The sequence below is a fragment of the Plecotus auritus genome (genome assembly GCF_963455305.1).
Source record: "Plecotus auritus genome assembly, chromosome: 13".
In the NCBI taxonomy this organism is placed as follows: Eukaryota; Metazoa; Chordata; class Mammalia; order Chiroptera; family Vespertilionidae; genus Plecotus; species Plecotus auritus.
This window is the reverse complement of record NC_137779.1, coordinates 24,208,633-24,349,636: the sequence shown is the minus strand read 5'-3', so window position 1 is coordinate 24,349,636 and position 141,004 is coordinate 24,208,633. Positions and strand designations below refer to the sequence as shown.

General features: G+C 51.2%; 4 protein-coding genes across 8 annotated transcripts in view; 2 read left to right on the top strand and 2 right to left on the bottom strand.

Moving 5' to 3' along the window:
- CMKLR1 (chemerin chemokine-like receptor 1) overlaps positions 1–26,864 on the bottom strand; it is a 28,895-nt gene extending 2,031 nt beyond the window's left edge. The window contains exons 1-2 of one of the 2 annotated variants that reach the window (XM_080650818.1): positions 26,696–26,864; positions 464–543 (exon numbers count right to left, since the gene is read on the bottom strand). The gene's annotated coding sequence lies outside the window, so the exon portion shown is untranslated. Of the gene's footprint in view, positions 1–463; positions 863–26,695 lie in introns of those variants that run through there. The other variant, XM_080650819.1, reaches the window with a different exon arrangement.
- Positions 26,865–82,297: 55,433 nt separating this feature from the next.
- Positions 82,298–105,692, top strand: FICD (FIC domain protein adenylyltransferase). Of its 3 annotated transcripts, XM_080650773.1 has the most exons (4): positions 82,298–82,469; positions 88,593–88,694; positions 99,371–99,727; positions 103,017–105,692. In XM_080650773.1, exons 3-4 carry the CDS (start codon positions 99,427–99,429, stop codon positions 104,090–104,092), a joined length of 1,377 nt encoding a protein of 458 aa, XP_080506899.1. In that variant the 5' UTR covers positions 82,298–82,469; positions 88,593–88,694; positions 99,371–99,426; the 3' UTR covers positions 104,093–105,692. The 3 variants fall into 3 exon arrangements, with proteins under 3 accessions (XP_080506899.1, XP_080506898.1, XP_080506897.1); XM_080650772.1 differs by lacking the exons at positions 82,298–82,469; positions 88,593–88,694 and adding an exon at positions 97,492–97,579; XM_080650771.1 differs by lacking the exons at positions 82,298–82,469; positions 88,593–88,694 and adding an exon at positions 97,523–97,571 and having other exon boundaries at positions 99,422–99,727.
- A 1,032-nt stretch (positions 105,693–106,724) lies between these two features.
- SART3 (spliceosome associated factor 3, U4/U6 recycling protein) lies at positions 106,725–134,168 on the bottom strand. Of its 2 annotated transcripts, XM_080650753.1 has the most exons (20): positions 134,056–134,168; positions 131,756–132,179; positions 127,650–127,776; positions 127,272–127,376; positions 123,967–124,151; positions 123,240–123,291; positions 121,706–121,830; positions 117,581–117,736; positions 116,766–116,904; positions 116,219–116,326; positions 115,478–115,555; positions 115,293–115,351; positions 113,965–114,074; positions 112,890–113,002; positions 112,016–112,092; positions 111,267–111,432; positions 109,184–109,641; positions 108,359–108,511; positions 107,434–107,624; positions 106,725–107,078 (listed from the first exon to the last, which is right to left on the bottom strand). In XM_080650753.1, exons 2-20 carry the CDS (start codon positions 132,071–132,073, stop codon positions 106,904–106,906), a joined length of 2,895 nt encoding a protein of 964 aa, XP_080506879.1. In that variant the 5' UTR covers positions 132,074–132,179; positions 134,056–134,168; the 3' UTR covers positions 106,725–106,903. The 2 variants fall into 2 exon arrangements, with proteins under 2 accessions (XP_080506879.1, XP_080506880.1); XM_080650754.1 differs by lacking the exons at positions 121,706–121,830; positions 123,240–123,291; positions 123,967–124,151; ... (2 more) ...; positions 131,756–132,179; positions 134,056–134,168 and adding an exon at positions 121,241–121,349.
- ISCU (iron-sulfur cluster assembly enzyme) lies at positions 133,392–140,475 on the top strand. Its single transcript, XM_080650790.1, has 5 exons — positions 133,392–133,607; positions 135,416–135,529; positions 136,601–136,711; positions 138,536–138,614; positions 139,968–140,475. The coding sequence occupies exons 1-5, from the start codon at positions 133,494–133,496 to the stop codon at positions 140,051–140,053; spliced, it is 504 nt and encodes a 167-aa protein (XP_080506916.1). The 5' UTR covers positions 133,392–133,493; the 3' UTR covers positions 140,054–140,475.
- Positions 140,476–141,004: the final 529 nt, after the last annotated feature.

The window sequence follows — 141,004 nt, the reverse complement described above, 5'->3', positions numbered from 1 at the left end:
ACCTCCTACCCACCAGGGACTATCCTGAAGCCTTGACATAAACAAACGCTCTTCGTCCTTGCAAAAGCTCAGCGAGGTAGATGGGTTATGAACACCATATTACAGAGGAGGCAATTGAGGCACCGAGAACGTCAGCGATTCGTCCGAGGTCATTCAGCTGAGAGTTAACCCAACTTCAGAACCTATCCTCTGGACAACCGTGTTTGGCTGCCTCTCTGGAACCCTCCCCTCTCCCTTACAGTCTAGTGGGGGAGACGAACATTCATCCGCAATCCCGTGATCATGGGAAAATTGTGAGTGACGGTGCTAAGTGCACTGAAGGAGAGAGGCACAGGGCCATGAACTCGGTCCCAACTGTGTTCCCAAGACCCAGGGGACAGCTCCGCGGTGCTCCCACCTTGTCAGTGGACCCCAATAGCACCACCCTTTGGAGATATGAGCTCAGACCCGGAACGTCCCTCACCGTTCACTGTTAAGGTGTCCAACGCTCTCCGGGGTGGGTCCTCGGCCAGTCAGTCAGTCTCTGTGCACAGCTGGAAGCACCTGCAGGGAGAACAGGAGGAAGCTGCTGGGTCCTGGTCTCGGAGCCACAGCGCCAGTGCGCTCCAAGAAAGGCCCTCTTGTCGTCACTCCCGATTCACGGAAAAGAATGGGGGACTTACAGAGGCGAAGCGCTGAGCCTGAGGTGACTCCACTGACGAGCAGCTGAGCTGGAATTTGAACCCAGGACCCTGGCGCCCCGGAATCCCTGCACTTCCCACCACCAACACTCCTCCCATCTGGACAAACGGGCTCCAAGCAGGTAGATGTCTGAGCCTGGCGAGACTGCCAATCGGCACTTCTTCGTTACCCATCACTCCAGCCTCCCTCCATCGAAATTCATCGCCGGTCCTTAATGGACTTGAGGTTATATTTTATTGCATCTGATTTTATTAAACAAAGAGCGACTTGTAAAATTCCACTGAGGACGCTGGGCTCCAGGGACTCTGAATTGGAGCTGGGGTGTTGACCCACTCCGCAGGCTGGGAGCAAATTCCAGAGGTGCCCGGTAACGGGTCCCCAGGCCTCCAGGCAGGAGGTGGCAGAGCCGGGATTGGAGCCCTGTCTGCAGAACCGGGGCTCTTCCCATTGCTCCATGCTGCCCCCAAATCATGATCTGATGACTGAGCACCCACATCCCCTGTGCCTGGCTGTGCAGGCCCCAGGGACAAAGAAATGGCTCTTCTGGCAGGAAGGCTGCCTGCGCTCCAGTCATCACCTCCACGGTCCAGGCAGGAAGCAGGGAAAGATGGAGGAGGGGCCTCCACGGAGCTCACAGTCGGTTGCAAGGCACCAGGCAGAGGAAATGCTCCCCGGCCGAGGAGGGGTGCTCCCTGGCCTGGGAGTCGGAGGCTTCCTCAGACCCCCAGGAGGCAAGTTTTAACCCATTAGCTGAGCTTTAAGGACGAGTCTAAGATGACAGAAGGAGCCCTAGCCGGTTTGGCTCAGTGGATAGAGTGTCGGCTTACAGAACTGAAGTGTCCCGGGTTTGATTCCGGTCCAGGGCACGTACCTCCCTTGCAGGCTCCATCCCCAGACGGGGATCCTGTGGGAGGCAGCCAATCGATGTGTCTCTCTCACATCGCTGTTTCTCTCTCTGTGTCTCTCCCCCTCTCTTCCACACTCTCTATGATCAATAGAAAAATATCCTCGGCTGAGGATTAACAACATCAACAAAAAAGATGATAGAAGGAAGGAGGAGGGTGGGCCCCACCTCCCAGCATGCCCCCCTGTTTGGCAGTCGGGCTGGGGGGGGGGGTATGAGTCCCTGGAAGAGGGTGGAAAGGAACGGGGACTCAGGACCAAGTACTTAGCACTGTGGCGTCTGCAGAGACGCTCTGGGGACACAGATGATGTCATGTCTGGCTCTCCGGCTGAGCTGGGAGTAGCTCAGGGTCAGGGGCCACCTCTTTCCATCTCTGAATGGGGGCCAGGCTGGGCCGGCACAGGGTGGCGCTGATATCTTCTGGGCATGTCTACCCGCTCACCCCTCACCCCTCCTCCTGAGAACTGAGTGAGTCAGTGTCCCCAGTTGGTATGTGGCCGCCCCCCGCCCCCACACCCTAGTCCCTCGGCTCTCCCTGGACAGGGACCCCAGTCACAAGCTTGCATTTGGCCTCTCCTCTGTCCCCACAGACATCCCTCCTGCCCTGAGCTTGTTTCTGCCCCCAGACGAGGTAGTACTGGGTTGAATGGTCAAGGACACCGATTCTGGGCTGCCACACATCCAAATCCTCAGTCTGTATGAACTTCCTGTGACCTTCTCTGCACCTCAGTTGTCTTATCTATAAAATGGGCATGATCACAATCATTTGGAATGGTGGAGAGGATTAAATGTCACATGCAAAGTACTTAGAATAGTATTGTTACTGGGTAACTCTGTTGTTATTGTTTTTATCACTGTTCTTTTTATTATTATTATTATTATCATGATGATTATTATTTCTTAGGCATCCACTCTTAACTCCCTAAAATGGCCTTAGCCTGGGAAGGTGAAAGGGGTCGGGAAGGCCAGAGGACCAATGCTTCCTGCCCACTAGTCTCCCAGCTCTGGGTTCAAGGACAGGTCAAGGGCAACACAGGCAAGGATTTCGCTTCTCTAAGCTCCAGTCTCCTCATCTCTCCAATGGGGGTAAGAACCCCCCTTCATGTTGTCAGGAGAGTCATGTGAAATGAGAATGAATCCTTTGCCAACTGTAAATTGTAAAGAGCTATAACATTCTAGTTATTCGTATTCCTTAAACCCTCACAACCAGGAAGGTCATGAAAAAAGTATCCTATCTAATAAAAGAGTAATATGCAAATTGACCATCACTCCAACACACAAGATGGCTGCCCCCATGTGGACACAAGATGGCCGTCACAAGATGGCCAGCAGGGGAGGGCAGTTGGGGGCAATCAAGCCTGCAGGGGAGGGCAGTTAGGGGTGACCAGGCTGGCAGAGGAGGGAAGTTGGGGGCAACCGGGCCTGCAGGGAAGGGCAGTTGTGGGGGGGGGGGATGGCCCAGGGTTGCAGGGGAGAGCAGTTGGGGGGGACCAGGCCTGCAGGGGAGGGCAGTTAGGGGTGACCAGTCCTGCAGGGAAGGGCAGCTAGCAAACAGGTTGGCAGGGGAGCAGTTAGGCATCCATCAGGCTGGCAGGCAGAAGCGGTTAGGGGCAATCAGGAAGGCAGGCAGGCGAGCAGTTGGGAGCCAGCAGTCCTGGGTTGTGAGAGGGGTCCCAGATTGGAGAGGGTGCAGGCTGGGCTGAGGGACACACACCCCCATCACGAATTTCGTGCACCGGGCCTCTAGTAAATATATATATATATATATTTAGTAGCCCTGTGCATGAATCCATGTGCCAGTAGCTCTCTGCCACCCTTCTGTAGCTCCCCCTGCCCCCTCCCTCATAGCTTGCTGCCCTGCCCCCTCATGTAGCTCTCCGCCGCCTGCTTATAGTTTGCTGCCCCACCCTCCTGATCCGTGATCCAGTCATTACACTGTCGGTCGTTACGCCTCACAGCTTAACGGATAATTAGCATATTCTTCTCTTATTCTATAGGATAACATACGTATACACATAGGTAACATTTATTTGAGTATTCACTATATGCCAAACACTGCAATGCAAGACTCCATGCAATGCTGCCACCCACCCTGCAAAGGTATTAGTTTGCAGGTAAGAAAACTGAGGTTCAGAGAGGTGAAGCAACTTGACCAAGGCCACACAGCTGGGAAATCTGAATCCAGAACCCGACTTCCAAGTCTCATGCTCCCTTTGTTTCCCTGATGGCTAGGGGGTCCTCAATCCCACCTCTCTGAGTCCTATAAGCCTCAGCCTGGAACTCTGAGAGCCCAGACCTTCCTCACATTCTTGATCCTCCATGGAGCTGCCTTCCCCGAGCCACCTCACCTTTCCTTAAAGGCTCCATGAAAATCACACCTGCAGGTGTACGTCCTGGTCAATGGCAATGCCCCCTGCTCTCTTGGGGTGCCCTTATGAAGCCCCCTTCCCAGTGAGAAGTGCCCTGGAGAATTCAGGGTAGGGAACACCATTGCTTCCCCTGCGGAACTGGGCTGCTTCCTCATTCTTGAAAATTCAGGTCCTACCACAGATCACATTTCCCTTTTTGACGTGGCCACAAGGAAGCTCTGAATCACATTTGCAGGTCAACAGCAGCAATTCCATTGACCCTGCTGGTCTGCAGGTTTTTGTATTGGTTTGGGGTGGTCTTTATGTCTATAGTTATTATACTTGATATTGGTTTTAGTTCCTTATAATAAACTAGAGGCCCGGGGTCACTCAGCCTGGCCTGCGGGATTGGGCTGAAACCGGCTCTCTGACATCCCCCAACGGGTCCCAGATTGTAAGAGGGCACAGGCCAGGCTGAGGGACCCCACCAGTGCACGATAGGGGCCGGGGAGGGACGCAGGAGGTTGGCCAGCCAGGGAGGGACCACGGGAGGGCTCCAGGGCATGTCTGGCCCATCTCACTCAGTCCCGATCAGCTGGACTCCAGCAGCAAGCTAACCTATCGGTCAGAGTGTCTGCCCCCTGGTGGTCAGTGCACGTCAAAGCAAGTGGTTGAGTGGCCTTAGCATATAATTAGCATATTACACTTTGATTGGTTGAATGGACACTTAGCATATTAGGTTTTTATTATATAGGATAATAAGTGATCAGTGCACACAATAGCCCAAACACTCCACCAAATGCTCTACTTGCATTAGCTCACACATCGCCAACTCCTCCCGGGACCAGAATTGTTATTGTTCCCAATGTAAAGGTGAGACGAATATCACACAATCAGCTAGCAGCCAGTGCTCGCCAAGATTGCTCTGACTCAGAGCGCTTAACTATCTTGCTTCACACCGTTCCTGGTGCCCCATCCTCCAGGGACACCTCCTCATTCAGATCTTTTCCCCAGCCCCTCAAGGAATCCACCTTCCCCAGTTTTCAAGACCGTCTGGCTGAGGTCTGGGGCACATGTGAGAATCACTTGCCGAAGGCAGCACCGTCCATTACAGCCCAGGTGGGCAGGTGAGCCTGTGATCAGCTTGTCCCCCTTTCTGCCCTCAGCTCCCCAGAGAGCCCAGGGAGCAGGTGAGGTGTCCGGGCTGGGCTCCCAGATTCTTCCTGTGACCCTGAACTCACACCCGATTTGGAACCTGGGGCCTAGAGCTGGTCTTCTCTGAGGCTCCTGGGACAGACCCCCCGGGCCAGCCATGCCTGTCCTTTCCTTGGACAGTTCCCATAGTTCCCTAGGAGAAGTTGCCAGGAAGAATTTGATACAAAAGGCAGGAGATCTGCTGTGACACCGGAGCAAGTCGCTTCCCCTCTCTGGGCCTCAGTGGTGCAATCTATAAAATGGGAATAATAGTATGTGCCCCACCTGCTTCTCAGGGCTGCTGGGAGGATGAGCTAACGTGAAAAAGATGAGCTTCTGGAATCAGGACTGGGAGGGAGACAATCTCTAGACTCCTCTCTTTTTGTGACTCTCTTTTTTATACCTTTACTTGGAAATAAGTACAGACTCGCAAGAAGTTGCATCCTGCATCCCTCCCCGGCCCCGATCGTGCACTGGTGGGGTCCCTCAGTACCCACCAGAGCGGTCCCCTGTACCCACCACCCGAATGCCCTCCGGGGCTGGAAGAGAGGGACGGGTGAATGCTGCGCAGCTGTTAGAAGCGACGGATTATCTAGGGCTCACACCACAAAGCGGGATGCAAGCATCCTGAAGCCGCCTGCCCGCCCAGCACTGAGTCCATTGGAAACATGCTTGCACAAGCAGCCGCACGCACAAAACAGCATGCACTGTTTGGGATTTTTTTTTTTTTTTTTGCAAGAACATGTTGGAATCACAAGGTACACGTTGAACAAATTAGGATACACATTGAACCAATTAGAATGGTTCTGTGGGAGCGGAAATGGGAGCCGGGGGGGAGCAGAAAGCAGGGCTAAAAGGAATTCGGAGCAGTGAAGAAAGAAAATAAGACCAGTGCGGGGCTCCCGGAGGCCAATGGCGATGCAGATGGAGATGGACAGAGGGGTGTCATTATATCGGCCCTCCCTCCCGTCCTGAGGTCCACAAAAACCCAAAGCAAACAAAGGGACACCCCAAACCCCTGCCTGGGGTTCTGTTTGGGCAGCGCCTGGGTCACTGAATCCCTGATGAAGCCACACTGGGCAGGCCCAGGGCCCCACCCTCACAACCTCCTCCCTCGTCAGGCGGGAGTGAACTTGGAGGAGCCAAGGAAGTCACCCATCCGCCCAGTTGGAGGCAGCCAGGCAGTGGCCAAGGCCCTGGCACCTCTTTGGCGAGCCTAGCCCCTGCCAGGGACCAGATGGTCACCAGGCAGAAGGTCTCGCTGCGGATGGCCCCGCCCTGCCCACACCCCCGCAGACCTTTGCTGGGGGAGGGGTGGACAGGGGCTCAAGGTCACATCTGGTCCTCCCACCACCGAGAGCAAAAACCCGAGACAGATGTTCTCGGCTTAGTTTTTGTTAAGCAGCCATGTCTGCGTGCCAGGCACAGTTCTAAGCACTATTCCAAAGCAGGAAACGGAAGCCCAGAGAGGGTCAGTAAGGTGCCCAAGGTCACACAGCGAGCTCACGTAAGCCAGGCAGATCATATTGGTCACTCTGAACAGAAGAGGAAGCTCAGAACCTGCTGAACTGCCAAACCCTCTCTCTGTCCTTGTCCGCTGCTTGACTCCTGGGAATGTTCTGGAATCCTCTGGTCTTTGCCCCGTGGAACCTCCCAGGAGCCTCCAGGAGATCCTTCTGGAAGGGTTCTGGGTGTGCCTTTGACGGACAGGGCAAGGCGAGGCTCCGAGTTCCCTGGGATTTTCCCTCAAGCCCCTCTGCGTCTAGTTCAGCCGTGGGCAAACTACGGCCCGCGGGCCGGATCCGGCTGTCCTATCCGGTTCTCTTGCTCTCCCCTCCGCTCCTTTACTTTGAATTTATATTAGTTCACACAAACACTCCATCCATGCTTTTGTTCCGGCCCTCCGGTCCAGTTTAAGAACCCATTGTGGCCCTCGAGTCAAAAAGTTTGCCCACCCCTGGTTAGTGGCCTGAATGGGAATGTGTCTCGATCCCAGAAGCTCCGGGGAGAGGGCTGCAGGAACAAAGCCCATTCACTCATCCATCCGCGGCAGACACACTTGTGGCCACCGGGGCCTCCCCCTACTCCTACAAGGCCGCTGGCATCAGTACCAATCTACCAAGGGGGCGGGGGTCACTCGCCCGAGGTCACTCACCTAGTTAGCGGGGACTTGAACCCAGGTCCTTATGACTCCAGGGCCCCACCTCCTCCAGCTGCTGCCTGCCTCAGGCTCCGGGGACGCAGGGCTGAGAAGCATCTGGGTGGCAGAGGCGTGCCTGTTCCTTCCTCTCTGGGTCACTGCCCAGGCCCTTTAGCCAAGTGGGCACCCTGAGTCTGTAAAGGACTCGCTCCCCCCTACCCCCCGACCATAGCTGTGTCCATGTCAGTCTGTCCCATGTCTCTCCCTCTGTCTCTTGTCTCTGCCTCTCTTTCCGATCTCCGTGCGTGCCTCTCTCTCCACATGTCTCGTCCTCTCTCTCTCTCTCTCTCCCTTCCTCCCTGTCTCTCTGTCTTCTCTCTCTGTCACCCTGTCCCTCCTTCTCTCCCCACCCTCCCCTCTGAGAGGCTCAGCAGCTCCTCACCTGCCCACATCACTCACCTGTGTGCCCAGCCGCCCAAGCTGCCCGCAGCCACTCACTGGCTCTCCCCACCTGCTGCTCTCTGGGCAGATGGCACTAACTTTCCCTGGTGGTGGCCCCGGGCCAGCAGGCACCTCATCAGCCAGCCCCGTGGGAGCCCACAGGCACCTCATCGGCCAGCCGCGGGGCATGGGAACCTTCGGGGAACCGGGAGGCCCTTCCCCAGTGTGTGGCCTGGCTCCGGTTCCCTTTTCCCCCCACCCCCAGCCCACCCTGACGGCACAGATGTCCCGCCTCTGTGTGTCTTGGCTTCTGAAAGGCTTTGTTTGAGGGGCTGAGGGGCCCCTCGGAGGGCATCCCATTTTGGGGCCGGGGAAACTGAGGTCACGAGAGAGCACGTGAACCTCCCTGAGCCACACGGAAGGGGACCCTGGGCTGTCTTGACTGTGGCGGGCGCGTCCCCAGAGCCTGGAACCCTCTGCCTGGCACCTGCCTCCCCGGAGGCCTCTGCACTGCGCCTCCTCCGCGCGCAGGTGGAGTGGGAGTTCGCTCAGAGAGGCGGGTGGCCAGCCAGGCTCACACAGCCTTCACGCATCCGCTCAGGATGTGAACCAGACTCCCTGACCCCTTTGCTATTCCTACTGGTCCAAGAGCACAGCCTCAGCCAGCGGCGGAGACATTCCAGGGCCTTCCAGACACCACTCTCCCGGTCCCAACTGTCCGTCTCTCCCCAGCAATGTCCCCGCATCCCCCAGGCCAGGGCGCTGACTGGGTCCGGATGCCTGGTCCATCCCCAATGTCTCACCCTTCAGGGCAGAGAAAAGGGGCCTCCCAGCACCCCCCACCCCCAGGTGGCTCCAGGAAACCCCTCAGGGCTCCAGTCCCCGGATCCCCAGCTCTGAGGCACCCTGAGACCCTGAAACCACACAGCGCCAGCTGCTGTTCCAGCGGTGCGCCTGGCCGCCAGCCCCGGACAGAATTAGCTGTGTTGGGAGCGTTTCCTCCCTGGTCCCACGCCCACACCGGGAGCTCACGCTGAGTCACCGCCGCGGGTGGAAGGCACTGGTGGCCTCACCGGCTGCCCACTTCCTTCTGGCTGAGATGGGGTGCACGCAGGGGTCGGCGAAGCCCAGAACTTATGCCTCTGGACCTGGACAGCCCACCTGCTTAGAGGCAGGGGCCCCAGAAACCTTCAGTACCTGGGGAGAGCCCAGAAGCGGGACACCCCAACATCTGTAATGCCTGGCATGCCCCCAGAGAAGGCCACTCCTTCCTCCCCTGTGTGCTGTCCCCCAACTCACTCCCTGCTGCTCTGGGCCCTGCCCGCTGACCCACAGGAGTGACACCACGGGGCTCCTTGCCCTCTGACCTCTAGGAGTGGAGGTTGTAGGGCAGTGGGACAGCGAACCCGGGCGTTCACTCTCCCAGCTCCCTCCCTGCAGGGTCTCCATCTGCGGACCACGGCTGTGCCCCCGGGGTGGCAGTGACCACTCTGTCCTCGGCCTAGGACAGGAGGGTCTCCGTGCACCTTAGACCTTGAATCGCTGCCCTGTCCCTCACACTGCCCACCCTTTCTACGCGCCCCCCCCTTTCCTCAGCTCTCGCCATTCACCCCATTTGAATGGGTAGCTTGTGTCCTGCTGAGACCCTGAGGGAGAGCCCAGGCTGCCCCTGCCTCCCCCTCCCACACCCCACATCTGTCAGATCCTACCCATTGTCCCCTAAACAGCTCACAAACCTTGTCACTTCTGCTCCCTGGATGACTACGACAGGCCCCTAGCCAGCCTCGCGCCACCACCGTGAGTTTATTTCCCCCCTCCCCCCTCCCCCCCCCGCCCCGCCCAGTAGCTGGCGAGGGCTTTTTAAAATGCACACCTCATCGCATGACTTCCTGCTTCTAAGTTCTCAGCTGCTCACCGGGCCGGTGTGGCTCAGTGGTTGAGCATCGACCTATGAACCAGGAAGTCACGGTCAGGGCATATGTCTGTGTGGTGGGCTCCATCTCCGGTGTGGGGTGTGTGGGAGGCAGCCGATCGGTGATTCTCACTCATCGTTGATGTTTCTATCTCTCTCTCCCTTCCTCTCTGAAATCAATAGGAATATATTTTTAAAAAGATAAAGTTCTCGCTGCTCCTCTTACCCTTAGAATAACACCAGCTCCTTACCCAAACCCCTAAGGCCCCGCAGTCTGGCCCCTGCCTGCCCTAGGACCAAGCTAAGGCCTGACCCCAGCTCCCTACCCCCCCCCCCAGCCCCCTGCCCAGGTGGAGTGCCCACGCCTCTTTGCAAACCCTATTTTATCGCAGACCCGGCCGCCATTCCCAGCCACAAAAGGCCCCAGCACGAATGTTTGGAGAGAGGTCTCTCCTCCCAGGCCAGAAAGCCCCTTGTCCCCCAACAGTGAGTCCAGCAAACAAACCCTCTCGGCCACTCAGCTTGTGTCCCGAGCCATGGGGCAGAGGGCCTGTGCCTCTCCCCATACACACGGCCCAGCCCCCGGAGGCAGCCTGGCAACAAATATTCTCTCTTTCTCAGATCCCACAGGACTGGGAGGCCTAGCACCCCCTTTGCGGAATCCCCCCGAGGCAGCCATGCGTCCACTCACGCAAAGAATCCCAAGCCGTGAGCACAGTGCGTCTGCGAGGCAGCGTGTGCTGGGGGAGTTCTCTGTGGTCAGTGACGGCTGCTCGTGGCGGTCACCGTCTCCCCAGGCCAGGCGCCAGCCCGTGGGATGGGTCCGGTGTCCTGCTCCCAGCGTGGGCCTGGAGCCTGCACTCTGAGGGTTTGTGGTGAGGCGGGATAGTAAGAAGCTAGGAAAATGCCTGGCAAGTGGTTTGCGGGCACTGAGATAGCTGAACCCACAGGCCGAGAAGTTTACAGCCAGTGCAGAAGGTCACTGCCCTTGACATAACGGCCTCCAGGCCTCCCTTCTAGTTCAGCCCCAGGCCCCGAAAAGCAGCTACGCCAGGAGGGTGAGGGACACTCGCACCAGCTGCCAATCAGCAGAGACCGTGCCCCTGGAAGAACACATCTGGGAAAGCTGACAAATATTCTGCCGAAACCCTCCCCTGCTATCTCCCCTAAGATTCCCGCCTGCACGAGAGAGATAAAGCCCTCAAGACAAATGACCCACATGCCTGTGCCTTCCCTTCCCCCACAGCGTGCACTTCCTAACCTCCGGGGGACCCCAGAGACTTCCAACCAGGGGAGCGACAGGCAGCGGCAGCTCGTCCCGGGCTAACCCCCTGACCCGTCCACAAGGCCCCCTTTGCCTGACCTCCCAGTGAGCCCCATTGAGGCTCTCCTGTCGCTTCTTCTACCCTAGGCCCTCCTTTGTCTCACTGCCCCCAGCTTTAGTAAATGCACCCCCAAAGTCACCTGGACTCGGGCTGTGAATGTGTCCCACACAAAGCCAAGGACCTACCCAGGACCAGCTGGCCTGAGGCAGACCCGCTCAGGGCCAGGTCCCCTGTTGGGTAACAACAGGTGCCCCCTGAGAAGTCATTGTCTCAAACCCTGCCCCCTCAATCCAGGCCAGCACAGCCCACCCTCTGCCCTGAGGGCCAGGCTGCATCAGATACTGCCCCAAAGCATGGCTTCTCCCCCTGGCACCTGGAGACACCTGGGAGGTGGCAGCCACAGCCACTGTCCCCATCAGCAGGCCCCCCACCTGCTGGGGGACAGGAAGGAGCAAGGAAGCTAAGAACAAGGCTTGTCTGCTTCTGGGGCGCTTCTGTTCCACCCCTAGGCCTTGCTCCCTGCCCTCTTCCTTCTCTCTTGCTGTCAGATGAATGAGAACCTCACCGGGCCCCTGAAACTCACACCAGGGCCCCGGTCGGTACAGGAGACCCAGCCAGGCATCCTGGCAAGGAGCTTTGAGTCCCAGCGTCAGGGTTAACTACTTTTAGTAACAACCACCAAAATAACAGCATTTTATTGAGCCCCTATTCTGTGTGCCAAGGCGCTGAGACGCACTTTCTGCACGTCACCCCACACAAACCCTGTGGGGTGGTGGTTAAGATCACCCCCATTTTAGAGTTGGGGAAGCTGAGGCTCAGCAAGGTCAAGAGTCTTATCCAAGGTCGTGTGGCTACCAAGAGGCAAAGGTGGGATCTGAATACAGATTAAGAATCGAGTGCTCTTTCTTTGATGCTTTGCAGGCTCTACTTGGCAAATGTTCTTAGGTAAATCCCTGGCTCTTTGGGGCCTCAGTTTCCCGCTCTGTAAAACAGGGAGGTTGGAGTTGATGGTCTCAAAGTCCCCCTTCCAGCTTTAAAAAAAAAAAAAAAAAGATGGTTGAATGGACCAACAAAAAGACATCATGGCTCAGTGCCATGCTGTGTGACCTTGGGCAAGTGACTTGACCTCTCTGAGCTGTAGTTACGCTGCCTATAAAAATGACAATAATAAAGCCTTCCTCTCAGTAAATCAAGAGGTCTGGATGGAAAGTTCTCTGGGGACCCCTTGCAGATCTAAGATCTCGGGGCTGGAGATACAAGGTGAACTTCAAAGTCTCTGCACCACAATGCCATGATGAGTAAGTCTGGGGTTCTTGTTGTGACAAGGTGGTTTCAGTCTTGTCCCCACTCCAAGCTACCTAGTGGCCAAAGGGGCCCACTCTTGGGAGTCCAAGTTCAAAGGCCCTTCCTAGTTCAGTGAACGTGGACCAATTACCTCTCTTCTCCAAGCCGCAGTGTGCCCGTCTGTAACATGGGGATGATACCATTTCTCCCTCCAAGCGTTAGTGTGAGCCTGTCGTGAAACAATGATATGGACACAGTACCCGGAGCCCACAGTAGGTGCCCAGCAGATGTCTGTATAGAAAAAATCAGACGGCGACAAACCTGTGAGCACAGGCAGTGTTCCTCTCCCACGGGGCGTTGGGGGTTGGGGGGGTGGAAACCAGGGTGAGTCCAGTTCGCAGGTTCTGAACCAAAGCAAAGATCTGTGTTCCTGGAAATCATCGGAGCTCAAAGATGAGTCTGGAGGGTGTCTGAATGCCAGAGAGGCTGGGGAGCCAGGCCGCAGCCTGTGGTCCCGCTCAGCCGCCTCCTCCCAGACCACACGCTGTCCTGGCCGGATGAGGAAGCCGTGGCTACGCTCCTCCACCTCAGCTCAACCTGTCTCCCTTCCCGGCACCCCCACATCCTTTGCAAGAGCCTCTGCAAAGCATGTTTCAACTTGGTTCAAGCCCCTCGGTGGAAATCAAGCCAGTGTCTCACGCTGTCGGCCCAGGGCAATGAAAGCATGAAAAGGAGCGGCCTTTCTGGGACTTAGCGATGGCCCCATACACCGTGAAGATGAAGGAAAGTGATAAAGGAAAGCCCGCCCCCTGGAGTGTCAGCGTCTCAAACAATGTCATGGCCCCCTTATTCCCATTTCACAGATGAGCAAACTGATTCAGACACCTTGGTGATCTCTCCCAAAGTGACCCAGCAAGTGAGTAGTGAGCAGGGTTGAAACAGGATAGTAAGAAGCTAGGAAAATTCCTTGGCATCTGGATTGAAGAAACAGAGACAGCAATTTACAGCCAGATACGGAAGGTCACCTCCCTAGAGAGAACATCCAGGCCTCAGCTGGATTTCAGCTCCAAGACCAGAAAATCAGCACAACAAGGTGGGAGACGCCAGGACCAGCTGCTTTTCCCTGCCCTGGGCTGACCCATCCGTGGAGACAATGGCCCTCAAGGACACACCTGGATAAGCCGATGAATATTCTATGAGGATCCCGCCCTCCCCGCTTCTTCCCTATCAGGCCCGCATCTCCTAAACTCAGAGGGTCCTCGTGAGACTTGCAACCAGGGGAGTAATGGGCAGCGGCGGCTCGTCCCAGGCTCATCCCCGAACCTGCCTGTGAGGCCCCCTTTGCTCTGACTTCCCAGTGAGCCAGAGCAGGCCGCCTAGGCCAGTGGTCGGCAAACTCATTCGTCAACAGAGACAAATATCGACAGTACAGCCACTGAAATTTCTTCTGAGAGCCGAAAACCGACTTCTGCGCGTGGGCCACGAAGTTTCAGTCGCACTGTACGTGCGCCCCCGCGCGTGGTATTTTGTGGAAGAGCCGCACTCAAGGGGCCAAAGAGCCGCCTGTGGCTCGCGAGCCGCAGTTTGCCGACCACTGGCCTAGGCTGTCCTGTTGTTCTTCCACCCTAGGCCCTCCCTTGTGTCACCCTCCCCAGCGTATTAAACTGTCCTCTCAAATCACCTGCACGCGTATTGTGAAAGCTTTACTGCGGGAAGTCAAGAACCCACCCACTGCGGGGCGGCCCGAGGCAGACCAGCTCTGGGCCAGGGGCCCTTTCCAGTCACAGAATCAGGAGCTCCAGTCTGGGCTTCTGCCTCCTCTCCTGATTGTCCCCGGAATCATGTTAGGTATCACTCAGAGCTAAGTTTTCAACCCAGCTCCAGCCCGTTCGGGCTGTGTGACCTCGCACAGGTTACTTCACCTCTCTGAGCCTTGTGAGGACTCGAGAAAACAAGGCTGGTGACATGTTTGGCCTGGTGCCTATCACAGCCTCGATTACTTATTACTGTCAGGAAAGGAGAAACTGGGGAATGTGTTCCCTCTGCTCCCTCGGTGCCGTCCACTACGTTAGGGTCCAAGGAGGACTCGGCAGGGCACCGGGCTCCCCCGGAACTGCTCAGAGCAGAGCCGGATGCCAGGGATGTTGGATGAACTGGAGACCCCTGGAGACTGCGGCCTCAGGACCCCTTCCCAGCCTTCTCCTGTCCCCTCTGCTCATGCCCCGAGCAGCACTGAGGCCTGAGCACATCTGGCCCAGGGCTGCCCCGCCCAGGCCCCTCACTGGCTGCCCAACAGCCCCGCTCACTCCAGGCCGTCTTGTTCTGGAAGCTTCCCGTCTCCAGCCCCGAACATTCCCCTCCGAGGCCCTGTCAGGGGAGGAAGTGTGCTCAGCAGGGGCCCAGGGTTCCAGGAGTGCGGTTTGGCACCTTTGCCTGGGAGAGGTCAGAAAACAGAGGCCCCATTGGAGGGCGAGAGAGAGGGGGCGAGGGAGGGACTGGGCCCCTCTCAGGCTGACTCAACCCCTCCGGGAAGCGGAGAAACTTCCAATAAGATGGCCTTGACATTCAGCAGCGGAAAGCTCGAAAGCCAAGGACGCTTCCCTGCAGTTCTCGGTTCCTCCTGTCTCCCTCTCTCCCTCCTTCTAAGAAATGTTTATTGAGCACCTATAATGCACCAAGCCCAGAGCTGGACCCTGGGGACACAGCAGGGAACAAAGGGACATGTCCCTTCCTGGAGGGGCTGGCCTTCTCGAGGTGGGGGGAAACAGGTAACAAACATAAACCATAGAAAAAGGCAAACACACCCGGACCCTGACCATCTGGATTGAATCCCTGCTCTGCCCCTCACCAGCTGTGTGACCTTAGGCAAGTCACCAGCCTCTCTGTGCCTCAGTTCCTTCCGCTGACAAATAGGGGTGATCCTCGCTCTTCCCTCACAGGGCTGTTGCGAGTATTAAACGAGTTTGCACTGGTAAAGTCTGAAGCATACCTGGGGCATCCAAGCACTGTGAATGCTGAAATATAAAATTAATCTAACGGCTGGGGGTGATAGGTGCTACAGATAAAATAGAAAGAGAAGCAGGGCATAGAGATGCCGGAGGGGGTGCTATTTGAGGTCAAGTGCTCAGAAAAGGCCTGAGGACTCCAGGTCGTGGGAACTGCACGTGCAAAGGCCCTGGGGCAGGAGCAGGTTTGGCAAGTTCAGGAAGCAGCATGGGTCGGTGCCTTCCAATATCCATTTAAAAGGCAGCTGGTGGGCACCTTCTAAGGGCCACACCTCTTTGCTAAATGCTGTGGGAGTGAGATGGCCCAGTCTCCACTCTCCCAGAGGGGCAAGGAGTCAGCTGCCAGCCACCATAATGGGAGAACATGTATTTCTTTGTGCGAGTGATTAATGTCCCTACTTTGGTCATTTTTGAGTCCTGCCTGGCCCTTTAAATGGCTGAGTTTGTGGCTCTGGCTCTATACAAAGCAAAGAAACAGTGACTGGGGAAATCAGGAGAGCTTCTTGGAGGAGGTGACATTTGAGCTGAGCCTTGGTGGGTGCGAAGCCTTTGCTAAATGGAGCTGAACATCAGCTCAGGAGCCAGGCTGCCTGGGTTTAAGGGACTGGGGAGTATCCTTTAGCCACCCCGTGCCTCAGTTTTCCCATCTGGAAAGGGGGGGAAATGGGAGTAGCTGTTACACAGAACGTGGTTCTGGGATTAAACAGCATGACATACAGAAAGTGCTTACACTCGACCCTTTGAACCCCCCAGTGCAGTCGCCACATACCAGGCTCCCCCTTGAGATAAGCTGCAGAGAGAGGAGGGGAGGGCCCCTGGGTGCGAACACTGGTCTCCTTTCCCCTGGGCCAGCTAGGGTGAGGTCAGTCATCTGGGGTTACTGCCCCGGGTCGGGGCTGCAGGACCCACAGGAAGCGCCCGCCGGGGGTCAAGGAGGGGTCGCGGAGGGGGACCTCGCAGCTCACGTCCTTCCAAACCGACCCACGCCCTTTGCTTCAGGAACCCAGCGGTCCAGGCCTGAGCCTTGGTTCTTGCTGGTCCCTCTGCTGGGATGTCCTTTTCTCGACTCCTCTGCTCGCCCGGCCTCGCTGCGCACTCAACACAAATCCAGGCAGAGCAGGCCGCACAGTGATACGGGCGAGAAGAGAGAACATGATCCTGCCGACAGGAGCCAGGCGTCTCGCCGGGAGCTTCCTTAGGTCCCTGCATCCACCCCACCCCCCACCCCCACCCCCATGCCAGGAGGACATGGCTCTTATCCCCACTTCCCAGCAGATAATGAGGTGCCGAAAGGAACCTAATCAGATCACCAGCACCAGGTGGAAGCAGGACTCGAACCCGGGTTTCAGGGAGTCCAGAGCCTGTGTTCTAATGGACCCAGCCGCTTAAATGGGCTGATGGCTGTGACAAGCGTTCAGGTAGCACCCCTACCTCTCCTGAGACTTCCCTACATCTCACCAGCAAGGCTTCCCTGCGGGGACTCAGAAGTCCTCAGCCATCCCGGGGTCCTGGGGTACAGCCCTGGGGTGAGAGGAACAGAAACTGAGAAGCTGGGGGTGACGGCACTGACCCCCACTCACAGGGCGCTGACAGGGTACCTGGCGCCTCTACTCAGAGCAAACCTTCAAGGTGGGTATTTTCATCCCCATTTCGCAGATGTGGAAACTGAGGCACCAAGAAGCAAAACCACTAGCCCGAGACCCCACGGCTAGGAAGGGGCAGAGGTGGCACTTGAACCGGGGCTATTCTGACACCAGGGCCCACGTCTTCCATCGCCATGACTGCCCTTGACTTTCTATGACTTGCCCGCGAGGGACCCCACTGGATGCAGAGCCCTACATTTTGCACCCCTGACCCCGCCTGTGCACCAGGCTGGCAGCGTTGCAGGCTGCACACATCCACCATCCCACCTCAGAGCCCTCAGACCCGACACACCCACCTCTGGACAGTGCCGCCGCCACACTCCAGGCTCTGGGGCAAATAGGGGGTTGCAGGGGCCTGTGCAGCCAGGTGGACCCCTGAGAGATCCTGGAGTCCCGAGCCGCCCCAGCTGCACCCTGCGCAGGAGGCAGCCCCGGGCACAGGCGGCCTGGGCATTCGCGAAGGTTCGGGCCCCTTGGAATGCCCTGGCTCCAGCCCAGGCAGTTGACGAAAAGGTTAGCGCTGCTGCCAGCAGCCAGGTCATTGGGAATGTGAGATCCCACCCAGTTCCCAGGCCCTGGGGGAGGAGGGACAGGCTCCCTCCCCTCCACCCCATCACTGTGCTGTCACCGTCCTCGAGGCAGAGCTCCAACTTTGACCCGGGAGAAGGTCTTGCTGAGAAAGTCGCCCCCGACCCTCCATAGAAAAAAACAGCTGGTTCCAGCCCAGAGGAAATGCCAGGATCCTAAACACTTGCCGGAGAGGCTGGAGGATCGGAAGCTCTGCCATCCTCGCGGGACAGATAAAGGCAGGTGGCCCGTGCGGCTGCAGCGAGGCCAGGTACCCACGCCGCCTGGCCCTGCGCCTGCCTTGCAGTCTCGGGGCACAGACTCACTCTCTCCACCTGCAACTCGGGTCGATGTGAGGATGACACGGGCTCGCATCCACAGGGTGCACCGCTTGGGGTGTCCTGAGATGCGCGACCTTCAACACGCAAACCAGAACGTTCTAGGCAAATCGGGGCAGGTGGGTCATGCTACCTGCACAGAGTCCAGCTCTAGCCAAAGCGCCTCTTGACCGTGATGTTCGAAGAGAACTCCTTCTGAAGTCAGACAACATCGCGTTTGAGTCCTAGCTCTCCGTCAGAAACTTTTTTTTTTTTTTCATTCCATTAATTTGACACATCTCCACGATGCTCACTAGGCACAGGAAGGCCACGTGAGCAAAGTGGGCAGAATCCTGTGCCTGGGGAATGGGGGGGAGGGGGGGGGCACCCCTCCATCTGGGACCTCCCCTCCCCGGTCCTCTGAGCCCTCGAGTCACAGCTGGGAAATAAAATAATCAGAAATAAACTCTTCCTGTGTTTGGTTATTTTCCAGAGCAGGTCACCCCTCTTCCTCCTCCCCCAGCCCTACCCCCACCAGCAGAACTTCTAGAAAAACCCATGCAGTCAATGAGACTTTTTTGGGTTTTTTTCTCTAAATTGAACTGGAGCAGCCCCTGCCCCATCACCCCCAGCCTGGGTCAGCTGCCAGGAGTCACACAGGATAAGCGGTCACCTCCTTCCCCAGGCAGCAGGGGTCACTTCCTCACGTCAACCTCAGCGGACACTTCCTCAGCATCCGTCTTAACCCCTTGCCTTCCAGCCCCTTCCCAGGTGGGGCCGTTCCCCCTGAGGCGGGGGGAGGGGGGCTGCCCAATGTCCTGGCTTGCAGGTCTGTCTGTCTGTCTATTGGCTTGGTCCAGAAGGGAGGGGGAATACATCCGCGCAGAGGCTGGTGGATCCAGGAGGACATAAATCAAGAGAGAAAGGAGGAAGGGAAACAAGGGCGGGGACAGAAAGCACCGCCAAGGCCGAGGAGAAAAAAATGCAGACGATAAGTAGCGTCCTGAGTACTTCCCTTGGGTGGGCCACGCCGTCCACTCCCAGCCTCCTCATTGGCAAGCAGCCCGCCCCGGGGAATGCCAGGCCTTCCCGGACCTTTCTGAGCCAGGAGCCGGGAGCCGGGAGCCGGGAGCTGGGACGTTCCTCAGAGGTTTACGGGGGCAGTATGCAGGCGGGCTGTGGGGACGGACCCACATCCCCAGTGACATTCTGACCATGTGTGGACGCTGCCTCGAGGTCCCCGGTGTCTTCAGGGGCGTCCCGAGGCGGCTGCCTGAGCACAGCGCCGTCCCCACACGCCGATGGCGCTGCCCCAGATGGCACTCAGGGAGAGGCACTGTCCCTAGACGCGCCAGGGCAGGAGGGACCACGCGTTCCAGTCCAGGCATCCTGGTTCAGGCGTCGCTGGCTTCCTCTGAAGACGTTTCTAGAACATCTGGCAGAGGGCCTGAGCAGGTGGCTGGCGCTGCGTCTTGGCACTGTCAGCAGCGGCGAGTGCCACACTGTCCCCTGCGGCACCGGCACCGCTAGAACTCAGCCACCAGCTGGGGCCACGCTCCCGCCCCGACACCTGCTTGTCTGGCACGGACGTGCACGACCCACACGTAGCGCGAGCCTACATCCCTCTTCCGCCTCTTGTCCCAGCATCGATGCTAAGAGTGCCCTTTTCACTCTCAAAGTGCCCCGTTGGGACAGTAAACCGCACCGTTTCCCTACTTACAGATCAGCCCTTCCTCTGCCCCCGAGGCATAGGGGCCAGGGGAGTAGAAGCCCCCGACGTTGACCTTGCCCTCCCACCTTTGCTGGGCCCTGTGCTCAGAACTTGTCCAGAGAGGGAGGCAGGTACTGCCATGGTCCCATTGGGCAGATGCAGAAACTGAGGCTCCGAGAGGCCGGGCTAATTAAGAAGGTAGCCCCGTGCCAGGCCCCCGTGTCGGGAACTTTCCAGGACTCAGGCATCCCTGGCTCTGCCCAGGGACAGTTTCTCTCGTCCCCTCTCTTCACAGGTGGAAAAGCCGAGCCTTGGTCACAGGCGGGAGCGGGGCCTGCTGGGGCCCCTATGGCGTCAGCCCGGATGCTCAGGTTCAGAGTCAGCTTAGCCAGGCAGGTGGCTTGGTCTCCGTGCACCTTGGTCGTCTCATCCGTAAAACGGGAGTGAATCTGGCCGCTGCCTTCTGCTGTTGAAGGACGGCCCCCCAGTGGGAGCGCCCCGGGAGGCCGGAGGCACCTCTGGGTGGTAGTTACTACCGGGTGGACCCAGCACCTCAGCCCCAGTGCGACCCCTCCCAGGATGGTCACACCCCTGGGTGAACCAGCCGCATCCCTCGTGGGGGCCGGTGCAGCGTGAACACGCAGGCTCCTTCTGCAGAAAGTGTTCAGAATCTCAAGACGGTAACTGCTGAGCGTTAAGCCCGGGGCAGGCCCTTCCGAGGCCGTGCGGCTGCCCTGGTCACACGCCCAGGAAGTGGCCCTGCCCCTCAGCTCTGGGGGGATTGGGGGGGTAAGGGGGGAGCAGGGGAGCTGGGGAAGAGGGACGCACGTCAAAGGCAGAGAGGGAGGCTGGCTGACAGAGAACAGTGAATGAGCACACGTCCTCTCTCTGGGCCTCAGTTTCCCTGGCTGTAAAATGGGACCGTTTGCCCCAGCTTCCACATTTCCAATGAGTTTGCCATGATCCCTCCAGGAGGGGCAGCTGGCCCCAGAAGACCATTTTGACAGGGACAGGATTGGGCAGAAGCTCAGCCCGGACTTGGGAGTGAAAGCTACCCGATCCTTCAGGCTGGGGAACAGCAAAGGAGGCTCCTGGAAGGAGGGACTCTGGGGCGCTGCCGGCTTCCCCGGGGCGCTGGGAAATGGGAGACCCCGGAGCTGGGAGAGGACCCAGAATATGTAGTGACCAGAAAGCCTGGAAACCTAGGTAATTTAATTAACCATGTCACTCCAGTGCATTTAATGAACAAGGACGCCAGCCAGCCTGGACCAGGAGCCACCCAGCAGGACAGGGGCAGGCCCAGGGCCCCCGCCTGAGGAGTGCCCTCTCCCAGGCCGCCAGGAATCAGCGATGGGGAGGTGAGGGCATCGCCCAGCCAGGCTCCGGGAAGCCGCCCTGCCCTTCCCCAGAGCCCTGCTCCTGATTTCCTTCACGTCTGCGGCTTTTCACAGGCGGGGAGAGAAAAACAGCCAAAGAAAGGCCCATTTAGGCCAGACAGGCCCGCTTTCCCCAGGAGAGGCGGGGCTGGCGGTCCAAGGCCTCCACCCGGCCGTGCCATGCTTTCCGCCAGCACAGGAAACAGAGGGCAAGACTTGGGCAAAGCTGTGCCGCCGGCACCATCTACCCCTGGCATTCCTCAGCCCCTCCTGGCTCAGGGCTTCCGCTCCCCGCGTTCTGGGTTTCAGCCCCAATGCTGTGCCGCACACGATCTCGCATGAACAACACAACACTGCTCCTGTGAGGAAAGCCCCTTTCTGATCCCCGAGTCACAGCGGGGGAAACTGAGGCTCGGGGCAGGCACGTGACCTATCCGAGGCAGCCAGCACGCCGAAACGGGTTTCAAAACAGGTCCCTGGGAGCTGCGGGGTCCCTGCTTCCACCCAGCGGGCGGCCGCTCCATTCGTGCTCCAGGCACCCCCTTTTTCTTCGTGACCCAAATCCCTGACAGCTGAAGAGGCCCCCTGTGAGCTCAGCCTGTCATAAAAGAGATTGGAAATCGCACACGCTCCCTAAGGGCCGGCACTTGACGTCAGGCAGCCCACCTCCCGCCGGGCTGGGAGGCCAGTGGAAACTTGAACGCCCAGCCCGGCACAGCGGGCAGGCAGGGCAGCGGCCAGTCTCTCTCCCTCTTGTAAACATGTCCCCGGCCGACCACAGGTGCCATCCTAAATCAACTCTCTTTAACCCTGGAAGAAACACCTCGTTTTCTCCCAACCTCTGTGCCTACCTCCGTCAGCAAGGCCTGGGCGTGGTAGGAGAGGGGGCCCATGATTCAGTCAAAAAAAGCCACCGTAGCAAAGAAATAGTCTCTTCTCCACGTTGGTTTACGGAACAGACTTCCCAGGAGAGTAAGCCGAGAACCCGCGTGCCCTCTGCCAAGTTGGGATTTCCAACTCCATCAGCTGGAGGTTGTCTGAAATCTTCCATCGCCCAGATGTGCAAGTTCAAGCACTGAGTGTGGAGAGGATGAGGCCTGGGGACAATAGGGTGCTGCTCCGGTGACATGGGCTGCCTTGGACCACCCGGAAAATTGGATGGGACGTTCCAGGCTCTGCAGAGGGTCCAGACTGCCTCCGGCCGCGCCCTGCTTCCGCCCACCACCCCAGACATCCCTTCCTCGTCAAGTCTCTCACTCTCTGCTCCCGCTGCTCTCCCCACTGAGATATCTTTTATTTCTGGCCAATTTCTCCTCCAAGCACTCAAGGCCAATTCATCCCTGGAACCAGCTCAAATGCATGCTTTCTTCTCGGAGTATTTCCTGACTTCCCCCATCAGCGCTGCCCACTCTCTGAGCCTGCAGGACCTTGTGCGCTGAATGCACCGGGCAGGCACCAACTCACGTGTATTTAACAAGAAGCGTGCGGTCCAAATGGCCCAGTGTCCGCCTACTGAACTGAATGGATAATGGATGGGATTGTCCTGGGTGCTTGCGAGCCAGGGGCAATTGACCCTGTGCATGTTAAAGCCAACCTTCTGGCTAGATGAACCCCACTCTGTTGACACCCCTGAGGGCAGGGCTCTTCTCTGCCGGTATCCCTGCTCCCGGCACACAGTAGGTGCTCAGCAAATGCCGGGGGAGTGCGTGGAGGCTGTGTCCCGGCTCTCTCACTGCCTTTAGACAAGTCCCTCTCACTTTCTGAGCCTCACTTTTTCCATCTGAAAAAATGGGAGTCGGGATTAGCTCAGTGCTATGGTTGGATGCTTGGGCTCCCCCCCCCCACCATCCATACATTGAAGTCCTGACCCCCCAATGTGATGGCGTTAGGAGGTGGGGCCTCTCACCAACTCTCCTGTCTCTCTCTGGCCCGTGGTCCCAGAAGAACAACCCAGTGCGCTAGGTGCTGATTCTTGCATCCATCGCCCACTCACACTCACCCACCTCCTTGCCCAACAGCTGCCCTCAGCACGAGCCCAGGGCTGGGATCAGAGAACCCAATTCACATTCCAAGAAAGCAGAACCGATTCTGACCTCCTGCCTGGGTAGCAGCTGACCACCCTACTGAGTCAGCTGCTGCGACTCCAAGGTTACCAGAGTGTGTCTGTGGTGGATGGAGCACTTTCCTGCCACAGGAGCCCAGACTCCTCCACGAGGTGAGGCCGGAAGCCAGGAGGCCGGCCTGGGGACCTGGAGGCACGAGGCGCAGATACCCACATCAGCCCAGATGTGCAAAGGCGCATCTCAGTGCCTGTTTTCCTGAGAATACAAATAGAAAGGCTTTCGTTGAGCTGACCTTGAGCTGAGCTCAGTGCTTTATGGGTAGAAAGTCATTGAATCCCACAAGGACCCTATGAAGTAGGCACTGAGATTGTCCCCACTGTACAGATGGGGACACTGAGGCCACGGGCGGTTAAGGGGCAGAGCTGGGATCTGAACCCTAGACCAGTTGGCTGTGGAGGCTCTAACCATGTTCTGTGGTCAACAGATGCCAAGCAGACATTGGTATCTCTGTCTTCCACGGCACCGCATAGAATCTCTGCCCTCGGTTCCATCCAGCGGGGCAAGAAACTCTACTGCTTCTCTACCATCATTGTGTCCATCATTGCAAAAGCAGGGAGGTTCCAAAAGGGAAGTAAAACTAAGTTTCCTAATTTTGCCTGAAACCAGCATGTCCTGGAGTCCAGAAGCAGCACCAAGTGGCTGCCAAACCTCCTTCCTTGCAACCCAGGCCCAGCCCAGGGCCTCCCCCTCACCCAAGAGGCATGAAAAGAGTCTTAAATTGGGAACCAGGAGCCCCAGGTCTTAGTCCCACCAAACGACCTTCACCCATCAGGGCCTCACTTTCTTCATCTCTCAAATGGGGGCAAGCAATCCTGTCTTTTTCATCATTCTGCCTTATGGAGTATCAGACACACAGAAGGTGCGCACGCATGTTTTTTGGGTGAATAAATGAAAATATATGCCACAAGTTTGCTTCCCCTTCCTTGAAGGCCTTAAGAACAGGAACTGGGCCTGACTCATCTTAAGTTCTCACATTCATAGAACTTTCCTCCTCTGCAGGCTTATTCGTACAGGAAGTCGATGCCAAGCACCCACTATGTGCCCGGCTTGGTCCAGACCTCAGCGTCACCCGGGAGCCCCTGACGTCCTGGGCTTCCTCAGGCAAGAACAACACCAAGCTGCCTTATAATCGGTAAGTTTGGCTCATCCTAGGGACTTGGGTCATGATCCCTGCATTTCCACACCCCCTGGGCCCAGCCCTGGGGGAATACAGCCCAAAGAAAACGTTGACTTAACTACACACACACACACACACACACACACACACACACACACACACCTGCGTGTGCACACGTGTTGGCATACATATGCACAGGCACTGAGACCGCAGGATTTTCTGAGTTCAAATCCCAGTTCTTTAGCTTATGACCTATGTGACCTTGGGCAGACCCCTTTTCCTCTCTGAGCCTCCTTTTCTCCATCTGTAAAATGGGGATGATAATCCTGAAACTTTTCTCCACAGGGTTGTAAGGGGATTGAGTGAGATCATGGATATGAAGAGCTTTGGCTCAATAAATGTGCTGTGCTCGATAAAATTGTTATTCCTGCTTCCTTCTTCCAGAAGGGAAAGAGAACAGCTGTTGACTAAGTTCCAGGGAAATCCATGTGGAGGGGCCTGGAATGTAGGAATTTCCTCGGTATATTTGAAAAATGTAGCCTTAGGATCAGAGAATGGAAGAGACCCAAGAAGCCACCATATCTGTGGCCGAGACAGCCAGTTGTCCACAAAAACCAATCTTCCCTCTACAACACACAGCTGTTGCTGAGAAGAAGCCACCCTGGCGAGGAACTCCATTTCCCAACCCCCTTTGCAACTAGATTGGTCACATGATTAGTTCTTAGGCGTGGTGGAAGGCAGTTCAGAAGCAAGCATGCCAACTCCATGCTTTCCTTCATCAGTGACATGTCCATGGGGACAGTAGGGACATGCGATGGGTTCCTGAATCGCCGCGTGAAGTAGCACCCTCCATTCAGAAATGCCTGCCTTATAATAAACGCCTGTTTTGTTTGAGCCATTCTATGCATTTGGGTCTATCCATTACGTCAGCTAGTACCCTGACAAATACAACATTCTTATTTACAAATGATTATGGCCAGAGAGTACCTTGCCCAAGGTCACAGAGCATATTCAGCAAAGGCCAAAAACTTTGGTCTCATAACCATTTGGAGTAGGTCTGCAATCTTCCTCCTGTTCCACAGAGCTATCGTGATTCTTAAAGGTCCATTAGCAATGAGAGTGATGTTGAGTGAGCTGAAGTCTGGAGCCCTCCACTCCTATTTCAATTAGGATAGCAGCACCTTTATCTGTTTCCTCCATATATTTTCATTGGAGGAAAGGATTCTGTGGCTTAAGATACTTCCCAAGTCTGCACACAATCTGCTTTCTGTGGTACAACACAACAAAGTTTCACTTCTTCTCCACCATGCCTCCTGACCTCAACTGCTGACACAGGGTATCACTTGCAAAAAGTACATATATATTTGCTTAGAAAGGAAAAAGACAAGCCTCGGTGTGCAGCAAAGAACCCAGAAACCTGGGCAAAGGCAAGGAAAAAAGACGGCCGAGTACTCTAGCGCAATGGTTCTTAAGTTTTGGGGGGCATCAGACTCGTCCGTGAAGTGGCTTCCAAATGCAGACTTTGCACCGCTTACCCTCAGATATTCTGACTCAGAAAAATGAAGCTTTAAGAAATACTCAGGATTCTCAGGATTATTGATCAGAATGTCAGTAATCCCAGGATTCCACTTTGAGAAGTCTTGAGTCTACTTCATAGCCTCAAAACTGGCATTGATAACTGCACCTGTGCAAGCATAGCTCAAAGAGAATGAAACCGGCTTTTGGTTTTCTTGTACACTGACAGGAACCTGGGCATTAATAATCGACTGGTAAAGAAATCAATAATTACTTCTCCTTGGCTCACATGCGTGTCACAGGTGTAGATAGCATGGTGGTACAGAAATGATAACAGAATAATAGCTCATGTTTATAGGGCCCTTGCTACATGACAAGCCCTCTGCTAAGTGCTCCTCATATATCATCTCATTTAATCTTTTAATAATCCTAGGAGGTAATTACTATTCATACTCCCATTTTATAGACGAGGAAACTGAGGTTTAAAGATAAGACATAACTTGTTCTCTGTCACTAAGGTGGCAGACCAGGATCAAACCCACCCCACAGAACCCAACCCCATAGCCATAGTGCTCTATTGCCTTTCATGGAGGTCTAGCATCAGAACCCCTCTCCAGGACTCAGTTTCCTAATCTGTCAAACAGACGTATTAATAGCACCTTTATCATAATGCCGAGGATTCGAGAAAATTATAGCAATAAAATGGTTTGCCAACTGACAGGAGTTAAGTAAACATCTAAGAGATGAGACTTGACTAGCTCCCTCATCCCATTTTACAGATGGTGAAACTGAGGCCTGGCTACTTTACTTATTCGATGAACATGTAACTGAGCACCTGCTACATGCTAGGTCTTGAGCAGGGGGCTGGGGATACAGAGAGAATAATACCCTGTTGTGGCCTCGAGGAGCTCCCAGGCCAGCAGAGGAGACAGACAGCAGGACAGGCAATTACAAGACAGTGTGATAGGCACTGTGATGGGTGAGTACAGGCACCAAGAGAGCCTAGTGGAGATAGGTGTTGACCCAGTTGGAGGGTTGGCGGGGCGGGGGTGCACTTTTCACAAGGGCTCAGCCAAAGAGGGAAGTACTTACCCAAAGTCAAGTTTATCTATTCGCTGAAGTTCGGAGGAGTCCAGCGAAGGTCCCTGTGTACCAAGCGATAAATAACTCCTCCCTTGGGCTTCTCAATGCCGGGCACCCCACGGCTTGAGCATCGCGGGGTTTCCGTTAAACCTTCTAAGAAAATGCCAAGCCGCCTTCCTCCCGCCAGCAGAGGCCTGAATTAGCTGATGCTGTTCATTTCAGCGGCACGGGCATTTGGAGAAGTTTTTCCTTTCGGCAAGTTGGAGGAAGCAAAAGGGACAGCGAGAGCTGCAAGGAGGCTGGTCTTGAAAAGGAAGTAGGGGGTTCCAGAGGGGAAACTGGGGCCCAGGCCCTTTGTGGAAAGAGAGAGCAGACCCAGGGCCTGGCCGCTGCCTCACTCCCCTCTCTGAGCCACACCCGTCTGAGTGAGCAGACTCACCTCCAATAGCACGACAGGCGTCCCTCCGTATCCGCCTGGGGGGTGGCTCCATGACCCCGGGTGGACACCAAAGTCCACAGATGCTCAAGCCACTCACATAAAACCGTGTGGTACTTGCCCATAACCCACGCACATCCTCACATGCACTTTGAATCACCTCTGGATGACTTATAACACCTAATATAATGCAAATGCTGATTAAATAGTTGTTAAACGGTATTGTTTAGGGGAATAATGAGAAAAAATGCAGATGCATCTATTTTAACTAAATTACACGTAGCATATGTCAGCAACGGCAACGCTTTTCTTTTTTATTTCGCAAAGATTTTTGACCCGCGGTTGGTTGAATCTGCAGATGCGGAACCCGAGATACGGAGGGAGGGCCGACTGCATTTAATTATCACATGTTATTTTCTTGTAATTTTGCCAAAAACCTCGTCTTTATGGCTTTCTCACTTAAAATGTGCTCATCGGAAAACAGAGAGGAGACCGCAGGCACATGGTTCATAGCCTTCACATACAAAGAACTCTTAGATGTCAATAAGATGAACAAGCCAACAGGAAAAAAAAATGGAAATGGACTTGAAGAGGATAATTAGAAAAGGGAACAATAAGATTATAAAGGCTACTCAGTGTTACTAATAAAGACATGTAAAGTGAGGCGGCCAAGAGTTATCTCTCACTTTTCTCATCCGGGAAGTTTTACTGGTAAGAGCTGGGAGGATATTGCACCCAGTACAGAGCCAGGGAAGTACAAGCCAGCACAACCTGTGGGGACAATGTGTCCCAAAGCCTCAATCAACATCCTTATCCTTAAACACAGGCAAACCTTTGACCCAGTGATTTCACTTCTGGAACACTGTCCATAAAACACACACACACACACTCCAAAAAACAGAAAGAGAGGAAGGAAGGAAGGAAGGAAGGAAGGAAGGAAGGAAGGAAGGAAGGAAGGAAGGAAGGAAAATTTAAGAAAAAAACAAGCCCAAAGATGACGTCCTAGAGTGGTCACTGCAGCACTCTTCACCATCGGGAACAACCCAATGAGAAATGATCCCATAAACCCAAGACATGTTTTCCGTGCAGCTATTCAGATGGCGGAGGAATAAGGTGACAGGGAAGGAAGCTCGCCGTCCGAGGTGAAGCACAAGAAGATTACCAGACACGAAGCTGGAAAGTGAGTGTGAAACCACAGTGCAGTAGAAGGTGGTGTTTGGTAGAACTGTGCACTTGAAACCTGTGCAATCGTTTAACCAATGCCACCCCAATACATTTAATTTTAGAAACGGGGGGGGGGGGGAAGTGAGTGTGTGTATCCACGTTTACATGCTTACATGTGTCGGGTACATTGCAGGCACCCAACAAACATCATGGGTCCATGAGTGAGTGGGTGAGCGAGTGACTGATGGGGAGAGCGGGAGGGAGGGGCTAGGACCCCTCTTTCGTCTCTGTCCTGAGAGTTAGTGCTGCCCCGTGGTAATGACCCTCATTTCATTCCAATCTTTAAAAATAAAAAATTTTTTTATTGATTTCAGAGAGGAAGGGAGAGGGAGAGAGAGAGAGAAACATCAATGATGAGAGTCATTGATCGACTGCTCCCCTCCACAGGGGATTGAGCCTGCAACCCTGGGCATGTGCCCTGACCGAGAATTGAACCGTGACCTCCTGGTTCATAGGTCAACATTCAACCACTGAACCACACTGACCTCGCAGCTGACTGTCCCTGCAGTCCTGAGCCAGTGCCCTCCCCTCTCTGAGCCTCAGTTTCCTCATCTGTAAAATGGAGACTCTGAAAGCACCTCCCTCGTGGGGCTGTTGTGAGACTAACAGAGGGACAAAGGGAAATGCTGAGCTTCCTGCTTTTAAAACTCCAGTGAGCTCACTGGTTTTTGCAATGGGCATGCATGCATGACTTTGGAAATCTGAAAATCAGAATAGAATTCTAGTCATTTGGATAAAAGTTAACTTTTAAGAAGAACCAAAGGGGAAGACATCTCTCCTGGACTAGTACTCCCCTTTCCTGGCCCCTGCGGATGGGGTCAAAGCCACCCATGGTACCTTGAGGCTGGTTTCCGCCCAGGTCTTCCTGAGGGCTGCCCTGGACTTCAGGCCACGCGAGGCTGTGCAGGAGGCCCGGTTCCCGGCTTCTTTCTCCCAATCACACTGTTCTTTGGCTGTGGCTGTGTGCCCAGAAAGCAGTTCACCTATTCATTCAAAATCCCCTCGAACCCCACAGAGCGCAGCCCCGCCCCCGCCTTAGAACACCCTCACCCCAGAGGCTCCTGGGGAGACACAGTCTGTGCTGAGCTCCGAGCTGGTTGGGGCTGCTGTCCCACAAGGGACAGACTCCGCCAGAGAAACAGCTGGAGGGAGGAGAGCGGGAGGGAGGGGCAGGAAATTGGGCCGAATGAGGGCGGGGGCGGCCAGCTGCAGGGAGTGGGGGCTGCGGGGAGGCTGTCCCTGCCAGCCAGGGCCCAGGCTGCTGGGTGGTGGCTGGTGGCAAGGCCTGCTGGGGTCGCCCCGCCCCTCTGGCGGCCCAACCCAGCTGGGAGCCGTGCCCACTGGCTGAGCACAAACGGGGAGCACTTCGGCTGGGGAAGCACAGTGCTCCCTACAAGGGCCTCCAGACCACTGGCTGCCGGGTGTCCCACCACTCTGGTGCCTCTCACTCCAGGCCTCCGTGCATGCTGTTCCTTCCACCTGGGTGCCCTTCCTGCCCCTGTTCGGGGCCTGATGACCTCTTGCTCCCTCTTTTATTATTATTATTATTATTATTATTATTATTATTATTATTACTACTATTTGTAAATTAAAACAGCAATGGGGTTTTTTTAAGTATCAAATGAACAAAGATGACAATGTTTTATCAGGTTTGCTTTTATAAAATGTTGTATGGAAGCAAAAATCACATACGTGATAGGAATAGGCAGTGACATACCATTTCTGGGCAGAATACATCAAACCTTTAACTACGTTCAGACCCTGTGTGGCTTACAGACAAATTCTGAATATGTATCTCACCCTGTTTTACCAGCTGTTAATTATTTCATGGACTCAATGCACCCTAGCTCAGTGGTCGGCAAACCGTGGCTCGCGAGCCAGATGCAGCTCTTTGGCCCCTTGAGTGTGGCTCTTCCACAAAATACCACAGCCTGGGCGAGTCTATTTTGAAGAAGTGGCATTAGAAGAAGTTTAAGTTTAAAAAATTTGGCTCTCAAAAGAAATTTCAATCGTTGTACTGTAGATATTTGGCTCTGTTGACTAATGAGTTTGCTGACCACTGCCCTAGCTTATTCGATCAATACTTTCTTGGTGGTTGATTAGGTTATTCTCAACTTTTTAGCTATAATGAACACACTTGTCCAATGACTTTCTTATACAAAATCCTTATGGACATCTATATATATAAAAAGCTAAGTGATCTACCATCCATCCGACTGACCAGCCGGTACATATGACATACACTGGCAATTTAAAAATAAATGATAACTCACACATGCACGATACATATAAAGCTCTCACTGGTGCCAATCGCATGCGTGTTTTAATTTTATAATACTACTAGAGGCCTGTTGCATGAAGATTCAACCGGCTGCCGGCACCAGTTTTCCTCTGGCACCCAGGACCCAGGCCTTCGCTCTGGCTGCCACCTTCAGTCTTCACTCCGGCGCTACTCCTGTAGTCTCTCCCTCCCCTCCCCCTCATAGCAGGCGTCCTGCCCCGCCCTGCCGCTCCGCTCCTGCATGCGTGCTGCCCAGAGGCCTGGAGCGGCTGGGGGGCGGGGCCACCGGCATCTTTGTCAGATTGATTTGCATACTCACTCCTGATTGGCTGGTGGGTGTCGTGAAGTGATGTCAATTTGCATATTTCTCTTTTATTAGTGTAGATATTATATATGCTATTTTGACATGTAATTTTTTGCAGTAACATAATTACTACACGAATCTCTCTTCTAATTAATTTCCTTTCAGTGTGCATGAATCCGTGCACTGGGCCACTAGTATGTTCATATTATTCAAAGGGTCTCTGCTCCCCCTTCAGGTCTCAGCTTGGGGAGCAGCTCCTGGGAAGCCTTCCCTGCCTGGGAGGGGGCAGGGGGGCTCTGCTCTGGGCTCCCTTAGCCCCTTGGGCGCCCCCATCACAGCACTGACTCCTGTGAACGTGTCCCTCCCTGTGAGGGCGTCTCTCCCTTGCACTGGGAACTCCTTGGGGAAGGGATGTATTTCGTCCCCAGCTCAGCACCATGCCTGGCTTAGCGTCTGCATCATCCCATCATCATCGCCATCATCAGGGGAATCATCCAAACGGCTGACAGCCGGGCAGTGTGCTGGGCACTTGCTACTTATCCTCACTGCAACCCTAGGAAGTAATTACGTCTGTCCCCATTTTACCGATGAGGAAACTGGGACACAGAAAGGTTGGGTCACTTGTCCAAGGCCAACAGCTGGTCGGTTGGAAGAGTTCCAAGCGGGCTGTCTGGCTCCAGAGCCCAGCCCTTCGCCTTCACATTAAAGAACAGACAGAGGGGCCGACCGAGCGCATGGCCCTGGACAGAGCGCTTTCCATGCAGCCGGAGGAGGTGTCACATGCCCATTTTACAGATGAGGGTGCTGTGGCCACAGAGAGGAAGTGGTTTTGCCAAGGGTGCCCAGATCATGCCCACAGATCTGATTGCAAAGCTAAGGCTGCAGAAAATAACTTGTGTGCAGAGGAAACAGGAAGGGAAGGGGAGGGCAGGGGAGAGCGGAAAGAGAGAGGGAGGGAGCGAGGGAGGGAGTAGGTTCACCTCAAAGGCTTGGGCAGGTGGGGGAACATGTCCTTCACCATCTGACCAGCCTTAGAACCTCACCTCTTTCATCCCGCCATCCTCCACTGTTAATTCAGTGAGATTTACACTTAAAAACGATCTAGTCTAACTGGTTCATTTGGACATAATAACTGGAAGCACAGAGAGGTTAAGTCATTTGCCCAAGGTCACACAGCTACCTAGAGTCAGATGTCAGACCCAGCCTGACTCCAAACCCCTCTCCTATCCCCTCTGCCAGGCTTGCCCAGCAGACTAAGAGCTTCTGTCTCATCCTGCCTTGCTGTACAGATGGGAACACTGGATCCGGAGAAGGCGAGACTCGCCCAAGGTCACCCAGCCGTGAGCAGCAGCCCCACAGCCTCTCGGCCCAAAGGAGAGGACGTTCTGCAACGGGACGGGGAGCCCGTGCATCACCACCGAAAGGTCCGTGACTAACAGAGACCAGTGGGACCACAGCAGCAGCCTTGCCTGGGAGCCTGGGAGACATGCACACTCCCAGACCTCACTGCAGACGGCACCCTCGGGGGCGGCGCCCAGCCAGCTGTGGGGGAGCAAGCTGCTGGGGCAGCCAGAGCTCGCTCGAGTCTGAAAATCACAGGTACAGACATTTCCATTAGGAATACAATCTGGGTCCCAGAACAAGTTTTCTTGTCAGGCCACAGACTAGTGGTTAAGCAGGGGGGCTTTGCCCGGCCGACGAGGCTCAGTGGTTGAGCGTCAACCTATGAACCAGGAGGTCATGGTTCCATTCCCGATCAGGGCACATGCCTGGGTTGCGGGCTGGACCCCCAGTAGGGGGCGTGCAAGAGGCAGCCGATTGATGGTTCTCTCTCATCATTGATGTTTCTTTCTCTCTGAAATCAATAAACAATATATTTAAAAAGAAAAAAGAAGGAGGAGGAGGAGGAGGGCTTTGAGGTCAGAAGGACCAGATCTGGTTGAACCCCTGTCTCCACTGCTGTGAGCCCTGTGATGGGGGCAAGTCCTTTCGCCTCTCCAAGCCTCTATTTTCTCATCTGCTGTGGGAGGAGGAGAGAGGAGGAGGAGTGAAGGAAGAAGAGAAGGAGAGGGAGGTAAAGATGGAGAGGTGGAGAAGAGGGAGGAGGAGTGGGGGAGCCAGCCTTTCTGGGAAATCAAGCACACTTGGGGGATCCTGGAAAGAGAGCCAGGTGAACCCCACCTGTGGATGTGTTACCAAAGCAAGCGAGAATTGATTGGCCGCAGCAAAAAACGCACGTAGGACAGTGAAACAAGGACGGGCATAGAAGAAACAACAGGAGAGCCTCGGCTGGGTCACAAGAAGTCAGAGAAAAGGGGGCCGTGGAGGCAGGTTCAGGGGTTAGCCCTGGATGAGCTGTCGCTGCCCGTTGCGCCCCTGGTTGCACGTCTCCTGGGGTCCCTTAGAGGGAAGAAGGGGGGAGGGAATAGCGTGGGCGTGCTCCCCCTGGGAAGAGCAGATGCTGGGTCCTTTGTTCAAGGGTATTTATGTCTCTTGTTGGTGGGAATCTTAGGGGTGGGGCGGGGGGGGGGTCATTAGAATATCCATCAGCTTTTCAGGTGCGTCCTTTCAGGGTCTAGGTCTCCACTGATTGGTCGGTCGGGGCCAGGGCAGGGGGTCATTGGTCAATGCAGCTGGTCCTGAGGCAGCCACGGGGGCCATTCGTCTGGTTTTGCTGCGTTGCTGGGCCTGGAGCTGAAACACAGCTGAGGCCTAGGTGTTATCTTTAAAGAGGAAGGGTCTGGGGGTCCAAACTGCAGGACCAGGAGATGCTCAGGGAGGAAAGGTCACCCGGGGGGCGAGGCCCTTGTTTTCCCAGTTTTGCTCTCAGCTAGGCACCTTCTGTACCTGGCCCATCGTCCTCGCTCTGCTCGAGTCTGCCTAATGGCCTAGAACCGTGGTCGGCAAACCGCGGCTCGCGAGCCACATGCGGCTCTTTGGCCCCTTGAGTGTGGCTCTTCCACAAAATACCACGGCCTGGGCGAGTCTGTTTTGAAGAAGTGGCGTTAGAAGAAGTTTAAGTTTAAAAAATGTGGCTCTCCAAAGAAATTTCAATCGTTGTCCTGTTGATATTTGGCTCTGTTGACTAAGGAGTTTGCCGACCACTGGCCCTAGAACAAATGGGTTATGGGAAGTGCCTCTCCCCACTTCAGTGCACTACTGTGGGCCTCCCCCGCAGCCCGAGGCTGTGATGAGGTTGGATCAGCTGGGAGCCACATGTGGCTCCGGGCCGGCCAGGCCTCTGGATGCCAGGGGTGGGGGATGAAGCACAGAACCCCACCGCCCCCCTGAAGAACGGAGACCATCAGAAGGCACCAATCTGCACTTGGGTAAGTTTGGCATTTTCTTCCTGGGAGTGAAAAGGGGTTGGGAGGAGGGGATGTGTTTTTTAAACAGGATTTTGAAAACTAGGGCCTGACGTAGGATTACTGGGACCTGAAAGAGAGGCAGTGGCCTACAGGGCATTTAAGAGGCCTCTGTTTATTCCCTTGGAATCTGTAGTTCCAAGATTTCGGATCGAGCTTCATCTTTAAATATATATATATATATATATATATATATATATATATATATGTATATATATATATATATATATATATATATATATATATACACACACACACACATACACACACACACACACACACACACACACACACACACACACACATATATATATATATATATATATATATATATATATATATATAATTGATTTCAGAAAGGAAGGGAGAGGGAGAGAGAGATAAAACATCAATGATGAGAGAGAATCATTGATCAGCTGCCTCCTGCACGCCCCACATGGGGGACCAAGCCTGCAACCCAGGCATGTGCCCTGACCCGGAACTGTGACGTCCTGGTTCATAGGGCGACTCCCAACCACGGAGCCACACCGATTGGGCCATCTTCATCCTGACCCTCCACTCCAGTCAGTTGGTTCTGGAATCTGGGAGCTCTGCATTCAGGGGATCCGAGGTCACATCCAGGCCTGGCTGGAAAGAGCACAGTGATTGATTAGCAATGCCTGCCCCAGACCTGGGGCGGGGGGCAGGAGGGGGGTGGCCTTCCTCCTCCCACTCTGTCCTCCAACAAAAGTCCATCCCATAAAGCCCTATGTAGTGTGAAGTATTTTAAAACCTTTTCAGCTGTTGGTATACGTGCGTATGTGTCTGGGGACCTGAGGGACATTTTGAGTTTTGCCATGATGTGGGTGGGGTCCTCAAAATGCCAGCGACCCCCGAGCCTTCAATGGCCTTCAAACAGGCTCTCCTGGCCCCCAACTCCTCGGGCCTCACTGAAATCGGGCTTAAGAGGGAGATTTTTCCATGGATTTTTACAAGGAGGCCGTATGTACCTTCTTATGTGGGTCATTAAAAAAATAAAACATTTTAAAAACACGGAGCAACACGAGAAATTCGTCATAGCAACGGGACTGCTTCTCCTATTTTTGAAAAGTGAGCTTCACCCTCCTCCTCTTAGTACAGGAAGTTTATTTTTCTGCCGGGGCCCAAAGACCAGCCCAAAACTCAGACGGCCGCCTCTGAGGAGAGACAGGAGGGGTGGGGGCCCTGGCCCTGGGCCTGGGCCCGGGTGGGTGATGCCTGGAGGTCCCAGACCTCAGATCCTCCTCATCTGGCACGTCCCCCAGGCACGCAGGTGCCCCTGGTTTCTGGTCACCCACATGCTCCCACCCTGGCTGCCTCTTCAGAGCAGCCCGCCTGGCAGGCACAGCTGAAGGACTTGTACCAGTTCTATAAACATTAAAATACTAGAGCCCCGGTGCACAAAATTTGTGCACTGGGGGGGGGGGGTGTCCCTCAGCCCAGCCTGCCCCCTCTCACAGTCTGGGAGCCCTCAGGGGATGTCCTACTGATGGCTAGGCCCACTCCCGGGGAGCGAGCAGGCTGATAAGGGGAAGGTGCCACCCCCATCACCCCACTGCTGCTGCTGCCACTGCCGGCCGCCACAGCTGCCAAGGTGTTTTCATCAGCACGGACTCCAGTCCCTTCACCATGAAAAAATGACAACTTTCTTTAGGCATTTTCAAGATGTGTCTTTCATAGGATATGACATTTCTTTCTTTATTTTTGTATCCTCACCTGAGGATGTTTCCATTGACTTTTAGAGAATGTGGAAGAGAGAGGGAAAGACAGAGAGAAACATCAAAGTGAGAGGAACACTTTGATTGGTTGCCTCCTGCATGAGCCCTGACCTGGGCCCCAGACAGGGAGGAGCCTGCAACCTAGGTACATGCCCTTGATCAGAATCGAACCTGGACCCTGTGGTCCACAGGCTAAGGCTCTATCCACTGAGCCAAACCGGCTAGGGCAGGATATGACATTTCTTAGCCCCTCCAGCAGCGAACCTTTGTTTTTTCCTCCAGGAGTGAGGTGGAAAAACCCTAGATCACCTTCTTGGATTCTTATTACCCAAGTTACCAAGAACACTGCAAGTGGCATACAGGAAGCTTAGCCAATGAGTGGTCAGAAAAGGTGTTTCCTCTGTAGCTCATACGCAGAGGCTGTCTCCCAGCAGGGGTGGGCACCCCTGTGTGTTGTGTTTCTGCTCTGGGCCTGCCCCCAGCCCCCACCGCGCCATGGCCGCTGGGGCTGAGGGTGGCATGCAGTCCCCTCCCACCCACCTGTGCACACAGCCTCCTCCTGAGCCATGTCTCCCAGGCTCCAGTTGTGACTGTTACGGCGTCCTGGCTAATTTGCATATTACCTCTTCATATATACACACACACACACACACACACACACACACACACACACACACACACACACATAGATTTCCCGAGCAGCCAGTGAAGCCCAGCTCCACAGGACTGTCTCCTAGAATCTCCCCACAACCTAGGAGCCAGAGGGGTAACGATTCTCAAGCAGGGGGCTTGGGGGCCTGACTCAGGGTGCCTTTTCATTGATTGGGCCCATGTCCTATCAGATGATAAAGAAAAGATTCCTGCAGCCTGAGGGCTTCTAGGTTGCAACCAAGGGAATTGAAAGCATGGTGTAGGTTCGAATCCTGCCCCACCATTTACCAGCTGTGTGACCTAAGGCAAGTGGCTTAACCTCTCTGTGCCTCCAAGAGGTTATAAGAGAGGGTACAGAGGTAATAATAGAAACAGTGAGTGATGGTGGCAATGACTTGGGTTAACCCATATAAAGCACTTAGCATAGTACCTGGAACATAGACTCTCATCATTTCCTAGCTCCTATCCTTTAAAAAAAAGATTTTTAAATTGATTTTTAGAGAGGAAGGGAGAGTGAGAGAGGAACATCAATGTGAGAGCAGAACATAGATGGGCTGCCTCCTGCACACCTCTTACTGGGGATTGAGCCCGCAACCTGGGCACATGCCCAGACCTGGAATCGAACCAGCAGCCTTTCGGTGCACAGACAAGGCCCAACCAACTGAGCCACCAGCCAGGGACCTATTTCTTATCCTTTATAACACTCCGTGACCCGTAAGAAAGCCGCAATCCCGGGATCGTAAGCGTGTGAGGAGACAGCCCCGGTCTAAATCAACACCTTCCTTCATTTCCCCGGGCTTATCCCTGCTCAGACAGCCGCCCTCCGAGGCGCCGCGCCCTGGAAGGCTCATAAATAAGATTTCTCTCTGGGCTGCTCCCTAGCTGTTCACGGCAGCTGGCTGCCTCCTGCTTCAGTGCTCTCCATGTGCCTCCGTGTGATGTCGGGGCGGGAGGAAGGAGATGAGGGTCCAAGGGCTCATCTCGAATTCAGCAAAGGAAACTGTGAGTTATTCACCCAGAAAGATGTCTGTCTAGCTCTGGCCGGATTCACTCCTTCGGGAGGCGGGCGGGCGGGGGAATCGGCCCACCCTCACGGCTTTCACAGGACTCGGCCGTGTGTTACGGAAAACTGCCCACAAAGTCATGTGTGGACCTCCCAGAGCCGAAGATCATGTGTGGCCACGCTCTTGGATTCGTTTCATGCCCGCAGCTGCCCACCGTGGTTTTCACTATCTGAGGCATCTTGGTTCCCAAAACCCTAACTGGGCTCTGATGGCATCTAAAAACCACGCCGGCCGGCTCAGCGGTTGAGCGTCGACCTATGAACCAGGAGGTCACGGTTCAATTCCCAGTCGGGGCACGTGCCCAGGTTGCAGGCTCGATCCCCGGTGTGGGATGTGCAGGAGGCAGCCGATCAATCATTCTCTCTCATCATGGATGTTTCTATCTCTCCCTCTCCCTTCCTCTCTGAAATCAATAAAAAACAATAACAAAAAAATAAATAAAATAAACTGTGAAAAAATATTTTTTTTTACAAAAAGGAAGAACTGGAGAAAAACAAGATAACTTTACCTTCCTCTCCTTGCCCACCTCTTCTCGTAAATTCCTATCCTGTCTTTAGATGGCAACTTGGTCACTTCCTGGAGGAAGTCTTGATGTGGGGCTCACAGGTCTTGAACACCTTCTCCAACACTTGCCAATCTCCCTTCATAACAGGGAGAACCGGCACGGATTGGGCTCAGAGCTTTGGGCAGGCAACAGTGTCTAGCTAGCACTGAATGCCATTGTTTTATTTTTACTCTTTCTTGGGTGAGGGATAGTTCGTGGTTATCATCTAGTTGTAGAAAGCAATCATTGGTTTCTATTTACTGTGATCATCTCAATTTTCCTTGTGAGCGACACTTAACGGATAATTTTCATGAGTACATTTACTGACATTTTTAATGAGATTTAAAGAAAAATATTAAATCCGTGACACCTTAGAGGTGGTATACCAGCAGGGCAAAAATCAAAAAGGTGGCACTGGATGACAGAGGCTTGAGAAACGCTGCCGCATGAAATTAAAAATAACCCAGCCATGTAATTATATTGCCCTGCCAGTATATTGCAAGTTACCTAAATAGCACAAATTCACAGTAGCCCATCACTATTAAAGCACATTTTTGAGGGCTTACGTGTGCGGTTACTTTAGCAACAGAGCTATAACTGAATCCTATTCAAACCGCAAGACATACGTGCCTGAAAACCTAATTATTGGAAAATTATAGACCTAAGAAACACAGCCACGTCTCACTGCACACCACAGGGTCCCCCGTGGTAATCGGATAAAACATGTCTACACAGAAGCCGTGTGGAAAGGAAGAGCCCTTCCCTCCATTGTGGACCCTCGACCACCTGTGCCTGCAGAACCACATGTATTCATTCATTCGTTTGCTCATTTATAGTCACACAATCACTCACTGAAATTTCAACCGAGACAGGGTAATGTGACCCAGAAACACAATGAAGGACCGCAGTGAACCTCCAGTCCAGAAGGGGGCGCCAGATGTCACGCCCCACTCCTCTTCCCCCCCCCCCCCCCCCACCTCACACACCTGCCAATTGCATTCTGACAAGAGCACCATTCTTTACTAGCATAGAACCAAGGAACCTGCTTACCCTGGAGGTAGTCAGAGAAGGCTTCCCAGAGGAAGTGGCCAAGCTGAGATCTAAAGATGGACTAGGAATTGACGAGAGGAGGTGGGAGAAGAGAGGGAGGTGAAAGAGCAGGTGCGCCCAGGTATGTGCATGAGCCCTCCCATCCCGTGCAGCCCCTCATGCAGTGAGCATCTCACCCTGTGCCATCACCCCCAAGAGGGATCCTTGCATTCAAAGATACGTAGTTCAAATGCCTGGACCCCGAAGTGCTAGCCAGCAAGGGTTCTCCAGTGGGGAAATGGATACCCAATCCCAACACTGAGGGAAAAGAGAGATGGTGAGTGGGTCTCCAACATCAGCCTCCCTGTGGGATATGAAAGAGGGGTTTGCCTTTGCCGCTCGGAATTTTTATCATAGGCACCAACCTAGTGGTTCTTAGCCAGGGCTGTACTTGGGACTCCAGGGAGCTATCAAGCCTCCAAGACCAAGCCACACCCCGGACATAGTTATAACAACAGGCCACGCCCAGGACATACTCATAACAGGCCACACCTAGGACATAACAGACCATGCCCACGTCATTAAGTTAGTCTCTCTGGGGGTGGGGCCCAGTGACCAGTAATGTTTAAAGCTCCCCTGGGGGAGGGGAGGTCAAGTGTGTGGCCAAGGCTGAGAACTACATAGAAAACCTAACCCCTATGAAGGATTCAAATCTACAAAAACTTACTGCACACCTACTATGCGCTAGGCCCTGGGCCAGGGGCAAGGTGGGGGTTGGTAAGAATCAGATCCCATAGTCATTTGAGAACCACTACAGAAGGCTTCACCCAGTCTGAACAAATGTGCGCTGGAGCCCAGATTGAGCTGAAAAGTGCTTTGGTCGAGAATTGCCTTGTGGGGAGGTGGGGGGAGTCTGGTTAAAATCAGGTTCTGATTCAGCAGGTCTGAGTTGGGGCCCAGGAGTCTGCACTTCCTACAAGCTTTCTCGTGTCTCCTGTCTCTGCTGGGCCAAGAACTGCCTGTGGGTGGCCAGCTCCCTCAAGGAAACCTCTCAGATCTCAGCTGCTTCTCCTCACCATTTCTCGACCCCTCCGCCAGTCCTGAGCATCGCCTGGAGGGGATAACAACGTGTGGGGAAGAGACAGAATGCACGCTGGCGGCCTGCCAGGTGTGGACCTGTGTCTTCCCTCCCCCTCACCCACCCACCCCCCACCCCCGGCTCCAGAGACCCATAACAGCCCCTAACCCACACCCACACCCAGCCCCAGAGGGTGGGGCAGACAGATCTCCAGGAGACAGGGACCAGGGCGGGGTGCTGGGCCGATGGTTGTCATTAATACTAAACCATCTGCATGCAGCAGCCCCAAAGGCGGCGAAATTCAAGAGGCATCCGAGATCAAAACGGCCTCGGAGGCTCTCCTGCAGCGAGTCTTCGTGTCTAATTAATCACCCGTCATCCTCCGCAAATCAATTGTGCCTGTTTGAAAATCTGCACTCCAAGGACGAGGGATGGGGCGGGAGTGGGAAGCAAGAAAGTCTTTGGAGTGAATTCCTGGGGAGGGCCCGAAAGCCATGGACCAGGGGGCGCGATGCTTGCAGAAGCCACGCTGGTCACAGGAGCGGGTGGGCGTGGGAGGGTGGTGAGTTGGACGGAGCCCTGGGCGGGCGGGCCTGGAGGCCAAGTGGAGATGGTGGTCCCGGACCCAATAGGGTGCTGGCTATTCAGCTCCAGCCCCTCGGGGCCAAGCACAAATGCAGACCCATGTGTGCACTTCTGGAAGATTTGCCAGATCTTCCTTTTTTTTTTTTGGTTTTTGAAAATATCTTAACAATATGGTTTCTTTATTTTTTTTTTTTTTTTTTTTAAATATATTTTATTGATATTTCACAGAGAGGAAGGGAGAGGGATAGAGAGCTAGAAACATCGATGAGAGAGAAACATCGATCAGCTGCCTCCTGCACACCTCCCACTGGGGATGTGCCCGCAACCAAGGTACATGCCCTTGACCGGAATCGAACCCGGGACCCTTCAGTCCGCAGGCCGACGCTCTATCCACTGAGCCAAACCGGTTTCGGCAACAATATGGTTTCTTTAAATCCGGAATCCCCTGGCATACGGAGGCTGCCTCAAATGGTTTCGGAACACCATGCCATCCATCACACGGTGTCTGAGGGCCACAGATGGAATGCAGACTGTCAGCGCGTAACCTCGGAAATGGAGACCGGACCCGAGGAATTACTTGGAAAATTGAATGGCATGTGGGCAGCGACTTCCTCCGGGGGCTCAGAGCAGGAGGATGTGGGTGTGCAGTGTCCTGAGCAGGAGGAAGTGCCCCTGGGACCCCCAGAAGTCCCTGGGGGAGGCAGGGACGGGGAGGTGAGTGAGCTCCTGCAGGTAGGGGCCGACAGCCCAGGTGGTCTGGGCCTTACTATCCCTGCAGCCCCATCTGCCCAGCGCCAGGGACATGCACTCCCTTTACGCAACAACACCTCCTGCGCACACACTATGTGCTGACATCTTGCCAAGTGCTTTATGTGTATTAACTGGTTTCATCCTCCCCACAACCCTGATACAGCTATCCTCCCTGTACAGATGAGGAAACCGGGGCTCCGTTAAGTGACTCGCCCAAGGTTACACAGCTCCAGGCAGAACCCATTCTTGTCAACCATATGCAGCCCCATGTCTCTTAACTCCCACAGAGCCTCTCATGGAGCGCAGCACACAGTAGGTGCTCAGGCCGCGTCTGTGACGTTGAAACTGTCTTGGTGCGTTGGATCTCCTAGAATTGGGTGCCATCGTTTCAACCAGCCTTGTGTTCCTGTTTCGAGAACTGGCTCGTGGTTTCGGCAGGGCAATGTCCTCATCGTTATGTTCAGTTGGTGCTAAGTCACCAGGCACCGTCTGCATCTACTAGTAGAAGGAGCCCCGGCTCCCCTCGCTTCCCTCCGGACTCGGCAGCCTCTTCCTTCCGTCTTGTCTCACGGCCTCCCCCGCCCGCATCCAGTTCTCAGGCCTCCCTCCTGGGAGCTATTCAGACGCAGCCCCAGGAGCCTGGCCTCTCGCTGGCTGCTTTGCCTCTGCTGGGAGCTGAAACCCACAAAGGAGCCTTCAGAGTAGCTTTTCTAGCAGCGGATTTCACCTCAAAGGAGAGGAGGAGGTTATCTGCTCAAAGCCAAGCGTTTCGGAGACTGTTCAACGGCCAGGGGTCCTCAAACTACGGCCCGCGGGCCACATGCGGCCGGCCGAGGACATTTATCCGGCCCGCCGGGTGCCGCTGCCTTTCCTGCTTAGCAGCCGACTCGTCCCGGGCCCGCAGTGCGCATAGGAATTTGTTCATAGTTGTTTTTTATCAACTATAGTCTGGCCCTCCAATGGTCTGAGGGACAGTGAACTGTTCCCCTGTTTAAAAAGTTTGAGGACCCCTGGTTCAACCCTTTGGATTTCCTTTGGGAGTTCGAACGCCCAAGAAGAGCCCTCGCCGGTTTGGCTCAGTGGCTAGAGCATTGGCCTGCAGACCGAAGGGTCCCGGGTTCGATTTCGGTCAAGGGCATGTACCTCGGTTGCAGGCCAGTGCAGGAGGCAGCCAATCAATGTGTTCCTCTCACATCGATATTTCTGTCTTTCCCTCTCTCTTCCACTCTCCCTAAAAATCAATGGGGAAAATATCCTTGGGTGAGGATAAAAATAAAGAAGAGAAAAGAAAAAAGCCTGAGAAAAAAATTCCCACTGTCCGGAAGGCAGAGCTCCCACCTGTGGGAATTCCTTGTCCCCACCTGCTGCTCATGAGCCCTGGGACATGCATCCACGCAACAGGACAGGCTGTGCTGTTACCGAAACCGGCCACGGAGCCCCCAGGCAGGCTCTAGGTCACGTGGTTCTGGTGCCAGCCCTGCTGCTCAATGTGCATCCATTTAACAGATATTGATTGCACCTGTTGTGTCCTGCGCACCCGAGGTGGGATCCAGAGAAAGCAGCACAAAGCCGAGGGACCCCCGTGCAAGTTACAGTCAAGCGGTCCAGGGTCCTCCCTGAACCTCGGCTTCTTTTCCTATAAGTGGGGTGCTTGGAGAGATGGCAGCGCCCCTCAGAAGTCCTTCTCCTCCACCTCACGGCGAAGCCCCGCCTCCAGGAGAAAGGAGGCACCGAGGGAGACCCTAGGGAGAGCTGGGGTGCAGCCTGCTGGTGGAGTGGCCCCGTGGGGTCGTTTCCCCACCCTGGGCCTCGGTTTCCCCATCAGTAAAGTGAGGAGACTGGACGGCACGATTTCAAGAACTCGTCTGACTCTAACCGTCTGTGACTCTCCGATAGAAATATCTCTGATTCTGGTAGGACAATACCCTGTGACTCCAGGAAGCACCATCCTCCTGTTCTGGGAGCAAATCTCCTCCTGAAAAGCAGCAGAAAGGGACTCGCTTCTTGCCAGGTGAGCATGAAGGGGTGCGGGGACCCCTCCCAGGAGCTGCTCTCCCAGGACCCCCAGAGTTACCCCATTTATCTTCCCCATCATGCTCTTAATCTCTGAAAAATTAATGGCACGACCCTAGCTGCCTACAAGAACATAGCTCGCCTGCCACCCATAAATCAGGCACTTAGGAGATGCTCCTGAATAAGTGATAGCCCTCGGATCAGCAGGCAGGCCACCTGGGGGTGTTTAATGTACCTTTGGGAGAGATCTAAGCCCACACCCTGCGGGGGCGGGGAGCATTGCTGAGAAGACAGGGAGCAGAGTGAGATCCAGGGGCTCCCGGAGTCAGCCCGGGTGTTTGGACACAGCCAGACAGCAGAGTGTGGTTCTAACTTGCCGGAGGAAACGGCCCCAAAGAGAGAGGAAAAGACGTCTAGGGGTTAAGAAAAGAGACATCAGCCCTAACCAGTTTGGCTCAATGAATAGAGCATCGGCCTGCGGACTGAAGGGTCCCAGGTTCAATTCCGTTCAAGGGCATGTACCTGGATTGTGGGCACATCCCCACTAGGAGGTGTGCAGGAGGCAGCTGATCGATGTTTCTCTCCCATCGATGTTTCTAGCTCTCTATCCCTCTCCCTTCCTCTCCTTTCTGTAAAAAATCAATAAAACATTTTTTTTAAAAAAAAAGAGACATCAACGCAGAAACCTCAGTGATAATCCCGGCTCTTCCCCAAATCCCCTGCTTGGCCAGTTTTCCATTCATAAAGTGGGGGGGGGCCCTAAACAGAAATGTGTCCCACTCTTGGCCTGGGCCTCCTCAGTGGTAACCGCTGGCCAACCCCCTTTTACAGAAGAGGGGACAGGGGTACAGGGAGGTGACGTGACTTGCCCGAGATCTCACAGCAAAGCGGGGTTCAACCCACTGCCTGACCCCCAACGCCGTGCCCTCTCTCCGCAGGGGGAAGAACCCTGAGCTCCATCTGGCTGCTCTTCGCTGTTGGGAGCTGAAACCCACAAAGGACTCCCAGCTGCACACCCCACCCAGGTGGCTGGTGTGATGGATGCGCATGGTCTTCCCCCACCCGGCTCTGCCTTCCCCCGCGGCTGCAACTGAGAATGAGGCGGGTGGTGTCCTCATCTGAAGATCCTTTGGCATCAGTCCCTCGTGGGTGCTGCATCCCAGGTCACCCCACGGCCTGCCTGGAGCTGTTTGGAAATCCCAGCAGACCCCAGGCCATGGGAAGCAGGCTCTGCTTGGCAACAGGTGAGGAGATGCGATCGGGGGCGGCTTGTCCTCAGCCCCTCCCCGACCTGTGGGTCTCCAGGAGCTTCTGAGTCCAACCAGCTCCCAGCAGCCAGGCCTGGGCACACAGAGCTCCCGGGTCCCAGGGTGACATGGGGGAGCTGCCTCTGCCTTCACTGCGTTCTGCCCACTGGAAACTCCAGGCCAGAGCCCGGGGTCTCCTTCCTGGCTCCCCCACACCCACAGACACAGTCATTGATCTTAGGGCTAAAAAGGTGGCCTGATGTGCTGGGTTTTAAACATTGAAAACAAATTTTTAAGGCATCTAACCGTTATTCAAAGTCTTACTCAATATCCCACGGTGGAAGCAGGGAAGACAGTCCCAGCACCCACCCACCTGGCTGCCCTTTGCTTCCCAAGACAGCCCCGGGGCCCTTCCACAGAACCCTGGACCCCAGGGAACCCAGTTTGCAAACCGCTGCTCTAGTGGGGTCCATAGAGACAATGCCTGGCCCGGGGCTATGCAGGGAGCCGGGCCAGAGTGAGGATCCTCCCAGGAGGGCTGCTGAAGGGCCGTCTATAAAGTTTACAGACGGCCCTTCTCCTGGGTCAAGTCAGAATCTTATTGTGTTCATTTGCCCAGAATATGTCGGCTGATTTGTTACTGGTTATTTGATTGGTTAGTTGGTCTGTGGGTTGGTTGAATGATTTATTAAGTTGCTCATTGAATGGTTGAGTGGTTGGTTGTCTGATTGAGTGGTTCATCGATTAGTTGGCTAGTTGGTGGGTTAGTTGCCTGGTTAGTCAGTCGGTTGATTGGTAGCTGGTTACCTGGTTTTGTGGTTAGTTGGCTAGTTAGAGGGTCAGTTCGTTGATTGGTTGCTAGCTGGCTGATTAGATGATTGGCTGGTTCCTTGTGAGAACTGCGTCATTGGCTGGTTGAATATGAGCTCGTGGTTGCACAGAGAACTTTGGAAAAGGCTCTGAGATGTGAAGAAAACATACGAAAGGCGCCCCACGCTGGCGGCCTGAGGCGTTGCGGGAGAAGTGCGTCACTCAGAGATTGCGGTAAAAGCGAGGGCAGGAAAAGGAGCCAAGTTCGTCCATTTCTTGACCTGGGAGGCGAGCCGACGAGACAATGAAGACGAGTGTAAAGCCCAGCGCATGCCAGGCGTCCTCTCCCACTCCTTGGAGGTCCCCAGTGCCTCCGGGGCGCTCCCACCCCTTCCCCCAAACAACGCCAATCCCTTACCCACCTGCTCTTCAATCCTTTCCCCACCCTGGGTGTCAGTGATGGATGGCACCCCATTTCCATAAATATAAATGCATGGACATCTAGTTGAGAGGTGGAGCGTTAACGGGAGCATTTCATCCTCCCACAGCACGGGGGGGTGGGGGGTGGTGGGGAGGGTGGGAAGGCAGATTCCTCTAGGACCCGGTCATCGCATCCCATGAGCAGCACTTACTCTGACTGAAGACATGGGTACAGTTCATGTGAACCTCACAGGACCCCTCTGTACTAAGCATTGGTGTAATCTCCCCTCACACGATGCGGAACCTGAGACTCAGAGAGGAGCAGTGACCCAAGTTCCCGCAGGTGCGGAGTGGGGGCCCCCCTGGGACCCGGGCTCCCAAGTATAAGCTGCACACTCTCTTATGACCCGAGGTCACTCAGGGGTCACAGCCGCCCCAGGTCCTCCGCACCTGCCGAGGTCCAACCCGCAGCCCCTTCTCCATCCCTTCGGGGTTGTGGATGCCAGTCCTGGTACCAGCGGGGAGCCCCGAGCATCGCACGCCAACAGGCCGGGGCCACCGCGCCTGCCTGTGCCACCCGGCGCCAGGATGGCACAGTGAGCCCCCGGCCAATGCTCCCAGCTCTGCCTAATGAGCTCCGGACTCCGTTCCGCCGCAACGATCAATTAATATGAGAACTCCCAGCTGCGGCCGCTTCGTGCATTTATTTGCAAGATTAATGGCAGATACAAAATTGCTTCTTCACCTTGGGATTGTCAGGGAAATCTGGAGACACTCCGTGTGACAGCCCCATCAATATTCCTCAAGGCCTCTCCTGCCTGTTGTCACACCCTTTGTTATCAGAATGTAATGTTTTTCTGTCCACTCTTTGCAAGGCCAAGGCTGACAGGCCAGGGATGGGTGTGACTGCACGACTGAGAGAAATGTCAGGCCTGCTCCTCCCTCCTACCCTCTTTGCCCTTCCCAGGGATGTGGGAAGAGAAAATGCTTCGGGGGGTGGGGTAGGGAGGGACACAGTGCCTGCCCCTCATTCCTCCTCCGGAGGCCAGCTTTAAAGGTTGAATAAAATCATAGTAATAATAATACATTAACTCACCATTATTATGGGCTCACCATGAGCCAAGCACTTCACATGATCTCATTTCACTGAGGTCACAGCCCTGGGAGCATGGAACAGTTATTATCCCCATTTGGCAGATGAGAAGACCGAGGCACGAGATCGCACGGAGATTCAGTGGAGGAGCCTGGACTTGAACCAGTGCTCTCTGACCCCAGAGCCCGAGCTCTTTTCTCCGGTCCACATAATATGCGCTCCATGAATCCAACCAGGGGTTTGTAAGGTGGTCCCTGGTTAGGACTAAAAGAGGGATGTAGTTCCTGGGAGTCTCCAGAGCTGAACCTCGCCTGGGGGTCTCCATTGCCATTCACATCCCTCCCTCGGCTGTCTGGTGGTTGAGAGCTCAGGCTCCAGATCAGACAGGAGGTCCCAGCCTCCGCCCCTCCGTTTTCCAGCGCCTGGCCTGGAATGTTTGCTGAGCTCTGGCCCGTGACTCAGTGGTTAGAGCATCGGCCTGTGGACCAAAGAATATTGGGTCTGATTCCTGGTCAAGGGCACGTACTGATTTCGGGATAGCTACCTTCCACTCTCTCTAAAAATCAATAGAAAAAGATATCCTCGGGTAAGAATTTTAAAAAGAAAGAAAAGTTTGCCCTAGCCAGTTTGGCTCAGTGGATAGAGGGTTGGCCGGCAGATTGAAGGGTCCCGGGTTCGATTCTGGTCAAGGGCATGTACCTCGGTTGCAGGCTTGATTCCTGATGTTTCTCTCTGAGTCTCCCCCTCCCTTCCACTCTCCCTAAAAATCAATGGAAAAACATCTTCAGGTGAGAATTAAAACAACAAAAAAAATGTTTGCTGTAAGGTGCATTTTGTTGTGGTGTTTTGCTGAGTAAGAAATGCTCGTGATAAATTGTTTTAAAAGCTCCAAACGTACAAAAGAGGACAGCCTCTCGGCCAGGCCTGCCTCACCCTCTCCTGGATCCCCCAGAGGCCCCCACTATCCAATCTCTTCCGCACCCTCTCCGGCACCCCGTCTAGTGGAACTTCTCAGTGATGGGCGCATTCCACCCTGCACTCGCTGAATCACTGGCGATCGAGCCCAAGACATGTGGTCGATGTGACGAGGAACTGAATTATGAATTTTACTGGATTTTCATTCATTTAAATTTAGAGTCACAGGTGGCGAGTGGCTGCCCTGATGGACAGCATGAGTCTGGAGGCGCTAATAATAACTCACATCCATAGAGCAGTGACAATGTGTGGCAGGCCCTGCTCTGAGCACTTCCCGTATATTAACTCCTAGTTCTCAGAACCTCATGAGTAGCCCTGGCTGGTCTGGCTCAGTGGATAGAGCGTCGGCCTGCAGACTGAAGGGTCCCAGGTTCGATTCTGGTCAAGGGCACATGCCTGGGTTGCTGCTAGATCCCCAGTAGGGGATGTGCAGGAGGCAGCTCATCAGTGATTCTCCTTCATCATTGGTGTTTCTATCTCTCTCTCCCTCTCCCTGCCTCTCTGAAATCAATAAAAATATATACATTTTTAAAAACACACAAAAAACCTCATGAGTAAGTGCTGTATCCCTGGTGTTCCCTCTGGAGAAACTGAGGCACAGCGAGGTCAAGTTCCTACAAGGTGAGTAGGCAGGGGTTTCGATACCGTGAACAGGGATCATCATAAGACACAAAAGCAGGGAGCTTGGTGCCGAGCCTGGCCCGGGACGGGCGCTCCGTCACTTACCCACCCCTTTCATTGTGTCCACCTCTCCCCGGCTCTCTGCGTAGGCCTTTTCCTCGCTTACATGGTACCCCTTTCCAGAACGCTCCCCTCCACCTTCCACTTAGTCAAATCCTCCCTAACTCTCAGCCTGAGGGTAGGACAGTGTGGCTCAGAGGCAGGAGGCGGCCTGGGCCAGGCCTCAGGGTGTGCAGGAAACGGGGTGCAGAGGACTGTGTAACAGGGGCCTTCGGGACAGGATGTAGCCCAGCCACAGCCCAGCAGGACAAAGAGACGGCAGACGGCAGCAGGTGCCAGCTGCCTACGGGGGGGAGCCGTGGGAAGAAGGTTAAGGGGGGGAGGACTGGGATAGACATAGGAGCTTTGACAACAAAATATTAACTTAAATATGACGCCGCCCGGCCGGAGTGGCTCAGTTAGGTGAGCATCGTCCCGTGTACTGCAAGGTTGCCAGTTGGATTTCTGGTCGGGACACATCCCTGGGTTGTGGGTTTGATCCCCAGTCGGGGAGCATACGGAAAGCAACCGATCAATATTTCTCTTTCTCTCTCTCTTTCCTCTCTCTAAACATGTCCTCAGGAGAGGAATTCTTTTAAAATCTGATTCAATCAGTGGCACAGGCTGGTGTTATGTATTCGTGCGTCTAGCAAACATTTATTAAGCACCCACTGAACCGAATCATCCATCATTGGAGGCCACTTTCGAGTCTTGCCACCATAGGTCTGTGCTAACGACAAATCGTACTCGCGGGCGCGCACCTTCTCACCGGCTACTTTTCTGAGTCGGAGAACGGATAGGGGCCCAAGTTAAGCTCTTTACCTTCATCCCGTGAACATGTCCTTTCTTTACACATGAACCCGCTCCACACCCCGTGAGAGAAGTGGAGAGAGAATCATGATCCCAGTTTACAGAGAGCAAAGCAGAGGCTGGGCCCGTGGCGACGATTCGCCCAAGGTCACTCGACCTGTTAGTGGGCCTGGACGTCCTTCTCCCGGGTCCCCGTGCGGACGCTGAGGTCTAACTTCCATCTGCGGTGAGGGCCTTGCCAGCGGAGGCATCCGGCAGCCCTGGCCCTGGCTCTGGCCCACGGGGCTGCCTTCCCAGGTGGAGGGAAGGAATCCCTTTGCCTGGCCCTCCACCTGGGCGGGTTTTCATCTTGCAGACAACAAACACCCTGGGAAAAGCAAACGCTCGGAGTGGCCCCTGAAGAAGGGGCTCCAGCCCTTGCCCTGTGCCCGACACCAAGGGGCAAAGGGACAGAGCATCCTGTCCAAAGCCTTGGCTGGGGAGGCGGCGGCAGGGAGGGCGGTCCCTGTGTCCGGTCTGGGTGCCCACCGGGAAAGCACAGTGGGTCATCCCGGGTCCCGGAAGAACCCCCTGCCCACTTGCTTGCCTCTGGGCCTGGGCCTGTTTGCCTCGTAGCCACGCCTGATCCCTCCCTGGCGCAGCTCTACACCTCGGGGCTGGCTTCCCAGGCTCCTGGGCAGCTGGTTCTGTGTGGGTTCCACCCGTGGCCACCCGTGGGAAACGCAGCCAGGAGCCTTGAGGGTGGGGAGGGAGACGGAGGGGCACCTCTCCCCTTCCTTCTGGGATTTCGGCGGGAGTCTGACCGTGTTGGGATTCTTGCCGCCATCCTTTTCCCCAGGACAAGCCCTCTGTCGTTCCAGTGTCTACCAGGTGCCCCCACTCCTGGGCACCAGCACCACCACCACCACCCCCGCCCTCCAGCCCCAGGGGAGGTAACAGCTTCCTGCTCTTGCTGCTCTCTGGGGTGTCTCCCCTCTTCGTTTGGGGTACCCTCGAAGCAGATCCTGAAACAAAGACTTGGGTGAATGCAGCTTCGTGTGGAGGCATCTCAGAGCAAGGGAGGGAGTGGGATCGGTGGATGGGGAAGGAGCATGAGCCGGTGACCATGATGGAAGGTGGGCTCAGGCTCCCTGGGGCCCTTGTAAGAATCATTGGAAGACGTACGTCGGAGTCAACCCACCGAAGGAATGAGAAGCTGTGTCTACGAAATTTCATCTCCACTGTGTGAGCCTCGCCCCTGGGGTGTTACCTCTCGCATGACTCCAGACCAGCCCCCAAGCTCTTACGTCTGGGATGCAGACCTCACGCCAAGAGGCAGAGTTTCAGGGGCGTGAGGTAGAGCTGGAAACACACTGCCCAAAAGAAGGTATGCACACGGCCAGTAAGCACAGGAGAAGAATAAAACCACAACGAGATAGATCTGGGACCCACCAGAATGGCTACAATGGGAAAGACCGATGATACCAAGGGTTGGCGAGGATGTGGGACGACTGGAACTCTCGGACACTCCTGGTGAGAATTTTAAAAGGTACAACCACGTGGAGAGAATGTCTGGCTGTTTCTTATAAAAAAACAAAAACAAGCATTTCCCCAGGGGCAGTTATCTCTCTCTCTCCGATTTCAGAGAGGAAGGGAGAGGGAGGGAGAGAGAGAAACATCCACGATGAGAGAGAATCATTGATCGGCTGCCTCCAGCACGCCCCACACTGGGGATCGAGCCCACAACCCAGGCATATGTCCTGACCAGGAGTTGAACCGTGACCTCCTGGTTCATAGGTCAGTGCTCAACCACTGAGCCACATCAGCTGGGCTGCACCTTCACTTTTAAAATCATAAAAGCATAAAATAAAATGAAGGAAGAGCTCCATTCTCAAAAGTCCTGCTCCGAGCCCTCTGCCGGTTGCCAGGATGACTCTGCGGCTGGCATCTTCGGCCTCATCAGAGGACAGCGAGGGAGGTCCCGGGCCAGGCCGCGCCTCTGGAGCTGCCAGTGCAGAGAAAACACTCGCGACCATCAGTGAGTTATGATTAAGAATTTTCCTCCTGGCCTCGGAGTGTTTTACTGGCTCATCCATCAATCTGTCAGGGCGACCGTCAAGGCGAGAGCCGCAGAAAACTAACAGCTCACACCCAAACAGCCTGAATAATTCAAGGCCTGCCATTGCCTCTGGACACGGGGAGTGCAGAGCTAACTTTGTGTTTATTCCCATGGCCTTGGGGGCTCAGAGAGAGGGACTGGGGCTTCGCTGGGCTAAGAGGGGACAGGCCACAGCTATAGAGACTAGGGTATCCCATCTGATGTCTGGAACAGGACAAGGTACTCTCCAAACCAGGGTCACTGCCAAGTGGCGGGGCCTCGGATCAGGAGGCGAAAGAGTGGGGCATTGGAGTTCTAACCCACAGGTTTAAGACTTGGGTCTGCCACTTCTCGGCTGTGTGGTCCTGAGTAAGTCGTTACCTTTCTGAGCCTCAGTTTCCCCAGATACAAGATGTGCCTGGTGATAGGACACTTATACAGTACTTGCAGTGTGCCAGGCCGCATTCTAATCACGTGTGTACGTGAACTCATTTACTACCCAAAACATCCTGTGCGGTGGTGACATCATGCCCATTGTACAGATGAAAGGACTGAGGCCCAGAGCTCACTCCAGGGAATGAAACCACCTATCTCATAGGGTGAGGATTAAAGGAGACAGAGCTTACGGATCTCCCAACATCATGCCTGGCACACAGTAGGTGCTCAATAAAGCGCTGCTGCTGCTGCTGCTGCTGCTGTTATGAAAATACCATTCAGGGTCATTATTAGCTTGTTTGCGTATAATGACAAACACCTGAGGTTGATGGAACTGTGTGATTGTAGGTGGGGAAACTGAGGCAGGGAGCAGAGTGAAATGGCTTGCCAGAGGCCATATACATTTACCCTAAAGATCACTACTCTGTCCTAAGATCCTCCTAGGCTCCCTTTACAGATCTGTTGAGACTGAGCCCCAAGTGTCATAGGCCAAACAGACTCCAAAACACAGATATGGCTTCTAAAAGAAAGACCTGGATTTACGACCTGCACCTGCCACTCCGCAGTTGTGTGAGTAGAATAGGGTCCTTTGCCTCGGCTTCCTTGTCTGTAAAATGGAGAATCGGCCCAGCTGGCATGGCTCAGTGGTTGAGTATCAGCCTATGAACCAGGAGGTCACGGTTCGGTTCCCGGTCAGGGCACATGCCCGGGTTGTGGGCTCGATCCCCAGTGTGGGGCGTGCGGAAGGCAGTGGATCAGTCATTTTCTCTCATCCTTGATGTTTCTCTCTCTCTCTCCCTCTCCCTTCCTCTCCGAATCAATAAAAATATGATTTTTTTAAAAAAAGATCAGGGGCAATATATAAAGCACTTGACACTTGGCAGGCCCTCCATGGAAGGCAGCTTTAGGTGACCATGTCCTCAAGATGCGTAGAAGTAATGCTTTCTGTAAAGACCAACACCCACAAAATAGCCTGCCGGAGTCCATTTTTCTGATGGAAGGAGGAATCGATGGTTTCACGAAGTCAGAAGCGGAAGCCTGGGGCTGTGAGACTCACGGGAAACACCCGGGGCCGCATTAAGCAGAACGGATGCCCACATCTGTGCGTGCACACAAGACAGTGCTGACCTGAAGAATCAGCTCCCTGGGAGACAGGCTGTCTGTCCCCAGGGCACCCAGCCAGGGCCTGCCCACCCAACTGCCCTGGGCACCGCAGGAGCAAATCTGCCAAGTCCTTTTCGCTCTGGGGCTGATGTGACTCAGGGACAAGCTACTTCAACGTGCCTCTCAGTCAGGGGACAACTCCATGAACAGTCCTCAGGTAGCAAAACAGCATTGGCCACATTGTGCTGAGTGGAAAGGGGCCCCGGCAAATGGCACCTGCAGTCCGTAAGCTGCGGGTAAATGGTGTTCTATTGCAACCTCCTCTTCTACAGCAACGGCCAAGCTGGACTCTGGACCTCCGCTTCCCTTTAATGCAACGGAGGGGAGGTCGACAAGCTGACTTCTAGGACTCTTCCCACGCCAAGGCTGTATAGTTCTATGTACAACCGTCTGAGGTGGGGTTGGGAACAGACATCCAAATAGAATCAAGAAAGGCTGGGGTTTGGACAAGCGGTAGGGGACTCAGCTCGGAGGGCGTGTTCCTTTCAGCACTGCGGACAGCGCCCAGCAGCTGGGCTTCCATGGGGTAAGAGTGTTTACATCTCTGTGAGGGCCAAGGCAGCTATACAGGCAACATTCACATTGCTGTCTGAGTCACAGTTTCTCAACATCTCAGCACTATGGACACTTCGGGTCAGATACTTGGTGTGGGAGGCTGTCCTGTGCGGTATAGGATGTTGAGAAGCATCCCTGGGGCTCTCCCCGCCCTAACCCAAGTTGTGACAATAAAAATATCTTCACCCATTGCTAGATGTTCCCAAGGGGTGGGGTTAAAATCATCGCCTCTTAAGAAACACTGATCTTAAAATAACTGAAGGCTGCAATACAGGCTGAGAGGAGAGAAACTGGGAGATGTGATAAAAATAATAATAATAATAATAATAATAATAATAATAATAATGGGAGAACATGTGCAAGGGACAAGGGAACCCTCGTGCACTGTTGGCAGGATTGCAGATTGGTGCAGCCACTGTGGAAAACAGTATGGTGATGCCTCATAGAATTAAATGCAGAACTACCCTAGGACCCAGTAATTCTGCTTTGAGGTACATGAATAAAATGAGAACACGAACTGGAAAAGATATATGCACCCCCATGTTCACTGAAACATTATGTACAATAGCCAAGATATGGAAACAACCTAAATGCCTGTCACTGGGTGAATGGATAATGAAGATGTGGTGTACATGTATACAATGGAATATTATTCAGCCGTAAAAAAGAGTGAAATCTTGCCATTTGTGACCACATGGGTGGACCTGGAGGATATCATGCTAAGTGAAATAAGTCAGACAGAGAAGGATAAATACCATACGCTCTCACTTCTATGTAGAATCTAAAAAAGAAAAAGAAAAAAAACAAGTTCATAGATACAAAGAGCCGATTGGTGGTTGCCAGAGGTGGGGTGGGGGGTGGGAGTGGGAGCAATGGGTGAAGGGGGCCAACAAGGTACAGACGTCCAGTTATAAAACTGAGCGAGCCGTGGGCGGTCACGTACGGCATGGTGACTACAGGTAACAGTTCCGTGTTGCGTATTTGAAAGCTGCTAAGAGAGTGGATCTTTAAAGTTCTCATCCCAGGAAAGGAAACAATAATGGGAGAACACGTGTCCCCTTAAATAAGGTGGTTGGGAAGGCTCTCTGGGTGGTGACAATTGAACTGGCACCTGAAGGGCGAGGAGGAACTACTTGCAGGAAATATGGGGACCTGCATCCGGGCAGAGGAAGCGAGAGGTGCAAAAGCTCTGACGTTGGAAAGAGCCTGTTATGTTTGAGGAATCGCTGGGGGGAGGTGAGGGGGGGCAGTGTGGCTGGAGCAGAGAGAGCAGGGAGAACAGAAGCCACAGGACATGAGCGAGAGACAGGGATCTGAGCATTCGGGTCTTGGCAAGCAAGTGGCATTTTATTATTTTTTAAAATATATTTTTATTGGTTTCAGAGAGGAAGGGAGAGGGAGAGGGAGAGATAGAAACATCAATGATGAGAGAGAATCATGGATCGGCTGCCTCCTGCACGCCCCACACTGGGGATCGAGCCCACAACCCAGGCACATACCCTGACCCAGAATCAAACTGTGACCTCCTGGTTCATAGGAGCCACGCCAGCTGGGCAAGCAGGTTGTATTTTAAAGTCAATTCTCAGAGAAAGGGTGCCAGTGAAAAGTTCCCATCCTCTGTCCTCAAAACTCTAGGCATAGCCCTCGAGCCTCCTCCACGGGGGGCAGCGACACATCTGCAGCCTTAGGGGAGGCCACCGTGGCTGTTGGGCTGCTCTCCCCTTTCTCCAAAAGCCAACAGTCCAGGAAAAGTCCCCGTATTCCTAGCTCAAGGTCAAGGGCCAGGAGAATCGGCACATGTCACAGCGTCCGGGGAAGAAGGTTTGCTCTCCCTGAAGCGCACGCCTTGCCCTAGATGCTATGGTGTCATTAAGCTTCAAAGAACATCCTGTGACTTGGGAAGATGGCAGGGTGTGGGGGAGGAGAGAGGAAAAAGTCATTTTCTGAGGATTTAGGACCAAGTAATTTAGTTTTCATGCCTGAATCGTCTCTCCCCGCGCCCCCCCAAAAAAACGTCCTTCCAAAGTCAATGGCGGTGTCAGCCCTTTAAGAACCTGCCACGGTCCTTCCCTCCCACGAGGAAGCTCCAAACATCTCCAGCTCTCCTGTTTAGTGAGCGGAGCGCTGATGGAACTAAGCAGACACTTTGCCAAGGTCGCCCCGCGGGGGAGCGGCAGAGGAGGGATTTGAAACTCCAGCATCCCGTGCCAGCCACCAGGCAGAGGGCTGTGCAAAGGCCCTGTGGAGGGAAGGAGTGTGAATGAGGGGAAGGAGTATGAGTGGAGGGAAGGAGTGTGAGTGGAGGAAAAGAGTGTGAGTGGTGGGAAGGAGTGTGAGGGGAGGGAAGGAGTGTGAGTGGTGGGAAGGAGTGTGAGTGGAGGAAAGGAGTGTGAGTGGTGGGAAGGAGTGTGAGTGGTGGGAAGGAGTGTGAGTGGTGGGAAGGAGTGTGAGGGGAGGGAAGGAGTGTGAGTGGAGGAAAGGAGTGTGAGTGGTGGGAAGGAGTGTGAGTGGAGGGAAGGAGTGTGAGTGAGGGGAAGGAGTATGAGTGGAGGGAAGGAGTGTGAGTGGAGGAAAGGAGTGTGAGTGGTGGGAAGGAGTGTGAGTGGAGGAAAGGAGTGTGAGTGGTGGGAAGGAGTGTGAGTGGTGGGAAGGAGTGTGAGTGGAAGGAGGGAGTGTGAGTAGAGGAAAGGAGTGTGAGTGGAGGGAGGGAGTGTGAGTGGAGGAAAGGAGTGTGAGTGGAGGGAGGGAGTGTGAGTGGGAGGGAAGGAGTGTGAGTGGAGGGAAGGAGTGTGAGTGGAGGGAGGGAGTGTGAGTGGAGGGAGGGAGTGTGAGTGGTGGGAAGGAGTGTGAGTGGTGGGAGGGAGTGTGAGTGGAGGAAAGGAGTGTGAGTGGAAGGAGGGAGTGTGAGTAGAGGAAAGGAGTGTGAGTGGAGGGAGGGAGTGTGAGTGGAGGAAAGGAGTGTGAGTGGAGGGAGGGAGTGTGAGTGGGAGGGAAGGAGTGTGAGTGGAGGGAAGGAGTGTGAGTGGAGGGAGGGAGTGTGAGTGGAGGGAGGGAGTGTGAGTGGAGGAAAGGAGTGTGAGTGGTGGGAAGGAGTGTGAGTGGAGGGAAGGAGTGTGAGTGGAGGAAAGGAGTGTGAGTGGAGGGAGGGAGTGTGAGTAGAGGAAAGGAGTGTGAGTGGAGGGAGGGAGTGTGAGTGGAGAAAAGGAGTGTGAGTGGAGGGAGTGTGAGTGGAGGAAAGGAGTGTGAGTGGAGGGAGGGAGTGTGAGTGGAGGGAGGGAGTGTGAGTGGAGGGAAGGAGTGTGAGTGGTGGGAAGGAGTGTGAGTGGAGGGAGGAGTGTGAGTGGTGGAAGGGAGTGTGAGTGGAGGGAGGGAGTGTGAGTGGAGGAAAGGAGTGTGAGTGGAGGAAGGGAGTGTGAGTGGAGGGAGGGAGTGTGAGTGGAGGGAGGGAGTGTGAGTGGAGGGAGGGAGTGTGAGTGGAGGGAGGGAGTGTGAGTAGAGGAAAGGAGTGTGAGTGGAGGGAGTGTGAGTGGAGGAAAGGAGTGTGAGTGGAGGGAAGGAGTGTGAGTGGAGGGAGGGAGTGTGAGTGGAGGAAAGGAGTGTGAGTGGAGGGAGGGAGTGTGAGTGGCGGGAAGAAGTGTGAGTGGTGGGAAGGAGTGTGAGTGGAGGGAAGGAGTGTGAGTGGAGGGAGGGAGTGTGAATGGTGGGAAGGAGTGTGGTAGGGGCACGGCCAGCAGGCAGGGCAGCTGGAGGCAGAGATGGAGGGGGTGAGGCACAGGCTGATGCTGGGTGGAGAGTGGGTGGGAGCCGCTGGGGTCGGGCCACACAGGACGTGTCAGTCACATCAAGGATCCATGTCTTTATTTCGAGGGCAATTGGGAGCCCCAGAAAGGTTTTATACAAAGGAGCGATGGGATCAACTTTGATCCTGGACAGATGAGGAACCTGAAGCCAAAGAGATGGGGTGACTCAACAGAAGAGGCTGGGAGGGTGTGGAAGGGCTCACCAGCTGGGTAACCTTGGGCAAGCCCCTTCCCCTCTCTGGGCCTCCACTTCCCTGTCTGTACAATGGGGACATAGGGTGACCATGTTAGCTCTGACCCGCTAAAATCACTGGGCTTCTTGCTTTTGCTCTGTTCTTCCTTCCAGCTAATCGCATATGAAGTTGCCACTAAGTCCTAGGTGCTGGGAAGATCCATCACCTGCTTCTTTCATGTCCCTGCCTTGTTGCCCCAGGACAGGGGGTACCCAGCACCTGCCAAGTCCCCCAGGACTCCCGCCTGACACCAGCCCCATGCCACCCGCTCCAGCAGCTGTGGCCGCAGCAGGCCTTCCGTCTCCACTCAGGAATATTTTTTCCTCTGATGAAAACAGATGGAGAGACTGAGAGGGAAACGCAGCCCAGCCCTGGCCCGGAGCTCTGGGCTCTGAGGTGGGCAGAGAGCCAGAGCCCATTCCCACACCAGCTGGCTCTGTCCTGGGCCCCGAGGCCAGCACCCTCGGGGGCTTTCCTGCCTCACCGACAAGCCGCGGGGAGCTCACATGTCTCTTCCTGGAGCTCTGCTTGCTCCCAGCCAGGCTCCTGCTGCCGCCACAGCCCCACCTTCCTGGCAGGTGCACGGAGCAGCCGCGCCTCTCTCCCAAGGACTTCAGGGAGGGGGCAGAGCCCTGCTAACCCCTGAGACCTCCAGCCACCCCAGGATTCATGAGCCAGGCCTCCATTCCCATAGTCATCCCCGCTCAGAACGAACGCTGCTCGGGGGACAATTGGGGATGGGAATTTCTAAACACTTAGTCAAAGTTTAAAGATGGACAGACCCCTCCACCCAGCGACATCTTTTGCAGAAGGCCATCTTACAGAAATATTTGCCCACGTACATCATCATGTATGTCCCTGCAACCCAAAAACCCAGCATGCTTTGCAACCGGAAGGTGTTGCCCTGAGTGTAGAGCCAACACTCGGTTGTTGTCCGTAACACAGCCCTGAGCCAGTGTGAGGCTGTTTATAGTCTTTATTTATCCCATTTGGTGGGAATATTTATGGGTTTCACTGAAGAATTTATTAATGTGATGATTATAGGGCGCTGCCCCCACCCCCGGTGGTATTACACAGTGTATGATTTATGTACCCTATAACCCGTCTGAAATCCAAAAACGCGTCCCCATACACACACAGCGGACTGGGGACTGCCAGAGGGGAGGGGAAGGGAGACTGATTGGAAGAGGTGACGGGAGTAAGAAGTACAGGTTGGGCCCTGACGGGTTTGGCTCAGTGGATAGAGCGTCGGCCTGCGAACGAAGGGGCCCAGGTTCGATTCCGGTCAAGGGCATGTACCTTGGTTGCGGGCACATCCCCAGTGGGGGGTGTGCAGGAGGCGGCTGATCGATGTTTCTCTCTCATCTATGTTTCTGGCTCTCTATCCCTCTCCCTTCCTCTCTGTAAAAAATCAGTAAAATATATTTTTTTTAAAAAAAAGTACAGGTTGGTAGTTACAGCGTAGTCACGTGGGTATAAAGTACAGCTCAGGGGACATAGTCATCAATATTGTCATAACTACGTACGGTGCCAGGCGGTACTGAAAACATCAGGGGGAACGCTAGGTAAAGGATGGTTGTCTAACTACTATTCTGTGCACCTGAAGCTACTGCAAAACAATGTCAAATACCAACTATTCTTGAAAAATAAAATGTGACGTTCTTTAAAAAATAAAAATAATAAGACGTGCACTTGACCCTCAGGAAAAAAAAAACAAAACAAAACAAACACCAAGTCCCAAAACTCAGGTCCCGAGAGGGCCTGGATAAGGGATTGTGGACCTGTACCCGCAAAAAGTGGAGACAACCTAGAAGTTCCCGAAAATGGGACTCGTTAACAAATCCAGATGCATCCTAGCAATGGAGTGGCAGAAACAGTAGCAAAAACCGCAGCACCCTCTTGGACACGGGTTCTGTCATTGTCCCCACTGCACTGAGGATCAGGGAGGGTGTGTCACTCGACGGATTTGACTGGGACCATATTTTGTGCATCATCTCCTCCCGTCCGCCCAGTGGCCCCTTGAGGTAGACACTGTTGTCCCATTTTACAGACCGAGAGACTAAAGACCGAAGGCTAAGGACCAAAGACCTATGGCCGCCGTGGGCAAACTACGGCCCGTGGGCCGGATCCGGCCCGTTCGTCTGTTCTGTCCGGCCCGCGGAGCCGAAAGAGCGGAGGGTTCTCTTGCTCTCCCCTCCACTCCTTCACCAGCAGCAGTGTTAACATGGCAACGTCGGGAAACACGGCCGCAGCTCCTTCTTCTGAGTGGGCGGATTTATATCCCCATTCAGTAGAAGGAACAACCTCTCAATCTTCCAGAGGCTCCTTGTAATGCCCGCGGACGCGCCCCCGACATCACCCTGGGAATGCGTAGACACATTATCGTGGTGATGTAGGGAGACACGCCCCTGGAGAGCACAGAATCAGAGCATTAGCTAAAAAGGAGACCAACAACACTGTTCCCACTCAAGTTGATGTTTTAAAGACCAAAAACCTTTCAACCCAGTCTACATTGCCATCTACATCTACATCCTGGGCATAATTTGGAAGTTGCACGAAAGAAAATGTTTAATTTACTGTTTACACATTTTGTTCTTTTCTATTTGTTTTAGTTTTAAATTATTTTATTATATTTAAGTTTAATTTGAAAGGCTTTTGTACCTTTCCTTTGTTAGGCAATTTTATTTTGCCTTTGCCATCTTCAATACAAGGTATGTTATTGTGCTATGATTCCTCCATTTTTTGAAGTTTCAAATTATAATAATTAGTGTTTACATTCTTCTTGTTAAGATGTTTGAAATGAATAAAACTATTGAAATAAAAAAAAAAGACCATACCCTTTTATGTAATGATGTTTACTTTGAATTTATATTAGTTCACATAAACACTCCATCCATGCTTTTGTTCCGGCCCTCTGGTCCAGTTTAAGAACCCATTGTGGGCCTCGAGTCAAAAAGTTTGCCCACCCCTGACCTATGGGCTTGATGTCCCCACCAGCCAGGCAGCCTGCAGACACGTTGAGAACAAGGCAGAGGACCACGGCTTGTGTTCAGGGTGGGGACTGTGCCTACCTTCATCAGCTGGCGTTGTCTCCTGCCTGTCCTGTTCTCTCAGTCTCCAAAGACGCTCACACCAGTGGCCACGTGTCCAGACTCCTGAAACAGACCCCACTCTCCCCACCGTCAACGGCCACGGCCCAGCAACTGAACTGTCAATGACAACACCGCCCCCAGATGGATTCAGGAAGGGCCAGGGGTCCTCGTGTGGGAGAAAGAAAACTCGATGAGGACCAGGCCACCGGTCTTCGGGCCTGATTCCACCACAAGAGAGCGGTGTGACCTTGGGCGTGTCACTGACCCCTCTCAGAGGCCAAGACTGGGAGAAAACAAGGGTCAATCCTTTTTACACTCGTCAGTCCTACGATTCTACCACCTCCTTCTCACAGATAAGGACATGGACGGGGAAGACACATGACTGGCTCTCCCTATGCAGCCATGAATTGGTGAAGCTGAAATGTAAGCCTCAATCCAACGACTCCAGGGACCCCTTTGCAGTTCCGTGGACCCCGGGGAGCTTCCAAGCAGCAGAAATTCTGGGCATATGGGAGCCTGCCTGGCTCATTTCCCTCTGAGTAGAGGGTTTATTGATCTCCTTGCAGCTACAGCATGGCCCACAGTTAGAGGATTACACAACAGGAAACTCAGCAGCCTCTGGTTTATGAGATGCATGGAACCATGCGAGGCAAGCCAATCCATTGCAGACATTTGCATATTCATGAATCCTCATAAATAATACAGGAATGACAACCAGAGCTGATAGCGTGCCACCAGGCTGCCAAGCACTAGCCTTTTAAGCCAGGGGACTCTAACAGGCGTGGCAGAATAGCCTGGTCATGGTGCCCTCAGGGTGTCTGTTTGGGACATGCACGGTGATACCCAAGAAGTCCGTTACCGCTGCTGGTCTAAGGACCCCATTCTGAGAACTCTAACCCACAGTTCCTGCCTCCCCGCCTCCCCACCAGGAAGGAACTGACCCCCTGGGATGCTGGGTGGAATCCTGAGTCTGCTCCCAGCTCCCTGAGTGACTGCCTGCAAGTTCCTCAAGCCTTTGGTCCTTAGTCTCTTGGTCTGTAAAATGGGACAACACTACCCACCTCAAGGGGCCATTGTGAGGACCAAAGGCAAAGGAGACGACACAGAATGTGCTGGCCCAGCGCCTGGGATGCAATAAAAATCGAAGGAAGTGTCCAGCTAGGACTGCGCATCCAAGTCCTTTTTGGTTATTATATGATTGCTTTAAGTTTTTGAAAGTTATTTCAGACATACAGAACAATAGCAAAAAAAAAAAAAAAGTGCATAGAACTCCCATATACTTGGCTCAAAATTCATTTCGCATCCTTCTGTGATATTTCCCCCCAAAATGCACGACTTGGATCTAATCACAAGGAGACAACAGACACATCCACACTGGGGGACACTCTGCAAAAGAACTGGACATTCTCCAAAACATCAAGGTCACAAACGACAGCTAAAGACAGAGGACCTGTTCCAGACTAGAGGGGCCCAAGAAGCAACGGGGAAGTAATACATATGCATGTACTCATATACACTGAGTGGCCAGATTATTATCTCTGAACGCATAATAATCTGGCCACTCAGTGTATATCGTATATAATAAAAGGCTAATATGCAAATTGTCCTCTCGACCAGGAGTTCGACTAGCAGGCAGGCTGGTCAACCACCCATGTCCCCTCTGACCAGGCTGGCCGGACCCCACCCATGCACAAATTCATGCACCAGGCCTCATATATATATATATATATATATATATATATATATATATATATATACACACACACACACACACACACACACACACACACACACACACACACTGAGTGGCCAGATTATTATGCGTTCAGAGGTCATCATAATCTGGCCACTCAGTGTACACTTGTGTATTTTTAGAGTAAGAGAATGATAAAACTAAGGGTGCTGTATTAACATCAGGGGAATCTGAATAGAAGAGTATGTGGAATTTGTCGCAAAATATATCGATGACCAGTGGCCATGGACCTGAAGGTCCTGCAGACGGAACCTCAAGGTCAAGCAAAGCCAGGTATGTGAGTAGCTCATGGCGCTCCTCTCATTCCTCCAGGATTTTTACACGTGGATGGTCATCTCGTGGTATCGTCAGCTCACCCTGGCTTTGTACGTTACTAAGAAAACAGGCCCGAGAGCCTTACAAAGTAACCCGAAGTCGCACAGCAGACCCTGTGGGGCAGGGCCGGAGGTTCATAGTCTCTTGACAGCTGTCCGGTCTTTGAGCCACACCTTCGGTGGTGTCATTTTGAATCATTATGCCTCCCTGCCTCCCCACCAGGAAGCACCACCCCCTTTGGAAACGGGGGGCCTGGAGACACCACCGAAATCCTCCAAGTAGGTCACTGAGAGTTCCAGAGAGTGGGGCGATGTCTACTTTTCAACTCCTGGTTTCCAGGCCCCATGACTCAGCAACCTATAACGGCCAAAGGAAGAGCCGAATCCACCAAGACAGTCCACAAGGAAGAAAATCGTTTCTTGTGGCAGGAGAAAGAAACAGGAGGAAATGATGGTGTCCAGTCCTCCCCGATGCCATCTTGAACGTGTCCATCACCCATCACCTCGCTGGGTAATTGCACACACACAGTTACCAAGTTACAGCTTAAATTAGAGGCTTTGGCCTACATGTGGGAAACAATTTACTCTGCTAAATTTGGCACTGGGATTCTGTGTGGATAAATCCAGCCCAGCGTGGGTTCCAGAACAAATAAAACTACTCCCTAGACAGGTTCAGATGAGGCATCCATTCTTATTACCAACCCAATTAAAGCTCCCTAGAATTGCAAGACTTGTAAAGGGGTGGTGAGCCATACCGGAGATCTTAAACTCAGCTACCTGCAGAGGACAGGCAAGGAATGTCAATGAATGAAGAGGGCCAGGCGGGCGCTGTGGAGAAAGGCAGGGTACATGCCCAGTCTCAAGGAGGCAGCGACTACTTGCCACGTGGGAGAATGGGCCCAGGGATGCCAGTCCCAGCTCCATCACTTACCAGCTGTGTGACCTCAGGCGAGTCACTTAACATCTCTGAGGCTCTCAACTTCTTCATCCACTAAGGGAGATTTAAAAAAACAACCAAAAACAATGTCTACCTCTTAGGGTGATTGTAAAAATTAAATGGATCAATATATTGAAGTACTTAGAACACTGTCTCTCCCCTAGCAAGAACTCAGTACCGTTGGCTGGTATTATTAAGTAGATGGATTTAAAGAAGGGATTTTTGGAGCCAAAAATGGGAACAAGAGTATTCAAGGCACTTTCACTATAAGGGGCTAATGGCATGAGATAAGAGCACGTTATCGTTGACTAATGAGTCTTTCATTTTGACTGGAAGGCTGGCTACCCAGTGCAGTCACAGTAGGACTTGCCTGCCGACCGTCACCTTCTATGACTCTTGCTCATGTCTTCCGTGGATTAAAACTGGAGCAGCTAATTAATGCTTATTTCCTGTAGTGGATTTCGTGGGCAAAAAGATTTTCAATTTAGGAGTCTTGGGGCTAGAATAGCTGTGTTCTCGGTGAGAAGAAATGTAGGTTCCCTTGTTCTACAACCAGCATATAGATCTGGGCTTGGCATCAGATGCGCTTCAGTCCTTGACTTCATAATGATTCAAAATGAAGCTCACTGGTCATGGAGGGAGGGTGCCGGTGAACCAACTCCTTACTGCGCAAAATGGAAAATAAAGGGGGAAGAAGCATCTATCTCGCCTCTCCTAAAAGAACTGCATCTCAGGGGAGCCAGACAGCAGGTGACACGTTGTAGATATACTCCAACTAATGAATAGACACGGGCTGCTCGATCAGACGATCACCCGGGTTCAGTTATAATTAGGCGTAGGGTGGGGGGGCACCAAGAGATACCCCAGGCGATTCACCAGAGCACCAAGCGTCTGTCTCACTGACTCTGTGAGGCTGCAGCCCGGGAGCTCCTGATGCTCAGGGCCCATTGTCTCTGCCAGGACGGCGCCTTCTGGTCTACCCACAATGCCAAGGTGGCAGCCATAGTTGTACATGTACTGAGACTCTTATCATGTCCCCTGATGGCAGCGCCACCCCCTTTGGAAACGGAGGGGGCCTGGGGACACCACAGAAATCCTCCAAGTAGGTCACTGCAAGTTCCAGAGAGTGGGACGATGTCTACTTTTCTACTCCTGGTTCCCAGGCCCCATGACTCAGCAACCTATAACAGCCACTGGTTTAAGGACTATTCTGCTTCCTTAAGGATAGAACGCCAACCTTCCAGGGTGCCATCTCCCAGCTAGCGTCTCAGCTAGTCCTTCAAGCACTTTCCGGAGAGTGAAGGATACGGTAGGACCCGTGGGTCCCATGGCCATGTGCCCACGGCTGCATCATTTTGCCCAAAGTTACATGGTGTAGGATCACATGACGGTACATGCATATGAAGTCTTAAGTCGTGGTGCTGGCTTAGCCCTGAGTGCAGGGAAGGCAAACACCTACCTGGAATATATTTCAGTCCCAATCAAGATGTCCATGGTGCAGGGAAGGGTCTGATCTGATCCCTTTGTCACCAAGGGATGTGGCTGGTCAACTCAAAGATGACACCCTACCGGGGAATTAGCACTGGAGCCCCAGAGCATGAGTTGGAACTCAGCCTTTGTCCCGCCCTGATCTGTCAGTCATTGGCAGCCAGTTGCCTTGTGGGAGGGGTGACCTGGAGAAGGCAACCCTCACCCAAACAAAGGCAATTCATTAGGCAGAGCTGGGGTAGCTGCAAGCCATCCGCTACCCACCCCACAGCACCGCGCAGCAGTGGGGATAAAGTGCAGGGTGGGGGTGTGGGGGGTGATGAAAATGGGTTTGCCAGGCAAAGCAATGGGGGGGGGGGGAGGACAAATACCTTAGGCAGAAGGTAGCTTAAGAATCATCCCGTATGACAACCACGTGGCTGTATTATTTCAAACATGATTTTGCCCGCCCCCACCCCATTTACCTTATTTGAGCCTCACAAAAACGAGACTCACGAAGGGGTCAGAGCTGACATTATTATGCTCAACAGCATGAATGAATCTCAAAACAATTATGTGGGGTGCAGGAAGGCACACAGAGAATCCCATGTACGTAGAATTCTAGAAAATGCAAATTAGTCAACAGTGGCAACAAGCAAACCAGAGGTTCCTTGGGAAGAACTGAGGCAGGGGGGGCAGGGAGATGACGAAGGGACATGGGACCCCTTGGGGGTGATGGATGTGCTCAGTGTCTTGATTGTGGCCATAGTTTCCTGGGTGTAAATGTGTCAAAATCCATGAAATCATACTCTTTAACTGTGGGCAATTAACTGTATGTCAGTTATACCTCATAAAGCTGAGGGGATGTTTTTAAAAAGGAGATGCACTTACTGCACCTAGCGCTTCATGAGGGCCGCAAAAAAAGGAAACTGAGTCAAAGCATGCAAGATCAAGGTCACCCAGCGAGGTCCACCAAGCTCTGCCTCCAAGATCTGCTTTTACCCACACCCTCGTCTGCCTCCCGTGCCCATCGCGTGATTCTGTTCCAAATACACTTTTTTTTCTATTTTTGATGCCCAGTGTCTGAGATGGAGAGGCATGCGGCCCCCTCTTGGGGCAACCACAGACACTCCAAGGAATGAGTGCCCCCACCTCACTCCGCCCTGCTATCTGGCCCGACGTGGAGCCATCGCTGACACTGCCTTCCCGAGCTGGCATGTCCTGACAACGTGCTGGTAATTGGACGCCACTGGCAAAGCATTAGCCCCCGCCATGCCCACCACACATGGCCCGCTTGGCTTCTTGCTGCTAAATGCCTGACACGTTTCAGCTCTGCCTGGGAATTGGATCCAATCTAGAAAGTCACTCAACCATGGTGGGGGTCTGAAAGGAACAGCTGAAACCCCCAATCCCACTCCTGCACCCTGTCCTTCCCTGGGCCTTTGAACAGGTTCCAGGCACAGGGCAGTGGGCCTGTCAGCTGGAGGGGGTGGGGCGCGGAGGGGCAGAGAAGGTGGGACTGGAGGAACTGCTGGCCGCACACCACTGCGTGCCTTGTGACCTTGGTGAGGCATTCGCCTTCTCTGGGCCAGGAGCTCAGACTTCGGTGTCTAACAAGCCCAGGTGGAAATCCCAGCCCTAATAGCACCAGGTGGATGACCTTGGACAAGCACTCTAACCTTTATAGGTTAGTCCAAGTCCAAAGCCTGTGCTGAACCATGAGGCCAGCAGGAACATGACGTTCGAAGAAGTCTATGCTTAGCTTGTGCCGGGCGTTTACTTAGGTCACTTCAAGGCCAAGGATTCCCTGATCGGTACCCAGCGTCACCAGAGAGAGAGTCCAACTGCCACCCTAATCCCCTGGCCAAGCTTTTGGTGTTGCCTGTCCTTCCTCGGGGGCCGCGGGAATGAGCAGATGAGGAGGGAGAATGAAGACGATCCTCTCTGGGAACCTAAGTCCTACCTGAGGGAGAAAAATAAATCGTCTCTAACAAAGGAGTGGAAAAGGAAGACAAAGACAACTGTCCTTGGCAACCAGGCCAGCGAGGATGGTTGCCAGGGCAACAGCAGAGAGATGTTGGGGGGGGGGGCACCAGACGGCAGAAATCACTGGTTAGATCACCTATGCTGCGAATCACCGTTCTACGGTGCGATGGATAAAACCATGCCCTGTGTGTACTTATCAAAATAGAAAGATGCTCACAATATTTTAAGTGAATATCATAAGTTGAAAGATGTTATGGATGATTTATTAGTTAAGACTCATGGAGTAGTTTATTGGCTACTTTAAGGGTTTGTTTGTTTTTCTGCCACTTGCCACAGTGTTCTTGGTTGCAAGTGACAGAAACCCTTTGGCTCTCATTGATTTGAAAAGGGAGGATTGAATTCCTAAGGATACTCAGAAAACTCCAGGGTAACGTGTGGCTGGATGAGGGGAATCATCTCTGAGTTCTCTCCCAGTTGGCTTCCTCCTGCTCTCTCCCTGCCGACCACTCTCTTCAGCTTCTGAGACTACAACGCAGCGGAGTGGTGCCCATGCCGAATTCTCACCTGCTCCGTCCCAGGGATCAGCACGATGGAGGCTTGCACCTCTTGGTCTGCATTCCAAATTCCCAGTCAAGACACGGGCTGACTCAGTGGGGTTCAGGTACCCATGTCTGACTTAATCAGCCACAGCCAGGACTAGGGCACGATGCCAAGGCATGGCTTCCAGGTGCCCGCCATGGAGCACCATGCATGGGAAGATGGTCAGTTCCTAAGATGGGAACAGGGATACTCAGCAGACAAAAACAGAAATTGCCCACTGTAAATTCCAGAAAGATCACACACCCCCATTTACATGTGATCGGATTATCATTTTTTCCTTCTTTATGCTCACCTGCGTTGGCTCACTCACTGTGTCTCATGTAAGAGGAACCCGCAAGACTCGGCTGTGCCATTTACCAGCTCTGAGACTTCGCCTTCCCGAACCTCCAAGTCCTCACCTCTAAAAATGGGCATCGTCCTCCCTGTTTCAGCAAGGTGCAGGAGGGACTCAAGGGGACACGTCAGGTCATCAGCTCGCCATGCTATAGACTGGGGGGCGGGGGGTGAGGGGTGTGCATTCGTGTTTATGTGCAGAATTTCTACGTTTCACTTTTCTCCCCCATGTGGCTGTGAGCCCCAGACATGTCCACCTGGAGCCTATGAATGTGACCTTATGTGGAAATTGGGTCTTTGCAGCAGATGTTACCAAGTTAAGATGAGGTGATACTATTGGAGTGGGCCCCTAATCCAATGGCCCAATGTCTTTATAAGGAGAGGGAGGAGGAGATCTAGAGACACAGGCACCCAGGACAGACGGTCCTGTGAAGACAGAGACAAGGGCAAGGGGGATGCTGAGACCTTGGAAGCTGGAAGAGAAAAGGACGAATGCTTCCTTAGAGCCTTTGGAGGCGGGGGGGGGGGGGGGGTTGGGGGGGCGCGAAGCCCTGGCAATACCTTGATTTTGGACTTCTAGCCTCCAGCCTGTAAGAAAATAAATTGCTGTTGTTTTAAGCCACCTAGTTTATAGTAGTTTGTTAGGACAGCCCTAGGATACTAAGAGTGATTAACAGAGTACCTTGCACATGATCAATTCTCAATACGTGTTTGTTGAGTAAGAGAATGAATGAATGAATGAATTAATTAATTAATTAATTGGAAATGGAATCTGACAGCCTCTTTGGCAACCATGGCTAGTGCTCAATAGTCTCTCCCAATCTTCATCCATCCATCCATCCATTCATTCATTCATTCATTCATCTATCATTCATATGTATTGTGTTCCTGATGAGGCCGGATACTAGGCACTGGAAAGCAATCCCATTTTAATGAGAGCAAGGATTTGGGATCTGGTCTCGTTTCCAGTCCCTGCCTCCCCACGTACCTGCGTTTTGATCGATGACTCCCCGGAAGCCACCCAACCATGCTCACACAATAAAAGGAGAGACGAAAATTTGATAAGATTCCAAATTGCCTTCCCCTGCACTCAAATTGCTTCATATATTATGTTCACAATAACTACAGCAGTCCCTACTTTTTTTTCTCAAGCCCCCCCCCCTCTTCTTTTCTCATATAAGACAAGTTCTTGTGTTAATGAATTCTAGATTTGCATTTAATAAATGTTGCGTGGGGAGCTTCATTATTTGCAACTTCATCAATCTAAAGCAGACACATGCATGCCCCCTGTCTAAGTACCTGGGATCAATAGAGCATGATTCTCACGTACCGCGGCCCTACACACTGCCACCAAGAAGAATCCAGTAATTGAAACGACCTTATAAATCAATACAGCCAAATTGAAAACTCCAAGAGAACTCCGCATCATTCACTGAGGTGCTTGTTAAGACTACTCTTTACTTTCAGTAGGGGGGAAACACACACACACACACACACACACACACACACACACACACAACACTGGGGAAAGGCTGGAGAGGGGGCGAAAGCAAAACAGAGATCTCTATTCCATTCTAATCACTCGGCAGAGCTGGCGGAGCGTCTACTTAGCATGTGGGTTTCATTTCGTTTTGATGACTTGGCCCGATTGTTATTTTTTGGGTCTTAGCCTCTATTCACACACAAGATCTCTTCATCCAGACCCGGTAGAGAGAGTTTCCGCGTCTTCTCCAGGGCGGCCTGAGAGAAAGGCAGAATTCCCACGTACACCGTGAAGCCCGCCGTACAACAGGTACTCCACAGGGCTGCCAATTTCCACTCAATTGCATTGAATCCAGTGTCTGCTGTCCTAGAATCTTCGAAGGATGGGAGTAGAGCAGGCCCCTTTCCCGCTGTTTCCCTACACGCTCCCCTTGCCTGACAGTTCTCTCTAGGGCTGAACACAATTGAGCGTCCATAGTACAGTTGGGGTGTTTTCCTTTTGCCCCCCCCCCGCACCAGTTGCCTCCTGATTGCATTCATAAAATCAGCGTTAGTAGGTCGTAAAGTGCTCGCCCTGCAGGGAGAGGAATAACCTGTCAGTTGATGGCAGCGCTCATGTTTGGAGGTTTCAGGGATGCCTCAAACGCAACCTGCACAGACCAAAATGGATCATCTTCACCCCACTCTGGTCCCTTCCTGTCCCCACACATCCCTTTATCCCTGGAGCTCAACAGTGCCTCTGTCTCCTGTTGTGCCCAATCCACAGCCAAGTCTCCCTCTTCCCTCTCCTTCCTAGCCATCTCTGGACTCCACCCACCTCTTCCCATCTCCATCCCAGCTCTACTCCACGCCAGCCCAAGGGATTATTCTACACCACATAACGGATTATGTTGCATGCGTATTTTAAAATCCTTCCATGGCTTCCCGTTGATTTTGAGTTACAAATTCTTTGCACTTCATAGAGTAAGAGAAGGTCTGGCCCCTGTCCATCTTTCCTGCTTTGTATTGTTCCATGTCCCCTCCCACAACCTTGCTCGCTGCACTGCAGCCACTGGCCTTCGCTTTCTCAGCTCTTTGCTGCCTCAGAGTCTTTGCACTTGCTGTTCCCCTGGCCTGGAAAGCTGTTCCTCCCACACTTCTACTTACTAAGTCCTACTCATCCTTCGAGTCTCTGTTTTGTTGTCCCCTCCTCTGAGAGTTTATTAAATATTCTTGCCCCGCCCCACCCTTTTATATACTTTATAATACTTATCACAAGTATAAGTAAATAATTTTTGTGCATGGCCACCTGCAATCCCTTTCTCCATTCCCTTATTCTAGCACCAGACCCTGCCCCCTGACCACTGTGATTGATGGCTCTTGAGAAGGACATGTGATACAAGCTGAGCCAATCAGAATCCTTCCCTGGGATTTTCTCTCTGGAGCTGGAGGAAAAGAACACTTTCTTCTATGGTTGTACATCTCCCCTTTCTAGAAAATTTTCCACCCATTTCCAAAAGGTTGTGGAGGGAACAGCCATGTTATAACATGGCCCTGCCTCCGATCACAGTTGATGAAAGTGGAGGAAAACCTGACCCCAAGAATCAGTCTTTGTGGTGGTTTGAATATAATGTGGGCTGGACTTCATACCTTGCTTTTAATAAATGAATAATGGTGTGTGACTTCTGAGACTGGTCATAAAAAGGATAGTTTCTGCGTCACGCATGACAGTGTCTATATTGTGTGACGTTAGACAGGCCACTTAATCTTTTTATGTCTTAAATCTTTTAGTTTCTCTTAAATAGGGGTCAGAAGGCCTTCTGAACAGAACTGTTGTGATTACTAAATTCGGTGATATCCATAAAGCACAATGTTTAGCCACGTGAAAGTCTATCAAGAGCCTTACAGCTACAAATACATAAAACTTATGTAAAACTGGCATTTTAAAAAAGCAACATATAACTGCAAAGTCTCAGGGCCCACTCTTCATTTCTAATTCTCTTGGTCCTTACTCCCTCCCTGTGGTTTATTTCATCCACAAAAAGTCTTTCCTCACGAAAGCAAAAATAGTTGCAGAAGTTCCAGACCTCACGCTCGAAACCCACAAAAGAAGAGTATCCTCCTCCCAACAGTAAGCAAGGGTCCTGACAGTCCTTCTGATTGGACTGGCTTAGGTCACATGTCCACCCTGATTGGCTGATGATTGGCTTGAGCCCATCAAAACCCCTCCCCAACGATTGGGGGTGGAGTCAGTCTCCCAGGAACACAAGAAAGGGGGAATGAAAACGGGGTATTGTCAGGAAGGAAAAATTGGATGCTGTAGGCCAGGGTCTGCCGGCCTGCCAAATCCAGCCCTGTTTTTTTATAAATAAAGTTTTATTAGAACACACCCACACTCTTTGACCTGTGTAGTATCTTTTATGTTAGAGCAGCAGGACTGAGCAGTTGCCACAGAGACCATACAGCCTGCAAAGCCTAAAATAGTTACTCTCAGGGTCTGTACAGAACACATTTGCAGGCCCCTGCGTGCAGGCAAACGTACACTCTCCACCCATTTTGCAACGGCACTCAGGAACCTATTTCTTTCGCTCCCCATCCCTTCTCTGTTGAGTGACATCTTGGCAAAGCAGCAGAGCAGACAGGCATCTGTGGGCAGCAGACTCTTCCCGGGTCCATCAACTCGCACCCGGTTGCGAGGACTAGCCGCGGAGCGCGGGGATTCGCATCAGGCCGAGGATGGGGTTGAGAAGCGCTTCCGCGGCCACTGGAGCGGATGGGCTCTGACTCCATTACCCACGGCAGCACTTCACCATTCAGAGATCAATGGCCTGCAGCCTCGAGGAGGTTGGCAGCTGCGGGGCTGCGGATCCAGGTTTTTCCTCCGTGATAAATGGGGAGCCATCTCCGGGAGCTCCAGCCTGGAAGACAGCCCTCGTTAAATTACTTTATCGCCCGGCTGAGAGGTGGCCAGCTTGGAGACGCTGGACTCGGGCAGCATGCTAACTAGCGTGAGCATGGGCACGCGGGCCCCGTTCCTCACAGCGACAGACTCCCCCTCCTCCTTCCCCCCCAAGGACAGAACTCCAGCCGGGGACTGGCCTCCGGAGCCGCTCTCCCTGCTGCTTCCATCATAAAGAAGACGGGGCTCTGCTGCATCTGGCCCCCAGATGTGCCCGGGTCCAGCGGGGTCACGGCTGCAGGTTGTCGAGTGGCAGAGGATGTGGACACCGTGGTGGCCTTGCAGACACCCGGAATGCTGGTGTGTGAGCTTAACAGGATGCTCTAGGGCAGCAGCTAAGAGCACAGGCATCAGAGAGAGGCAGACCGGGGTTCAAATCCCACCTTCTCCATTCACTGCTTGTCAAGGGCAAGTGTGAGATCCCTCGAGACTTACTCTGAGACAAGGGTTCTAGTGCAAGTAGCTGATTTTTTTAATTGATTTCAGAGAGGAAGCGGGGGGGGGGAGAGAGGGGGGGAGAGGGGGAGAGGGGGAGAGAGAGAGAGAGAGAGAGAGAGAGAGAGAGAGAGAGAGAGAGAGAGGAACATCAATGATGAGAGAGAATCATTGATGGGCTGCCTCCTGCAAGCCCCCCACTGGGGATGGAGCCCGCCACCCCAGGCATGTGCCCTGATCGGGAATCAAACTGTGACCTGCTGGTTCATAGGTCGATGCTCAGACACGGAGTCACACCGGCCAGGTGCAAGTTGCTGGTTTGGAAGGTGACCTCTTGAAGCACCAGCAGGGGACTGGGAAAAAGGAGAAACCAATGCAGGATATGAATCAATAAAGCTACCAAGGTGGCTGAGTTCAGCTGGAGACCCCTGAGAGCCAGTGCTGAACTGGCTAACGGTGGTGACTCATCAAGGATACCAGCTCCCGTAAGCCATTATTCCGGGGCTTCTCCCAAAGGCATTCATTCCCTGGCATGTCTGGCCTGCGGGGCACGGGGACCCTGGTGGTCAGTGAGAGCCCTCAGGCAAAGAGCTGCCGATTTGGGGGTTTGGAAGTCCAGCCCATGGACCCTGAAATGGTAAGACCCAAGTCGATAAGACAGCCAGCAGCCTAATCTCTCAGACTCCACTTCCTCATCGATAAAATATAATAATTGCTCGTATCATGGGGTCGCTTTAAGCGGCAAAGACAATACCATAAGTTAAAATACTCAGCACAGTGCCTGGCCCCAATAAGCATTCAGTCAATGACAGCTCTGTGTAAAGGCCCAGCCTGCAGAATCAAATATGCAATGAATACCGGGCTCATCTGAGCCCCCACCCTATGGAGTTGGGGAGAAATTCAATCCCCATATTTTGGGGTGTTCCTTCCACCTCTCTAAGGTCCCACTGGAAGCAAAGAATAGGCCTCTGGCCTTCAGTATCCCTTGACCTCACCTGAGGGCTACCATCCAACTCTACGGAATCATTTAAGTTTGGCCACAGGAATCTCTGCGGAGGCTGAGCCCCAACATCCAGGGTTCAGTGTACCCCAGACATTCCTTCAGTGACCCCCATCCCTTTCAAATGCCTCCCCATCCCAGCCACCAGCGGGGCTCCACCCATCTCCCCAGGACCCGGTGACGGATGGATCAACCAACTTCCTTCTGGTGCTACGGACTCTCCCTCCACGCTCACTGTTTCTGCCTTTTCCCCATTCGGAGCCGCTCATCGCCCTCTCTTTCCCCCTTGGAGACCTCGGCCCAGGTTGCAAACTGAAGGACAGAGGGAATGGGCCAGGTCTCCTGTATGAGACAGCAGAGTGTCTGCGTGGACTGGGACGCTGAGCTCCTTGCACTGCAGGTCATTGACCTTCTGGGATAGGCAATGGCACCAGAGCCCTGCCCTCCCCTCCATCCATCAACACGGTTTCACCTCCGTTGCTGCGTGATGCGAGACTTTGCAAGTGTCGAAACCCAACTCAAAGTGACTCAGCCTTAAAGGCAATTCACTGACTGACATAACTTGGGAGTTCAAGTGTGGCTTGATCTAGGTGTCCCAAGACAGCATCAAGATCGGGTTCGTTTCTATTATCTCTTATCTCTGTGTTAGCTTCACTATCAGGTGCCCCCCAGGCCCCCGCTGCTTCTCACTCACATCCCAGCAACTAGAGACCCAGCAGAAAAACAATTCCTCTGCGTATATTAATCTCTCTCTCTCTCTCAGAAGTCCTAGAACTCAGTCTGATTGGATCAGGCAGAAAGGTGCAAGGGAGCTCTCTGGGGTCCCTTTTATAAGGGCACTAACCCCATTCATGAGGGCCCCACCCTCAGACCTAACCACCTCCCCAAGGCTCCACCTCCTACTACCACCAGCTCTGGCCCTCGATTCCCAACTCCAGGGAGCGGATGCTTGGATGAGAAGACACACCCCATCTCTCAAGAGCAAGCAAGAACATTCAGGGTTAGAGCAACCTGACTCCGCAGTTTGGAAACAGATTTTTCTCCCAACTCCGCAGGGCACGTTCCGCCAACACGCACAGTTTGCAGTAGGTTCTCTGTAGAATACTTAACAGCCCCGTCTGCGGCCTCGGCATTCTAGTTTCAGAGCCTCCCCAAGAACTGTGCACAGATATTGTTCGTATTTCCTGCCCGCCGAGCGCTCACACCCAGAATCAAGGGATGGTGTTTCTCAAAGGTTAATGCCAGTCTCCTCCCTGGAAAGTAAAAAAATGCATGTCATGTATTCAATGAGGGCTTTCCAAGCTTTGGGGCAGGGAGAGGGGGGGAGACTTGGGCACGTTAAACTCTCCTGCAGGCACCTTATTAAATATGCCTCTTTTATTTTGTCATCTATTCAACCATATTCACTGAGCACCTAATACATGCCAGACAGCCTTCTAGGTGCTGAGGGAGTGGGTGGAGAAAGCAAGCCCACACTCCGCAGGGATGGCATTCTGGTGCCTCTGTGCACAGAAAGGAAGCCTGGGAGTATGGAAAGGAATAACGTTAACCTCAGGATTGTGATGATAGCAGACCTTTTTTTTTTTTTTTTTTTTTTTTTTTTTTTTTTTTTTTTCCTGTTTCGGGTTGTTTGAAATTTTTCCATTTGGAAAAAAAAAAAATGATGGGTTAGCATATCTATAGTGGTGGGTGTATGCTCACAACATATTGCTACATGAAAAGAACTAAGAGGACTATGCAAAGTTTGCTATTTTGGGTAAGTGTGTGTGTGTGTGTGTGTGTGTGTGTGTGTGTGTGTGTGTGTTGCCAGGGGAAATTGTTGACTGGAGGAATTACAGAGGAATTGGTTATTTCATTTTCTTTGTGCCCTTTTGTGGTTTTCACGGGTTATGTGTATTGGGCATGCACAACTTTTATAAACCGGGGGGTTGGGGGGGGGGCGTTGCTTAACAGTCGATTGGAACTGCTGTCCAGCCCCAGGTTATTCTACCCGCTGGTCCGTGAGGGTGCCTGACGTTGCTCCGTTGGAGCCGTTCATTTGACTGAACGGAGGCTCCTGGGAAATGCGGAGAGGACCCGCACCTCTCCTCCCCTGTGCAACAGAAACATGACTGAGGGAACCCGAAAATGAACTGTCGCTTTGGAGGGCAGGGAGTCCTCCTTGGCTCGGGGTGACACGGACCGATAGGGAAGGAGATGGGACAAGTCTAGACCAGCAAGGGAAAGTGGGGAGGGGGCAACCAGCCCAGAGGTGGGAAGAGGGAAGACCCCCCGTCCATGGGCCTCCACCTGCCCCACCGCCCCAAGCACAGGAGTGATCCTGGAGGCCAAGTCAGAGCTGTTGAAGGCCAGTGAACAACTTAAAAGGGAAAGGGAGCCTTTTTTTAAAAATATATATTTTATTGATTTTTTACAGAGAGGAAGGGAGAGGGATAGAGAGTTAGAAACATCGATGAGAGAGAAACATCAATCAGCTGCCTTCTGCACACCTCCTACTGGGGATGTGCCTGCAACTAAGGTACATGCCCTTGACCAGAATCGAACCTGGGACCTTTCAGTCCGCAGGCCGACACTCTATCCACTGAGCCAAACCGGTTAGGGCAAGGGAGCCTTTTTATAAGAGGTTTTGCCAGTAGCGAATGGCCCTTCCCCAGTTTCAGAAGCACTGCCTGGGGGGACATCACTCTCCCTGCCACAGCTGAAGGTCACAGCAGCACCCAAGGACTCACCGTCTCCCTCTCACTGGAGCAGCCACATGTCACCCATCGCCCTGTTTGTTGCCATTGCACGGAGGAGCCAAGTGTCCTCTGAACCACAGTGAGACAGCAGAGGGGAGCGGGGGGGGAGGGGGGCAGCCAGCAAAGAGAGGGACGTTTTGCCCAACCGGTGTGGCTCAGTGATTGAGTGTCGACCTATGAACCAGGAGGTCACTGTTCAATTCCCGATCAGGGCACATGCCCAGGTTGTGGGCTTCATCCCCAGTGTAAGGGGTGCAGGAGGCAGCCAATCAATGATTCTCTCTCATCATTGATGTTTCCCTCTCTCCCTCTCTGAAATCAATAAAAAAAAATTTTTAAGAGAGAGAGGGACATTTCCTGGTGAAATCCTAACACGTGCTTCCGTTTCCTTGCTTTCTACATGCTGGGAGTTCATGTGTCCTCCCTCCGCCTGGGCACTGGGATCCTGCGTATCTAGGGGTGGGGGCAGAGGGGATGGGGGGGGGGATTTAGCCAACATCACTTAACCAGACAGTAGCAGAGACAGCCAATGACCCAGGCCTCTGACATCACATCAGTGTGAGTCTCTATTACAGCTCACTTCTCCGGCCCTCCCAGGAATCCGAGGCGCAGCCATATTAATCATCATGGGAAGGTTAATATTAAAATAGAATTGGGCCTACATTGAGACAGACAAGTTCAAGTCTATCACCCTCAACCCTATCCAACCTGTCAGCACGTTCATCAGCCATTCCTTCAAAATATATTGGGAATCCAGATCTTCCTTTCAGCCAAGGCTGCCCCCGTCCCAGGCAACCGCCTCCTCGCTGCTCTCCTGGCCCCCACGCTGGCTCCCTGGCCGGCGTCCTCACAAAAAGCCCGAGTCCTCTCTTTAGCATCTAAGTTGGACCGTGGGCCCCTCCCCATCTGGGAGCCTCCAGTGAATGAGCTCGGGCTGCACTTGAAATCAAACCTGTTTCTCACCCTGATCTACAAGGCAAGACACGATCTGTCTGCACCTCAGACCTCGTCTCCTGTAGCATTCCCCTCACGAACCCCGACCTTCTTTCTAAAGCTGGGGACACCCCTGCTCTCTCCACCCCACCCCATGGCCTGTGCACTTGCTGTTCCCTCTCCCTGGAATTCTCAGCCCCCCCAGGAGTCTGCACAGCCGGCTCCTTCTCCCTTTCAGATCTCAACTCAGATGTCACCTTCTCCAAGAAGTCCTCCGGGGTTCATCGAACCCCCCTTCTCTCTCGATGTCTTCCTAGGTTTCAAAATCCTCCCGATTAAGGAAACCACTTTGAAATTCACGAGAGTCCGGAAGTGCCCTTGGTCTCAAGAAGCAAGGTGCCTGGAGGGTGCTTATCCCAGCTCTTGTCCAGCTGGACACTTGTGTCCGACTGGCGTGTCCGTGACCTGGGCTCCAATCCCAGCTCTGGCATTTCCCAGCAGTGTGAACTTGGGCAAGTTACCTAGCCTCTCTGGGCCTCATGTTCCTCACCTGCAACATGTAGATAATAACAGCTCCTACCGTGGGGCTGTCCTGGGAACATATAGAACATGAACCTAGTCCCTCGGGGTTATGTGAGAGCAGTGCTTCCTCTAAGCAGAATGGGGAGATGCACCTGTATTTACATTTTTTTCTCCTTCCTAACTGGACAAAGTGCCAGTTCTTTGCCCCTGGAGTCGCTAGTTTAGGTTAGAATGCGGCCTCCAGAAATAAACTTGACCTGAGAAAGCTCAGGCTGGCTCTCAGGTGCATCCGTTATCAGGGAGGGAGGGAATGGGATGGGGACTAGCAGATTTGGAGGAGGAGGAGGAGGAGGAGGTGGTGACATGTCAATGCTTGGGGAAGCCCTGGCCAAGGATGAGAAGCCCCAAGCACTAAAGAGCCAGCGTGAACGTGCTGTGTGAATCTCTTCTCCACTTGGAGTCCAAGTTTCCGCCTGAGTAAAATCCATAGGACGTACTGAGGGTCTAAAGTGGCTGTCAGAACATTTAAAATGAGGTGGACTTGTGAGATGTTGTCCCTGCCATGGTCATTACTCTGTATCCCTCTCCCCATGAACGCCCTTACAAAACCACCCTCCCCCTCCGTTTCCCCACCCCCACACCTTCTCCTTTTCGGAGCCCCGTCCTGTGTGGCTGGATGAATTGAAAAAACCGACACTCTTCCGTTGCCAGCACTCTCCTGCAGTCATTGTTTGTTTTCCGAGAGGGCGGCCCTTAATTCCTCTGTAGGTGAGAGCCTGGCTTTTATTCCCTCTCTCTGCTGTCATGGAAACCAGCTCGCTGGCAGCGTGGCGTGGGAATAAGAACGCGGTTTTCTTTTTTCGACGCCAAGCAGCGGTAAGGCTGGAACAACTTCAGAGCAGGTGGAGGAGACCTTGCGGTGGATTCGCTCTCCCTTTGTGAAGGAACAGCCACTCGGACGATGCCAATGCGGGGAGGGGGGTGCACAGGTAGGGGGCAGGGGGGGTGGATTTCTGCAGAGCCCTGGAACTGACTTCAGCACCATGGAAAGCTCCCTGCGGCGGGAAAGGTTGCACAAGGGGACTACTTCATCCCGACTTCCACAGAAGGCAGAGTGCTAAAGGTGGAGATGGTGCCGGCTGTAACAGTGCCAGAAACACAGGGAGGAAATGCCAAGTGTCATGTAGTTCAAGTTGCTCGAAGTGTGTTTTGGGGCACCTTTCCTTCCGACATCTGAGGGGTGGAGCCCCGGTGTGTCTTGTGACACATCACCCCAAAGAATCCTGATGCACATGAAGGCCTGAGGCTAAGTGATCTCAACATGTCACACCCACGTTTTTCCTGTGGGAAAATGGGCTAGTCGAGGGGACGTATGTTTCCCAAGTTTAAACAGAAAATTGGAACCAGAACGCACATCTCCCAACTCTAAGGTTTGTCTAAACCACCCCAGCACTGCTCAGGATCCTACCTCCAAATCCTACCCCAAGGACGTTGGCTGGTGGCCCTGGAGAGTGCATGAGATACTCATGCCTGAGGTCAGCATTCTGAGAGTTCTCTTCTATGAGGCAACTTCTTCCTGGGAGAGGCAAATCATCTGGCCACCTATGTTGGCTGAATTAACTAGCCAATCCGTGTGCTAACGAATGAACAACCGGTGCTGCTCAACAATGGAGAACGATGTCTCTTAGTGGAGCTAAAGCAAAAATTCACATTTATTGAGCAAGTACCCTATGCCAGTTGCAGGGCTAAGAAATCACCTGCAGCTCCTGAGTTTTATGCTTTTGCTCAAAGTCATCCCTCTGACACTGGCCCATTGTGGTCCCAATCCCAAATTCCCAGAGAAGAGTCTCTCACTGGCCCATCTGGGGCTAGGGTCTCCCGCTTTGGCCAATCAGCTCTGGCCAGGAAGAGAGGAACTTCATCGAACAAATATGACCCCTGAGTACACATCCCAGGGACTCTGGGCATCAGAGGAGTGGTGAGGACAGGGGGCGGGGGGTTCCAGGAAAAACAATCAGTGTGAGTTGGGCAGAATCTCATAAACCTGCCATGACAATGATGTATTCTGGGCCCTAGAAACGGGAAAAGCGTGAGCTCGGAGCACTGAACATTTGGTCAGGGAAGAACTCAAGATCCCAACCTGCATGGAAGCCAGCAGATGGAGGTGAGAGAGTTAAGCCAAATGCATCAACGTTGCAAAGCACCCAACTCCACTCGGTAGTCAGTGACATGGCCTCCATAAAGCTCCAAGGCAAAATTATAGAGCATCACTTTAATTGAGTGAAATTGTCTATACATTAATATTCATGATTATTAGAGCAGCTAATTTTCCTCTTTATAGAAAGTGAGCGGGGGATCATTTCAGCTGCTCCATACTTTCCCTCCCTTAGATTTCTGCGGGGGAAGGCGGAAGAGAATGAAGGCACAGCACTCAGAATCAGCCATCAATGGCTGAACGTTAGGTACTAATTAAGGATTTTTAATTGCTTTGACCTCTTAGAGGGGGCTGAAGAGAAGCATCTTATGAATATAAAAACATGCCCGTGAGCCTCTAGGATGGGCCCCTTTGGCTAGATACAAGCAGATTATCTAAGTTAGGGAAGCACCCACTCCATTGCCCCACTCTCCTACCAAGATGATAATAATAACAGCAGTAACAATAATCATTGCCATCAGAGTCCAAGCAGGATGAGGACAGTATTATCCACATAAGGGGACTGCCACAGTGGAGTAAGAGCATAGGCAGAGGGACAAGGGCGTCCACACAAGATAGAAATGACAGCAGTAACAGGAGGATGGCTTCATTGATTGAAAACTAAATACATTGGAATAAGGGCAGCCAGATTTCTCACCACCGGAGAAGGGAGTTTCAAACCTGAGAAGAACGAAAAGCAGAATGAACTCTGTGGTGATGGGTTAGAATCAGGGGTATCATGATTTTCAATGTATAGGGGGGGGGAAATCTAGAAATACATGTAGGTGTGAACATGTGTCCCCAGGATTCTCTGCAGGGTTTCTCTCCTGGTGCCCCACTGAGACAGTGCTGTTCCTTTACAAAGGTGCACAATAATTTTATTTTACTTTTTAAAAACTTTTTATTTTAAATATGTTTTTATTTCAGAGAGAGGAAGGGAGAGGATGAGAGAAATAGAAACATCAATGGTGAGAGAGAATCATCCATTGGCTGCCTCCTGCACGCCCCCACACTGGGGACTGAGCCCGAAACCTGGGCATGTGCCTGACGGGGAAGTCAGTGCTCAACTACTGAGCCACACCAGCCAGGCACACAATCATTTTAATGAAAGCATAAGTGCTAAATTGCACCTCTCTCCCTCTCTCTCTCTCTCTCTCTCTCTCTCTCTCTCTCTCTCTCTCTCATCTCCTAACACAATTCTTCTGATAAGATTTTTCCCAGCTAACCCACTTTTGAAGCAGCTGTTCTAAATAGCCATTTTCTGCTTGAACCACCAGTTAGGTAAGGAGTGTAGTGGGGAGAAGCGAGGAGCACAAAGCCAGGGGGATTTAGGTCTATTTTCTCACCTCTTTGGGGACAGCCAGGTAATATAATCAAGCCAAAGCCCATTTCCCTATGGCCCGCTGCGAGGCCAGCTGACCAGCACCTGTCATGTTCGTTAGAGTTCACAATCCTGCCAGCAGAGGGCGCCTTGGCCGCGGTGGAAGCAGGCCTAGGCCCCTGGCTTCTCTGGAGGGAACGCTCCTTTGCCCTTTTTGAAAAAGGAAAACAGAGACTATTTCTTGGGAGACGATGAATGGAATTTATTCTCCAATAGGAGATTGTGGGAAGAACTTTAAGCCCAATTCGTGGTCCGACAGCAATTCAAGGGACGAGACAGGTAAGCTTAACGTAAGTAATTCTTTCCCTTATCCTTTATGTCCATTCGCAAGTCACGGTCTCTTTAGCTCCGACACATAACTGACTCCATTCTTTTCTCCCACCTCTACACGACTCCTCCGACCCAACCACCGTCATCTCCCACCTCGAGGAAGAAAAGCTCAAAGGTCTCCTTGCTGGCTCCATGCCCCCTGGCTCCCTCCCACCCAGAATAACGAGCGGGCAGAGGCCACGGTCAGATGCAGTAACAATCCATCCCACAATGTTTGCCGCTGCTAACAATCAAGGTTTCTTTCTTGCTCACGCTAGGACATCCGCTCCATGTCCCCACTTGCAGGATTCAACCACCACAACCCCCGGGGCCAGGTCGTGACACAGGTCAGGGGGCTGCGGAATCTCTAAGGAGGACAAATGACCATTCCCATCAACCGCAGTTTATGTCAGGAGGGAAAAAAAGACGCAGAGACACAGTCCTTCCCTGATTGGGCATATGGTTTATTCCCACTGCCCTTGCCATCCACGCCAAGAATGGCAAAACGGTGAGTCCTAAGCACGGATTAATTTGAAGTTTTCACTTATGGGTCTTAGAGTGGTGAAAAGGCCGTGTTTGTTGTATAAAGAGATAAGCCCCCTGGTTTTGTTATTGTCCAATGAAGTCTTCACACCAGTAGCGGAGTCATCTGATAAACAGGCAGGAGAGACCTTTTCCTGTCCTGGCCCAGTGCCTGCTTCATCCCTCCTCCCCGAGGCAATTTTCCTGGCCAGGAAGAAAGAGATTAAAAAGGTAGCTTATTATTTTTTTTTTTTTAAAGCAGCTAGGACCTGGAATTCCTGAGTTCCTCTCTGGTGCGGGGAGCAGGACAGGCCAGAGGCCAGGGCTACCCAGGTGGGCGCCAACCCCAGTTCCGTCAATTAACATCTGCGTGTGACTTAGCTGAGCCTCAGTCTCCCTATCTGTAAAATGGGGATAGAAATAAGGTTGTGTGCGGATTGAATGGGAGAATAAAGGCCCATGGAGTAGGCCCTCGATGTTATGAAGAGATTTTATGTTTGGGGCGCCTAATGTCTTCCCGTTTCTCTGCAAGCCCACCGCTGCCCTTCCTTCAGGACCACCTCCTCTGGGAAGCTCTCCGGGACTTGATGTCCTCGGCTTATGATGATCTTGGTCATCTCAGCATCTCTGCCCACTGTTTAGGCCTCAGCTACAGTGTCTCTGGAATGGTCGTCTGACTTCTCTGTGTCCCTAGCTGTGTCCAGGCTGGACACACAGCCCAGTACCATCGCTCCACCCTCCACAGTTAGTCTTCAGACCGCGGGAGAGCGCTTTTAAGAGCCCATTAGGCCCTGCCACTCCGCCCCCCCCCCCCCCCCCCCCCCCCCCCCCGCTTGGAGCACCAGAAACTCGCTCTCTTTCTGTTCTGGAATGGGCCTTGATTCCTCCGGACAGTCAAGGAAGTCATCCCTCCGAGCCTCCTCTGGCTTCAGGTGGCTCCAAGCCCTGTGTTTCCTGAACCAACAGGCAGACGAGCCCCCGGCTCTGGGAGGAGGCCTCTGGCCAAGCACACAGGCTGGCAGCCAGCAGGGAGGCCCGGCCCGCACTGTGCTCCACACTTTACAGCCCATAAATCCCGAGGCTGGCGGCGTGATTGGGGCCGAGTCACAATGCAAGGAATTTAATTTCCCAGCGCTCAGCCTGCGGGGCCTTGTAAACTCAGCCCCTAAACCAACAGCCATAAACATTTGATAAAACACCGCGGGGCTTCCCGCTTCCCAGAAATGGTTCCTGGGCCCCGGTTAGAAGCTGTGTCCGGCGCCCCCTACAGGTGACTTGAGGGATGTAATTCATGTTCCTCAGCTCTTCCTAATGGCCTGGGCTCCTGGTGGCCCCACGCGCCCAGCCAGTTGCTGATGAGCCCAGTCCAGAGAGGACAGGAGAGAGGAGGATTCAGAAGCGGCTTCACACACTCCGCAGGGGGAAGGAATGGGGCCCTGAGCTGTATGTTGCTTCAGCCTTGTCACCCACATCCATGTCCTTGACGTCACTTAACCTTGGCATTGAATGGTCTAGGAGAAGAACAAAGCAAGGATTGCTCACTTCATTGTTTGTTTTTTAATAATCCTCATCCAAGGATATATTTTTATTGATTTTTAGAGAGAGGAGAGGGAGAGAGAGAGAGATTGATATAATAGGTTGTGCAACATCCATCAGTTGCCTTCTAATCGAGCCCCGACTGGGGATTGAACCCCCAATCGGTTGGTGTACGGGACAACGTCCCAACCAGCTGAGCCACCCGGCCAGGGCTGCTCACTTCGTTTAGTGGGATGGGAAAGTGAAGCCCAGAATGTGTCCTTTCCAACTCATGCCACTCACCAAAGCTCCAGGACCGGCCCCAGATCTCAGGCCCCTGAGCCCCTCTCACACCATCAGCTATGGTAGTGGGAAGGCCAGTATGATGGCAACTCGGGAAGGAGGTAGGTCAGGTTCGAAGAAGACCTTCTAGAGCATTCTAGAGCATGCCACCATCTTCCATGTCCTCCTCTTCTGCAAGGTCGTAAGAGGAGAGAGCCCCTGTCAGGGTTGCCTGGGGTCCAGATGCGGGAGTGGAGGGGCTCACGGACCCTGGAAGCCCGTGGTCCGCGGTGTAGACCTGCGCTTCGCCTTCAGGGCCTCATTGTCCTTTGAGGGACCTCTGCCTCTCCCAGTTGGTGGTTTTAGATGGGGCTGGCCTTGCCCCCAGCTCCAAGGTGAGCACATGACCCAGGTCTGGCCAATCAGAGTGGCTTAGTGGTGAGCATGTGGCTCAAGTGAAACCAATGACATTCAGCCCTGGGACTTTTGCTAGGACATCTGGGAAAAAGGTTCTCCCTTTCAATCAGGGTTACTAAACTGGTAAGGCAAAGGACACCTGGGTCCAGCCATGCCTAAAGGCAGTGCCTGGATTTTTCAGCCAGAAAACGACCTTGGCCCAGCCCATTTGAACTCAGTTTTTAAAGCTTTCTATCAAAATAACCCTGATTCACACTCTGGATCCTATCTATCCCCAAGGAAAGACAGGGAATTGGAGGGAAAACCCCTCTCACATTCCAACACATAGGCCAGGACATTATTGGCTTCAATCAATTCCAGAATGTCAGAGCTGGGGGATCCACCACATTACGCAGAGGAATAAACTGAGGCCAAGAGCGTTCACTGGGCTTTCCCAAGGCCACACCGTGCGCGGCCAGCCCAGACTCGTGTCCGGCTCCGAGTTCCCTCCTTCACGTGCTGGCGGTGAAGTCTCCAGCCACATCACATCACCCGAGGAGCATCGAACGGCACCCCTCAAACACACACCAAACCCAAATGGCCTTCCTCTCCCCAACACACTGTCTGAGCTGCCACCCTTAGGGACCCGTTCCCCCCTGTCTTCTGTCTCCAAGGTGCACCTAACAGAACCTTAAACCCAGAGAAGGAATGGCACTGGGCCTTCTGGTAGTGACGCAACTGAGGGGGTTGTAAGTCATCGTTGGGTAACTCTACAGATGGGGAAACGGAGGTGAGGAATGGGACCGTGACCGGCCTCTCCACCTTTGCGGGATTTGTAGAGCTGGCACGTCTTTGGGAATGACACCCAAAGGGAGCAGGGAGGTGGGAAGAGCCCGGAGTCAGATGGTGCCAACCCCCCTAAGTCACCTGGACTCAGATGGGTCCGTGGGAAGCCTGAGGGCCACAAGCTGTCCAGGCCACAGGCTCCTGTCCAGCCAGCACCCCCCCGCCCCCCGCCTCCTTTGAGAATCTAAAGAACCCAGCAAGCCCTCGTCACTTTTCTCTGTGGGGAGAACCTCATATTTTGCCCTTAAGAAATGGGTGTTGACATGTCTTCACATTATTAGAGAAAATGGCCAGCCGAGCAGTAAACCACCACTTTTATTTATGGTGTATTTCCCAGAACGCGGAGGAATGCCATGCTTGTCTGCACAGACCTCAGACCAAAACATAATGCGTCACAATACATCCAACGGTACAGCCCGTCAAACCCGCCCTCCCTTATAAAAACAATTCAGGGAATCACTCACGCTTTACATGAATTCCTTAAGAACATCCCCCTTGTACACATCCTTTCAAAAGATTTCTGTTTTCCTGGGAAGAACTGTTTCTATAGGGGCGCTCCCTGCAGAGGCTGCTGGAACGATTAAAATGGGAAAGAGAGAAGTTACAGCGGAACCACGCTATGGGAGAGAAACCCATCCCAGGTCACCCTGGAGCAGAATGCGTTGTAACCATGAACTGTCACCTTCTTGTTACAGTTCAATCTTTCAAGGGGGGGGGAGGTGATAGAAATAGAGCAATATCGTAAACAGCCTCAGGACAAACAGCCTGGTTTCCCCAGGGCACATAGTAGATGCTCAATAAATACCAGTTGAAGAGGGAGGGAGGAAGACTGGGAAGGAAGGTGAAAGGGAGCCTGCATAGAATGTAAATGCCTCGGTTACAACTGCTGCAATAATGCCGCATGACAAATGATCCCCAAAACTCAATGACTTAAACCAGCTCCTATTTTTATGACTGCTCGCAAATCCGCAGGTTGGCTGGGAGGTCTTCTGGCCTCGGCTGAGCTCACCCACACGTCCAATGGTCAGCGGGCTGTTGGCTGTTGGGCTGATGGCCTTAGCTGGGACAACCGGGCTCTCCCACATGCATGTGTCTTCCATGTTCGGGCCCAGGCGTGTTTTCTGGCTAACCCAGGCACATTCTCATGCTGACTGCTGAAGTCCAAGAGAGCCCGTGGAAACAGGCAAGCACTTTTTCCAGCCTCTGCTTGCATTGTTGCTAATATCCCATTGGCCAAAGGAAGTCACATGGTCAAGCTCAGAGTAGGAGGGGCCAGGAGTTACAGGACAGAGGGCATGGGTACCGGTAGGGTATTAACCGGGACCATCGATGCAACCAGCCTACCACAATCCTGGTCCCCAATTCCCACCAGCCCCCGTGCACCCCAAACCCCACCCCACATTCAAGGAGCCATAAAGCCCATGAAGAAAGAATAGAAAAACGAAAGTCTACTGACCCCATTCTCCATATGGGGAAAGTCAGGGCCCAAGCCAGGCTCTCCTGAAGTTCAGTCACCGTTTTTTAAACCAGCGGTTGCAAATCTTAATACCTACAGGGGACGGGCAGGTAATAATTACTGAACCAGATCAGGCAGGGGAGGAATGACCAAACCACTCTCCCTGTCTCCCCGGGGTGGCTTGGCAGCTGTGCAACTCAAGCCAACAAAGGCCTCCCAGCGATGCAGGCCCAGGGCTGGGGCTCCACTAATTATTATTTCAAGAGAAGCTGCAAATAGACATTTTGAAGTGAAATCGTATTTTCAGGGCAGGCACTATTTTTTTTTTAATTGAACCACATTCTGGGGCCCACCTGCCTTGGGCCCAAGTGTACCAGCTCTTATTTCAAACACTGCGTGTTCGGGATCTCAAGCCCAGTCTTGAGCGCCATGACTCTGCCTCCCCGTGGGTGAGAGGTCAGGTGTTTTCAGAGCAAACGAAGGCTGGGGCTGGGGCTGTCTTGCTTAGCAGTTTCTCCCCAGCCCAGAGCAAAGTCTGGGACAGGGGTGGGCAAACTTTTTGACTCGAGGGCCACAATGGGTTCTTAAACTGGACCGGAGGGCCGGAACAAAAGCATGGATGGAGTGTTTGTGTGAACTAATATAAATTCAAAGTAAAGGAGCGGAGGTGAGAGCAAGAGAACCGGATAGAACAGCCGGATCCGGCCCGCGGGCCGAAGTTTGCCCACAGCTGGTCTGGGATGTAACACCGGTTGGAAGGAAGAAAAGGGAGGAGGGTGAGGGGAAGAAGAAGTAAGGGGGGAGAAATTAGCATTTAGGGAGCGTCTGCTATACATTATGCAAGCATTTTATATCCATACGATGGGCTTATGTCTCCCCAAATTCTTATGTTGAAACGATAAACCCATTGTGGCTGGATTTGGAGATGAGACCTTTAAGGGGGTCTTTAAGGTTAAGTGAAGTCGTAAGGGTAGGGCCCTAATCAGGTAGGACTAGTGTCCTTAAAGAAGAAAAAGACCTCACGCTCCCTCCCCTCCTCTCCCCTCCCCTCCCCCTCCCTTCTGCTGCGTGCCCAGAGGAAAGACCGTGTCAGGACAGAAGGCGCCACCTGCAAACCAAGGAGAGAGGCCGCACCAGAAATCAGCCCTGTTGATCTTGGGCTTCCCGTCTCCAGAACTGTGAGTACACGCATTTCTGCTCTTTAAGCCCCTCGGTCCTTGATATTTTGTTATAGCTGATGATACAATACACAGTCCCATTCCATTTAAAATGTAGAAAAAGCCCGGCCACCGTGGCTCAGTGGTTGAGCGTTGACCTATGAACCAGGAGGTCACAGTTCGATTCCTGGTCAGAGCATATGCCCAGGTTTCAGGCTCCATCCCCAGTGTGGGGTGTGCAGGAGGCAGCCAATGGGTGATTTTCTCTCGTCGCTGATGTTTCTATCTCTCCCTCTCCCTTCCTTCCTGAAATCAATAAAAATATATTTTTAAAATAATAATAATAAGCCCTGACCGGTGTGGCTCAGTGGATAGAGTGTCGGCCTGTGGACTGAAGGGTCCCGGGTTCGAGTCCGGTCAAGGGCATGTATCTTGGTTGCGGGCACATCCCAAGTAGGGGGCGTGCAGGAGGCAGCTGATCGATGTTTCTAACTCTCTATCCCTCTCTCTTCCTCTCTGAAATCAATAAAAATATATTTTAAAAAATAATAATAAAATAAAAGGTAGAAAAAGACCCAACATAAATAAATCCCCAACCCAGAGAAAACTAAACACCTTACATTGTGTATTATTTTCCAGTTTACAAGCCTCCGGGTGGAGGGACAAATCTTTGCCTCCATTTCTCAAATGAAATGATTGGGGCTCAGAGAGGCTGAGAGCCTTGCCCAAGGTCACACAGGACTTGGACAACACTTTTCCCAGGACATCCCAGCGTGTTAGACACCAAAGATGTGTTGAATAAATAAACCCATCAGTGAGAGCATCTGGTTCAGAGGTCATAATCACTCTGGGTTATACCGCCCCCTGGAGGCTGCCTTGGGTTGGGCTCTCTGGAAGCAGGTCCTAAGGTAAGACTGTCAAAATGACTTGCTTGGGAATGTTCCTGTGACACACCAGTAGGTACAGTCACACACAGGGGAGCCTTTGCTCAGTTCCCCGGGGAGCGCTGGGGATGGTGCGAGTCCCATGGTAGAGGTGACCAGGCCTGAGGCAGGGAGCTGGAGCATTTTTATTCTTGTTATCACTGACGGTGACACCACAGAGGCATTAGAAGTGTAAGGAGGTGCTATTTGGTTGGCAGCGATTGGGGGGCGAGGAGGAGGCTGGCATACGATGCCCAAGGACCAGGGATGCTAAATAAGTACCTCACCCAGGCCCACTCGATGAAAAATTGCCCCACTCCAGATGTCAACAACACCCCAACAGATGAGCGCTTACCAACCTCCAAGTCCTGGTTTGACAGTTTTGGAATTTGAGGCCCAGAGAGGGACAGTGACCTGCCCAAGGCAACACAGCAAAAAAAAAAAAAAAAAAAAAAAAGACACAACGAAGCTGGAGGCAGGGGCGCTGGTCCTTTCACAGCAGAACCTTGAGTCTCAGTTCCTCCTGAGACCTAAAAAAGGGCGTTCCCAGCTCCAAGTGCAAAATCCAAACTGGATCTCTCGAGGGTGGGGGCACGGATCCCGTCCTCTCTGGGTGAAGGGGGAGAAATCAGACTTGAAGACATTGGAAGCCAGTGCCCAAAGCAGATGTGCAAACGAAGATAAGGGAGACGGAGTTCTCACCAGACAAATCGCGCCCTGCTCGGTTTAGACATTAAAACGAACTAACTTAATTTCATGCCATATGCAAATCCTCACCAGCTGTCGGCTCTGTAATCACAGGAGACTTAATGGAATAACTAAACAAGAACAAAAACGAGGCCAGTACAGGCTCTGGGCAAGTCCGCCGACTGCGGGCTTCGTGTTCCTGGGAGCTCAGCTCGAGCAGAGCATCCATTCGGACATCTGGCTGCCCACACGCCTGCCATCGCCGGCGCAGGAACGCCTGCCGGGCCCATAAATAACGGCTAAGGCCTGATCGGGCCCTGCGTGCCCTGCGCCTCTGTGGACCATGAACTTCTCTCTCCAGACCCCACAGCTTCTTTCCAACGGTCAAGGTTCAGATCTGTCCAGCCATCTGGCCCGAGCGCTCAGAAGTAGCCAAAAGATGTCTCCGGCTCCCTGGCCCCAAAGGGGTGGGGAACGGCTGCTCATGGGGTGAGGAGCCAGGGTGGTCCTCCATCCTGGGCACCCCACGTTCCTGTGACTGCTCAGGCTAAACATAACAGCAAACCTTCATCAAACGCTCACCCTGGGCCAGGAGCCAAGCTCACCACCTTCAGTGAATTCTCTCAGTGTTTCCCCAAAGCATGCCTAGGTTGTGGGTTCAATCCCCCCTTGGGGTTTGTACCAATCCATGTTTCTCTCTCACATCAATGTTTCTCTCTCTCTCTCTCTCTCTCTCTCTCTCTCTCTCTCTCTCTCTTTCTCTTTCTCTCTCTTCCTCCCCTGTCCTCTCTCTCTAAAATCAATAAGCATATCCTCAGGTGAGAAATAATAATAATAATAGTAATAGAAAACAAGAAAATAGCTAGACTAGCAGTGGTGAAAAGTGAGATCGTTTCTACACGCATTTTTTATGGCTGGAAAACAGGAAACTGACCCAGATTAGAGCTTCAGAGAAACATCTTCATGAAGTCAAAGAGGCGGCTTTTCAGTGAACCTCAGAAAAAGAAAAGGAAACGGTCTGTAGCAATGCGATCGTCTTAGCATGTGATGTGGAGCCGGCCCTGGGGGGCCCTGGCTGGTTGTGCTCAGCATTCCCCCACCCCCGCCTCCGTGGACAGCATGTCGGCCATGCTGGCGTGACACGTGTCCAGCTGTGCTCCACGGGGCCACTCTCCCACTGCCGTCTCAGAGCAGCTGGAAGGGCTCGAGGTGGAAGAGGGAGGGCCAGGCTCAGAGGCCTTGAAGGAGCCTGCTCCCTCCTCTCCATTTCCAGCTGCTGTCTGTCGGAGAAGCCATGGAGAACCTTAAGGAGGCAAAGACTAAAAATGCTGAAAGAAGCCAGTCATGAAAGACCAGCTCTTGTATGAGTCCATGCATAGGAAAGAAATGTCCAGAACAGAGCAATGCATACAGACGGAAAATAGATCATCAGGGCCCTAACGGGTTTGGCTCAGTGGATAGAGCGTCGGCTTGCGGACTGAAGGGTGCCAGGTCCGATTCCGGTCAAGGGCATGTACCTGGGTTGCGGGCACATCCCCAGTAGGAGGTGTGCAGGAGGCAGCTGATCGATGTTTCTCTCTCATCGATGTTTCTAGCTTTCTATCCCTCTCCCTTCCTCTCTGTAAAAAAAAAAAGCAATAAAAAATATTTTTTTAAAAAAATAAATCGCCAGGGGCCGAGGGAGGACCGTGTGGGAGACATGGGGAATGATTGCTAAAGGGTACGGGATTTCTCTTGGGGGTGATGAAAATGTCCTAAAGTCGATGGCGGTGATGGTTTCACAATCCGGTGAGTGTAACGAAAGCCATCGAATTGTCCGCTGGCAACGAATGAATTGTGTGCTGTGCGAAGGCTATCTGGAGAAAGCTGCTACTAACAAACGAAAGAAGTTGCCTTGGCTCTAAACTTAGTCCTCGGGCTCCTAAGCTCCCCAAAAGCCGCCGCCGTCTCTCTGACTAGGGCTGCCCTCACTTCACGAGAATTTCTTAAAGAGCATTTTCTCAGCACCTGAAAAAAGACCCTTTGATGTCCCTCGAAAGCCCTCCTAGGAATTCTTATCTATTTAAAAGAGGGGAGCGCCGTTAAAAGCTTGGCTTTCTTAGCTAGCCAAGCACCCATGTTAATTTCCTTGTCTCGCGTTACTATGGCAACAGAAAGCTCCACGGAGAGCTTCTGGGGTTCGTCCAAAAGGGACTGCAATCTGGACCCAGGGTGCAGTGCAGCCTGTCTGTGCAGCGGCCCCCACTCCCTGGTCGAGGGTCTGCGGAGGCGGGGGGGCGGGGGGGGTGCCGCCTGGCCGAGGGGCCTGTGGGAGGGGCTGCCTGCGGCCCTGGAGCAGGGAAGTCTGAGAAAGTGGGGGAAGGAGGGTGCAGAAAGGGCTCCTCGCGGGCTGTGCTCCATGCAGCCCAGTGGCCACCCTGAGCCACCGTTGCCCGCAGGTCACATCTTCAGAGGCTGCGATGTTAAATGGCATCGGGAGCAAGAGCTTTCCTGCTTCTTCCCCTTTTATTTTTTTTCTTATGGTTGTTTTCAGGGACCTTAATGACTTCAGTGTCTTGAAGGCTCCTCACGTGGCTTTTCTATGACCATCGGTTTTGGCAGAAGAAGGCAGTGTCTGCGGCCAATGGGAGTGACAGGGCCTGAAAGCTTTCATTCAACAGCCGGGCGGGGGGGGGGCGGGGGGGAAGGCGGTCAGCCCCTGGGCGCCCACTGTTCTCACAGGCACGCCTCAGGCCCGCAGACGTCACAGGGAAGGACTGAACGCGATCCCAGCGCCCATCAGTCGGTAAATGGGAAACAGGTTCTAAATGGAATACTCACAGCAGTGTAAAATGAGTGAGCCAGAACTAAGTGTATTACAATGGATATCAATCTCTAAACCGTAATGCTGCCCCCACACACCCCCAAAACTGCGGAAGGATGCATGGTGTGCATATAACACGTGAAAACATGCAGAACATTGCAATACCTTATGTAGGAATATACACATATGGGGTAAAAGCAAGAGGCCATTGTGGATGGAATAGGCATCAAATTCAAGGTGGTGGTTACCTCTGGGAGGGAGGGGAGGGAATGTCATAGCTCAGTGGTCAGCAAACTGCGGCTCGCGAGCCACATGTGGCTCTTTGGCCCCTTGAGTGTGGCTCTTCCACAAAATACCACGGCCTGGGCGAGTCTATTTTGAAGAAGTGGCGTTAGAAGAAGTTTAAGTTTAAAAAATTTGGCTCTCCAAAGAAATTTCAATCGTTGTCCTGTTGATATTTGGCTCTGTTGACTAATGAGTTTGCCGACCACTGCCCTAGGGGAGGGGGTGGCATTGGTAAGACGATGAGGTGTTTTTTCACTGGGTGGCAGGCACACAGGTACCCATTGTATTAGCTGTGCCTTCTATATGTCTGAAATATTTCATAATTCCATAGGAAAATATCTAGTACAGTCGTGCATGGGTATTTTTCTTGTTATTTGTGTCTTCTGTTATATCTATAATGATCCATCTTGCTTTTAAGGGGTGGTTACTTAGCAAGAAAAAAACAGCAGTTATGTTTGATTTTTTTGAAAGTAAGAAATAACCACGTCCGCAAACAGCTTGTTCTGAAAACACCACTTAGGTGCATGTCTGAGATCCTAATGGATTGGGGACTTCATGGAACTAAAATCAGTTCAACACAGTATGATGTGTGGGACATCCTGAGTCCAGAGCGTGAGCCATCAGCCCAGCGGCACCCACACAGGGTCCCCAAAAGTCTGTCTCTTGGAGGTGCCTCAAAAACTGGGCCTGACCTCACTGTGTGTCCCTAATAAGGAGGGTTAGCAGTCAGGGAGGAGGGCTGCTAGAGTCGCTTCTTCTGTGGCATCCTTAGGATCGGGGGGAGGGGGAGGGAGGCTGAGCAGGCTGGGAAACAGAGGAGCCTGGGGGGGAAGGGAGCGAGAACCAGGATGGTGTATTTCCTTTGAATGAAGTCGCGTCGTTCTGCAGCCCTCCCAGTGCAGTCCAGCCTCAAGTTGGGGAGTTTTGTGTTTTCTAAGCCATTGGCTCTGCCTCTGCCAGCAAGAAGTGCTTGAAAGCTGTTTCTTAAAGACGCCTAAGGGTTATTTTGGTTTTGTCTGGTTTTGCATAATGGACACATTTCCCGTACAGCCACTTTCCAGGTTCTTTGTCAAGTGTCAAGGTAAGCTTTTAGAAATCTCCTCTGCGGGCCATGGGGAGGCAATTTCCACCCAACACAGAATACTTCAGATGGAGAAAAACAACGTTTCAATATCACTTCAGGGACCATATTTTGTGCATTTAACACAACTGGATGCAGACAAAAGTCCAGAAAGAAAATTGAGTGTGTGCTCTCCTGACAATGGGGATTGAACCGGGGAAGTGATGCCAGGTGAATTACTGCCCCCTGGTGTCCAAAGACAGTGGTGCAGTCATTTGTGGAGTTGCTTCTTGTGTTCGCTGCCATCATTTCCTGCCCGTTTTATTTTTTTTCTTATCGTTACTTTCCGGGACCTTAATGACTTCAGTGTCTTTAAGGCTCATAACATGACTTGTCTATTGCCAGCTTCCTCTAAATTCCTACAGAAACACATTCAGGTAAGCAGACTTAGGGGCTGGCTTCCCGCCCATTTTAAAAGCCTTTAAGCAGGGATCTGGCAGCTCTCTGTAGCCGGCAAGTAAACATGCCAACTGTTTAAAAATCTGGAGATTTTGTTGAAAAATCTAGGCCTGACACATCTCTTGAAAAAAATGGGAAAATCTGCCGATTTCTGGACGGCACCCTAGCAAAACAAATGTAGGCTAGAGCTGAGAAGCTGCTGCCCACTTTGAACAAGACAGGTGCTTTCTCAGTCTCCACACTCCCCACCTTTCCCTATTGGCTCACTAATGGTTCTGACATAGCTTCTGGATTTGTTACCATGGCCTAAACCAGCCGTGGGCAAACTACGGCCCGCGGGCCGGATCCGGCTGTTCTATCCGGTTCTCTTGCTCTCCCCTCCACTCCTTTACTTTGAATTTATATTAGTTCACACAAACACTCCATCCATGCTTTTGTTCCGGCCCTCCGGTCCAGTTTAAGAACCCATTGTGGCCCTCGAGTCAAAAAGTTTGCCCACCCCTGGCCTAAACTCATTAAAGAGTTTGCACTGGCATCCCAAGAAGGGGTGGAGAAAGGATGGTACCTCTAAAAGTAGATGATTACCCTAGCTGGTTTGGCTCAGTGGATAGAGCGTCAGCCTGAGGACTGAAGGGTCCCGGGTTCAATTCCAGTTAAGGGCACATGCCGGGTTGTGGGGGCGTGCAGGAGGCAGCTGATCAGTGATTCTCTCTCATCATTGATGTTTCTATCTCTCTCCTTCTCCCTTCCTCTCTGAAATCAATTAAAATATATTTTAAAAATAATAAAAATAGATGATTCTATCACCTTAGGCCTAGGAGGAGGGGACATAGGTCCACAAGCCCCATACTACCCAGTTTAGTGAGGATAAGTGACCTGCTCAAGGTCACACAGATAGCATGTGAACACACATCTGTCTGACCCCAGAGCCTCACTGCTTTCCACTCCACCAACCACTTCCCGTCACTTAGCTGATTACATAGCAGGCCCTCCTCTGGGAAACAATTGCAATAGCAGACACTTGTCACTTCGCCCTCACACAAAACCCCAGAGGCTGTACTGTCAGCACATTTTCCCAATCTTGCAAAAAGCAAACTGGGATCAGCGAGGTCAAATCGCTGAATGTACTCACTTTGCAAGTGGTAAACATGGGGTTTGAACTGAGGGCTGTGTGACTCCAAAGGTGACACCCACAACCCCTCACTCCCTCGGAGTGGCTCCCGGAAGGGGATGTGTGTTGTAGAGGAGGTCAGATCTTGACGGCCAGAGCTGAGCTGTAACGCCAAAGCTAGCTCACCAGGGAGGAGTGTTGTCACATGGGGGCTGCGATGCCAAACTGGGGCTGCCTCTACTAGGCCACCTCACAGCCTGCTGTCCCACAGCTGTGCTGTTTCACCACGGGGCTGTTTTCACTGCATAGTCTCTCACTTCACCACGGCCCAAACGGGAGACTCCTGTTAGCATTCAATTGACACCAACAACCATTGGTTGACATAACATCTTTTTAAAAATATATATTTCTATTGATTTCAGATAGGAAGGGAGAGGGAGACAGAAACATCAATGATGAGAGAGAATCATGGATCGGCTGCCTCCTGCACGCCCCTTACTGGGGATCGAGCCATTAACCTGGGCATATGCCCTGACCGGGAAATGAACCGTGATCTCCTGGTTCATGGGCCGGCTCTGGACCACTGAGCCACACCAGCCGGGCTGACGTAACATCTTAATGCTTAGAATTACTGGGCAGGTCCTGAATGTTTCAATATTTGTGAGTTAAGATGGAGGTTTCAGGCCCAAACCGGTTTGGCTCAGTGGATAGAGCGTCGGCCTGCGGACTGAAAGGTCCCAGGTTCGATTCCTGTCAAGGGCATGTAACTTGGTTGTGGGCACATCCCCAGTAGGAGGTGTGCAAGAGGCAGCTGATCGATGTTTCTCTCTCATCGATGTTTCTGACTATCTATCATTCTTCCTTCCTCTCTGTAAAAAATCAATAAAATATATATTAAAAAAAAAAAAAAAAAAAGATGGAGGTTTCAGCTTCTGCATGAAGGAAAAAATCCTGTCTCTCTAAGAAGCAAAACAAGCAGCCAGGCCCTTCTCTGGAGGATCCAAATTTAGAAGTCAGGGAGGAAAGGGGAGAGGGTGAAAGAAAGGGGAAAGGTAATCCTGGTGGCACAAGGTGGAGGATAAGAACTGGGCTGTGAAGTCAGATTAACAGGGTGGAGAGGTGCAAGTCATCAGCATCCTCATATTACACCTAAGGAAACTGAGGCCAGGGGAGATGCGGGCGGGATTGCGAGTTTCCGCGCTCCCGCGCCTGCACCTAACCTGCCCAAACCCGCACCCGCACAGCGTTCTCTGGCCCCGCTATTCGCGCCGTCTCCCAGGTCCCGCCTCTCCTGTTGTTTATTGGCTGCGGCGGGCTCGAGATCCACGCAGAAGCCAGCCAATGGCAGTAGCCCACGGCGAGTCTTTCCCGGGAAGCCGACGTCAACGCGAGAACCCGGAAATGCGAGGGGCGGACCAGTGAGGGGAGCCAACCCGTGGTGAGGAGAGTGACGAGCCGACCAATGGCGAGTCGGAGAGGGCGGGGTCAGAAGGCCGGCGGCGGAGGAGGTCCTGCGAGTTCGCGCCGCGGAGCCTGAGAACGTCGGAAGGAGGCGGCGGTCCCTGGCAGGGTTGCGCGGTGAGTAGGGGGCGAGCCCGAGGGCCTTGGAAGGATGGAGCTGGGAAGGATGAGGCAGGGCCGAGGGCCCAGGGCCCAGGGCCCGGGGGGTGGGGGGGATACGGAAAGGGGCGGCTCCCCAGAATGACCTTAGTCCAGTCTACTTCCCTCTCTGGGCCTCGGTTTCTCCCTTCCTGGCGTAGTGGGGGATGAGGAATTCGCGCCTCTGGAGGGCACTGCTACCTCCTGGCGCACACCCGGGTCCCCGGCGAACTCCAGCCCCGCCGAGGAGCCTGTCGCTCGGGAAGCGGGCGCAGACCACCCGGACGAAGCGGGGACCCACACCGTCTCCGTACCCCTATTAGAGCGCGTACCAAGCCATTTCTGATGTCCCATTATAACGAGCCAGGTTCCTCCATTAGACTCACAGCCCGAAGCAATCAGAAACCTAATGAACCCCTTCAGGTTCGTGGAGGCCTAGGACCAGGAGCAGCCCAGAGCAGGTGCACAGGCTCTGGTGGTGGATACGGGCGAGGGGAAGACTCGGGCACCTGCGCCCAGACGCACCTGGGCTTCGTTCCCAGTGCCTCGATTTACTCCCTGTGGGCCTTCTGGGGATTGGCCTACCCTGCCTGTGTCTTATGTCCTCCTTCTGTAAAATGGAGCTGGCTCGCTTTCCTCCTTCAGGTACTGAGGGTTGTGGCATAATGCATGGCTAGCGCTCAGCTCAATGCTCAGCACACCATAGTTGCCCAATAAATGCTTATTGTTAGCATAATGGTGCTTGCATCCCTGCCCCCCCCCCCCCCACTCGCACCGCCAGCCCCAAACACAGGCCCCCTGGCACAGGGCAAGAGGTCACTTGCTCTGGCCCTCACCTTGAGTTAGTTCTTTTTGAGATGCTTGACTGCCCAAACTCTAGGCAGGGACCCCACCGTCTCTGGGGGACAAGCCAGTAAAGGAAGGCAGGCCAGAGAGAGGGATTGGCATTGTGGCTAATACTAGGGTAAGAGCGGGAAGAGGTGGCCCGCCATTTGGCAATAAATCAGGCCACCAAACAGTTGTGCTTATCAAAAAAGATGGGCCTCAGAACTGTCTTAGCTAATTTGGGGGTGTGTGTGTGTGTGTGTGTGTGTGTGTGTGTGTGTGTTATTTCCTTCCTAGACGCTCAGCACAAAAGAATTTGTGATAAAGGGGGGAGACTTTAGAGCCACAGGGTGCTGAATTCAAGCCCCAAGGCTGCCACTTGCTCACTGGGTGACTTGGGGCAAGAGACACTTCACCTCTCTGAGCCTGTTTCCTCATCTGGAGAGGGGGTGACAGTAGCATCAGCTCCTGTTGCAGATTGCAGGAGGGTATGTGTAGGTCCTTCGTTCTTTGCAAACACAGTAAGCGCTTAATAAATGCTGGGTAACTACAGCGTTGCTTTCCAGGCTGGCCCCTCCCCCATTTATATCCACTCCTTGCTTGCCCCCATCCCCTGGTCATAGTGAGTTAAGTGTGGGGTCTCCAAGCCCTAGCAAGGTCAGAAACATGTCCTAAACCCGTGGTCGGCAAACTGCGGCTCGCGAGCCACATGCGGCTCTTTGGCCCCTTGAGTGTGGCTCTTCCACAAAATACCCCAGCCTAGGCGAGTCTATTTTGAAGAAGTGGCGTTAGAAGAAGTTTTAGTTTAAAAAATGTGGCTCTCCAAAGAAATTTCAATCGTACTGTTGATATTTGGCTCTGGTGACTAATGAGTTTGCCAACCACTGTCCTAAACATGTATCGGTTCCCCCTGCCTCATCTCCTACAACTCTTGGTTCCTTTCAGATCCGGCTCTCTCAGACGACTGTGGGTATGTGCAAGGGGCGCACCCCTGAGTCCAGATGACACTCATGCCGATGGCTTCAGTGATGGCCGTGGCTGAACCAAAATGGGTCCCCATCTGGGGCCGCTTCCTGTGGGTGATGCTGCTGAGCATGGCGCTGGGGTCCCTGCTGGCCCTGCTGCTGCCGCTGGGGGCCATGGAGGAGCAGTGTTTGGCCTTGCTCAGAGGCTTCTCCCTGCTCAGGAGCAAGTTGGACAGGGCCCAGCATGCCGTCAGCAGATGTACCAGCCCATCCACGGAACTCAGCGTCACCGCCAAGGATGCGGCCCTGCTGGTGGTCAAGGCCACGTCCTCCCCAGGTAAGACAGAGCGGCTGTCTCTCCTCAACTCTTGGGTTTTTGTTTTTTGGATTGTGGCACATTTTATCTGTTATCATTTATGTTGTTTACACTGTTTAAATTGTATTTATTGGAGAAACATTGGTTAATAACATAAACTTTAGGTGTACGACTTTATAATACGACATCTGTATATTCTGTTGTGTGCTCCCCACCCAAAGTCTAGTCTCTTCCTGTCGCCATGTACCCTCTTCGTCCTCCCACCACCCCCCTTCCCCTTCGGGAACCACCATTCTGTTGTCCACCATTTTGTTTTATTTGTTGCTTTTTGCTTTATATCCCACATGAGTGAATTTATACAGTTCTTGTCCTTTTCCGTCTGACATTTCACTTAGCGTGATCCTCTCAAGATCCATCCATGCTATGGCAAATGGCAATATTTCATCTTTTTTATGGTTAAGTAGTATTCCATTGTATGTGTGTACTGTATCTTTATTTATTCTTCCGTCAAAGGACACTTGGGTTGTTTCCATGTCTTGGCTATTGTGAATAATGCTGCAGTGAACATAGGGCTACAGATACCTTTATGAATAAGTTGTTTTCAAATTTTTGGGGTAGATAACCCAGAAGAGGGCTTGCTGGGTCATATGGTAGCCATTGTAGCAGGTATGAGATGGTATCTCGTAGTTTTGATTCGCGTTTCCCTTATCACTAGTGATGCTGAGCATCTTTTCATATATCTGTTGGCTATGTCTTTCTTGGAAAAATGTCTAGTCAGGTCCTCTGCCCGTTTTTTGTTGTTGAATTGTATGAGTTATTTATATAGTTTGCATGTTAGCCCCTATTGAAGGTGTGATTTGTAAATATCGTCTCCCATTGGGTTGGTTGCCTTTTTGTTTTTATGGTTTCTTTTGCCATGCAGCTTTTTGGTTTGATGCGGTGCCATTCATTTTATTTGATTTTACTTCCCTTACCATTGGGGTCAAGTTCACAAAAAACCCTAAGACTAAGGTCTGTACGTTTAGTGCCCATATTTTCTTTGGTATACAGTGGGACCTCCATTCTCAAACTCAATTAGTTCCAGAAGGCTGCTTGAGAAGCCAGTTGTTCGAAAACCGAATCATTTTTCCCATTATAAACTGAATTACTCTGTTCCAGATCCCCCAATGATTCTGTTTTAACCTTTCTTATATACAGTACATACCTAATGGACTGTTTAATCTATAAGTACTTTTCTTAAATTTATTGAATCACCCCCTACTAGCCTTAAACTATACCACTGCCTCCAAAATGCTATCACCAGCTGCTTCTCATTTACCCAATTAACAAGTTTTTCTACCTATTCAATTGCCTGATTGTGCTAATTGTCAATTTCACCAGCAACAAAAGCATTCTCTCCTTTGTTTGTTGCTTAAGAGATGCTTTTTGTCATACTGAGGTGTCAGCATGAAAGAGTTGTCAGGTAGAAAACTGAAGTTTTGGTCGACAACCAAGACTTTTTCTGTGAACAACTTGGTTGGAAACCGAATTGTTCAAGATGAGAGCCATTCGAGAACCGAGGTTTGACTGTATTTTGCTGTTTCAGGTCTTATATTCAGTCTTTAATCCACTTTAGTTACGTTTTGGGTTTGGTCTCAGCAGTTGTTTCATTCTTTTGCACGTGGCTTTCTAGTCTTCCCAGTGTCATTTATTGAAGAGACTTTCCTTTTCTCCAGTGTGTGTTTTGGCTCCTTTTACGAAAATTAGTTGCCCATATATATAGGGTGTCCCCAAAATATGTATATGCACTTTGAATAATTATAAAGGCAGTGTTTATTAAAATACATTTCATTTGCAAAATGTAATAGAATCACAAACATTGTGTGTGTTTTGAGGGGATGCCCTGTACGTGTGGGTTTATTTCTGGACTCAGTCCGGTTCCATTGGTCTGTTTTCCTGCCAGTGCCACGCTGTGTAGATGACTGCCGCTCTGCATTTTGCTGCATCCCCAAATTGTTGGCATGCCGGACGTTCATTTCCCAGCTTCCTCTCCCGGGTCCTGCCAGGGTGTCTGGGGCAGGGGAGACAAGTTTGCGGTCTCACAGCTCGGTCCCCCCCACCAGCGGCAGAGGCTGTGGGCACCACTGCGTTAAGACTTCCCAGCCGCCTCTACCTGGCCTAGCCTCGGTGGGGAGCAGGGAAGGGAGGGGTCATCTTCCTGGAGGGAACCTGCCCTGCCCCTTACACTGCAGGCTGCACACACTTCTCCTTCTCTATCTACTACACTCGACACTGAACTTCGTCTCTGTCCCTGTCCTTCCTCTGTCCCACCTCCCCTACTTCCCATCCTCGGGTGTTCCTGTGCGTGGATCTTTTAGGTGCATCTGCGTGTTGAGGTGATCCTTTGTTGAGTTACAGTGGTCTTTTGGTACATTATAAGGGAGAAACAATGGAGTCGTCTCACTCCCCCATGATACTGACATTACTCTCTTCAACACTTCTTAGATGTTTAGTGTCTACTATGTCCTGTGGGCAGGGCACGGGTATTACAGTGGAGAAGTCAGCCCTGACCTCCCAGCCTGTACAGGCAGACAGGTGACCGGTACAGCACCACCAGTGTGGTGATGGGGGAGTAAAAGGGGTCACAGGAGCACACCAGGAAGGCTCCCTGGAGGAGGGGGCGCCTAAGCTGAGACCGAGTGTAAGCAGGAGTGACCCAGTGGAACAGCTGTGAGGGGAGAGTGCTCCAGCAGAGACCAGAGGGTGGGAGAGCCTGGGGCACTTGAGGAACTAAAAGAAGCCCAGTGTGTGTGGCTGATACTGGCTTGGGGGGTGGGGGGAGTGGGGAGAGACTGGTGGAAGGAAGACTAGATGTCAAGCAGGTGTGGCTGAAGATTAAAAGAATTAAAGTTAACGGCCCAGGGATGGGGAGGCCAAGGGAGCTAGCACCAGTGGGGAGTTATTCCCAGCCCAGCCTAGAGGCAAGGGAGGCACCATCAGAAGGATCACCAGAACAGCCAAGAGCTGGAGAAGATGCAGGCAGGGCCGGGATGGGAGTTGTGGCCTCAGGATCACAGCCACTCATTGTGGCAGTTGGAAGGCAGGGGGCCGGGTGATACCTCCTGGGGTACAGAGAATGGCTCTGGGGACACATGGAAAACAACCACGTCCATACATGCAGGTCCATTACATGCAGTGGTATGGGGCATGAACAGCCGGCCTAGAACAAACGCCAGGCCCCGTCTTCCCCCGGGGCCCAGCAGCTGACAGGTCCCCCGAGTCCTTGGCCACGCCCTGCCCTCCCTGCTAAAGCTTCTTGGCTCTTTTCTAGCCGCCAGGTTGGAAGCCAAAGCAGCTCTGCACCAAGCCCTGGAAATGAAACGCCAGGGCAAGCGGCAGAAGGCCCACAAGCTCTTCCTGCACGCCCTGAGCATGGACCCCGACTCGGTGGATGCGCTCACCGAGTTTGGCATCTTCTCAGAAGAGGAAAAGGACATCATCCAGGCAGATTACTTGTACACCAGAGCGTTGACCATCTCGCCCTACCACGAGAAAGCGCTGATCAACCGGGACCGGACGCTGCCGCTGGTGGAGGAGATCGACCAGAGGTACTTCAGCATCATCGACGACAAAGTGAGGAAGGTCATGTCCATCCCCAAGGGCAACTCTGCGCTGCAGAGGGTCATGGAGGAAACGTACTACCATCACATCTACCACACAGTTGCCATCGAGGGCAACACCCTCACCCTCTCGGAAATCAGGCACATCCTGGAGACCCGCTATGCTGTGCCGGGGAAAAGCCTGGAGGAGCAGAACGAGGTCATTGGCATGCACGCGGCAATGAAGTACATCAACACGACATTGGTTTCCCGCATGGGGTCCGTCACCATCAGCGACATATTGGAGATCCACAGGCGGGTGCTGGGTTATGTGGATCCCGTGGAAGCCGGCAGGTTTCGGACAACACAGGTCCTTGTGGGACACCACATCCCTCCCCATCCTCAAGATGTGGAAAAGCAGATGCAAGAGTTCATACAGTGGCTCAACTCCGAGGATGCTATGAATTTGCACCCAGTGGAGTTTGCAGCCTTGGCCCATTATAAACTTGTTTACATCCACCCTTTCATTGATGGCAACGGAAGGACCTCACGCCTGCTGATGAACCTCATCCTAATGCAGGCGGGCTACCCACCCATCACCATCCGCAAGGAGCAGAGATCTGAGTACTACCACGTACTAGAAGTCGCCAATGAAGGCGACGTGAGGCCATTCATTCGCTTCATTGCCAAGTGTACAGAGACCACTCTGGACACCCTGCTCTTTGCCACAACAGAGTACCCAGTGGCACTGCCAGAGGCCAAACCCAATCACTCTGGGTTCAAGGAGACGCTACCTGTGAAACCTTAATCCTCTACATCTTCCCTTGGTGACAGGTTTCCAGGGGGAGAAAAAAAAAAATCAAAACTTAGCATTTCTAGAAACCTTGTCTCCAAAGCAAAAGGAAACAGATAAGGTTCTTTACCTCCAAAAAAAAAAATAAGTTATTAAGCCTTGTCTCTAAGATAACTTATAATTCAGCCGTTATTTATTTTCTTCTTTTGAGCCAGTAAATGTGTCTGCCATCTGTGCTGGTGGCCCGTTCTTGTGGTGGTCCCAGCAGGCATTGGGGGCACCAGTGCTCCTTGCATGACCAGACCAGTTCTGGAGCAGAATTTGCACGAAGGTAAGGAGAGGCCAGCACTGGGGCGAGGTCCAGAGACAGGACAAATCCGCCAGGTCTTCCTCTGAGGCTGGCTGGAAGGCTCTGTGACTGCCTGGAGGTCAGCACTCCCGGGAAAACCTGATCCCAATTTTGAGAAATGGTTAAAAGCTTGCTTGCTTAGAGGTGTTTGCTTCCCTACAAAGATTAGTGGTGTGACTAATTCTTACTGGCAGGGCAAACATCTGAGATACAAAATGAAAGAAATGAGTGTTGACATTTCTAGTTTTACCTTGCTTATTTCAGGGAAGAGCCATAGTTTGCAAACTCTAGTGTCAGAGGCTATTTTTCCATGTTGAGTATTTTTCTAATTAATAGGGGAATGGCCACCCTGGTTTTTCTGTTGATGTTTCTCTCACTTCATTTGCAGCAACTCAAACCAGATGTGTTAGTCTGAAAGTTCCCTGGGCTTTCACCACAGCTGAATCCTGCTGCCAACCAGGTATTGTGCAGTCGGGCGAGTCTGCCCTCACCCCCCACTATGAGTTTAACATCTTCTATTGGTAGATGTTAAAGAAATCAGATGCATGTCAACACCAAATAAGCATCTTAATTAGAGCACCAGTTTGCACTAAACCACAAAAGCCCTTTGATCACAGCACTTGCTCACCTGTCCCCACCTCCCACAGCCCCTGTACGTTCAGCATCCCCCTGGGGGAAGCAGAATAGATTGCCTTGGAGTGGCCTTACTTTCCTAACTTATAAAATGTTTTACGTCATATGGGCAAGCTGTCATTCTATGAAGTAGAAAGAATCTTCTCTTTCAATCACATACGGCCAAGGTGCCACTACAACTGCTGCTATTTAATGAGAATGGCCAGAAACCTCTGCTTCCCGGTCCAGGGGCAGAGCCGTGATGTGTAACCCTGCGCTGCACTTTGAATGTCGTTGAGAACATAATGTTGTCTCTGATTTGAGAATTCATATCCTGATAGTAATGAGGTCACTGCTCTTATGTAGCAAGTGTTTAGTTTATAGTTATTTGTTTAACAAGCACATTCAGAATGGTTTTCTGGAAAATAAGTATAAAGATGTATGAAATGGCCCCACGTGATAGTTACTCAGACCTTTTATGAAAATATGCTGCCATAAGGTATTTAACATTAAATCTATCGTCTTGATTTTATAAGCTCACCAAGGAAGCCTGATGGAAGTGCTTGCTTTTACCATAGAAATTGGCACTTTAGCTATATGTGAAGGATGTTATTTTAACAAATAACTGACTCTAATAAAGTATTTTATTGTATTAAATAAATGCCTGAGACGACTCTGTTGTCTTTTTCAAGAGATGGTCCCATTTGTCAGAAGGATGCAGGAGGGATTGTGTCAGGACTTCAGCCCTCTTCTTTATGAAGTTTAAAGCTGAAGACACATCACAGCTGAAAAGATTTGTAAGTCAAATCCCTAGTCACTTCGATTTAAAAGTTCTACTTACACATCTGTTAGGTAAAGCAAGGTACACAAATTTCAAAACACACCCATATTTGAATGCACAGCAGAGTACCATTCTGCAAGAGGTTCTTAAGAGAACTTCCGTTTAATAAAGCTAAATGAGGAAAATTTAAGTTTGCACTGACATGGTATGTAAACAAAACCTAAGGGCTGAAACTCAATATTTAGACAAAGAACAACACAGTTCACTATTCACTAGGCCAGTGGTCGGCAAACTCCTTAGTCACCAGAGCCAAATATCAACAGTACAATGATTGAAATTTCTTTTGAGAGCCAAATTTTTTAAACTTCCAATGCCACTTCTTCAAAATAGACTCGCCCAGGCCATGGTATTTTGTGGAAGAGCCACACTCAAAGGGGCCAAAGAGCTGCAGTTTGCCGACCACGGCACTAGGCAAATAAAATGGCCCACAGCAGGTGGCACACAGAATTCCTATGTAAAAGTCATATATTTTACTTTGAGGAAACATAATGAGTTGATGTGTCACTTACAAATACATAATATAAAAACGCACAGCCCCTAAAACAAACATCCATCAAATATTTTTTAGGTGACTTGCCCTATCCCCACCCCTTTACTAAAATAGGCCATTCTGGTGAATTACTTGCATTTGCCGTTTTGTCTTTTAAAAATTAAAAGAGTGACAGGCATATGGACTATGCAGAGTGTAAGAGAAGTGTCTTATAAGAAGGGGCCTGAGTTGGCTGAAACATTTGGACAAGTGTGTCTCAAAAGGGTGTGTCCAAGTTTCACTCCCGTTTCTCTTAAAGACAAAAAATATCTTAGAAACTATACCTGGTGCCCAGCCCATGGAGTGACTGTTTTCCCCCTGTCACCCTCAATGTGAGGGAACACTGAAAGCCTCTTTGCTCGGACACCCGATCCCTTTCTGTCTACACCAAGGGAAACCGCGCTGCCTTGGGCCCTTCCGTACCCAGGTACAGCTGGGTGATGTTGGTCCTCCCAGCCAGCATGAAGTAAGGCATCTCCCTTCTCTGAGTCCTGTTCACTTTCTCAGAAGCAACTTGGCAAAATCAGCATTGGACATCTTGGGAGCCTCGGTGGCCTCTGAGGTGACCGCTGGCTTCAAGGCAGGGCCGTTCTCGGCCTGAGCTCCGGTAGTGCTCGGGCGGTGCAGGGCGCGAGGCAGCAGAGAAAGCTGGGTCCTTCCCTTCCCCCGCCTGGAAGAGCAAACACTGAATGTACCCTTTCAAAGTAATAATTTGTGACCCCTGGTTGATTTGTAGATGACCCTGGCCAGCATCTGGTTGTCAGGCTTTGTTTAAACACATGGATTCAACTAGCAAAGAGGACTTTAAAATAGTATGAGAAAATGTAACCTTAAAGAAATCACAAGTGTAATTGGCAAATACCAGAAGGGTTGCGCTGCAGGGACATGCTCTGGACACCCTGCTCCGGGGACTACAGTGGACAGCAGGCCCTGGCTGTCTGTCCTAACGTGCTGTGCTAACAGGAAACCAATGCCCCGTGGTATGATGGGACAAAATCTGCACTGGCTAGCATGCACATACTTACGCTCCATATATCTGCCGGGGTACATTGGGGCCACCTGGTCCTTCCCTTGCTTCTGGCTTCTCTGGAACTTTCCTCTGAGGGGGGTTGCTGATGGCCACTTTGATGACATTCTCTTTGATAGTCATGCCATCCATCTTCATGACAGCCTGTGATGCCTGGGATTCATTTTCGTATTCCACGTAGGCCAGGCCCTGAAAGAGGCCAGAGCCAGGTCAGGAGTCAGGACAGGTACCCATGAACAGGTGACCTCCCCCACCACTGCCATCCTTTGTCTACAGGTTTATTCCCTGCCCTACGCTTTCCTCTTCCCTTCTGTAACGGACTGTCAGTACCTCTTGTGGTTGCTCCAGCAAAAGAAAGAAAAAGACCTACGGGCCAGTGTAAATCCAGCTATCCTGGACAAGGGGAGCAGCCCAGGTGTGCCCTAATGTCTGTGCCTTTGTGCCCTCCTTATTTCACACTCTTTAACTCTTGATTAACCTGGATAAGGCGGGGGGGAGGGGGCAGAGAAGAAAGGTAATACAAACTCAAGCTTAAACATGGGTCCACTACTCAAAATGTGGTGCAGAGAGGATTTAACAAGAGACTAGAAGGGGGTGGAGGGAGCTGAGGAAATGGCTGGAGGCCAAGTCCAGGCAGGAAGGGGACTGCAGCCTCACCCCAAAGTCTAGACTTTGCACTGTGCTCTCCTGTGAATTCATGCTAGTTTTTTTTAATGCCTTATCTTTTTAGTGCAATTAGATACAAACAGTTAATCTGACTCCAAATGCAAGCAGAGCCTAATGTACCTATCCTTCACGTGTCATTGTTTCTCAGCAGACAAACTAGGAACCCACTCTAGACCCCAATGATCTCTGCACAGACGCAGAACTGGCTTCACCCGAGCCTGGAAGGCTGTGTGCTGCCCGTCCACTCCGACACTGACCTTTGGTTTGCCCGCCCGGTTGGTAACCAGCCTGATGTCCTTCACGGTGCCATGAGCCTTAAAGATCTCTTCGAGTTCCTCTTTAGTGCAGGAAAAGGGTAGGCCCGAGACAAACAGCTTGTGTTTCTCCAGGGCAGTGCTGTACCTGAACACCTAGGAAGGAAGGTGGGGGAAACCAACAATTAGAGGCCCAGCCCAGCACACTGGCCACTCCCCAGCAGGCCCGGCCAAGCAGACCAGAGCTGACCTGGGTGCTAGGAACTGCTAACTGGGCATGTCACCACTTCCCTCCTCTATAGAATGGCAACAATGAAAGGAGCTATTCTCAGCGTTTGGATGGGGATCCCCTAAGGCAGTGGTCAGCAAACTCATTAGTCAACAGAGCCAAATATCAACAGGACGACGATTGAAATTTCTTTTGAGAGCCAAATTTTTTAAACTTAAACTTCTTCTAATGCCACTTCTTCAAAATGGACTCGCCCAGGCCGTGGTATTTTGTGGAAGAGCCACACTCAAGGGGCCAAAGAGCCACATGTGGCTCGCGAGCCGCAGTTTGCTGACCACGGCCCTAAGGTGATACATAAAACATTTAGCACAGTCCCGTCACTCCTGTGCACTCGATGGACCATCACCACTATTACGATTCCTCGTTTTATGATCATGTATCAGCTAATGCAAGCTCCAAGTGACTGAGCCCTTAATTAACCAGCTCAGAACAGAGTACAGCTATTCCATGTATGTTTGCAATATTAGTTGCTGCACCAAAAACAATGTTTAGTCAGTCTATAGCAGCCCTGCATGAAAGCCATTTTCCCACAAACATACCTTAAAGTCAGGATTTTTGCTCTTATCCACACAGGGGGAAACAAACATTGGCCTCCCGCCTACTACATTCTTCCGGTCCAACTCCAGCGCCTGCAGGGCCGACTTCTCCTCTTTGAACTCCACGTAGCAGTAGCCTCGGAAATCGCCCCGTTTGCTGAAGACGGGGCGGACCTCGACCACTTCCCCACAGGCCTCAAAGAGCGGCCGCAGCTTCACGGCCGGCTCCTCCATGCTGTAGGGCAGGTTGCTGACAAAGACAGTGACGCTGTCCTTGCTGCTGTCGTGGGGCACCTTGGGCACGTCCCTCTTCAGGGCGGCGGCCCTCTCCTTCTGCTTTGAGGGAGGGGTGCCGTCTACAGATGCGCTTTTCCCAAAGAGTCCCATTTCCACTTCCAGGTCTGGTGCTTCTGCAGCTGCAGGAATGCTGTTCTCAAGCTTTCTGCGCTTGGAAGGCCGCTCTACAGGTTGTCAAGAGAAAAACAGCAATAATTACCTTTCCTCCCTTCACTGAGCCGGTCCATGTACGTGCTCTTCCCATTGCACACAGCCAGGCTGCAGCAGCAGCAGCACGTGACCAATACCCGCTCCTCCCTGCTGACCTGCAAGCACCACACCTGCCAAGTCTTTCTTGGCCCCCAGGCTTGTCCCACCACTTTCTGGACTGACATTCGGACGAGGGGGCTAACTCAAGTAGAAACAGTAAGTCCTCCCTGTCTACTTAGTTATATAAAAGGTCAGGGGATCTAAAGTACAGCTGGCCAATCCAAGGCCCCTCTCCTATAAGGCTCAGGTCAGCAAGGATAAGGCTTGGGGACCTGCGTTTAAACAAGCCCTTAGGTGATTCTGAAGTGTGTGCTTCACGGGGCCACACTTCGGAAAGCTCTACAAAGAGTTTACAGTTCCTAACAACGTCCACTATTGTCTTGTGTCCTCCGAGAGAGTTGAACAACATTCTACTCCAACCCATCTCCCCACTTTCTCCAGAGGCACAACACTGAAACCCATTTGGCGTTGGACCCCCACTTCCAGACCCTTCCACCAAGTTCCCACTGCTTCCTGATGAAGTCTAACCCTGCACACTGTATTCAAGAGCATCCCTGAGTGGGGCCCAGCCAGCTGGCCTGCCTGCTGCTGCAGCCTCACCACCCATGCACCTGGCCCCCAGCATGCACCAGGGCACACACGCAGTCATTTGCTGCTCAGAGAGAATGCCAGGCTGTTTTGTGCCTCGTGCTGACACCAGCTCTGTCTGGCTTCCCTTCTTTCCCACTCAGCACTCACTCCTCCCCCTGATGCCAAGGTGCACACATCACTCTCATGAACTCTTTCTTGTAGGAGCTGATCCACTCATCCCTTGACTTCCACCATAATTCACATCTCACCTGCCACAGTCCTGATTACACACCACCACAGTCACGTGGCATGTTTGCCTTATCCTGCTAAACCAGGAGCTCTGAGGGGCAATGAGCTACCGTGGTCATTTCTGAAGGCCCCAAAAAGGTGTGCAAGAAAGGTCAACTGAATGATGGCTCTATTCCCATTTCCCTCTGGCTGACAACTCTGTACCAGGAAAATGTACAGAGTTCCTTAATGTCTAGAGACGATTCTTTACCTTGACTGACTTTGCTGAAATAAATCTGACCCACACCTGCCCATTCCTGAAGTTGCATGGCTGACGGAAACACTGGTTGAAAACTCTACCGACTCAAAACCATAGGTGGGGGCAAGAAGGCAGGTGTCTGTGCAGGTGGGGCTAGGCAATGGTGGGACACTGCACCCTGGGCGGGAAGAAGGGGATGTCAACACGGGACAGGAACAGCTTGGGGTACGGGAGCCCAAGTGGGGTGAGGACCGCACCACAGAGGAGGACAATGGAGGCAACGGCACAGTGTAGGGAGTGGAGCGCAGGTCCCTTGCAGGGCAGTACCTGGCACAGAGGTAGGCAGAGACGGGAAGGGTGATGGGGTGTCTTGCCAGCACCTGTTCTCAAATGGTTCAAGAAAAGAAAGTTCTTTGTACTGTTTTTTTGCAACCTCTCTGGAAGGTTGAGATGTTCCAAAACAGTATTTATGAAAAGCTTTACCTTCTTCGTCGTCGCCCCACTCTTTCTCATCCTCCTCATTTGCTTTGCGCTTGTCTGCGCCTCTGGTTTTTTTCTTTTTCTGCGCTTTCTTCTCAGCCCGGGCCTTCTTCCGGTGCTCAGCCTTCTCCTCTTCTTGCTGGGCAAGGGTGGCTTCCTTCTCTGCAGCCTGGAAAATGGGGCATATGATGCATCACTGGACACAGCAATGACACTCTACCAACTTGTGATGAGAATGGACGAAGGGGGCCAGGGCGTGGGAATTCATTACCCAAGTGACAGGACGAGATCATGGAAAATGTGCTCACACCTTTCCCTGCCAGGGCTTTTCTGGCCTCTCAGGATTCCTCTCTCGAATCCACAGTATGTCTCACAACAGCCCAGTAATTATTCACCACGAGAAAGGAAATAACCTAAGAAACTGGGGCCCTAATTAACTTGGGGGTGTTCATATTCCAATCACTAGGCTAAGTGAGGTTCTCGTTAATTATTTTTTCCTTTATTCTAGTAAATTTTAGGGCCAAAATTCCCCTACTACATAAAATAGTATCTATTGCTCAGGCTAAAGTTTAAAGCTGTTCTAAAAAATAAAAGATTGATTTAAATATTGATTCAAATATGTCATAATAAATACTTTCTAAGCAAAAGACACGTTTTAGAAAGACCTCAAAGGTTTTGACAAATATTCATCGCAAACACAGTCCAAACAGCGATCAGAGGGTCCCAAGGCTTCACATAAACAGCATCATTACCTTAATTCTCTGCTCATTCACACGGGATAATCGAGTTTCGGTTTTCTGAACAGCTATATCCCAATCTTCTAAAGTACCTTGATAGAAAAAGAAGCAAACTTTCAGTTTTGGGGTTTTGGAAGCTTAATTTCCCCACCCTCAGGAGACCTCTCCCCTTCGAGAGTCAGCTCCCCATTTTAAGGTGATTTCACTGTAAGTTTTAGAATTCCAATTGTCCTTCCAAGGTGTGATTAAAATGCCCCTTCTCTTTCAGAAGAGACTTGAAAACCAGAATATGATCTATTACATGTGCTCCCTGGCAAAGACTATGAAAACATTCCAATGCAAAAGGTGTAAGACATTTATATTAAGACAGTTGAGCATCTCAAATGATAAATGTTGAGGTGTTTTGTCATTGTTGTTTGGATGTTTCATTTCAAGTTCTGAGGGATTCCCACCCAAAATCCAGACCACTGCCAGGGATAAATTCTCTACTTTCCTACTGGAAACGTAATACTGAGGCTCTAAACGTCACAGGTGATGTACACATTACTCGTTTGCACCTGTGCTCCTTTGGCATGATGACATGCTGGAGCAGAGGGTCTCAACTGGAGTGATCCTGACCCCAGGGATCACCTGGAGTCATTTTTTATTGTCTCGACTGGGGGCAGGGAGGTGTGCTACTGGCACCTACGATGCACAGGACGGGCGCTCTACAAAGAATTCTGGAAACCCATGCTAGAACTATACAACGCAGGTCCTCCTTGGATCTGGAGATCTCAGAGGATTCGATCTCATGGGGAGCACCACGTGTCAAGTCACAGAGCGCCACTCAAGGGGTAGCCGTACACAGTCCTTACAGACTCCAAGCCAGAAGCAGAGCCGAGGGTCCCACCTTCTGTCCTCTCCATGGTGAGCAGCACTTCACAGACGTGCTCTGGGTAGTCACTGGTGCACTGGACGGCCCGGTGCAGAGCCTTCCTGCAGTGCTGGGTGTCGCCGTGTGCCCTAGGGCAGAAAGCAAACAGGCTGCCACCAGGACAGAAGCAGAAGGCACACGAGGGAGGGGCAGCTTCTCACAGGTCAGAGCCACAGGACCAGCAGCTCTGGCTCCAGCACTCTCCACATAAAGTGCTCCTCCACCAGGTGCAATGTTGTAGCAAAGAAAACGCTGTTGGTGTCCGGGGTGCAATCTAATCTAGTTTTTTCATGGACACCATTTTCACTTTCTAATATGTAAATATTAGAGTCCTAGATAACTCATAAACAAAAGTTTGGGGGAGGGGAGCTCCTCAAATTTTAAGAGTGCCAACGGGTTCTGAAACCAAAGTTGTGAGAACCTCTGACATGGAGGAAAATTCAACAAGCTTTAATAGTGTCATCTCGGGGTGGGATAATAGGAAACTTTCACTTCTATGTTCAAGATCTACCGAAAAACAAAGCTGGTCATATTCTTTATGTCTTCCCCATGTTATCAATATTACTGGACGTACCTTATTTATGTAGTCATTTTAGAGCTTTGTAACAGGTGCACTACAATTGCATTTTCCTTTTTTAAACAGAAAAGTCTCGAAGAAGATACCCAAACAATTAACTAATGGTGGTTATGACTGGGTCCCTAATTGTAAATAATTTGGGTTTTTTTTTCTTCTGTGCTTTTTAGTATTTTACACTTTTTATACAAAGCAAATATAATAAAAATAAATAGCTCCCCAAAAAGTCAAATAAAATATTCATGTCCAAAAATCAAAACCAACCAAAAAACCCACCAAATTGAAAAGAAACACCTCGCTGTAACAGCCCAGACACAAAATACTATGCTCGGTTCTCTAGCCCGGCCCACTAAAGAGGGAGAGATGAAGGCAGGTGGTGGCCCACTGCAAAGAGCAAGCCCCACCCAGCCGAGGTCAGCCAGGACTGAATACAAGGTACTCCTGACAATGCACCGCCCCCCCCACCCAGTTCATTACCTTTCCAGGTTGTAATACTCAAGCCACATGTTGGCATACTTGGCGTTTCCTTTGGTCATGATGCTATCCCAGAGCTCCCGAGCTTTCTGCATATTATTACACAGTCGAGCCTAAGATGCATTACAAGGCCCAGTTAGGAAAGCACCTGAACCTTATGACACCAACACCCCTTCCAAAGCAGACTTCAGACAGATATGCGTGAAGAGCCATCCCCTAACTATCACTGACTTAAGTCCCTGGCATTCCCTAGGCCGCCCTCCATGGGGACAGGCCCAGGCCAACCACGTCAGCCTTTCTGCAGTGACAAGCCTCGAGGTGTCTGCCTAGGCCTCTTGCTGAGAACAAAGAATGGGAGCCTGTGGGCACTACAGCAGTACCGACTAGTTGCTTGTTTTTTATTTTTATCAAACTTAACTATAAGGGGTTAATCTGAGAGGCAGTGTAGAGAAAGTCTGATCTAAAAGAAAATGCCAGCTCCCCCACTTACTAAGTGACTTGGGCAAGTTGCTTAATTTCTCTGAACCTCAGTTGCCTCATCTTGAAAATGATAACACAAACACCCATCCAGAAACTACCCGGTGAGTGTTTCTTTGGCCTGACTCCCTCAGAGAATAAAATACTGGAATTTTACAATTCTATGAGCTGATGATCAAAGGCAGGTCCCGTGTCCTACTCCACTTGGGGTCCTTGGTCCAGTAATAACACTCAACTCATGATATCCTTCGATTATTTGTCAAGTCGCCTGTCTTCCACACTAGATTAAATCTTACCAGTACAGGGAACCATGTCTACCTCATTCCCCCAGCACCCAGTCAAGTGCCTGGGCAAACAGTACCCACCTGATAACTCTCATGAATGAGACATTGGGCAAGGGAGAGAAGTACATGAGTGAACGCCTGGCGTTCAGACTTTGCTGCACACCTTCTTCCTGGGAGCTAATACTCTCACTAAGATATAAACAAATGTGCACAAAGCTAGGTAAATAGCATAGGTCCCTACAGAGCCAAGCCAGGGGTCCTCAAACTTTTTAAACAGGGGGCCAGTTCACTGTCCCTCAGACTGTTGGAGGGCCAGACTATAGTTTAAAAAAAACACTATGAACAAATTCCTATGCGCACTGCGGGCCCGGGACGAATCGGCTGCTAAGCAGGACAGGCAGCGGCACCAGGCGGGCCGGATAAATGTCCTCGGCGGGCCGCATGTGGCCCGTGGGCCGTAGTTTGAGGACCCCTGGATCAGCTGGGATTCTGACTCAACTTCAGCCACACTAGTAGACAAAGGCACTTCAAAGGCGGATGAAACCGATGGATTTGTCAAAAAACATTTACCTCGATCCTGGCCCAGTTCTGCATGATCATGCAGCTTGGATCCCCACTCTCATTGAAACCTTTAAAAACAGAATTAATCAAAATTAGCAGGTAATTTAGAGACCAGGAGCCTTTGCCTGAAAAGGCACCTCAACCCAGAGCAAGAAATACAATTGGACAAAGCAGGGGGTCGGGGCAACACTTACGTTCTTCCACCTCCTGTTTCAGATACTCCAAAGCACGAGTGAAGGCAGACCGCAACTCTTCCAGCTCTTTACTGGAGTCTGGAAGCAAAAGAGGTCTGGCTTAATGAAGCCACATACCACATCTTTCTTTTTATCGCACACTGAAACTCCCAAGGACCTGTTTATGCACCTGTCATCATGCTGGGGACACAGAAGTGAAATTGCCAGCCCCCGCGCTCATCACACAGTGGGCAAGAGACACTGGAGCAGAGCACAGCACGGGCAGTACAGTGACAACAGTGAGCACTAGTACAGGGTGCCGTGTGCGGTCTCCCCCAGCCAGCAGAATGGCTGAAGGTCACATGAAGAACAAGTTAGACGGGGTTCTGGCTGCTATTCTTTTTGAGGGAAAAGGAGAAAGAGAAGGGAGTCCTGCAGAGGTTTAAAGATTTAATAGAAACACAGCAGTCTCACTTGGAGAACTATTTCAGACATATAGAAGGGAGAGAAGAGAAAAATACAAAATGAGACAGAAGAAGCTAGCATGAGCCAGCTTAAAACATAAGGACCATTACTCCCTTCCTTTACAATCCACAGCATGACTTGTTAAAGACTAAACCACTAAAACTTTGGGAGGGGGGTTTTCCAATGGCTGGTCTATAAAATTTGCCCAATCACAATGTATTTGGGCAACTAGAACATCTCACCAAAAGATATGTTAAGAAAAAACAGTTCTGATATAAAGCACATGAACGTAAATACCTTGTTTGAAATCAACCCTTCTCCTCAGGTAATCAAGGTATGCTTGCCAAATCTCCACATAGTCAGTGGCCTGAATGAAGCCAGCACTCAAAGCTTTCTCGAAGGTCACTGGAGGTGAAGAAAAAGACAAGGTTTGTGGCCAATTAAAAAGAAACTAATATACAGTTATCAAGATTATAAAAACCTTTACTGACTATAAAATACTATATGATTCATAGTAAGATGCAATGCGCTAGAAAGAAATGTTCAAAAGGAGAGCTATGCAGCAAGGCACACGCTGTGTTCTAGAAAAGGCAGTAAGAGTTCCAGGTCAAGTACGTTTGGAGAAAAGACTCCAGGAAGATCACAATAAACATTAGCATCTTAAAAAGCTCTAAGAAGTCAAAAATACAACCAGTTTACCTCCCACCTAAGAGCGCTTTTTGTCACTACTATCCACTCTCCCGAAGGAACACCCTGGGGAATGCTGATTCAATTACTTCCTCAGAACTCTAGCTTCTGACTTGGGACAAAAAGCTTTGAAGGTTCTCAATAGAAATATTCGCACCAGAAATCACTTGATGATCAACTCCATGTCTTTCCATGGCCAAGAGGTACCGACTCCACAGGGCAACTGTCCAGGGGCAGTTTCTGACAGCACGACTATGGACAGATAAGACCAAGTCCTTTACTTTCAGCTGCCGGTCCTACGACAAAGAGTTCCAGGGTTAGGAGATACAAATTCACCGGTAAAGTTCACCATCCACTAGACATTTCCAGAGCCACCAAATGACAAAAGACATTTCCTTAGGATGTCTCTTGTGACTGATTTCTTCAACACAGAAATCACAAAGGGAGTGAAAGAGAAGAGAGGTGGAGAGGGCAACCTACAGATTAAATGTCCAATCATAATGTACGGATCTTGTTTGGATCCTGATTCAAACCTGTTATACATACATACTGAAATATTTGCCAAGGAAATGTGATTTCTGGATTTAATATAAAATAACTTGGGATGGGAAAAGTAGGTAAGGAACAGATGAAACTACATTAATGCCATTAGATCACTGTTGAAGCTGGTGATGGCTACATAAGGTTGCAGTTTACAATCTGTCTACATTCATGTGATTGCATTTTTCCATAATAAAAGGTTAAAACTTTTTTAAAAAATTTAATCTGTTATAAAGTCTTCAATAGTGAGACTATGTAATCCTAAAACACTAGGAGGACTTCCTAAGTGAGCTGACAAAGAAAGGAGGATGAAGGAAAAATGAGGACCAGCAGAGATGAGCAGCATACAACTAACTCCGAGCACTCTTACTGGTTTTCTTTAGATAGATCCCAAATGGTAAAAGTAAAATGAAATCGGAATAGTTATCTTACTAGGTACTGACTGTAACGGATCCATAAGTCTGGAACCAGGCAGTTCTCAACCAGGGCACGCTCGAAGATCAACTGAATGCGAGCAGGATCGCCGATTTTCATCTCAAAATCGATGTATGCTTGATATTCGGCCAGCCTTGGAGCCTCTGCCTCCAACTGGACAAAGGAGAACGGCAAAGAAGATGAAATGAGCTGCTTGACACTGTCAGGAAGCACAACACATCTCCATACTCAACTTTGGTGAGACTGGCTACTCCAAGAACCACCAATCCCCTCTCAGAACCTCTGCACATCAGGGTCCACAAAGTGCCCCATCACTGCATTAGCTACAAAAGCTCCTTAAACCCTTTTCTAAATCCACCCCTGGACCACAGGGAATTTAAATCAGGAACGGAATGAAAGAGAAACACCCTTGCCAATGACCAATGCAAGCCATCCTTCCAAAACAGAAGTTATTGTCATGGCCTACTGAGTGGAGGACAGAAAGCAAACACACTGGAGTAATCCGGTGCCTTGTGCTAGTTCAGGTTTCTCATTCCAAATATCAGCTCCTGCCAAGCACAGGTACATGCAGAAGATGGAAGAGGCTACACTGAATGTTTACTGCCCCGATCACAAATCTTTTTGAACAAAACCCTCTTACTTGACTTGTTTTCTTTTCAGCCACACTCTGCTGATAGTGAAAACAAAACTGAACTGGCTGAGGCTGTCATTAATGAGGCTTTGTGAAATAAATTACATACAAATCATTTACATGTAAAAGAGAGAGGAAGCACATGCAGACCAGCAAGAGAGCACACATGTTCTAAACATAAAAAGAAGCTGTCTTAGAGCTGCAGTTCCTAGTAATAATGATCAACTAGTGACCCAGACACACTGTGCCACTGAAAAACCACTAAAACTGCTGGACTACATATAAAAAGCATCCCAAAAATCAACAAACTGGTAAAGAAATACGAAGGACAAGATCTAAGTGAAGGTGGTTAAGTGAAGGTTAAGCTTTTGCTGGCCTAAGATGTATTTTTGATCTTCACAACAATCCTATAAGGCAGGTATCATGACTATCCCCGTATTATTCAAGGCAAATGAAACACAAGGAGGCTAAGTACAAGCCCAAAATCAGAGCTACTAAATGGCAGAGCTAAAATTCAAACTGGAGGTAGCCTGGCTCTCAGTATCTGTATTCCTTAGGCCATGAGAGAGACCAAAATCAAAGCCAAGAAGCCCAACAAACCACGAGCAGGATAAATACAAAGATATTCACACCTGGACCTACGATAATGAAACTGTAGGACATCACACAAACCAGTGAGATATTAAAACCAACCAGAGAAAAAAATAAGGGTTACCTTCAAAAAAGCAAGAGTTAGACAGCTGACTTCTCAACAACAGAAGCCAAAAGACAGAAAGATATATTTAATTGCTGAGAGAACACAACTGTCAGTCTAGAATTCTATATCCTGAGAAATTAACTTTCAAGGAGAGCAACAAAGTTAAACTTTTTCAAACAAACAAAAACCGAGAAAATCTGTTGCGAGTAAATGTCCAGTGTGGGAGAGTCTAAAGCAGTGGTTCTCAACCTTTCTAATGCCGCGACCCTTTAATACAGTTCCTCATGTTGTGGTGACCCCCAACCATAAAATTATTTTCGTTGCTACTTCATAACTGTAACTTTGCTACTGTTAATGAATCATAATGTAAATATCTGTGTTTTCTGATGGTCTTAGGCAACCCTGCTAGCGACCCACAGGTTGAGAACCACTACTATAGAGCCTAAGACCATCAGAAAACACAGATATTTACATTAGGATTCATAACAGTAGCAAAGTTACAGTTATGAAGTAGCAATGAAAATAATTTTATGGTTGGGGGTCACCACAACATGAGGAACTGTATTAAAGGGTCGCGGCATTAGAAAGGTTGAGAACCACTGGTCTAAAGGATAGACTTCAGGCAACAGAAAAGTGATTCCAGATGAAAAATCTAGGACACAGGAAGGAAGAGGAAAGAAAGCGGGACATGCATGTAGTAAATGTAAACAAACTAGACTGTATGATACAAAATTAACAATGATGTCTGTAGATCAAACAAAAAGGCAAGAAATACAAGGTCACAAGAGACTAAGTCTGAGGAACGGTAATGAAGTTAAAAGTATTCTAAGACCAAGAAAGAGAAAAAAAAATGCCACTTACAAATAATATTGTATAAAAAACCACAACTATTGTCAACACAGAAAATCCAAAAGAATCCATCAATTATTTTTAATTTTATTTACTAATTTTTAGAGAGCGAGGAAGGGAGGGAGGGAGAGAAACATGGATTTGTTGTTCCACTTACTTATGCATTCACTGGTTGATTCTTGTATGTGCCCTGACCAGAGGATCGAACCCACAACCTTGGTGTATCAGGATGATGCCCTAACCAATTGAGCTACCCACCAGGGCATAAATTATTAATATTAGTAATAATTTAGCAAGTTAGGTAAAAAAATTAATATAAAAACAAATTACATTTTATATACCAGGAGCAACTAGAAAATAAAATCATTAAAAAGATACAATGTAAACCAGTGGGATGGCACAGAGAGGCCAGAAATAGACCCACACATAAATGGACAGCTAATCTGTGGGAGATGTGGGGCTGCACATGCGTGAGGGGAGAGTGAATTAACAGAATGAGTGCGGAAACAACTGGTTCTCCACATGGAAAAATGAAACTGGACCCTGCTTCATACCATACACAAAAATCAACTCCAAATGGAGACCTAAACATAGAATACTAAATTATAAACTTCCAGAAAAAAATAGAGCTAAGTCCATTAATGATTTCGGAGTATAGAGAGATTTCTTAAGCATAACAAAAGCACAAACGATAAGGAAGAGAATGATAAAGCCACGTACATTAACATTAAGACCGGTCATGAAAGATGCCATTTTTTAAAGTAAGAAGATAAACCACAAACGTGGGGGGGAGGGGGTGGATTCTGCAATACCTACAATCGAAAGGAAGACTTAAGTTCCAGGACCCCCACAAATCAATCAGAAAAAAAGGAAAAAAGATAAACCAAAAGGAAAATGTATCAAAGACACTTTTCACCACAGAGGCACTTCACCAAAAAAGAAAATCTGAATGGCCAAGAGATGTGAAAAGATGCTCAACCCCATTAGTCATCAGGGAAATGCAAATTAGAACACCAGTTTCAGACTCAACAGATTGGCTAAATTTAAGTATGTCAATATTCAAGGTAACAAAAGCAAGGGGAAAGCTCAGGTCCTGCTGGAGGAGTGTAGACTGGTAACCTGGCGAACAGTTCCATTCCTAGGTGCACACTTGGAGAAACTCTCTTCCCCGTGCCCAAGAGATACGTGCAATGTCAAAGCAATGGCTGTGGCTCCTAGCAGACACTGGAAATAACCCGACTAAGAACATGGATAGATTGTTTACATATAGACAGCTTTATAGCAAAACAAATGGGCTGTCACTGTACTTATCAATGAGTAAAACCCCAAATCAGGTTGAATAAAAAAATATACAGCATGACTCCACTATATACAAGAAACAAACTTTAAACAATATATTAATTAAGGATACGTTCACAGGTTGTAAAACTATAAAGAAAAGCAAGGGAATGAGTATCACAAAAGTCAGGAAAGTGATTACCTCGGGAGAGGGAAGAGGAGGCAATCGGAGAGGGGCACATAGGAGACTTCTAAGGTACTGGCAATGTTCTATTTCTTAACCTGGGTGGTAGGTACATGGATGTTCACTTTATTATTAGTATGTAAACTGTAATATACATTTATACACTCTATACATTTCACAATAAAGCAAGTTTTAAAGAAACTGTTTTGCAACTACCGATCAGGGAAAAGCTTATAGACCAGGCGTCCTCAAACTGCGGCCCGCCGAGGACATTTATCCGGCCCGCCGGGTGCCGCTGCCTGTCCTGCTTAGCAGCTGACTCGTCCCGGGCCCGCAGTGCGCACAGGAATTTGTTCATAGTTGTTTTGTTTTTTAACTATAGTCCGGCCTCCAACGGTCTGAGGGACAGTGAGCTGGCCCCGTTTAAACAGTTTGAGGACCCCTGTTAGAGAGTAGTTCACTGTCAAAGCGGCCAACACTTACCAGGGCTTCCTCATAAGGTTTGTATTTCTCCAACTGCTGTAGTGCTTTGTGATAGCTCTGAATTACCGCCTCTGGTACTGGGTCTTCCGACCACTCTTCATACTCTGCAAATGTTGCCTCCATATCTATTGAAAAATGGATTCAGCCCCTTGGGTCTTGTAATTGGATCTTAAGAATCCAAACATAGATTAAACCATGAGAGTCAAATGCCACTAACCCCTCCCACATCTGTGGCCATAGCAGCTCTTACTGACCAAACCCTGAGCTCTTCTGCTGAGCTCACTTTTGGCCTTAGACTCTGTCTCAAAATACTATCCCAGGCAGTCCTACCAATTAATCAATCAGAATTAATGAAACTAATAGCAAAGCTTTAACAACACTTACCTGGCACTTCCTAGGTTCTAAGTCATTGTAGCCATTAACTCGTCTGATCCTCACAACTCTATGAGGTGGGTTCTACTGTGTTCCCCATTTTGCACTGTCCACAGGAAATGGCAGAGCAAGCGTTTAAACCCAGGCAGTCTGGTTCAAGTTCATGCGCTACTCACTATGATATGCTGCCTTACACTGGGATGAGATGAAATCTACAAGCCAGTTCCATTCTAGCCTTTTCTGCATGACACCCAAAGATTCAACTGGACACCCAAAGATTCAACTTTATAATTTGTTAAATGAAATCCAAATAAGCTGTGAAGTAAAATGAGAAATAACTTCTGGGCTCAAGTGGTTATCCAGAGGTTCTGAGGGTGCACAGTACACCAGGTCTAGGGAACAAACACGATGGCAGCGCCAAACTCTTCCCATGCTCGGAAAAATCCTCCCAGTGCTGCTCATGCTCCAGCTCCAGACCCTCAAAGGCTTGGCCAAAAGAGGAGAATCCTTACCAAACCCCAGGAAATTCAGGTAAGAATACTTGCGATCCATGGTGCTCCTGAACCAGATCACCCCACTGAGGAATGGTCCAGACCAGGGGTGGGCAAACTTTTTGACTCGAGGGCCACAATGGGTTCTTAAACTGGACCGGAGGGCCGGAACAAAAGCATGGATGGAGTGTTTGTGTGAACTAATATAAATTCAAAGTAAAGGAGCGGAGGGGAGAGCAAGAGAACCCTCCGCTCTTTCAGCTCCACGGGCAAGATAGAACAGCCAAACGGGCCGGATCCGGCCCGCGGGCCGTAGTTTGCCCACGGCTGGTCCAGACCCACATAAACTCCCCAGCTTGAGGTGGTACTCAAGAGAAAATGCTCCAAATGGAACTCTGCTTCGATCCAGTTTCCCTATTCCTTTCAGAGACCCCCTCTCTGCCTCTCCAACAATGTCCAAACGACTGGGACTTCCTGCCTCTGACCCTCATAACTAACTTGAGCATTAATAATTCAAGATACATTTTACCAAGGGACTCGTCCATAGTGACACTGTCCAGTAAGAAAAAGGAAACCAGCCACATTTGCCTCCTGGGATGCTGGGAAAGGCCTAATCACATGACATACCCCAAAGCATTTTAAAAACCATGAAGGGCTGGCTCTTGTCTTACCGTAGAGTGGGATTGCCAACTGTCGCCGGAAGAGACTGTGCACTTTCTCCAGCTGTGAATCAAAGGTTTGTTCCCGGTCAAAAGGGGAAAGGAAGCCAGCCATGGGCTAAAGAAGTAAATTTGTGGTAAATGACAAACTTTGGTCCTTCCTACCTCAAAATTATTTCATTAAAAAAAATTTAACACATTTTTAGTTCAAACTAAAAAAAATAAATAAAAAAAATAAGACCTCTTACACATGAGGTAATGTCTTGGTAAAGATGAAGGCAGCACTGCTGATTTTTCAAGAATGAACTGGGCTACTTTAACAATAACGACCTACCTATTAGAGGGCTTCACTACGTATCAATAACTATGTGTGCACCCACACAAACACAGTGGAGAGGGACGGTAAAATTCTGCAAGTTATAGTCTAAAAATTGCATTTCTGATGGGGTCAAATCTCTCACAGTTACTACTGGACATTTTTGGGGGGAGGGGATGTGGAAGGGGTAGTGACATGGTTATTTTTGTATTTTATTCTGAAATCAGTAACTGAAACAGTATTTTTAAGTATCGAGAACAAATTGCAGGGTCATGTGCTTTATAGTAAAGGAATCATTCTTATCTGCCCGCACACTAAGGAATTGGCGAAGTCCATTTTATTAACTATGTCCCTCCAAGAGCACTTACAGAGACAGCCCGACTATTCAAAGGCAAGCACAGGTCACGGAGACAGGGAACTCACCCGGGCAGCTTCCACAATCGCATTTTCGAACTCCCGGTAAGCCTCCCAGATGGCCAGTCCTTTGGTCATATGTAAACCGACAGACGAGAGAGCCCTTTCAAACACGGAGCGGACTTTCTCAAGGCCACCTTTCTGACCAATCCCACCAACTGAGTATTGGCCATACTCTAGCCAAATGTTTGGACCTAAAAATGAGAAGAGTTCTATTAGTTCACAACATGAAATACCCAAATATCAAAAATGAGGCATAACAAAAGAAATGTGCCCACCAAAAAAGTCCTCATTCATGCAAAAAGGTAACAGCATCATCAATAAGCATCCCAATTCACCTGTTCTAATGCTGCAGGCTAAAAACAAAGTATACCTAAACAATGTTCCTAGCAGGTGTATTCGTTGAGATGCTGCTGAATAAACAGTATATGCCAAGTGGTAATATGTAAAAAGACCATGATCACAAAGCTTATTTATTAAATTGAAGGAACTCAGTGATAGATTTCAATGAAAACAGTTAAGAATCTGAGTCCATCTTCAGAAAGATTTCAAAACCTAAAATTTTTCAAAGTGAAAGAAAAAAATTAAAAGCTGCAATACTATTAATAGAAATCTATTTTTAAATCTGTATTTTTAATAATTTTTAAACAATGACAACAAAAAAAGGCTTGGTTGCTTTGTTCCTTACACTCTTTTTAAATTTTTATATACTCACTCCCACAACTTTAAGACCAATGAATTAAGATCTTTATGAATGCATCAATTCTTACTGTACATGGTTTGCCTGTACTTTTCAAAGACCTGAAAATAATTTCAGAAGCCTATACACTAACTTTGTAAAATAAAAATACCAGAAAGGTACAGAAGCCAATTTGAGGATGACTGTTTTCCCGAGGCTTGCTTTTTCATGAAGTAGGTTTATTTCAAGAACTTAGCCAAAGCTTTAGCCACTCTGTTTCATGCATCAATAAAGACCTGGCAGATGGGCTGCAAAATAAAAATGGAAATGAGCTAGCTCTTGGAGGTGAAGGCCTGAGTGAGGGGAGGTCAAGTTTACAGATGGTCTGTGAAACGGTTCCTCCTCTCAGAGAAGGTAATTTTCAACAGATTACATCATGGCCCCTCTCAACACTTAAATAACCTAGATAGGGACAAATATTATAAACAGCATTTTAACTCAGAAAACCCAAGCGTACGGAGCCCACAATGACTCTGAGAGACACACAAAGGAAGGTGTCACTGGATCCCAAGTTCCAAAGCAGGCATGAAGCCTCCGCACAAGGCTCCTCCAAGAGCCAGGAACCTGGTTTTCAAAACCTCTGAGGAGCCAGAGGGCCGAGCCATCTTCGACTACTGGAGCATCGACCACCCCCAGAAATCACTACTGAGTGCATGCTGAGAAATACAGGAAGGCCATCCTTGGCATCTTCAAATATGAAAAAACATAGTTAAAAACTAAAATGCAAAGAATAGAAAAAATAAATAAAAAGGACAACAAAATAAAAAGCAGGCAAAGTGGCTTCTGAACATTCAAAACAAGTGACAATTTGCACACACTGAAGCTCCCGGAAATAACACAAGGACCCCTTGGGGTCCCATTCGAAACTACTTATGAGATATCCTCTAAGGAGCGTGGTTAGCTAGTCCCTGACCCACAGCAGCCCTGGAGCAGCTGGTGGAAGGGCAGGCAGGCTGTCATCAGCACTAAGTGACAGCGGAGGCCTGACGGCAGGGAGGACTGCAAACCCTAAGGGACCGAAAACCATCAGGGGCCGTCTGGGGAAGGACAAAAGATCCTTGTAGAGAGAGAGCTGGTGCTGTTAATGACTCTGAGACGTTAAGAAAGGGGTAACAGGACCAGCAGAAAACAAGGGAACATCATGTATTTGGAACGCAGAGATTCTAAGAGGCCACAGGGCCAGCACCATCTGAGCAAAGACACAGGATAGCTTTTAAAGGCACATTCAGTATAATTTTATATTCACCAAACACCTATTATTTTCATTATTTGAATTATAAAAAGTAAAAAAGTTTATATTCTTCAAGTCTGGTAAGGGTACACAGAAAATCCTCCCCCTCCGGGCAGTCTACCTACCAAGTGCTGACACTGCTCTCAAGGGGAAATGCCCAGAGTGGAGACTGAGGAAAATCAGATGGGGAAGAAGGGCTTAATTAAAGGGGCGGGGGCGAGGGGGGATTTTTAATGTTTTTTAAAGCATTTTGTCCACAGCACTGATGTGCTCCCCAATGTATGTAGAGACAGTATTTAGAGAATTAACCATTAACAGGGGAGGGTAAAAGGACTTAAGGGGAAGTCAGGCATCCATTCACTTGCACTGCTGAACGGTCAGCACCAGGAGACCAGGGAGCTCTGTGGTGGGGAGGGTCTGTACCTCGAATGCAGTGGTGGCTACCGGAAGCTACACGGTAAAATCTACAGAACTACACACACACTTGCACCAAGGTCAACTTCCTTGTTTTGATTTTGTACTATTGTTATAAGACATTGGGGAAAACTGGACGAAATAAGTACATAGGACTTCTCTGTACTACTTTTGTAATTTCCTATAAATACACAATTATTTCAAAATACGAAATTTTAAGGTTTTTAATAAGAAAAATAAAAATTCTGTCCAAAACTTCTAAAAATCTATTCAATGTATAAAAGGTGACCTTTAGTCATCTGTAACTACCATGTAAATTCTTCCTGCCAGATAAATGCTGGGTGTGAGTATATTCATCCACTTACTTAAATATTTCTTCTACTTGTACAGTCAGACCTCAAATATTGCAGGTTCGGTTCCAGACCCCCCACAACGAAGCAAATATTGAAATAAAGCCAGTCACACCAATTATTGGTTTCCCAGTGCACATAAAAGTTATGTTTTCACTATACTATAGTCCATTAAGTGAGCAATAGCAGTATGTCTTAAAAAATGTACATACCCTAATTTTTTAAAACTTTATTGTTAAAAAATGCTAGCTCTCATCTGAGACTGTTGGTGAAAATGGTGCTGATACACTTGTTCAACATAGGGTTGCCACAAACTTTCAATTTGTAACAAACAAACAAAAATAGCATCTGTGAGATGCAATAAAGCTAAGTGCAATACAGTGAGGTATGCCTATGTCTTAAAACCAAGTATCTTCAACTGAAGACCACAGACAACAACAATAACAGCTGAACTCAATCTTCCTAACTGCTAGACGAATGCTGTCTTCTGGGCAACAGCATTTCACAACACGATCCAGACAGCAGAGACTGATGCAGGTGACACTGCCGGGCGCTCTGGAAACCGCCACGGGGAACTTACATATGTAATCCTTCACGGCTTTCTCAAAGAGGTCGTACACGTGCTCTCTGTCCAGGCTGTCCAGGGCCATGCTGATCTCGTCGTGCAGCCACTCCAGCCAGAGCTCTACAAGACAACAGCCTCCTGCGTTACCACCTCCCTCCCCAGAGGGCGGTCTGAAAGCAGTAATGTACTGATAGTCATCAGCAGGCAAGCGTTTCATCATCTTACACAACCTGGCCAGGTCACAACTCAATTCTTAAAGCCTGCACCAAGCACAGAAGTTTATGGCCCCAGATAAGATCAAATCACTAAAATCATAATACTCTACAGCTGTTGGGCACTTCATGGTTTGCAAATTCTGTGTCTATAAAAGCAGCCTGGCTGGTGAGGTGTTACCTTCTGTCAAAGGGAAGATCTCACTCATCTTCTGGCGGGCCACCCTCACTTTGGTGAGCTCCCCTTCCAGGCGCAGCAGCCGGATCAGGTCCACGTGGCAGTTGTAGTCATAGACGTTGATAGACAGCTAAAAGGGAAAGAAAGAGCAGTTGAAATTTAAAATGCCATCATCAAAATAACTTAGCTTTTTTTACCATTGGTGACAATGCACACGTCTGTCACAAACAAAATAAATGTGCTACCTGGGAGAGCCTCTGAAACAGAAATGAAACCTTTATCCTCAGGAAAAGGAAGAAAAAGATCAATACAAGAGGCTTTTTATAACCATAAAGTTCCCTCAAGTCCGTCACAATTCCCGTCAGCACACACTTGGTTCTCTCTGAAATACAGGAAACATTCCAATGAAACAAATAAATCAGAGTGTGGCCTTAGGCATGTTATTAACTTTCCTAAGCCTCCATTTCCTTACCTTTAAATGGGGAAATCAGCCCTGACCGGTTTGGCTCAGTGGATAGAGCATCGACCTGTGGACTGAAAGGTCCCAGGTTCGATTCCGGTCAAGGGCATGTACCTTGGTTGCGGGCACATCCCCAGTGAGAGGTGTGCAGGAGGCAGCTGATCAATGTTTCTCTCTCATCGATGTTTCTAACTCTCTATCCCTCTCCCTTCCTCTCTGTAAAAAATCAATAAAATATATTTCTTTAAAAAATGGGGAAATCACTGTTTTCTGACCCATAACGTTCTTGTGAGAATTTTAAACATAATTTAGTAATGTGCTTTAGCATATGCCAGGTTCATAGGTAATAGCTCTTTTCTTCTACTAAATAATAAAAAGATCCCTATTGGTAGAAATAAGAATGACAACAGATTGATATCTGTTGAAGCTGAGTAATAAGCACATAAAGATCTATTTCTATACCTGAAACTTTTCAAACTAAAAATTAAAACAATAAATTAAAATAAGTGCTTAAAAAGCTATCATACATCTGAGACAAAAGGAAACTATAAGAATGTGTTACTATCTGACTTAAGACTCTTAAAGAATAGCTAAAGGAAGTTCTTCAAACAGGAAGGAAATGATTAAAGAAATCTTGGCATCAAGGAGAAAGAACAAGAAAGAGCAGAAAAGTGGGTAAGTGTAACTTATCCTTCTCCTTCTGTGTCTTCTAAATTGTATGTAATAGCAAACGTTTTAAGACTGTCTGAAACCCAAAACAGTATTTAAAAAGCAGGGATGGCAAAAGAGCATAAACGGAAGGCAAATTTCCACACCTCACTCAGTGGTAAAACATAAATACCAGGAAAGTCAAATAAACTGAATTCATGACCCATGGCCATGACCCCAATTTGAAAAACACCGATGCAAAAAAATAAATGCAAAAAAATAAATTGAAAAACACCAATGCAGAGAAACTCTTAGACATGTTCCACAGTAGCACAGTTCAACAGAAACAATGTTTTGTTGTAGCCTGTTTGCAACGGGGAGTCGAGGGGGGACTACTATAGCAATCCAAATGCTAGAACTGAGCTGACAGTTGTCAAAATGAATAAACTGCAATGACAACATGGACAAATCTTAGAACCCACTGCTGGGTGGAAAGCAGTCCCAGAAGATTATGTCGAACATGACGTACTTTTTTAAAAGCTCAGAAACAAACGGAAGTGGACAACACATTGCTTACGGATGCATACCTGAGTGACAAAACTGTATGTTTTCCAAGAGAGGAAACGCCCAAGATTCAAGAACGTAGTTACCTGGGTTTTAGGAGGGGACAAGGGAGAAGGGGCAAGGCAGGACGGGGCCAGGGGAGACGCCCACAGCACATGCAGCAGTGCCCGTGCAGTTCCAGCCCGCAGACGAGTGATGGGGTAAGTGGTGCTCATTTGATTACCATCCTTTACCATTTACAGATGTGAACTGTGCTTGTATGTATCAACTCACACAAAAAGATAAAGAAGAACCAATAACAGATAAGAATATGACCTAATTCTTTCAAAAACCTTAAAAGACTTGTAGCAAGGTTCTCTTACACGTGATTTATAAAGCTTGACAAGCGGAACCCACCCCATGATTATGTGATGGTTTGAAAAAGGGGTGGACTAGGCCAGGACACAAACCTCTGTCTCCCCTGATTCTCGGTGTCCTCACCTGCACCAGGAAGGGGCTGGAGCGAACCTCTGGTTCTCGAGTGGCTGTCACGACACTGACGGGTCAAAACTGACTGTCAAGTGTGGCAAACAAGTAACTTTTAAAAAGTTACGTTTGTGAAAGATGTGCTTTCCTCACTAAAGAACATTCTAGGCTCTCCCTGTCCCCCACCAACTCACAGCTACCTGGGTTTGAATGTGTTTTCTGAGCATGGAGAGGGTGGGAGAGTCCTTACTGGTTAATGTGAGGAAGGCCTGTGCAAATATCCCTCACATGAGCACCATGTGTAATTCAGGAGAAAAAGGTATAAAAGACACGAAGTAGAGGAACTGCCTCTAAGGTGATTTTTGGTCTAAATGTCTGATTTCTAGACCCAAACAATGACGACAGCATGTATAGGAGATGCTCTGAAAGTCTGTACATGAAATGCATGCTGAGATGCATTTAGAAAAGAGACATTTTCACAGAGCTCACTCAGCACTGACAAGTGAGTGAGCACACAGGCAGGTCTATTCCGGTCTCAGAACTTCATTAGCAACAAAGGATGCTCTCAATAAGGAGGCAGCTTCGCCAGTGCACAGAGTGATCTAACTGATTTCCTAACTCCCTGATGGCACACACTGGACCTGGAGCGGGGGGTGGGGAAATAACAGAGGCTGTGACACATGCTACTCACGGGAAAGGCAGGGAAAGGAGAAAGGAGCAGGCCTTGGATGGCACCTACTGTGTGTCAAACTCTGCCAGCAGTTTTACACACACTGTGTCACTTAAGGTCCACAATAGCCCTGCGTGTGGGGATGGGGGGAAGCTACAACCAACCCTGGTTTTACCAGCTGGGACACCATAGGCTCTGAGACTGAAATAACTTGCACGTGAAAAAGAATGTGCTAAAATTCAGGCACCACCCCCCCACCCCCCGCGTGGACCACATAGATAGGTTTCTGGGTCTCTGGTTCTCTCTTTCAGCAGGGTTTGCCCAGCAGCAGGCATCAGCAGATGCGAGGTAGAAAGGCAGGCCAGGGTATTCCTCCTCCCACCCAGGCCCCTGATTGGAAACCAGGGCTGCACCCCCTGACCAAAGGCCTTGGCTCCTCTCAGGCGCCCTATCCACACCCCCCCTCCCCTCTTAAGGCCTTAAGATGGACACAGGTCCTGCTGTGACTAGCCCTGGGGTACTAACCTTCCCTCCCGATTTCCCTGCCCACCCTTTACAAACACACAGTCCCTTTATTAATCTTCCCGCAAATTATCTAATTTAAGTCTCCTGCTGGTACTCTGGATTACACCGGAGTTAAAAGATTAGATAGAGACCACGTTTCTACGAGGTGCGGGACAGCTGACTGTCATTGCTATCGCAATTACACGACACGGAAGTGTTGCGCCCAATTTACAGACGAGGAAGCGGAGGCTCAAAGACACGAAGAAATGCGGCCAAGCACACACAGCTGGGGACCTTCTACAGCTGGGGCCTTAGCTGAAAACCCCACCTTTCCATTTCTATGACCGTCCTCAAGGTCAATATCGCATTTCCTACCACATCGTCCTTCATCACCGTTCCTACAGGAAAATAACTCTCTGGCGAAGAGAATTGTATTTCTGCTGCTGGGCATAGCTTCCCGGTGTGGTTAGGAGTCGGAGGTGTGGGGTCGGTTCCAAGTGCAAGACCTGACTCCCCACTTGCAGGAAGTGTAACCTTGAGCCAGAGAATTCCCTCCACGAAGAGCCTCCGTTTCCTCGGTAAAACGGGGGACACACTACCGCCTCCCTGGGTCGTTGGGAGGATGCAATGGGATAACGCCTGCACAGCCCCAGGCAAGCGTCCCAAACGCTGGGAGCTACGGTGATGAATAGCGGGTTTGCTGCCCCGGCGGCTTTATTACCGCTCCGGGCCCGGGAGGAGGGTCAGGCCTGGGAACCTGGGGAAGAAGGGGACCCCGCTGCCCACCCCCGGGCGCACCTGCTCCTCCAACCGCTCAATCTCCAGCTGGTTCTTCTCCTCCTCTTCGTCGTACTCCCACTCGTCCTCGCCGGGGGAACTCTCCGCCGAGGAGGCCATGGCGAGCTCCTCCTCTCCATCGCTCTCGCTCACGCCTTCCTCCTGTTGCTGGTCCCACGCTGGCCCCATGGTCTTGTAGGTCGCAGTGGCCACAGCGCGCGTTAACACCTTGCTCCTAGTCCGGTCCGCCTTCACCTCGTCCTCCTCGCCCTCAGCCTCGGGCCCCGCCTTGGGATCGGTCTCCGGTTCCGAAGCCGATGCTGCGGCCGCCGTCGCCATCTTGCGTTTCCAGCGACTCCCGGGTTTTCCCTGGGCCGCCTAAGGCCCCCTGAGGTAGAAGCTGTCCGCGGCGCGCGCCTGACCAAAAACCTCGCTGTCTTGCAGCCTGAAAGGAAAATATGAGCTTCAGGTGACGGGAAAACCTCTAAATACACGCAAATCATGTTATTTTTATACACTTGTGAAAGTTCTCTTGAGAAAAAAACAACCTCCCTAACACGGCATGTGTTCCGTCTCAACTTCGGACAGAATGGGGTCCTTGGACAGGAAGTGGGGCCATTAGAGGAAATCCGGGAGTGAGCGTGATGACTGTAGTTAAGGGTTTGGCGCCATCTTGAGAAGGTCAAAATGATTCTGGGAATAAATACCTTACTGTCTAGTGTGACCTGGCGCGTGGTTCAAGTATCCCCACCAGCTGACCCTCAAATGCAGAGAAAACCCCAGGTCCTCAGGGATCGAATGCACCATTCATGAGAAAAACACATTTCCCAAAAAGATTCTTCCCCTTTTATGTAATGCCTGATGCTTAATAGGCGTTAAAGACACACGTGAGTTTTCTCGTTTTATAAGATCTTATTCTGCACACCAACATTAATAAATTACATTACTAGGCATTTAATTAGAAACTCTCAATTGCCAGATATTGTCATATAAGTTGAGTTTACTGTTGTTTATACAGAAATAGATAACATAGACATATACATTTTTTAAAAATCAGGACAGGGTGTTCGTTTCCTTCTTAATTAAGCTTCCCATTTTGAGGTAGGGGAATATTTGGTGTGTTTACTTATTGCTTTTTTCCTTCACCAGTAAGTTTAATGAGGCAGGTCTGGTTTCCTTTCCGTTAGATTCTCAAAGCCTCGTTTAGCGCCTTGACTCATAGTAGGTTATTTGCCCATGAATGAAAAAACTGTCCTTGAATTACATATTACAAAAGATCGAGGCTTAGAGAGCTAATGTCATTTGCCTAGGGTCACACAACCAGGAAGGAGCAAAGCCGGGATTCTAACTCAGTTTGTCTGAATCTGAATCCCAAGTGCATCTAACTCTGAGCAACCCTGGGTAAGTTACTAAACGGCTCGGAACCGAAAAGCCCTTAGCTGCACATCAGGGTAAAGAAAGATGGACTGGTTGACCCTCTGCGCCGTTTTCGGGCGGTGGGCTTGGTGGACGTAAACCTGAGTCCCGCACTCCAGCCTGAGACCCTCTTACATCCAGAACCCAGCACCAAGGACAAGCCCTCCTGCACTTCAGACCTCCCTGCTCCGCGCCCCGCCTCCCCGGAGGGGCGTGGTCCAAGCGCGGACACGTGCGGGACACGTGCCCGGAGCGTGAGGGCTCAGGCACGCAATCGCGGTGACGTCGTACAGGCGCGCCCCTCCCCTCGGCCTGGCGCCCTACGCAGGCGCAAATCGGCAAGATGGCGGCGACTGGAGCGGGCCGTCTGAGGCGGGCTGCGTCAGCCCTGCTGCTCCAGACCCCGCGCCTACCGGCCCGGGAGCTGTCAGCTCCCGCCCGGCTCTATCACAAGAAGGTAGGGGATGCGCGGGGTCCGCAGCGATCGGGGCGGGAGTACGGGGACCGTCGAGGGGACTGGTGGGTGCTGGTGCCGGACAGAAGCCCAGCTTAGGGAGGAGTGGCCGCGGGATTCTGTGCCGCTTTGGGAGCCCCCACTGTGGCCCGGGGTGGGGATGGCGCCCGGCCCTGGATGGAGGGATCGCCCCCCTCACGTGACACTGCCTCCACTTGCCTCGCTGCGCAGTGACACTAATCGCGCATGAAATAAAAAGAACTGTCCGTGGGCCCTGCCGCTGGCTGCGACGTCATGCATCCCAGCCCTTGAACATCCTAAGAGCCCAGGACGGAGGGTCCTGTTAGGACCTGGCAGCCTGACTGACTCCTGGAACGGTGCCCTGGCCAAGTGACCTTGGGAAAGTCGCTGTCCTTCGCCGAACCTGCCTCCCCATTTGTAAAGTGGGTACCTGGGCAGCCCCCTACACACGGTGATGCTCGCGGAGGCCTCGGCAGGGTGCCTAGCACAGAGAGACCTTTTAGGTGCCGCTGTGGTGGTTCTTGTAGGAGCTCCGAGCCTCCCAGGGAGCCAATACACAGTCATGTGTTTATTTTCGTGTTTTGTTTGGGGCGGGGCATAGGGATGGGTGTGTAATTTGCAGCCCTTGCCTTGGGGACGGGGCGGGGTGGGGGGGGGGGAGGCGTGTGAAGTCCCTTGGTCAGGAGACTGTAGCACTCGGACACAACTCACTAAAGAATGTGGTAAATCAACTTGGGGACAAACAGTACAGATTGGATATTACCTTGTAGGTCCTTGGGCTTGGAGTCGACATCCTCGTCGGAACGATGCGGGGAGGGGGACCGGACGATCGTACACTTAGGCTAACTGGTAAAAAAAAAAAAAAAAAATCTCAAGGTTATTAGAGCCTTCCGTGTGCCGGTTTGAATAAACATTTATTCTCTCCTGGCTTCAGGACTTGGCTCCGCCCCCACCCAGGGGTGTGTTTTGTTGACAGTGCCCGCTGGGTGGATTCGGGCTGGCAGCCTCCTGGCCACCGGGGTGCGCTGCTGCACCGGGGAGGTTTCTGGGCCCTGGAATAGTGATGGGACTGTGATTTTTATCATCGTACCCACTTGGACACGTTTCACAGCATTGTTTCCCTGTAGCAGTCTCCTCGAGGCTTCTGGGAAAGCCTTCAATTTATGGATCACAGTTACTTTTAGAATTTTTTTTAACTTTATTTATTTTTTAAAATGTATTTTATTGATATTTTACAGAGAGGAAGGGAGAGGGATAGAGAGCTAGAAACATCGATGAGAGAGAAACATCGATCAGCTGCCTCCTGCACACCTCCCACTGGGGATGTGCCCGCAACCAAGGTACATGCCCTTGACCGGAATCGAACCCTTCAGTCCGCAGGCCGACGCTCTATCCACTGAGCCAAACCGGTTTCGGCTACTTTTAGAATTTTTGAATAGTTATTATCCTTCGAGAAGAGACTGTATTTGGAAATAACAAAAATGCCATTTGAGCCCAAAGCTGGCCATTTAGGTGGGTAAAGGTCCACTAGTTATAGGTGGTTAAAAAGCCTGTGGAACGAAGACATGATTTTCCTCCAGTATCACAAATCTCTTAAGGTCGTTGGAAAGGAGACGCAAAAAGACTTTGGGTCACAAATGGTTCTCGTTGACCCGAGCGTAAGCCTTCCCACCCAGGTAAAATGTGGCATTTAGTGATTGCCTACCAAGTTCAGGTTGCTGACTTGGTGCTTACCATTAAGTCGAGACCAAAAAAAGGGGGATCATGATTTCTCTTAACTCTCATTTCAGGTTGTCGATCATTATGAAAATCCCAGAAACGTGGGATCTCTTGACAAGACATCTAAAAATGTCGGGACTGGATTGGTGGGGGCTCCAGCATGTGGCGATGTGATGAAATTACAGGTACAGCTGGTTTTCATCTGGAATGGGAATGGGAATCTGTTGGCCGACAATGCTAAATAGTTCACAGAGCACTTGCGTACACCATCTCCTTTGGTCTCCAATTGGACTCCTGTGAGGCGGGATGAGGCGGGTTGTACACGATCGGAGCAGAGCTTGTCCTAGCGCTCCTGCTGGTACACTGTGCTGACCCTTTCCGATACAGTAAACTGATCATGCTGTGCTGCTCACTGCATCAGCTTAAATTCCAGCATCAGTTAAGTAAAAGGTTCTGTGAGTTTTACCAAAGGAAAACCACAGCCGTTGAGCTAGCCATCCCCTGTGAGATAAGAAATCCAATCAATCAGACTTCCCCCAAACTGAAGGCAACAGGAAGGCTGGGTAAACCATAGTTTCATTCACAATCTGCTTCATCATAGATGGAGGGTAGCGTGCCAGAGTCTTCCCACCTATCTTAGAAAACAGCAACAGGGCAGGGCGGGACCACTATATGCAGTTTGGTGTCCAAGAAAAAAGCATTAACTAGAGACCGTGAGCATAGGCTCCCCCAGCGTTTCCAGGGCAGACTGACACGATAGCCATGAGCAGAACGTCATAGCCAAAAAGCAAGCGAGGGTTACAAAACAACAACCAAAACTTCAAAGGGGCGTATTATTTAGCTCAGTGGTCGGCAAACCCATTAGTCAACAGAGCCAAATATCAACAGTACAATGATTGAAATTTCTTTTGAGAGCCAAAAACCGACTTCTGCTCATGGGCCACGAAATTTCAACTGCACTGTACGTGCGTGCCCACACGTGGTATTTTGTGGAAGAGCCACACTCAAGGGACCAAAGCCGCATGTGGCTCGCGAGCCGCGGTTTGCCGACCACTGATTTAGCTAATCTGTACAGCAGGCCTATACGATTGTCTATGTTTAACTCTTCATCCCTGAGCTCTTCGAAACAAAGCAAACTCAGGAAACATCGGCATTAATGCCAGAACTTCAAGTGGAAACAAGACCGAGGTCTTGGGAAGAGCCTGTGAAGCCCTGTGAGTGCCGTTTCTACAGACAGCCCCACCCGTCTCTTCTAGATTCAGGTGGATGAGAAGGGGAAGATCGTGGACGCCAGGTTTAAAACATTTGGCTGTGGTTCCGCCATCGCCTCCAGCTCGCTGGCCACCGAATGGGTGAAAGGAAAGACGGTAAGGTCACTCGCAAACCTGACAGAATCAAGTCACGTTTTCCACAAACATGGCTCTCAGTTAAGGGAAGGGTCTAGTAGTGGGTGGAGGGGGGCAGAAATAACTGATTTCTTAAAAATACATTCTGAGAATTTCTTTTTAATTTCTCCTACCCAGATTTTTATTAAATTCTTCACATTGGAACAGTGGATTGTTTTGTTAAGTGTTTTTTAGTTTAGGGTTTTTTGTTGTTGTTGTTGTTGTTGTTGATCATTTTTATTTGGGGTTTTCTGTGATGTTTTCTTCCTAAATAAATAGAAAAAAGATCTTCACCTCTCTATCTAACAAGATAGAACTTACAAGAAACCTTAGCTTTCTCCAAGGTTGCTGGTGGTGTAATTTCTTAGGAGTGTCGGTCAGGTCAGGGAGTGTTGTGAAGTGGTTTGTTTTCTTGTTTATTTCCTCCCATCCTGTTTCGGGTAGGACTGCAGGTGGCTTTTAAGGATTCATGGAATAACAAACTGGCCTGTACTGACAGAGGGCTTGAAGAATCAAACACACATCGAGGGGAGGGGCAGAGTGGGCAAGCACATCAAAACAGTGACCCAGGTGGCTGGTCGCAGGCCCTCCGAGTGGAGAAAAGAAAGGCTGGAACATCTTTTCCATCCTTTTCTCTGCCAGCGCCTCTTTCCCCAGCAGCTGCAGAAGTAGAAGGTCCCAAGCCCAGTAAAGAACTGGACTTTCTAAAATCTAGTCATTCAAACCTCTCAGAAAAGCTAAACCGCAGGCTGCTCATCCTTGTAGCCCCGAGGGACCAAGTTCAGGGTTATAGAGAAGAGTGCTCGGGGAGCTGGGCAGCTCGACAGCAAAGCGTATGCCACGCCACACGCCACCTGCTTTCCGTGGCTCGGGGCCTTCTGGCTGGCAAGCACCTTTGGGCCAAGGAAGCACAGGCCTGACCTGGCAGGAGGTGGCTCTGCGGTGATTTGTCACCAACTGTCTGCAGGGAAAGGGGGGAAGGAGAGATGAGGCACCTGTGCTCCCAGGACCTGACCTGAGGGGCCTGTGAGTTGTGGTCAGAAAATGGGGGAAGAGGACCTTTCTTTGACCTTGACATCCTCCCATCTGAGTTCCCAGGAACAGAACTTATGTCATCATTGAGTAGACTTAGTGGCATTGGGAAGTTAGGGGACAGGTGTGGCAAGCTGGCTTTCCTTAAGATGCTGGGACTGTTTGAGGTGGGCAAGGAACCACCTGCGTCTTGTTCTGCCCTCGGACTCTGGACGGAGCCCCAGGCAGGCGGAGCTGATCTCCTTTCAGCAGAGGATGAGCCTAAAGGGAACTCCTAGCCCAGCACCCACCTGTGCCACTGCCACGGTGCTGGAGTGCCACAGCCTGTCCGTCCCTCCGACCGCCTAGTGCCATCAGCACTGCTAGTTGAAGGGACTTATTCTAAACATTTGGTACAAGGACACCAGAGAAGCTGATAGTCACAAAACCAGCATAGGAAGTCACTGCCTTTTAAAGAAAAAGACTCATGTTTCTGGCCTCCAGCAAATCTGATTCCTAAGAGACTTCTCACAGGTTCTCTTCAGCTCCTAGAGTGTCTGTGCTGGCCCTGCTCACCCCAGCCCCCCGCTGTGCACACTTCCTACCCGAGAATCCCACCTGCAGCCTTGACACCCGGGTGGGGTTCTGAGAAGGTCCTTTGCTTGGGGTTATTAACGGAAACCACCCCCATTCACCCTGTCCTGAGGGCCTCTGTCTGAGGGTATTGTCTGTCCCTCAAGACAGAGCATCGCTGACACTGCGTGTGACACTGCATGTCTTTCCCATGTGCCTCAGGTGGAGGAAGCCTTGACCATCAAGAACACAGACATCGCCAAGGAGCTGTGCCTGCCCCCCGTGAAGCTGCACTGCTCCAGTAAGTCTCTGCCCCTGAAGGCCAGTGGCCGGACAGTTGGGAGGAATTTGGTAATGGAGTCAACTTGCATTTGTGACAGAGTAATGGCGAGTCTTCTGTGGTCATGGAGTCCGTCTATAACCTTTCGAGGACTCGAGCCCACAGCCTCAGCCATCGCCGGGACAGCCTCTGGGAGGTGGTGTGTGCCAGGCCTCGTGCTCAGTACTCCATAGCATCATTTGTAAACCTCAGCGGCATCCTCCAGGCCACAGAAGGTGCCATTTCCTCTCCCCTTACGATGAGGGATCGGGTTCAGGTTAAAGCACCGGTCACACGGTTCTTAAGTGAGAAAGCCAGGATCTACGCCCCAGTCTCTGATTCCAGAATCTGTGCTGTTCCCACCCCATTGCAGGAAAGTGAGGGCCACGGAGGAGAAAATTCGGCTTCCACATAACCCCGTTCGTGTGTATTTCCTCACTTCCTGTCCACATACATCGCTCTGCATCTGCGTCCATGGGATGACTAAGCCCAGATGTCTGAAGACTGATGCTTGGCTTTCCAGCTCAGTCTCTGACTTAAATTTAAAGCTATTTCCCTCTTAACCTTCTTGGGAAAGGAGGCAATGAGAAACAGCATTCCTAACAGATTGATGGGGGTTTACTGACCAAATTAGTTAAACACCAGCAGAGAGCCGGACCTCTTGCCAGGAGAGGACTCACAGGAGAGCCGAGAACTGGGACAGGGACACGCCGATGCAGTCTTCAGGAAGTCTGCTAAGACCCAAGTTCTTTCCACTTGAGTTGGAATTTCAAGTAGCCATGAATAAAGGGCATAGCTTGTAAACATTTTCACACACTTCAGAAAAACCCCAGCCTTTCCTTCCAGCTTCTCGGGTCCTGAGACCTGAGCTGAGGCTCTGCTGTTGGCTTGCTTTCTGCTCTCATTCCAGCCCTCTCGATTTTTATTTTCCTCCATAGCCTCACTCCTAAGTAAGTGTTCAAGTTTAAGATCACTAGAGAGTAATGTGGCCGACACCATCCTATCAACAAATGACATGACCTAAGTTATGCCAGCTAGCTTAACCAGCACCCACTACATTCACTTCAGTCTCTCCTGTGAGCAGATGAGAACGAATATTTGTTGTGTCCCTACTGTGTGCCAGCCACACAGTAAGTCCTCACACAGTCCCAGCAAGAAAAGCAGGATTGTCCAGTTTTACAGAAAAGAAAGTCGATCCACAGAGGCTCAGAAACTAACCTGGGTAACCATGAGGCCCTGCCCAACACCGCTGCCCTCGCCTCTTAGAAACTCCACTCCTAAGACTGTTTCTCTCTGTCTAGAAACTCAGGCTCTCTCTCCTTCCTGTCCTTCCAGTGCTGGCTGAAGATGCCATCAAGGCCGCCCTGGCTGATTACAAACTGAAGCAAGAACCCAAGAAAGGAGAGGCGAAGAAGGAATGAGCCCGTGGCGATGCCTCCAGCAGGGCCTTCAGCTGCTTGCCCGCCCCCGTGCTGTCACCTTAGATTTCAGGAAGCTCCTCACACTGCAGTGAAAGGCCATATGCATGACACTTGCTGTTCACACTGTGGCTCTGATGCAAGCAGAATACAGTTCAGTAGTTCCGAATCCTGTGGTTTCTTTCAGCCCACCTTTACCGCCTTAATCCTAATGCTGTATATTTTGAATTGAGTGTACAGCCTCAAAACTGAAATCAGTAAGTCTTGAGTTTTGCTAGTCCACGAAGTGCACAAAGATCTATTTTATCTGAATGTATTTTGGGGAGGATTACCAATAGAATGCCTTGTATGATTGTTTGATAGAACCAAGTATTGTACATAAAACAGATCTGCACATATATAATAAATTAAAGAATGTGAGACAACGGTTTTCTCCCCTAAGTCTTATCTCTTAGATACTTCACTCGCCCCAGAGAGCTGCCCAAAGCCCCTTGGGTTCCCCAGTGCTGGGCCATGGCAACTGTGCTCCCTCCCGGGCACAGTGGGCGGGAAGGACCGCAGAGACTGCCGTGCTTAGGAAACAGGGTGAGGGCGAAAGGAGGTGGCCAGCACTTCGGGTTGTTCTCTGCAGATTAGACTGACAACTCGAAATGAGAAGATTCTTTCTGTAATTTCACTCATTTATGAAATCCGGAAATCTACAAGTGCTGGCTCAGACAACACCCTGAAGCTGTGGACCAGATGCAGGTACGGAGCACCTGGGGACTGGGTTTAAAATACAGAATGCAGCTCAGGGCTCTGGGTCAGGTCTGGGCAGGTGACACTAATGTGTACGGTGGCAGACGAGCCACGCCACAGGGAAGAAGCTGCTTTCGTCCCGGGCCCTGCCCTGCACGGGTGATATCACATAGTTCATCCCGAACTGTCTGCACACGGACCGTGAGCTCAGGGCAG

Excerpts from the sequence above, each read along its gene's own strand:
- FICD (XM_080650773.1), top strand. The coding sequence starts at position 99,427 with ATGACACTCATGCCGATGGCTTCAGTGATGGCCGTGGCTGAACCAAAA. Across the intron at positions 99,728-103,016 it reads CAAGGCCACGTCCTCCCCAG|CCGCCAGGTTGGAAGCCAAA; the intron begins GTAAGACAGAGC and ends GCTCTTTTCTAG.
- SART3 (XM_080650753.1), bottom strand. The coding sequence starts at position 132,073 with ATGGCGACGGCGGCCGCAGCATCGGCTTCGGAACCGGAGACCGATCCC. Across the intron at positions 116,905-117,580 it reads TCCGTTACAGTCAGTACCTA|GACCGGCAGCTGAAAGTAAA; the intron begins GTAAGATAACTA and ends TCTTTGTCGTAG. Across the intron at positions 112,093-112,889 it reads CACCATGGAGAGGACAGAAG|GTACTTTAGAAGATTGGGAT; the intron begins GTGGGACCCTCG and ends TTTTCTATCAAG.
- ISCU (XM_080650790.1), top strand. The coding sequence starts at position 133,494 with ATGGCGGCGACTGGAGCGGGCCGTCTGAGGCGGGCTGCGTCAGCCCTG. Across the intron at positions 133,608-135,415 it reads CCCGGCTCTATCACAAGAAG|GTTGTCGATCATTATGAAAA; the intron begins GTAGGGGATGCG and ends CTCTCATTTCAG. Across the intron at positions 136,712-138,535 it reads AATGGGTGAAAGGAAAGACG|GTGGAGGAAGCCTTGACCAT; the intron begins GTAAGGTCACTC and ends CATGTGCCTCAG.